The following is a 144,179-nucleotide window of genomic DNA, read 5'->3' on the forward strand; positions in this document are numbered from 1 at the left end:
TTTTCTTCAAATAAAATGCCAATATTCACAATTGGATTTATAAAAATAATAATAACGAGATACTATAAATTCCAGTAATTTTCCTAAATTTAAAATCTATGTCTCTTTGCACAACAGACTCTTCAATAACAGATATTTGTAAAAATATGCTATTCATTCTGTCAAAGAGATATTAAGTTGAAAAGCCAGAATTACCCTAAGAATTTGAAATTAAGATATTATCTATCTGAATTTAATCTCCCATAAAAATGTAAATTTAAACTGTTTTAAGGTATTGGTAAATATTTTTGAACACTTTCAAACATTCATTTGTGAAGGCTTTACTTTGTGTTGTGATAATATTTCATTATTTACTTAATTGTTTTTTTAAAGGAGATATGTATGATTGCATTGTATCTGTTAATTGAATCTCAAGGCTAACACTGATTTGTTTATTCATATATGCTAGATATACTGAGTGAGATAACTACATTAGTTATTATATTAGTTATTAGTGAACTACAATTTAGATTTCTGACCTCTGGAGGACACACATTGCTCTTCAATACTACTTTTTGGAGCATCCTACAATAACCAAGTCATGAAGAAATAGAGTAACCCAATTAATTAAAAGAGCTGTGATTGTACATTTCTTTACTCCCAAAATAGAAAAATAAATCCCATAATTTTGACTGCTTCATGGGTATGGTATGAGAGCAATTCTAGGTTATTAAATCAAATAGTAGAAGTTAAATAATTTTTAATTCCTTAATGCTTTATGTTGTTGAGCATTTTTTCATATGCTTTTTACCATCGATATATTTCTTGGGTGAGATGTCTGTTTAAATCTTTTATCAATTTTTAAAATAGTATTATTTATTTTGTTATCATTGAATTTTAAGTGTTCTTTGTATATTTTAGTTACAAGTCCTGTAGTAGATATATATTTTTTGAAAATATTTTCTTTCAGTCTGTATCAAAATTTTCTTTCATTCTCTTAACATTGTCTTTTGCAGAGCAGTTTTTAATTTTAATGGAGTCCACCTTATCAGTATTCCATTTCATGGCACTTTTAATGGAATATCTAAAAACTTTTTACCAAACTCAGGATTTTCTCCCATATTAACTTCCAGAAGTTTTATAGTTTTACATTTTACATTTAGGTCTATAATCCGTTTTGTATAATTTTTGTAAAAAGTGTTTAGATATTCTGTGCCTTTGGATATTCAGTTATTCCAGAATCGTTTGTCGAGCACCTTTCTTTTTCAAATAGCCTTTGTGCTGATAAAACCCAAGGCAAATAGATAGAATCTGGCAAAAGTTTTCTTTAAGGGCAGGCTTTTGTTAAGATGAACAGAGTGTCCTGAGTACATTACAAAATGGTTACTTTTCCCCTACCCGTGCTGAACATATAAAGGAATTTTTCTCTAGTCTTCACCCTGAGAATCTGCTTCTGGACCTGGAGGTAAAACCCATGAATGTGGAGGGAGGCCTTTAAAACTGGACACCCTTAACTTGAGTTTTTCCATACTGAGCCCTCAGCAATCCATCAGTCACAGTTTAAATAAGTGTTTCACATGGTACTACCGTCAGATGTGAGCTTCTGCTCCTGTAAGGCAGGATTCTTAGATTCTTTTTTTCCTCCATTTTTTTATGGTGGCAGCTTACTCTGTGACTTCAACTATCTGTTGGATCTAAGAATTACTGCCATTTTACAAATTGTTCAGCTTTTTTTTTTGTAAAGATGGAAGGGAAGAATCCAAGCTCTTTACATGTTAGATGGGAAAACAGAGCCTTACTTTTTATACCCTTGACGACAATAATTTTCAGGTAAACTTCTGTAATTGAATATTGAATAGTATCGGTATTTTCAAAATAGTTTTCTATGATATGTTAGTAGATATTCTAATAGAATAATATTTAATGATAAAACAAAATTGGCACACATTCACTGAAGTCTCTGAAAAGGCCACTGACAGCATTCCTCTTTCCCACATGACTCCATTTGAGAAATAAAATGAAGGAGCAGCATGTGGGAACAAAAATATAACTTGTAGAATGTTCAGATTGCAGGATATTATTCTGGGTACATTGAACAAGTAGACTTGCTCAAGCAGTATCCCCAAATTGAGCAAATTATTCAATAGCTTGGACAAGGCTTTGCAGGACTGGGGCAGCAATTTTCTCAGTAATGGAAAAATACCTGGAGGAATGGTAGTAAGTAGCTTAGCCCTATGAACAGTTTATCCTCAAGAGGAAAAAAGGAGGGGCAGGGCCATGCATATCAAGTTCTTGTTGCAAAACTCACTAACCAAGCCTCATTTCACAACCCTTTAGGCAAAGTGAGTAAGGGTACAGATAGAGTCCAGCAGTGCACTTAAGCAAATACTGTCCGTATAAAAACTACTGGGGGTGAGGGAAAACTGTTCTACTCTAATAACAGAGTTTAATAACTTTCAATATTACTGAGCCTTTATTAGGCCAGTGCCCACAGAGATTTCTCAAGGAGGTCAGGGTCAGACTTTGACTTCCCAACACAGCTTTTCTTACTGTCTGAATAGAACTCTCAAACTGGTAGTCTGCAACCAAGTGCAAATTTTGTTGTTATTCTGTGTAAAGTGTTGTTTTTCCTTTCTTAATGTGTGCCAACATTTTTAATGGGAGATTCCAACCATATTGTAGGTATGCAGCTTCTCTTAAATCTATGGATGGCAACATTGGGCCTTATTGACAAATGGCAATAAGTGCCTGCACCTGAGTAACAGCTGTTCTCACTAAACAACATGAGTGCTCTTCATTTTGCCAGTTTTCACCTATTATCCAATGTGATCATAATGCTCTTACACATTCATTTATGTATCTGTCCTGTGTAGTCATTTGGATTCGTTGTCACTGCTCTAAAGAGAAACGATTTTAGCCATATTTTAGCAGTCCTATTTTATCTATAGGTAACATCTGGAACTGTTTTGGGATTATAAACCCAGCAGGCTCTGAACCTCCTCTGTTCCTAGCAACAAATGTTTCTTCTCCCCATCCTACGTGCCTGGTTCATTTGTTTTGCATACTGCCTCTTTCTCTGATTTTCACTCTGGCCTTGAAAACTCAGTTATGCCCAGATACTGTATCTCCAGGCCCTGAAATGTTGTGTGCATAACTTGTGTTTAAGTCAGTCTAGTTGGAACACTTAGAACCAAGATGTCCACAAACAAAAGCTAATATTCCTTCATTTTCTAGATAGACCTATTGATATCTCCCCCTCCTGCCTATACTTGATATGAGCTCAGGCCATACTTATTTATGTTATAATGTGTACTGTTGGTACTAAGGTAGAGGCAGAACAGAAGGGTTCTAATTCTAAAAAGCTCACGTCATTGCCAAACTGGAAGAGCCAGAATAAGAAAAATTTGACACTTATAATCAGGAACTATTAACAAGCATAAAATTATTCTGGCAAAGAGAAAGTTGTGTGTTAAATCAGGGCCTTTACTTTCCATTATAGTTTATACCCAGAAAAAGAGACAAGAACAGACTTATCTATGAGCAATGCAACATTATCTTAAAATAAAAATTTTTAACTTTTTAACATTAGAACAACTAATTTTTTCCTTTTACAAAGATAGTGAACACTTAATTTGTACAGTCCTAATAATACTTATTTTTACATTAACACAAATAAAACTAGCTTTTGGTTACTAAATTTTCTTTTGTACATACATCACATTGCATTTGCATGAGTTTTCTCCAAATTTTGTCTTTTTTATAAGCAAGTGTGGGTAAAAAGCAGCCACTGCTTGAAGTTTTCACTCTCTGAAGTTTCATTCGGCTCTGCCTCCTCTCAAACATAACATTTTTCAACACGTAAAAGAGATTTTCTCTTAATAATGCTGTAATAGAAAACTATTTTCTTATATACCAGAGGAGGATAATGGCTGGGCAGAGGTAAAGAGCGTATTTGCCAGCCTTATAAGACAGATGAATCCTTGCAATAGCATTTTGCCCCAAGACACCACACTGAGTGAGGGACAGAGGAAAAAGGTATCAGTGCATACTGGGGTGGTGATGGAGTGGGGAGCAGAGCAGAATGATCTCACTGACAACACAGTCCAAGGAGCCAGGAAGTCTCAAACAGAAGGCTCCTGCCATTTTATGGACCCAAGGGCTAGAGGAGGTTGACAGGGAAGAGCTAGGAGTGGAAAAGTACTGAGAATTGAGTCAGAGTAGAAAAAACTACTATTTCAGGCTCCGCTTGTCTTCCCTGTGAGGAGGTCTTGACAGAGGCCCACCCTAAGGAGGCCTCTAAATGGAGTGCTAGGCTGGGAATCTAGATATGCACAAGGTCGCGTGCGTGAATCCTTGACTGCACCTTCCAGGAGACTGCAACGCACTCACTGTGCACCAGGTGTGCTGTAGGGCAGGTGTATTTCCCCTGCAAGGATCCTCAGGTTGACAATTTCCACACAAACCACTTTTTTTATCTCTGTACATTTGCTCATCCTGTTCTCTCCTAAGAAAAACCTTTATCTTCTTCAGATGAATTGTTGTCCATTCTTATGGCTCATATTTATCTATATTCAAGTTTTCTATGGAACATTTGCATAAAACTGACCTATGGCCGCAGAGGGTTTCCTGCTCAAGGCCATGTGTTTTAGAGGGCGCTGCTCTGGATGTAGCAAGCCTATAACCAAAACCCATATCCACCACATTTCTAGAGAATGTCCACTGTATCCAGAAATCTAAAATTCTTTACCTGAAGTTCTTTTTCCAATGGTTTGTACAAACGAAGGCAAGGGATGTGGGTGGCCAAGGATGGGGGGAGCTTTTAGGAGATGGTGATGGATGGAGGTTGAACAGTACAGGTGGCTGGGTCCATAGGTCCTTGCTATGGTAGACAGAGACTAAAGGAAAAAGGGCTTCTGGAACTGGGGCTCCAAAGTCCCAACAAGTTCACGTGGAAAACTCAAGTTAAAAGTATTTCAATTCACACTGACTTTCAACATTGTTAGGAAGGTCTATGTTTTAATTTGTTTTCCTTTATCTTTTAAAATTTATGTTTTATAGTGACATTTGTTAATAAAATCCAGTGTTTCAGGAGTACAATTTAACAGTAAGGCATATATATATATATAGCATTGTGTGTTTACCTCTCATATTTAGATAGCAGGAGTTTAAAACATGTTTAGTAAAAATTTTATTAGCTTTATTTATAAATTTTATTTAGACTAATGGTGTACAGTCTCTATTTGTGTTTGACTGTACCTTGCAAATATTAAGAGTGGGTTTGCATTTACTACAATAGATATTTTTGAGATTTCTCTGAAATCTTTAAGTTTAACTATTTCTTCTCTGTGGTTTAATAAGGCTTTGTATGTTCTTCTGTTATTATATTTTCATGAGGTGTATTAGTTAGTCATCTTTATGGTTTTTTCATTCACTGGGCTATAAGTTATATTGGAGGAAGTGTTCTTTTCATTGTTACCCCCATCTCCGCCTATATTGATGGTGCCACATAAAAATTATGACCAATACTGAAATTTGACTCAGAGAATTTTTTCACTTTTTACATTTCTGAATTTCTTCATCCAAATATTCTCTCATTTTCTGGTGCTATTAGCTTCACACTTACCTTGCCCTTCTTATTTTACTTTGTTTAGACTCTATAAATGTATTCTTGCATGCTCACTTTGTTACTGAGGTAAAGTTACTTCCAAACTCTAGTCTCCACACCTGAAGAAATCCCTGTCAGACCAAAGCTTCAAGACATGTCAGGGTTACGTCCTCAGCCACAGTGTAGTCCTGAAGAGGGAGATTATACAATGTGTAAAAGGAAAATACTCATAATGATTATAATAAAAATACAGCCACTCACAAGATTTAGTGTTATATGCTATACACCACACTGTACAGTTTATATTAACTATGTAAGCTGCCATTTAGTTACATTGCAAAGTAGAAATCATTATTTCTTTATTGAAGCTGAGTATACAAACATATAGAGATAAACTGAATTCACTGAATCAAACATATAGAGATAGCCCAAATTTACATAGTTTATGAATAACATATCTAGGATTCATACCCAGGTATATATTTCTTAAATCTTGATCCTCTTTTTTTATATTGCATATTTTTATAGTCACCTTTTTGTGATCACCATCTACCAAATGCTTAATACGTAGTTTTGGTTAATAAATGTCCGTTCAACTTATGAATGAACAAATTAATGAGAAAGATGGGTAAATGGAAGAATAGATAGTAGTTTTATAGTTAGGAATAATCATAAACTAAAGGTCATGTACAGGCAATTAAAGCTTACACCAAATAATAAAGGTTCTTAATAAAAATGTAGGTCAAAATCTATCAAACATCAATCAGAAATATTTTAATTTCTTCATTAATTAATGTAAGTAATGCTCTCTGAAAAACATTCAAAAAGGAGATAATAGCAGAGGCTTTAAAACTTTCTTGGCATAATAAAAATCTAGGGGTATTTATTAAAAATGCAAGTTCCTAGGCTTCGCCTCCAGGGATTCTGCAGAGGTGGGACTGAGGGTGTGTATTTTAACAATAATATCAGATGATTCTGATGTAAAAATCTATAAACTAATTTTGGGCATCTGTTACTGTAAGAAAGTAGCCAAGATACTTTCCCCTCTTATTCTCAGAAAGGAGAAAAAAATAGTTAATAGAGTCTTTGCTAGAAGACTCTCACAGTGCTTTGGTCCATGTGTCAATCAATGCCCATTTCGGGAGTCATATGAGTGTCCTGAGCCATTCAAGTGGGGCTGATCATGCTCCACAGGTCAGTGTCGCTACAGGTCGGTGACTCTGGCTGCACCCAATGGCAGCTCCCACCAGGTGGCAGCAAAAAGGACTCCACGGAGGCTCTCAGCTTGCTGGTTTCAAGCTTTCCTTTCTGAATTGGTGTCCTTGTCATTTTTCTGGGCCTTCCACCTCTTTCTTCAACTTTAGTACCTTGTATCTGATCTGGATATAGAAAAATTCTCCCTGAAATTCTTATGAATTGGTTTTTAAAATTAATAAAGTATTCACAGTCTTTGTTTTCTGATTCAACAGTGGATTACTTGTTTAATAGTCTAGGAAAGAGGAAAATAGAGCACAAGTATGAGTTTACCGAGGGACAATGGAAACCCCATAAGTAAAACTTCAATAGCCAAACAAAGGACACTCTGAGTCCACTGAAAAAAAAACTTGATAATTAGTATCATGCCTTTCATTATACAGAAGAATCTGCTGATGTGAATAGGAAGGGCAGAATGCTTTTTAAATGAAGACAGTAAAAACTAATGACTTAGTTGTGTTAAATGGAAAATAACTATCAAAAGTCTGTCACATAACTTGTAAATTTTTTGAAATTTTTTTTCTTTCATAAGTACTCATGATTGATCATGTCTGAGTCTCGTTTAAAAAAAAGGGGGCATGGTGGACTTTTGTTTAAACATTGATATATTAAACACTTGCTTACATTTATTTCCTTCCAAACTCCTTTAAATTGATGAGGAGGAAGTTTTCAAAGGGAATATATTCTAAGTAAAAAAATAATAATAGTGACAACAATAGTACCATTATTTAAGCTGAAAAGCAAATGGAAAAGTGTTATCTGACTTAGCAAAATAAAGGAATAAAGGAATATAAAGGAATTTAAGAAAATAAAGGAATAAAGGAAAAGTGTTATCTGACTTAGCAAAATAAAGGAAGCTGGTAGTTGAGGAAACCCCAGTTGCAAGATAGCTTACATGCTGAACTCCAGAAAGTTTCAACAATGATGGACACAAGATAGCTCTGTAAGTGTCGATAGAATTGAAAGCACTTAGCCTAACAGGTTCCTCCCTATCAACTCACACAGCAAAGAAATAACGTATCTTCATTCTAACAGAAGACTGGTAGCTTATTCTTTGGAGATACCGAGCCCAAGAAGGTGAATCCAGGAACACTACCAGGGACTGGAAGCAATACTGAAATTGGAATTAATTGAAGGACTATATTGCAACCCACAAGACTCACTGCCTTTTCCTGATTTTGCTCTCAGGAGCTTGGCAAGATTCTCTCCCTCAAGCATGAGATTAAGGAATTCTCTCATAGGAATTTATCATCCCAAAGGAAAAAGAATCTATTATTTTGAAAATTATACATCATCCAACAATTTCATGATTTTTCAAATTAAAGTGCCACTTGCTACTGAAAAATTCTTTTCATATACTGAGAGTTTCCACTTAGTTTTTTAGTGCTTCATTCGTTATATATTAGACAACCAAGATTTGCCAAATACTTGAGAAAAGCTGTGTCATGAAACATAGAGACCAAAACAAATAAAAAAAGAAATTAAAAATAAGCAGAGCCAATTCAGAATAAGAAAAAAATATTTCAGTAATGAAAAACATTATAAGAATGTTCTAAGATATATGCTATATCTTTGAAAGAAAATTTAGATATTTTAAAATGAAAAGCTGAATAGAAAATAATTATTGTTTTTCAATAATTCAAAAAATGTGAAGTAGGTGACATTGACATCTAAATATAATGCAAAGTTATAGGTAATATCTACATTTGAATAAATATCTGTGAAAGAATACAAGCATATTATATAAGAATACAGACAAGTAGAAGAACTAAATTAGAACTCCTTTGTCTGAGGCGGGTTACTTCTGCAGAGTGGGAATCAGGGAATGGAAGGAGAGGAAGGAGGGAGCAAGAAACTGCTGTTTTTGTTTGTTTTGTTTTTAATAATATCTATAAAACTAATATTTAAAGCTACTTTTATGTAGTATTTGATAATAGATAATATTACATTATAAAAATATTTTTTGATGTCTAGTAAATTAAAAATCTTCAAAATGTGTATTTATTTTCTGATAAATAAAAATGTGTATCATCTGTTTATATTACTGTAGCTCTTAATCTTACTCTAGTACTTGGATATATAGATTCTGACCAGGATATTGGAGTTTGCAAAATTGAATATGGGAGGCATGAAGTCCTGAGAATTACTGAGCTTTAAAACCATTGCGCTATCTATTTCAAATGCCACATAGTAATGGTCTGTGTGCAACCTTAAAATGCATAATCTTAGAGTCTGCTGTCTGCAACAGAATCATGACTATACAGTACACACTGAATATACGTTATTTTTTATTTTATGTTAGAAATTTACATATACAATGTAAAAGAAAATTCATTCATTAAAAAACCAGGATTCCAAATAAAGCAGGGTATCAAAAGAGAAGCAAGCAAAATTTAATTTATGGGGATCGGTATTGTAACAGGCTCTTGAAGTCCTTTGGTTCACTATTAAAACATTCATTATACACAGATTTTCAGGTAAGTACGAACAAAACAGAACAAATTTCATTTCTCCCTTAAGACAAAGTGAACTCTGAAGAACTTATTTTGTCTGTTTGTGTTTCTATGCCTTCTAGATTTAGGAATGAGGATGAAAAATGGATTTAAAAGTGGTTTCTGTGCTTCATGGGGCTTGCTGATAAATTCCCACAATAAATTTCTTCCTTTGCTTAATAAATGTCTGTGGCCTTTAAGAATACAGTCTTTTCTCTTTCAAAGGCTTCATTATCCACTCTCATCAGAAGTAAATAGTCATGATTCACAATTTAGAATTGTGGTGAAGAAAAAAACCATATAAATAATTCTCAATGTTTAATAGAGTAAACACTTTATGAACAATTTTTAAATGAATACTGACAATCCTTATAGGACTTTGTTGTTTATAATACATAATCATATATTATGTCACTTTACTGAGAAAGAAATGTAATCTAATGAAAATTCCAGAAACTGATGAATAGAAAGCAGGATTGGTCCCAGATTTACAACTTCTCACTCCAAGGCCAGTACTTGCTGCCCTTAATTCTCTATTTTGGCACGAAGCAGGAATTAGTAGACTATTAATGCTTTATGTGACGAAGAGCAAGGGGGTCTGATATTTAAATTTACTATTCTGAACAGAGGCTTAACTTGTCTTTAAAAACTCAGTTTATTATTTATTCACATGAAGTGCACTGTCTTGCTTATCTGTGACTTCTCTGCATATATGGAAAAATATACCAGGGAAATTCTCCTGAGTTCTTTCTCCTTCGACATAAAGCTGAGACATCATAATAAAGATAATAACAATGACAGTGATGGTGACAATCTGGGTAGCTAACAATGATCACTTACAGCTGGACAGGCACTATCTAGGCGCTGTAATAAGTTACCAATTCTCATTACAGTCTTATGAGATTGGTACTAAAATTATACTCGTTTATAGGTGAGGACAAAGAAGACCAGAAGATAAATCACTTATCTAAAAATAGACAGCTAGAAAATGGAGGAGCCATGCAATCTGGCAACCAATAAATAAATAAATAAATAGATAGATAGATAGATAGATAGATAAATCTATGCCTAAAGCCTCTAGTTATGTCTTTGTAACACTGTCTTTTTTGCAACCTCGGGTGCATATATAACGTGAATTTGTTTCAAGATTCAGAAACGACTATCTTTCTTGAAGCTTATATTACTTAATATTATAATATGCATTCTATTATACATAAAATATATGTAATATGAATATTATATATAATTGTATATTATATGTACTATAATATATACTATAAGGTAATATAACATATAGACCCTAAAGAATAATATATACTCTAGAAACACTTTTTCATTAATTTCACAGTTTCTGTGATACCCAGTAAAGTCTTGAATAAAAAACATCAAATTTGACGATATTTTATATACCCATTTGGATGCCTTATTAGGTGATACTGTGTATGTCTAAATGAAAACTGAATTTTTCCATGAGCAGGACCAGAGATGAGCACTAGTTAATCAAGAAATAATTCTGAGCTCTGAGTTTCCCAAAGGATTTCAGACTTGAGGTTAGAAAACCACATACCTCAACTACAAATGCTATCAGGCAAGAGACATCTGGGTGGACAAGGGTCATCACCTTGGTCCAGCTTTAGAAATCAGTTTTGCCAACCACAAACACTCAGTCTTAGCATCCACTTTAAAAGCAAAAACACTTTTCTCATCTTCCACACATCCAGATGCCATCCTGGAGAAAATCCAGGAAGGCATTAGGGAATTTAATCTCTGAAAAACTAAGAATGTTTTCTATTTGTGACTGAATATTACATAAAGGAACTATTTAGTTACCAGTTTTGAACATGATAGTACTGACAATTGAATCTCAACTCCCTTTGTTCATGTTATAAAAACTTGAGACAATGACTAGATTAGTTCAAAATAAAACAAAGGCCTTATATTTTCACAAAACACAGAAGATGTCATTCGAATAATTTGTTTAAGTTTTTTTATACCTCGCAAGGCCAGTTGATGATGGCTGTCATTGAAACACGCCTCTGTCATTTTACGAAACTAACCATCTCTTTGTCTGTGTCTATGTCCTTGCTCACCTGTACTATTCTGTGTGTATATCTCTCCCCCACTTGTCTTACCCTCTTTTGTCATAATCTGAATGAAGCTTGTCAATTTATTCTTTAGCCTCATACTTCCTCTTCCTCTCCATTCTTTCTCTTCTCCTGTTTCTCCTTACTCTTCTTTTCTTTCCCTGTTACTTAATTCTATGGTTATCACAGAAATTACAGTCACAAAAGAAATACTGCAGAGATTGTTTTTATTGAAAAAAGAAATAAATGAAGACTGAGAAGTGAGGTTGTGAGGTGAATGACAGAAAAGGAAAAATAACATTCTTCAACGTAGTCTCAGAACAGGGCCCAGATGTCAAAGAGAGGGAGAGAGAAGTGGGTCAAAAAGGTTCTGCTAGACTTCATTGTGCTCTAGCATGAAGTTAAAGGTGAAGATGTCTTCTTTAGTTAAAAGCAACTCAATGGCATGCCTAAAAGGCCACCCAATATATTTTTCATTAAGAGTTCCAAATTATTCTGCAGTTTAAACTACTCAACAGACAAGACAGCAGTCTCTTATATGTAGCTAGCTTCAATTACCTCATGCTTTTGCAAATGTATGTGTACTGCCAGAAGACCTGGTTCTTTTTTTCTTTTTTCAGTTTGAGTCCGGACTTTATTACTTAGGAGTAACCTTGGGTCTGACCCAAAAATAATGTTGAGTCAGAGCCTCAGTTTTGTTAACTATATAATGAGAGTAACTGAATTCAAATCATAGGGTTGCTGTGAGGATTATGTAAGAGACTTGGTTCTTTTTATCTTACACACATTTTTTACTGAATAAATCCTATGTATCTAGATGTCTTTTTCTCCTAGTTATAACAGTTTGTAACTTTCTGCTATATGTTCCTCATGTCTAGAGCTGCTTCCTATGCTTTGCCATTGCTTTTACTCGCAAAGACAAATCTTTAAGTGACTACCTGAACATATTATACTCTCCTAGGTGGGCCTATTAAGGAAAAAAAAAAAAATCACTAGACAGAATGAGAAGACAGAAGTTAATTTCATTCCAGTACTATTGCCAGTGATCGGGGAGAAAACACAAACCAAGTATGAATACCCAGAAATTAAGGACTAGATAGTTTTTAAGAGATAGGCTACCAGGATCGTAGGCCATCTGTATTGGGTAATTGGCTTTACCTAAAGGAAAGGAAGTTTTTCTGTTCTTCAGGAAGGGAGGTAGTTTTACAACTTGAGACAGGGCGAATTCCTTATTAAGCTCCTGTCCTGGATAGACAGTAGGACATACGCGTGCTAGATTCTTTGATGATTATGTTGCAAAGAGATGACTCCTGTGTCCTTAAGAAACACAGCCTTGGCTTATAAAACTGGCAAGATCCTTGAAGAAAATGTATACACATTTCAAAGGGGCAGAGGAGTAGTTTACAATTACAAGTTTTCTAAAGTAAATGCTCTAAAAAAAAACGGGGAGATCAGAGGTGTGGAGTCAGGAAGAAATCAGTCTAAAGTTTAGTAAGGCTGAGGGGAATGTTAAGCCATCTCAGTCAGGTCACAGTCAGTCATCGATGTGGACACATGATGCTTCAGCAGCTCCAAGTGAACCAGAAAGTAGCCATTAGTGCTACCTGAATTGTTGTTTTCAGCAACATTGTGCTGAATTTGTTTCCACTATCACCAGTGTCTCATCAATGTTAACTCCATTCATTGTCAAGTGGTTATTTATTTAATATCTACTTTGTTGAAAGATCCATACTAAGCACCTAGAGCTGAGGGTATCCCTCATGCTCATACATCGGTCTTCCCTGCCGTTGAACATTCTCTATAATATCCACCATGAACAAACAGAAACTTCTTTCTCCTCTCTGCCTTTATCATAAAGGAGGTGGGGGGAACCCCACCAGGCAAAACACAGAAAAAATAAAAAAATAAATAAAATAATAAAAACTGACAGGTGACAGGAAGATGATTATTCTCTCCACCTTGAGCAAGTTTTATACTTACACTCTGGACCTCTGGGCCATATAAAAATAAAGTAATAGTAAAGGGCTTTGGCAAGACAGAAGAAATAGAAACTTATTTTGACATAATAACTGGAGTTGTGATATCGTACTAAATCTCAACATTAGAAATGCTTCTTTCTGTAGATTATTCTCTCAGTAGAAGGAGAGCATCTTTCCTATGTTGATTACACCCATTTGGTGGCCACGAAGCTCTCAATTCTCCCACATAGGCAATTATTTTTGAGGTGAAATCATATATAACAAAATGCTGCAGAAGGATCAGAGACAAAGAGAAAGAAAGACCCCGAGGGGGAAGGTGTGATGCTAAGAGATAAGGGACCAAGGGAAGTGAGAGAAAACAAAGGAACACCATTTAAGTAGTTCTCTTGTATTTCTCCACTATGGATTTGTTGATGTGAACCTTCCTGAGAACATTAAAAAATAAAATAAAATTGATTTGCCCCATTTTCTGCTTTCCATATAAGAGTCTCCAGTAATGGGCTATTCTTTCTTACCTTTCTGGACATTAATAGAATAACAATGTTTAATTAGGAAGAACAAAATTGGAGGAGAGAGAGCAAGAAAGAAAGGATGATAAACTTTTTGTAAAAATCTCTTTTTTCTTAAAACAGATCAAAGGATTTCTAGATCATGGCCCTTTCTTATAGAGGATTTCATTGATCTCAGCAGTCTAAGCTTGGTGTTAAATTCATTGTATTACTCACTATAACCCTGAGAGACAGGTAGTATCATTAGGCCAGTTTTCTAGGATGGAAAGACAGACACTTGCCCAAACTGCACAACAGGTATGTTATAGAGCTAGGAATCAAGAGCAGACAACTTGACTCCAACCCTGGGCTTTAACAGGAAGCTCCACTATCTTCCTAGGCACTGCCTTTCTATATTGAAAAGTTAAATGGCATAATGTGAAGGAAAAAAAAAAAGTTAATCCTAACATTATTTAGGGCAATAATTCTAAAAGATCTCATTTAATAAGGCCCTTTTTCACCTTCACCACATCGTTCATAGTGGACATGTCTGACAGGAATTCCACTCATCTCGAACATCGGTCCTGGCACATGATATTAAGCCCAAAGCTTAATGTAGATCATCGAGATTAGTAGATCCCTAGTGTTGAATAGTTGGAGAACAGAGGCACAAATTATTTTTGGTTGTTTTTGCATGTTTAAACACAATCAAATTTAGCGTAGCTATGCTGAGCATACAGAGTGAAATGCATTAGCCACAAGTCCAGAGAAAGGGTTAAGAAAGTAAATGAACAAAACAAACACACATTTAAATATTTAGGTAAAGAGCGTTTTTCATATATTTACCATTTAAGAAATAAAGAGCTAAAATATGAATAGGACGCTCTATTTTTCTGAAGTTATTAAGAGTCAGAAATGCTGTCCATGAGAACCGAAATTCTGAAAAAATGAAATAATGAAAAAATATTTGTTTATAAGACATAAATATATGATATTTATTATTATAGGTTTATCAGACATAAAGACATCCAGCATGGAGTTCAACATATTTTACATACCTGCACTGGCTGACTAAGAGGTATAATACATAGCTATCTCAAACTAACTCTACAACACACCCTCCCCAGTCCTATTAATGTATATAGGAGCCACATTGGAAAGATAAAGAATCAAAAAATCTGGTAAATTATTCTTTTATCAATGGGAGGGCTCACATGAATAATCCATCCACAGTTAAGTAACTGAGGGAAAAGTAGTTTATCCACTTGAAACAATGATCAAAAAAAATTTTTAAAGAATGTTCCTTGAACTAAGTTATAAAGATAAGTACATATTTATCAGGAATACAGAAGTTTGGGAGAAAGATGAGTAAAAATAATAAAGGGTCTAAAGAATTTAAAGTATTAGGTATAGCTGGATTCAAAATTTACATCTGATACTTCTAGGTAATGAGATTACAATTTAAAAAAAGAAAGCAATACTGAAGAGTGAGGCAATTGCTACCTGTGAAAATCACAGCCAGTTGGCCTGAGAGTCGGTCCCACCCACCGATGTGCCAACAGCAATCAAGGCTCAACTCCAACAGGAGGGCACACACAACCCACACGAGGGACACACCTGGATAATCAGTCTCAGGTGAACAGGAAGACTGTAACACTAGGCACCATAGGATACCTACTACATAAAGTCATTCTGCCAAGACTGAGGGACCTAGAGGATCTACCTAATACATAGAAACAGAGAGGCAGCCAAAATGAGACCAAGAAACATGTCCTAAATGAAAGAACAGGACAAAACCCAGTAAGAGAACTAAACAAAATAGAGACAGACAATCTACTAGATTCAGAGTTCAAAACACTTGTTATAAGGATGTTCAAACTTAGGGGAAAAATAGAAGTTCTCAGTGAGAACTTCAACAAAGAGATAGGAAACATAAAAAAAAAGAGAGATAGAAAAACATAAAGAAGAAACATTCAGAAATAAAGAATACAATAACTGAAATGAAGAATACATTTATTGACACAGGTTTTCAGTTTAAAATGTTACATAAATTTAGAGTTGATAATATTTACAATTCTAGGATTTGTCATGTTACCTCCCTGATATAAACTGCATTTAATATTTTAGAAAATCTGTTAAGTGTTCAGAGTTAAAAAACAAACAAACAAACAAACAAATGGAAACTTCTGAAAGTTTTCTAAACTAAAAAACAAAGTAACTTTCAAGGATATATTTAAAGGATGAAAGTTAGCTTTGATATGTAAGCATACTCATTGGCTGTAGGCAAGTCAACTATTACTTTAAAAATTAATGTCATATCTTTTGCTTAAAAGTAAACAAAATGACATATATTTGCATCAAAAGACCAAAATATTATCCTATTAATGATACATAAAACCTATTGATAATCATGTTGATATATTTAAAAATGTAAATTTAAAAACAAAAGAGAAACTTAAAATTTTGGTTCATAACACACTTGTAAAATTATCATTATCAAGAATATTACTGTGAATGTAATCATGTCTCATGGAGATAAGAAAGTTTCAAATGAGATTGAGTTTTGCTTCAATTCTACCATTCCTATGATTAAGAAAAAAAAAAGCATCTTTCTCTTCTCCCCAAATGTATAATTAAGTGAAGCTGAAATTCATGTTTACTCTAATTTAACAAAAGGAAAATGCTTGTCAATCACTTATTAAATGAAACAATTGTTTAAAGAAGTTACCATAAATCCCATCATAAGAGTTCAAATGAATTATATTTAGTCATGTAGAACAATGATATATTTTTATCGATTCTTTCATGCACTTACAACTGAAAACATTCATTTTATATATTTCCTTTCACCTGTTTTCAAAAAGTTCAGTTTCTGCTCAGAACACTAATCTTAATTCTCTTATGCTTTCCTTTGTCTTTTTTTTTCTTTGACATGTGATTCTGAGATATCTTTAATAGAGGAGACATATTGGTAACATTCTTTCATTTAAGCTAAATCTAGGCCTCTAAGAACATCTATTTCTCTAGATAAATATCCTACTGCTAATATGTACTTTATAAAGTGACTTCTCTTGTGAGTTAAAGTATTTTAAGGGAAAAAAACTATTGGATTCATAAGTAATGCATGTATAAAATGATATATGCAAAAGAAAGTAGTTAATAAACTGATAAAGCAAAAACTGCATATTTTTGTGCCTCCAGGAAACTAATAATGGAAACTGTAAGTCATTTTCTTCCAAGTAGATTTTATGGGACTCAGAAAAAGTATTTTCAACTGAGACCAGAGTCCTCATTTTAGAAACTGAATATCTATGTTAATTCATCATGGAAATCACATTTCTATTTTAAATTAACTGGAGATTCTGCCAGTTACGTGGTGAGTCTAGCGAGATGCCTCAGGAAAGTCATCAGTAATAAATATAGGTCTAAAGTTAAAGGCAATTCATGGAAATCATTGATATAATTAATATAAAGATCTATAGTACCTTATTATTTATAACTTTAAGTATGTTTTGATAAGAAATAGGGTATAAGATTTTACTAATTTTAATATTCTAAGACTCAGTTGTTTCAGGACACTTGTGTTAAGGTCTTATATATACTGTATTAACATGCAATTTTCATTGCAAGAGTCTAACAGGAAAATTAGATCAAAGTCCATGCTACACATTACAGTTGATTCTTTTCATCCTAAATCTACAGAAAGGCAGAAAATTCATATTTAGATTAATAAATCTAAAATCAGGTGAATACCTAAAGGTAGGAAAATAATTACTAGCACTTTCTGTAAGATGCTGGGCCATGAGATATGGCTGAAGAAGGAGCCACGGCACAAAATGTTTCGAGAGAAAGCAGTGAGAAAAGGAGGGTCCCGTCAGATGCAAGTGAAGCATGGAGGCGTTAGATGTGGAGAGCATGAAGAGGCTGGGATGAACCTGTCTCCACAGTCCACTTCCCATCCCTTAGACCAGGGCAGAAAGCAAAGTCTTGGCACTGAGTGTAGGGTCAGAGGTGAGGTTATACCCTGTGGACATGAAGATGAATGAAAAAAAAAAAACAAAACTCCATTGCTAATTTTTGTCCTTTGTGTTTTTATGTTTTAGAATTCACTCACCAATTAATGATTTAAAAATAACTGCTGGGATTTTGGTTGAGTTTTACTGAATTTAAGGATAAGTCTAGGGAAAATTGTCATACTTAAAATATTAAATCTCCTCTTTCATTAACATGGTATGTTTTTACATTTATGTGGGATTTAAATTTTTTTTCAATAATGTTTTAAATTTTTCACATTATCTACTAGATTTATTCCAAATCCTTAGTATTTTTGATGAAATTTGTTCTTTAAATTTCATTTTCTTTTTTGTTGTTTCTGGCATATAAAAAAGAAATTGATAAAAAAAATTAATTATTTTGTATAATGACCACTTTCTAGTGAAGTTGCTAAACTATTTGTGACTTTTAGGAGTTTACCTAAAGATTCATTTGGGCATTAAAACAGAAATAAATGTTTCCAATTCTAATTCTTTTATTTTATTTTTTCTTGCCTTATTGCACCACTCACATTAGTGGTATATGAATAGAGGTGACAATGTTTGAATTTTTGCTTATATGTTGATGAAAGAGTTGGTCTTTAATTTTCTTTTTTTAAACGTCTTTGTTATGTTTGGTATGAATTCCTAATATAAGGTAGGGAGAATTTCCTCTCTATTCTCCACATTAAATATATTCTAAATAAATTATTAGAACCAAACTACAAGGACATACAGTAAATACTCAAGAAAATGGGAATGAGGAATAAAAGGGAATATAATAAAATAAGATAAGAGATTTACATATATTGATATAGACGTCTATGCATTCAAATCAGAGATAAAGATAACTTATTTTTCTACTTTAAAAGTAGGCAAGGAAATTTATCAAAGTACTGTACTAAAACAATAAGAGTAAAAAAAGAGAAGTCAATGAAACAGAAAAGGAAACAGATAAACAAAAAGTGTTATACTAACTTTCCATATAATAAAGGAAAATTTAAATATGTGAGGGAAATCTTCATTATTAAAAAAATTGATGTTAACAACTAGTCTCCTAGTCAGAAAGATAAATAAAATTGTATCATTGACTTTTTCTAAAATTTATAGTAAGTACTATTACTATTCACATTTTTAAAATGAATAAACCAGCCACAGTGAATACATATGCATTCTTCCATGTTTGCCATATCAACAAAAATTAAATATACATATACTATTACTCAACATTTCTGTTTCTTCTTAATTTCTCATGTAGATATCATTTGTAAATGGATAAAAAAGCATTTATAAAATCGCAATATTGTTCACATTAGCACAATGTTTCTTATAGAAGACTAGTGACATAATTATTTTATGCCCCTAAATACAATAGTATGTATCCCTTGAAATGATATATATGTGCACATTTATCACACATGTGTCAACAAATATGAATGGAAAAATTTAGATACAGAAATAATATTGTATATCATACACAGAAAAAGGTTGTGACATAAATACCATGATTTTCTATAAGAAATGGGATGAATAGGTTAGGATAAGTAGATTGGAATACCTTTTGGCCAGATCATTATATTTTAAACACTTTATTTTTAATAGCTTGCCATTTATGATTTAAAATTACAAAATTGTAAACTCTTGCATCTATTCAAGGGTAGGGAGAGAAGGAGAGAGGAAGAAAGAAAAATCCACACAAAATGGCTGAATACAGATCCTTTTCCTTTGCAGCAAGTGCATTATTTGGCTTGATGTTGGTGTAAGCACTTAAGAGACTGTTCCCTGAGCGCAATGGATGGTGTGGTGTTCCAACAGAGAGCTAGAGAGCTGTCTGCTGTTTTGTGAGCAGAAGTTGTTAATGCCTGCAAATTGAAGCTATTCTCCAATTCGGGTTACAAAGGGAAAGCAGATGTTCATGTGCAACTAACCCAAACACATTGAGAAAGGCTACAGACATTTTCCCATTTCAATTACCATAATTTAATGTCTAGAATACATGCCCAAATGCTTTTCATGGCAGAAGATCAGCACACCCCCTGTAATGCAAACCAAGTCCCCAAACTCTTCTGTATGCATTGCTCATTTTCAGAAACGAAATCATTATACCGAATATGAGTTAGAATGTTCTGAAGTGCTTTCGTTGGTATATTTTCAAAGATTGCAAAGGTTCATTATCCAGTAATTTTTATTATAAATTCTTTATAAGAGTTTTTTAATTTTTAACATTTTCATACTGTGACTTTCTGTAATTGCTAATATTTAGCTGAATTCACTCAGCCATTTCTCGAGCAATTACAATAATGTCCTGCTACCTTATGCTTCTCTTTCCAGGAAGTTGTCATTAAATGGCAAAGGTACCCTCTTTTGGATCATGAAAAATAATTAACATATTCTTAAATATGAGCAGCTTAGTGCAAACAGCAAATATGTTATTTTTCTAAAGTAAAACATCAAAATAGCACTTTATTAAAATAGAAACACAAATATTGATTAGATTATAAGCACAGAATATGAAAAGCATGGAAAATTTATGGTGGATTATGTACCAAAAAAATAAGTATAATTCATACACTTGCACATAAAAATGTATTACCAACAAAAATTTGAATATTAGCCTGTTCTTAATGGTAGATATTATGAAAATTTAGCATTTTTCTTTTTTTGGCATCTGTATTTTATAAAGTTGCTATTAATTTGCATTAAGAAAAATTTAAATACTTAAGGTGATATAAAAAATATGCTTTGAAATAAAATTTAAAGAAATATGAAACTCACACAAAACTTTGATGTTCCCTTTCTAATGCTCGCACTGAAAAGTTGTTTATATTTGAAAAATATATTTATATATTTTCATAAATATATTCTTATGAAGTCATGTTATATATATATGCATGTGTGTGTGTATATATATGTGTGTGTATATATACACACACACACACACATATATTCATTGTAAGAATAACAGAAATAAAATCTTAACACCACAAGAAATTATTGGGATTTTGGCCTATTTCTTTCCCATGGTTGTTGTTGTTATTTATTTGGTGATCATTGGAAAACCTAAGGCATTTTTAACAACAAATGCATTCATAGGAAAAATAATTGAACATTACAAATATGAAAAGTATGTTCTCTTTCCCTGACCTTGAGTTCCTTAATGTCTCTTCTTATAACAGTTACCTATACATAATGTATTAATCTAGTGAGATTCTATACATTAAACAGGCATAGTGTGTGTGTGTAGTATGAGTATATAACATAAATGGTTTTAAACAGTGCTTTCCATTGTCCTTAATTCGCTAAAAATTTCGCTTTTAATTTTCTATGCCAAAAATGGATATATACTTTTTGAGTGATTGAATATTTTTCCATTGTATGGCTCTAAAATAATTTATTTAATGGATCCCAGATTGTTAAAGATTTTAGTTATTTGTTTTCAGTGTTTTCCACTTCAAAATGTGAATAGTCTCTGTGAATATATGTGAGTATATTTATTGGATATATTTTTGATAGGGAAATTTTGGGGTCAAAGCATAAACTTTAAAAATATTTTTGATACATAGAGCAAAATTTTTCTTTATCCATTTAAACAATTTATATCAATATATCACTATTTTACATATCTTTACTCAGAGAATGCATCTTTTTATTATTAAACATTTTAATTAATTATGATTTTAATTTCTATTTCTTTTACCTTGATTTTTTCATTAATTTAAAAGTCATTTGCCTATTTTTCTGCATGTGCATGTATGTGTATACAGGTAGTGAATAACGTGTTTATTTTCTCTGCTTATTTGCCTATTAGATTGTTTGGTTTATTTTTCCCTATGAGCTGTAAGAAATCTTTAAGTACTAAGAAAATTAGTCTTTTGTTAATCAAATTCTTTGCAAATATGTATTTCCTGTTTTAATACTCATATCTTTTTTTTTTTTTTTTTTACACTCATGCCCTTTGATTTGGTTTATTTGTATCCAAATCCCCTTCAAAACAAGAATTTATTGACCTAGGCAGGACTCTGAGTGCTGTCAATTGAGAGTCTTCAGCTTTTAGGTCCCTAGGGACTGTCTCTGCTTCTCTTTATTTGCTCTTTGGAAAACATGCCCTTCCAGAGAGACTGATATCTAAGAACTGATGTAGTTTGGGGTATAAATGACTCAGTACTTTCGCCCAATGTGAGAGCTTAGATGGGCTCTTTTAGCGACAGAGGTCCTCATGGTGTCTGCCCAGGCTGCCGCTGGGTTTGCAGTGCTGTTTAAGTTCTCTCTCTGCCGTCTCTTGTTTGTCTCCTCTTCTTTCAACAGATGCTAATTCCAAAGACACTCCTTAACACCTTGCACACTAAATTCTGAATCAGAATTTGCTTCCGAAAGAGTTCAATCTGTGTTCCCCACTCCACACGACATTTGCAGAAACAGTTGAGACCCCCTTTACATTCTTCTTTAATCCTATATAGGCCCATCTAAGATAAATTCATTTCTGTGTTCATATATAATATCTTATACATATATATTTTTATTAAACATACATCTATAAATAACATAGATTATATATTATTATAAATAATGTAAATTACAAGTATATAATTTTCCTGAATATATATCTATAAATAATGTAGAATATCATTTTGCACATTTTAAATATTCTAAGACCAGTAAAACATATTAGCATTTAATTTTTTCATTATTATTTTTAGATTTAACTCTTGAGAGAAATGGTCTAGCTTACACATTTTAAGGTATTCCATTATATAAATATATTCACTTTCCTGCTATGGTCATTTAAGTTGTTTTCTGTTGTTCATATTAAGAATATTTTCTGTCATGCATATGCATATGAGTCTTCTCTGTAGTATATATAAGTAGGAGTGGAGGAGATGCTTGTTCATAAGAGATGGAAATCTTTAACATTACTAGAGAATTCTGAATTTCTTAAAACCAAGATTTCACAGTTTTCTAAATTTTAAGATGTAGTCTCCAGGTAATTTCTTGCCCATTCATTAGACAGGCAGATGGATGGAAAAAATCATCTTCTATTAAACTAGATGCTAATCGCCCAGCCAGTAGAAAACAAATTTGTGACATTAGCCATATTTATTAATGGCAGTATCTTCATCCCATTCCCTGAGGTAGAGGTAGGACATTTGAAAACTACCTTTGGAAGCCTTTAATTACTTTATAAGCCTTTTTTTTTTTTTTTTTTTTTTTAGTATTCACTGCTTATCATTTAGCCATCTTTTCTCTATTAACTTCATATCTCATACTGTAATAAATTTGAGGTTCTGACCTATTTTTTTTTTTTGTAAACATCATTAGCTCTTCTATTAGAAAAAAGCTTGTGCGCTATTTTGACTCTCTTATGATCTTGGAATTCAAGGTATTTCTGCACTTGCTATCTTCAATTAAAACAAGGGAGTGAACAAGCATTTCCAAAATACCCTTTTCATTTTCAAATTTTAATTGGTGAGAGGATACCAAACTGTGTTTTGCTTCTCCTTCCTGTTTCTCAGTCACTAAGCTTTGCCTGGTCTTCATATTTTATCTTTTCAGTGAGTACCCTTAACTGGGAGTCAAATATGCCAGGAAAAAAAATACCTAATGGTGTCTCTGCAGACTCTTTACTACACCATTTCTGCTTTCTCTGCTATGAACAGCTTTTACTGAACTAGATCTCTAATATAATCGCTCTTCCTCCCATTGTAATTAATAACCATGAAAAATCTAATTTCTCTGCCTCATGGCTGCTCCATCTGAAATAGTTCAATGTTGTATCTTAATGCAGGTTCAGATCCTTACACTTGCATTTCTGTCCAACTGGATGTCGCTAAGTTTCCTCTGAGAAGAATCTGAAATAGTAGAATAAGAGGTGAATTTGAATCCTGACTCTACTGTTCCACACTTGTGTGCCTTCAGCTCCGTTAATCAAATTTTTTAAATTTTCAATTGCTTTATCGGAAAAAGGATAGCATCGTAACCTGTCAGGCTAGTTTTTGAGAATTAACTAAAAAACCTCATGTGAAAATTTCTAAAGGAGTGGCACACAGTAGGTACTTAATAAATTTTAGCTTTATTTCTCATTTCATTTTTCTTCCATTTCTGAAATTATTTCTCATGTATCTTTAATCAAATAGAAAACTCATTTTATTTAAAAATATTTATAATAAATTTAAAATAGCAAAACATATAAGGATATTTCAAGTATCGAAATATTTTGTTGTTAACTAAAATAACCATAAATTGTTTATTTCTGCATCAAATAAGTTGTTTCATTTTTGTTTTTTTATTTCTATACATCGTAGCCCTGATATCTATGTTAGTATTCTTGGCTTTGTCATATGTCTTACCCATTTCTATTTCATTCCATGTGATATGTAATAGTTCCAAAATGATGTATTTCTAACACACTTACATCATTACATTTCAGTGCATCTCGTATTGGGCAAATATTTCTCTCATCACTAACTCCAGTAAGATTTCTAGCTTTCAACATTTTAAAGATTCACTAAATAACTCTATTATACTTTCCATCTTGAAAAACAGCCTATTTTAAAAAAATTACCATTATATTTAACTAAGTGTCCACTGCTGGTCATTTCAAAGTGGAACAATGTGAGTTAAGTCACTTTGTTTTCAGATTACTTCTTCCATTATAGAAAACAAAAGATGCAACCAGACAGCAATATATTTATCCATGTTGTTGGAAATAAATGACCTCGAGAATACAGCACAAAAAATATGTATAAACTTTCATAAAGTACATGGGAAAGTAAAAACATTTAAAAGAAATCCAGTCTGTCATCTAAATGAACTTTGAAAATGGGAGTAGGGGAGCTAACAATATACCACATTTGTAGGTACATGTTTCAAGAGAAAGAATGTTTGTATAATATTGAATATGCTATGGACCATATTACTATTGCAGAACATATGTTCTTTGGAAGTAAGAGAACATAAACCCACTATAGAGATGAAAATAGCAAAATTTGGACTTGCATGAGAGGAACGCTCAACTTTTAAACTCTAATGGATCTATAATGAACCTGCAAATTGAGAATTAACACCTGTTCTGGATCATTATTACCAGTGAAGAGCCAAGTGGAGACTTGTTTATATGTAGGAAATGCCATTATTCTTCAAGGTCAGCTGCTAATATATATCATTTACATAAATGTTTCTATTAGCAGCCTCATGTTAATTTGGAAAAGAAAGGTAGAGTATGACTATTTGCCAATTTTTTCCACTAGGATAAATTGGGAGAGTTATTTATCCAGAGTCACGGACCAGAAAATTTCCATAGCTGTAACTGGGATAATACTACGTTGTAAGAAAGTGATGACAGATGGACAACTGATGCCTATTCCTTAGCCATGTTCAGAAGTATATTGAGTACTAGCCATGAGGATAGCAAAGGTGTTGAGAGTTATTGCAGCACTTTTCAGGAAGAATCAGATCAAATAAATAACTTGTATCGACTCATATTCTCCTCTGTATTGCCAAGTACATTCTCAAATACCTAAAATGAAGGTCCATAAATAATTTACTCTTATATAGCAATATGGTCCCCCATATATGCCAGTGGAGAGTTTAAGACATCCAAAAGGGATCAGAACAAATAAATGAGCCTTGTTAATTATTCTTCTGTGGATCAGAAATATCCTGCCAAGTACATTCTCAAATACCCAGAATAAAGGTCCCTAATCTATTTATATATTATTAGTTATATAGCAATGTGTCCCCCATACATGCCAAGGACAAGTTTGAGACATATGAAAGGTCAAAAGAGATAGGAAGCAAAAAGTGGGTCACAAAGGAAGGAAGGAGAAAAGGAAAAGATAGGTACGTTGGACGCAGTGATACACCTCTGTCTCTGACTAATAAGTACCCAGACAACAACTGTTTGGATAGGTACATATTGATTATTTCAGATGCCAGTTAAGTACAGAAAACCTAAGGAGTAGTTCTTCATCGAAAATAGTTTAATTCTATCAGTTAAAATATCTCATGTATTTTTCGCATTCTTTCAGTGAAGGAATCTTTTGTTTTAATTAAATCTTAACTTTTTTTTAGAAATCGTATTCACAACAAAGTAGCCATGTTTGAGGTCTTAAAAGTTATTTAGTCCAACTTGGAGCTACAACTTAAGCAAAGCCTATTTATTAGGAAAACTTAATAGTTTTTAATACAGAAAATGCTCTACTGCTGTAGATATATTGTCCTTTATAGATTATCAAAAATTAAAGAATTGTAGATAAACATTTATTGTTTCAAATTTATTCGTTCAAATCTTTTTTAATATCTACCTTGTACAAGTCAACATGACAGACACCTTGAGGGATGTGAACATATAGCTACAATCACTGATTTCAAGGAGGTAAAGTCTCACAGAAGAATGGTACATATACCTGAGCAATGACAGTTCAGGGTTGAAAGTTTTAAGGAACATAAGAAATGCAAAAATAAATATGTGAATTCAGATAAGATGGGGGATTTATGGAGGAGCCCAAACTAAAGGAAAAATTTAGCTGTTAGAAATAAAGGGTAAGCAAGCATTCAAAAGATTGTTTCCACAGGACCATCAAGCAAACACCATGGTAAAATGAGCAAAATCGGGTGGGGGAGGGTGCATAAGGTAGTACTTAGAAAACAGAAGTCAGTTGAAGACTTAAAAAAAAAAGCTGATTTTCTGAGTGATCTCAATGCCCCCAACTCTCCCTTTGGCATATCCTAAATCTCCTCTTCTGACCTGTACCTGTTTTCCTCCTGCATTCTGCTCCTCCTTTTCTTTGGGAAACAACTATCAACCCTTTTCTTCAAAATAAACCCTCGGAAGTAAAGAACTTGGATGAAGTAATCTAGTTTGCCAACTCATGCAGTTGGAATATGGAGGGATATTTAAGAAATGTTGCAAAAAAAAGTCCTTGTTATATATAAATCTTTTATCTTAAGGCTCATTGAAAAGCAGTAAACTTCAAATAGAATACATCATAGTTGAAACAGTCAACCACATGATTTGAGTTCCTTTAGAAAAATTAATCAAATCAGAAACAATAATAAGAAAACGGATGTTGGGTTAGGAAGACAGGTGACAGAGAGAGAGAGAGCGAAAGAGAGAGAGGTGCAGAGTCACTGCTTTTATTCTATTATTCTAATGCACCCTGTATGCTTTCTTCAAAGCTGTTACGTTTAATACAATTCTGTTTTCATGGATTTATTTACTCATTTTCTGCCAGGGTTTCTTATTAAATGATAAGCTCAAGGAGGGTCAGTATTTGTATACTTACCAACTTATCATTAGAACAAAGCATAGTGCCATAAATATCAGTGTTCATCAATTACTTGCTAAAAGAATGATTTTAATGAAGGCTTGTAATGATTTTATTGGTTTGCCTTTTGATTCAGGTTGGTAGTGACAACAAAGAGAAGAAAGGGAATTATCATTTATCAAAGATCTAGTATACATTTCTACTGTATCTTTTTACCTTTATGTAATCTTCATGAAAAAGATAATAATGATAAAATACGTTGTATCAATTCCTCTTTTCTTCCCACTAAGTAAACTAAGATTACTGTGTTTCCAAATTACACCAAAACTAAAAAGAGCCACAATCCTAGAATTTTATATTCACATCATGCCAGTTAAAAATTCTAAACTAATTCCATTATGTTTTGTTGATTTCTAGAGATAGTGAGAAGGCAAATTGAAGGGTAAGTAAGTGCAATTTCAGTAGGTCAAAAAAAGGTAGAAATATGTGAGATTAATAACATTATAATACTTAAGTATTAGGCTGGACCATGTAAAATGGCCATTTTTGTTGTTGTCAAAACGGATTCATATCAGTGCTTTCAAATGGTTTAACTGAATATGTGACTCTAGTTCTTTTTTGACAACACACTGCTTCCAAGTGCTGTGGTCCAAGAGAAAAGAACGTGATGGCAAGATCCAAGCTGTGACTTTAACAATGAACTGATGTAAACTACAAAGAGTTAGCAGAGTTACATATGTCAAAGGACTGCTAGGTGATGCACTGTGAGTCTCAACAATACGGATGCTGATACCTCTAAGAATGCTTGTAAAGTACTTCTAAGCGAGGTGCTTTTAAGTGAGGGTGTGAAGTTGAGAGAGACAGACAACAGACAGACAGACTGGGGTGCCTTTCTACTGAGTCACTACTTTTATTCTATTACTTTAATGCACTCTGTATACTTTCTTCACATATATAACAACTTTCTTTACAGTTGTTATATACTATAACAAGTGCATAAAGCAGCACCATCCAAACTTTCTAAGATGTGTTAATTTTGTTGTAACCTATTTTGTGTGTGTATGTATATATATACACACACATACATACAAGCAATAAAAAAATTTTAAATCCCTATATTCTTTTCTAAGACAAGATAGCACATATAGAGATGTAAATGTGGGGTAATTATTTATTTTTCTTAATGTTTGGTTGACAATATTCAAAGGGTATTTGAAAGATTTTTGTAACATATTTAAATGACTTTTGAAGAGTACCATTTCTTACCTCTATTACACTGCTAATTTTAGTTAATTACAAGAAAAATAAATGGTAAAAATATTTTAACTTCGAAGGTACATTTCAGTTGTGGGTATTAATTATATTTATCATTTATTATCATGAATTCTTTTTCCCTTACAGCTACAAAGTCTGTACAAAACATGCTCATTAAATTACAACAAATTCAAGTTCATTTCTTGTTTGGTTTAAAGTAAAAATTTTTGAAATTATATATTAGAAATTTAGCATTATCAATTATTCAATTATTATATTATATATTTCCCTACAAGGAATTTTTTTAAATGTTTAAGGAAAAATTTTAGATGTACAGAAAATTTTGAAAGATATTACAAAGTTCGTATATACATCTCATTCAGTTTCCCCTGTTATCTGCATCTTATGTTATTGTGGTATGAATTATGTTCTGTCAAAACTAATAAAGCAACATTGGTGATAACTATAAACTAAACTCCAAAATTTATTTAAAATTTACTGGTCTTCTAATTAACACCCTCTTTCTGTTACAGGGTCCAATCCAGGGTACCACATTGCATTTATTATTCTAATTGTGTCTCCCCATTCTCCTCTGTTCAATGATGGGTTCTCACTTTTTCTTAATTTTCAAGACTGACATTCATGAAGAGCGCTATCCAGGTATCCAGTAGAATATCCTCTTATCTAGATTTTTCTAATATTTATCTTATGATTATATCAGGGCAATGGTTTTTTGGAAAAAGTATCAAGAAGATGAAGTGCCCTCCTCATCACATCATATCAGGGTCTACATGATATCCACATGACAGCACTGGTTAAGGTAAATGTTTGCCAGGTTCTCCCCTGTGACGTTATGATTTTTTCATTTCTGAACTTAAGTCTTTGGAATCATTCTTATGTTTAACCAACTTGCAAGAGGGAGGGAGATCAAAACCTGTAACCCTTTGACACATATTTCTAGTAAGTCTACCTTGTAGCTGGCCTGGAAAAAATATTCAGATCCACCTTAATTGTAGTATCCACTCTGTATACATATATGTAAGTATTTTATTTTACATACACGCACATATACAAAATCATACCTGTGTGTATGTGCTGAAATTTGGGGAAATTAGAGTATAGAATAATTGACATAATCCAGTTAGAATCATTTTTATTAATCCTTAAGATTGCCACAGAGAAATACATATATATCCTTTGTAAGGTGTCTCAAAAAGTAATTTTGAGTCTACTAGAGAATTCAAATATATTACACTCAAGTAAAAATACAGAAACTAACTTAGAAATCAGTATTTCTTCCAATTTTGGCTGTGCAATTAAAAAAAAAAATCTGTTTATCTGCTGTGAGAAACATTGAGGTCAGGGATCATTCCATGAGAAAATCTTTTCTAGAAAACCTTTCCCTAGTCTGAGCCCCATGAGGTCATCTCCTTTGTCGCTTAACACCCTATACACACTCTACTCCAGTATTCTCATGTTCTTCTGTAATCACTGGTGTTTTATTTCACTAAGTAGGACCTGAGCTCCTGAAGGATAAGAACCATGTTTTGTACATCTTGCTATTCCCAGGGCCCTACAAATAGCAAATATTTAATTGTATTTATGTTCACTGAATAAAGGAACACATATCCTATAAAATTTTCATTAGTGAGAATTTAAGACTCTACCTCAAAGTAGTTTTTATGTTTATATTTAATGTCTTTGTAGAAATTCATTATATGATTTTATCTTCCTAAAACACAGTTAATGAGTAAGTGTGCTTTTGCAACACATCTGATTCTAATAACATCTGCTCAGATTTATTTTTTAACTGTCTAGCAAGGAGGGCTGTCAACTCTTCTTTATGTCCTACTGACTTTCTCTAAACTTGAAGTCTAGATTGCAGCTCTCAGCTTGCACCTATTTTAGTTATGCTCCATTATCTGAAAATTAATGCACAGCAACCATGTTGGGCTCAGTGAATCTACCTTTAGTTTGCTGCATTCCTCTGCAGGAATCTAATTACCCCTCTTTCTCTGTGAAGTCAGTAACTGCAGGAAGCTTCTACAGCAGATCAAAGTTCATTCAAGCCTATTACCTTGTCTATGTTTCTTCCCATCTTGAAGAGAATCTTTTTCCTTCATTTTTTTTCTACCGACCAAGAATGTTGATATTAAATACTAAATATTGTCCACAGGAGTTCATATTATATTTTCCTCAAGTTGTACTATGTTAGAATGTTACTAACAATAAATACCATTTTTGGAGAAATAAAATTCAAAGCTAAATCTCTGATGTATAGTAGCTCATTTAGATGCAGAATGTTAGGGGGCAGATAGAACTTAAATTTTATATAGTTAACCATCTTCCAACTAATGACCGAATACCTTTATAGCATTCCAGATAGTCTCCAACTACTTAGGTTCTCAAAAATGAGAACTATCTCCAGATTCCAAAACATGGACTTAAGTGTAAGAGGTATTATTCTTATTTTACAAAAGGAGAATTCAACAAAAATTTTATGTATATTAAAATGCTGTATAATTATAGAGAGCTAAAATATAACATATATACTAGATTAAGAAACTCAATATAAAAGAGACGTATGGTATGGAAAAAATCAAATGCCAATAATGTGATATGACATGATCTAAATTCTCTAGGTTTCATCAGGTTGTTATATCATTAATATATAATTAATGAAGACTATATTTTTTTCTGAAAGTCCATGAGACAACCAGATTTATTATAATCCAAAATAATTAAGTCATCGAAAGATAGCAGAGCTCAAGACAGAGGGATGCAGCTGACCTATAAAGGGGCCAGAACCAGGGGCTAAATCACTGTCAGTATCCCATAATCTCCTGGTTTACATTACCTGTCTTCCTATAACCTACATGGTTTGTGTCAGATGTGTATTCTATTCCAATCAACAATGTCCAAGAGGTGGGACCACTTAACAAAAATATGGCTAATTAAGCTCATCCATTGTATATGCAAGGAGAAATTAAAAGCATTATTTTTAGAAGGACAGATCCTCTATGAAGAGATTACAATGCTTGAAATTATAATGGCTCTCGATGCCCAGGCTAGATGGAACTTTGGCTCCTTACAAAGTTCCTCTGTCCAAGATAATTTCAAAAGCCCTCCAAGAATATCTTATACCCATCTATAAAAAAAAAGTTATGGTTTCTGTTTTCTGTTACAGTCAGCCTAATCAAGACTCTGTGGCTTCTGGCTTTCACAGCTACTTAGAAGTGCCAACCACAGCAAAGGACTTTGCTTCAGCAGTGCTCTGTTTCTAAGCCTCCATCATTTACACAACCTTAGTCCTCATCAAGTTGGAGTTACCCCACTGCTATTGCTGTTAGCACCAGTCAAGCAAAAATATGGCAGCAGTTGGCTCTAGTACCATTGCAGGGATGATGCTATGAATGGGATCAAGGCATTTTCCTCTCTCCAGCACACAGATATCTGTTTATTCATCCTTACTACTAATATTTTTATAAAATTCAAAGGAGAATTTTCCATTCTTCCTGCTTTCTCTTTTATGAAGAGGGTACGATAATGGGTTTAGAGATAAACATTGTCATGTTTATGTACTTGCTCTTTATTTTTCTCTCTGCAGTGTGCCATTATTTTCCAGAACCATTTTTTATTGTCTCACAACATGAGAGATGGAATGTTGCATAATTCTATAAGCTGAATGGCCCCACCCTGTTTTCTATATTTTTTATCTGTCAATCTCTTTCTCTGCCTTCTATGATTATTATAAATATTGAATGAGACAGTGACTATAAAAGTGCTTCAATTCTATCCAGTTACATAATTTAAATATCTATTATAGAAAATTCTTATGAAAATAATGTCTTCTTTGTTCATATATAATCACTCATTTTTTTATTAATATTAGATTAAAATGTATCCTCTTTGTTGAGAATCTATTGAAGAGACTTCCTTTGGAAAAGTGTGTGGTAATCTTTAGTTAGGGAAAGTTTTAAGGAGTAGGATCTTCAACACTTCTAGAAGCTCTCAAGAAAATATTTATGTTTAAATTCTACTTCTTTTTCTCAGATCTTCCCATTGGTGTCCACGTCTCTGAATTAATTGTTAACAGTCAGCCAGAATGAATTTCTCATTACCCATCTCTTTGGACCAAGCATGAGAAACTCCAAACTTAGACATTCAAGACCATCAGACATCAGATGTCTTTAAAAATCTGAAAAATGACACAAAAGAAAAAATAGTAAATCTGATAATACATAAATATATTCAACTTCATTAGTAATAAATAAAATTTTTAGTATAAAATTAGCAAAAACAAAACATGATAACAGTCAATGCTGGTAAGTGTGGGTGAGTCTATCATCTATTCTTTATTGCAATGTAAGTTTATTCAATTTTTTTTCTGAAGCAATTTAAAAATGTATGCCAAGCAGCTTTAAAATGTTCATTTTCTGAACCAGCAATTACATTTGAATAAATTTTGACTAGAGAAAACAATCGAAAACACAGGCAAAGATTTTTGATAGTTCATAATTTGCATAGTAAAAAAATTTGGGAATCAAATAAATCTTCAACAATAGAGGACTAATTAAAGCAATCATGTTCAATCCATATAATGAAATATTGTTCAAACTTTAGAATCAAATTCACAAAGCATTTCGATGAATAGGAAAAATATTTAAAATAATTGGTGAAAGAGCATAAAAATAATATAGTATCTACATTAATCTAAGGTTTTATTTTTCTATACTTCAGATGTTCTTGAGTGTGATGACAGGTGAAATATTAAATGTATTACACATTCGTTCTATTTAATGGTATAAATAGTACTATTATGTAAGTATTATCAAAAGTTTTATCATTGATACCAATCTATAATTGGCAATTCATTATAGTATTCAGATTGAGGCAGTTCTGATATTAAGTTCTCCTCTAATCATGAGTATTTTGGTTGGCATTAGAGCCTGCAGTGCAAGTCTATAGCTTAGACCTTACAATTTTTTGTGTCTTTTTGACTTGACTAGGGATGCCTTGGTATTTGGTTAAAGATTATTTCTAGGTGTGTCTGTGAGTGGCACTTCTTGATGAGCTTAACATTTGAACTGATAGATTGCAAAAGCAGATTGCTCTCTCTGATGTGGGTGAGCATCATCAAATCTGCTGAAGGTCTGAATAGAAAAAAGGTGGATAAAGGGAGAATTTATTCTCTCTCTGCCTAATGGTCTTCAAACTGTGACTTTGGTCTTCCCATGCCTTCAGCCTCAGAGTGGAACTTACACATCAGCTCTCTTGCTTCTTAGGCTTTCGGTTTTCAGATTTTTGAACCTGTCAGCCTCCATAATTGTGCGACTCAATTTCTTATAATCTCTCTCTCTCTCTCTCTCTCTCTCTCTCTCTCTCTCTCTCTCTCTCTCTCTTTCTCTCTATAAATGTTTCTATATGTATCTTGAAAGAAACTCTTAACTCCTGTAGCTACGGAACTGAGATTGCTAATATCAAACTTAGAATCTCATTCTGTGTTTGAATTAAAATGCAAGTTGAATTCCCGACCACACGTGGTGCCTATTATTAGAGTGAAGACTGAGAAAGAATCAGATTCTGTAAATTACAATGTGGATGTGTGAGAAGACCTTGATGAAACTGAGGATATTGAGCCCCTAAATTCTCATGAGTCTTCTCTGGAAGAGTTCTCCTCACTCCCACTGGAAACAGCTTCTCTACCCCCAGTGGAAGCAATTTCTCCATGCCCAGAAGAAATGGCCTACCCACTCCCACTCAGTAAAAGCAGCTTCCTCAACCCCAGTGGTAGTGGCCTCTCTACCCCCATCAGAGAGGATTAAACCATGCATTACCTGGGAGAACTCTAAAGGCCTACCTTGAGATAGTTGCCATACAAGATAATGTAGATTTTCCTCAGGACCCACCCAACCTAAAACTAGACCGAAGTCCCAATAGTCCCTTAATGATGAGGTATAAAGTGTGATCCATGAAGATGTGTGCTACATTATAAAAGAACTACTTGAGTTTTCTAATTTAATCAGACAAAAATCCAGGACATGCATTTTGAGGGTATGGGATAATGGTGGAATGTAAAATTTCTGAATCTAGTGATATGAGCTTACTAGGCAGAGATTCTGCATTGAATGTTGCAGTTCAGAAAGTTAGAAGGAGCTCTAACAGTTTATTTGGCTGGTTGACTGAAACATGAACCAAAAGATGACTCATAGTGAACAAATTAGAATGTATGATCTGCCTTGGTTCAATGTAGAGGAAGGAATTTAAAGCATAGGAAAATAAGAATGGTAGACTGGATTTGTGATTTAAGACCACTCGCTCATGCTGGGAGGGTCTAAAAACATACCTTTCACCGCTGCTGTGAGAAATCAAGTTGTGAAGGGAACTCCAACATTCTTGAAAAGCTCTGTGATCACTCTTCTCTGTAGGTCAGACTTCAGAGTTGGAACTGCAGTCACTGAATAGACAAAAATACAATAGAAGTAATTGGTTCCCCAGGTGGCAGGGACCAACGACAGTAGTCAACTGTCAAAGGCAAGGTGAGCATGGTTACTGTAAAAGACATCAGAGTCAAAGCTGCAGTCTTAATAATCTGACTTACGCAGACCTAACTTTGGCTGGTTGGTCATGGTGTCCCTAGAAGTGAAACAGATAGGAACCCACTCAATTTTTACTTGGTCTGTATAAGCAGAAAAGTTCCAGGTCAAATGAACACAAATCTAACATGAAAAATAAAAATAGAATAAAAATAAAAATAGGGAAAAAAATAGAATCAATTCTAGACTTCAACTAGTTTATAAACCTACAACCCCTTGAATGAAGAAGAGGACAGGTTTTCTCTCAAAGATGGACTCCGTACACTACCAAAAATTTATACTGTTAACCTTGCTCTTAGTCTTTTCTAAAGGGACTTATAGCTTTTTAGAAGGATGACTGTGCATTGGAGAAAAGGGAATAATCAGACCTTTGGGAGACTACTGGGCACTGGCTCTGAACTGATACTGATTCTAAGTGTCCAACAATGTCACTTGTTCCACCACTCAGAGAAGGGACTTGTAGAAGTCAGATGATCAATCGAATTTTAACACCAGTCTATCTCTGAATTCAATTGGTCCATAAATTTCATTGGCAATTTCCTCAGTTCTGAAATTCATAACTAAAATAGACTTACTCAGTCACTGGCAAAAATCCCATATTGGTTCCCTGACCTGTGGAATGAGGATTATCAGAGTTGGAAAGGATAAATGGAAGACACTAGAAATGCCTCAGCATGGGGAAAAGTCAACCAAAAACAGTACTGCAATCCTGGAAGGATTACAGAAATTAGTGCCCTCATCAAGGACTTGAAAGATTCAGAGTTGGTGATTTCAACTACATCCCTATTCAACTCATCTATTTGGCACGTGAAAAAGTGAAATGGGTTTTGGAAAATGACAGGGAATTATAATAAACTTTAGCAGGTAATGACTTCAGTTACAGTGCTGTACCAGATGCGGTTTCATTGAGCAAAATTAACACATCCCCTGGTACCTTGTATGCGGTTATTAATCTGCATATGCCTTTCTCTCCATCCCTGTCAGTAAATCCACCAAAAGTGGATAGAACTTTCTGAATGGATATATCTATGTATGTGTGTACATATATATATGTGTGCATGTGTGTGTGTGTACGTATGCATACACATACATATATAAATATATATGTACACACATATACATATGTGTGTATTCATAAATATATATGTATATGTACATACACACACACACACACACACACACACACATAGGTCCAATGTGAGTGCTCACTGAAGGATGACTTCAGCTTAGAAGGATTTTAATAATCAAGTAAATGCAATGACATATTCTGTGGACACCAGTTGCATCCCCTCCCCGGCTACTCCTGCCATCAACCAATGGGCTCATGACAAAGTGACAAGGATGGAGGTTATGCCTGGGCTCAGAAACATGGACTTCTAATTACCAAATCTGACCTGGCTATGCCCGCTGCTGAGTGCTAATCCATTAGCAGGAGAAACCAACACTGAGTTTCCAATATGGCATTATTCCCTAGGGTGATCAGCCAGCTCTCTAGCAGCAGGCAGATTGATTACATTGGACCACTGCCATCATGGAAGGGGCAATGTTTTGTTCTGACTGGAATAGACATCTACTCTGTATTTAGATTTGCCTTGCTTGCATGCAGTTCTGCCAAAATTACCATTTTGTGGACTTACAGAATGTTATAGCTATTGTCATCATATTACACAAAGTATACTTCTAATCAAGGAACACACTTCACCCAAAGGAGTATGGCAATGGGCCCATGCCCACAAAATTTACTGATCTTACCATGTTCCCCACCATCTTAACTTGATAGAATGGTGGAATGGCCTTTTTAAGACTGTTAAAGTTGTTGATGGATTCATCTACACTTTGTTCCTTAAGTAAAACATTCAATCACAAGAATTTCTATCCTCTCATTAGCTGATGATAAACCTGATGTGAATATTTAAGAGATTGTGCAACATATAGAAGTATACATTCTAAGAATTGCTAAATGTATTAATTCCCTTCATAAATTAGGCTACTTATACTAGACATTCTACTTTCTGTGCTGTACTACTCAGGATAGCATTTAGCAATAAATTAGCCTCTGCTAGAAATCCCCTGTGGGCTTTACTTGTCTGAGCTTTTAATTAAATTGCAGAAAGCAAACAATAATCCCCACCATATTATATGAGACTGCTCATTCCACAAAACAATGAATCTAGGTCCTGTTTTTAACTGAAAATCACCTCTCTCAACTCAATGTTTCTCTGGCTTTTTTTCTCACACACAAAAAAATAATAATGTAAAAGAAACATTCTTTGACAAAAAGCCATTAAAAAATAAAGATATAGAAGACGAATATTTTCTTGGAAAATATTATAAAATAAAGGTTTTTTTTCACCTAAAACTATGTCTCCAGGTTCAGGTTTTATGCCTACAAATTATTTGATTTTTTATTAATATGCATACTTTCATTTGAATAATAAAATTTAATAATTCAAGAAAAAAAAGCCTCTGAAAAAGTGATTTAGCACTGAAATCTGAATATTCATGCAAAACACAATACACTTTGTTGAGTTGACTTAAAAAAAGTAACTAAAAAATCACACAGAAAATATAATCAAAGTATCTGATCTTTAATTTGACAACTTAAATTCTTTTAGGATGGAAATCATGTGTTCTGTTCAAGATATCAGCTCCTTATTATGTTGCACCTTCTTGCAAATATTCATCTCAGGTTTGTCCTCAGATGATGAGAGGATAGTTTTTGTGATTAAATGTTGTGCTTGAAGAATAGGTTAGGTAGACTAATTAACAATAATAAGATAAACTGAAGGGGACCCTTTTTTCCCCCAGCTAGCCCCCAAGGTGGTACTGACAAATGTTATATAGGTCTTCCTGTTTTAGCTATTTCTCATTGATAGTATTGTTACTATTAGGGTCAATCAGAGTTTGGTGTCACCACAACTGGCACTGGGGAGGGAGAGGGAGAATGATGGCCCAGACGTGTAACTAGCATTTTCCCTCTGTTCTTCCTCCAGTGAAGAATCACAGGTCATTGAAATTTAGTAGTTTTATTAAAAGTGTATTTTAGAAATACAGAGGAAACGGAGAAAGACAAAGCATGTCCTAAGGAAGCACATAGTCCCAGCGCTATAACCAAGAAAAAGACCACACACACATGCACAGAGAGAGAGAGAGAGAGAGAGAGAGAGAGAGAGCCTAGAAGGTCAAAATGGACCAAAAGGCCACAAAAGGGCAACATGGGCAAAAAAGGGCCCAGAAGTGGGAATGTCTTCCATATATTTGGGCTGTGATGGGTGGTTCCAAAAGCATTCCTAGGTGATTGTCAAGTGAGGTTATTTTGATTGACAACTGGATGCTATATAATTCTTTGCTTAAAGCTCATGTGCATACAACTGATTCTAATGCAGGCTAAGGTTTGAGAACCACTGGAATAGATGGATATAGATATAGTCTGTTATAATTAGATTCACAAACTTCCAGGAATAAACATAGTATTATAATGAAGTTTAAATTGTAGGCAAACTGTGATAGTACCTTCTACGCAGGAGTCTGTAACCAGATTAGGCCAGCTAAGATTATAACCCTCCTGTCTTTTGTTTCTGGGGATGCAGGAGAGATTCTCTAACTACCAATAGGGTGTTTTTTGGGTGGTCTCTGGACTGGGCCCCTATTCCTTTGTTCCCCCTGTTGTTCATGTCTGACTACAGGTTAGGTGGATTCATTAACAATAATAAGGCAAACTGAAGGGGTCCAAGATGCCCCCCCCGCCCAGCTAGCCTCCAAAGTGGTGCTGACAAATGTTACAGAGCTCTTCCTGTTTTAGCTATTTCTCATTGATAATATAGCAGAGAATTTTGGAAGTTCATTAAACACACACCTACAAATAAATAAATAAGTAAAGGTTAATTGATTTAATTTAAAATAGATAAATCTATAGAATGGAGTATTTAAATTAGATGTCATTATTTATTCAACATTATCTACATCAGGCACTATCCTCAGCGCTATAAAGGACACTGTTTATAACTTCTCTGTCTATAACAGAGAAGTACTAAACACAAAAGGATGAGAAAATACGAAAGATAAAGAAATCCAAGTAAATCACAGAAGAAATTTAAGGTAAAAACATTTAATGAAATGAATACAGTTGAATAATATAACTACTCTTCATAATAAATAAGCATTATATTTTAATAATAATATTCTTAAAAATAAAAGATAACATAAAAAATTAAGATATTGAGAGAACAAAATAGCACTAGTAGGTTTAAATTTGCTTTTCTTGATAGATCAAATAGTCAGAACTTTAGCAAGTACCTAAATAAGACACATATATATGTATGTGTGTGAATGTATGTGTGTATGTGTACATATGTGTGTGTCTATATACATATTTACATATACACACTTAGCTGCACTTTACTCAGAAAATTTAATTGCTTAGTTCTTTATTTCTTTTAGTTTATTCATTTATTCTACAAATAATTTTTGTCACCTACTATGTGCTAATGATTTCTAGATTGTAGAAATGAAGTGTTGAAAAAGGCAGATGAGTTCACTACCCTTATGAAGCTTGAATTACAGTTGGGGATAATAAGAAGTAAACAAGTAAATAAATAAGATTATGATAGTGTGTTCTTGTAAAAATAAATGGGAGAGATTATCAAACTGTAGTCTCCAGGGCCAGCAGTATCAGCATGAGAAAGGGAATTTGTTAAAAATATACATAATACATGGGGCCCCATTCCAGATCTACACACTGTAGAGGTAGGATTGGCAATCTGTGCCTTAAGTAGTCCTCAGGTGATTCTGATCCACTCTTAAGTTTCAAACAAGTAGTTTGGAAACTATTGTCATAGCAATAGTTTAATAAATATCTAACTTATCCTAATGGCATTTCTACAAGTCAGGAATTCATTGACAGAATTTTCTCAGTTGCTAAAGTTATCTATTTCAACTCTATCATCAATAACTGGGATAATAATCAGGATGAGTTTCAAGTCCTATTGAATCTTCCAAGATATAAATGAGAGTTAAAATTGCTTGACTTTATAAGTTCCTCTATTGACAGTGAGACCACAGTGGCACTTTCAGGTATAAATCCAGAGATTCTTAAAAGACTTGGTTTGTCTCCTTGCTCAGGACAAATGAAAATACATAAATGGCTACAGGTATCTGAGAAGATTGGAATATTGTTAGCATCCACCATGTTGTTATGAAGGTCCTTTCTTAGAAATACTTAACTTCCTCTTTATTTAGTGGGGTCTGAGTTTTTAGAACCCACTCAAGGGTGAGAATTGGTTAAAGTGGGGATCCCCAGCTGCTGGTCCGCTCACCAATACCAGTCCCTGTCCTGTTAGGAAGTGGTCCACACAGCAGGAAGTGAGCAGTGGGTGAGTGAGAGAAGCTTCATCTGTATTTACAGCCGCTTCCCAGCACTAGCATCACCGCCTCTGCTCCATCTCATCATTAGCCATTAGATTCTCATAGGAACACCAGTCCCTGGTGCCAAAAACGTTGGGGACCGCTGGGTTAAAGGATCACAGCCCTGTTGTGACAACTTAGTAAATACCTTTTAAATCAAATCTGGATTTTATTTTCCACTACAGGTCATTAACTTGACTTTTATGTAATGCTCATAAGTTTTGTTTCTGAGGATCTCCTGCTTATTAGCCGTGACCAGGACTTCTTTTTTTAATTCCTGTGTAACTTTAGTTTTCAAATAAGGCAAATTGAGTAACTGACTCTGGTTAGCTTAAGTTAGTTTTTGATTGAAATTATATTTTGTTAATCACAGAATCAGCTGGAAAAATAGAAAAATAAATTTAAAAATAATTGCAATGTATTCTCTATATAGTTTTATTTTCTTTCTTTATATTTTTATTAATTTTTTTTATAAGATCTAAAATACCTGAGGAGACAGTATCATATTGGCTTAGCTTAATACATTCTTTTGAGGAAAAGGATGCAGGACACATTGAATTGCAGCAACACTGAGAGTGCAAGAGTGAGAGAGAGATAGTTCCTCAAAAGAAATCCCACCGCAGTCAGGAAAATGAGAGGAAAATGATGTTTGTTAGCAAAAAAAATAGCAAATACCTACTAACTTTTCACTGTAGACTACTAAACCAATTATTCAAGTGTATCCACATACACACACAATTGGAAGAGCTGAGTCTAAAAATATCAGTTTTTCATGTCATGAGACAAAATTTTTATATTATTTTGAAAGACAAGGAAAATATTATTATCCCATACATAAATACCTTGTGTTTTTTTCCTTTTAAAGTTTAAAAAAATGTCTTAGTCTTCACCACTACTCTGGAAAAGAAGAAAGTATTATGCTCATTTTTCCAAATGAGAAAAGCAATACAGAAAGATTAACTTGCCAAAGGCTAAGGAAGATTAGGTCCAAGTTAGGATTTGTGAATTTGAGCTCCTTTCCCTGTTACACTCTTTCTCAGTAAAAGCAAGGGCAGAGGTAGAAGATTGCAATGCATAGAGCCTTTTTTTTTTTTTTTTTTGTGCAAATCATTGCCAACTTGTCATCAAAATTCTGATTTTGCTTCTTGAACACAATGGCAGTAAACATAGCAAGAAACGTTCCTGCCAAATACATCTCAGGATTGTAGCATTATCCTTTGGCCCAATTTCCACTGGCAACTTCCTTGAAAAGCCCTGAGGTCATTTCTGCTGTGTCACAGAGCTGCAGTGCCCTCTTCTGTACAGATTTCTCAGGAACGCATTCCTTCTGTAAAGATTACAGGTTCGCCTCCTGCGTGTAACACTTTTATTTTTGTACACCCCAGCTGTTCTTAGGCTTTGTGAGGTACATCACCAGGCTGCTCTTCAGTTTTTAGAGCTCAGAGACTGTTGAAAATTATTTTCTCATCCCTGTAAATGATTTTTAAATCTTTGATGGATTTTATTTAAACAATTGTCTAATCCGTGGGAACTCATTATATCATAATGTTTGAACATGATAGCATCTTCTTTTGCTCATCAGGAAAAAGTTACATAACGTAAGGAGGCACAGAGCCTATACAAATTCTCAATTGAAATAAAAATAAAAAAGAGAGACAGCAATTCCCTTGTTGACCTCTAATTCAGTTGTAATTTTATGCCATTTCCGTTCCATCCCTCCTTGGGTTTCCAAAGTTTTAATTTGAGTAAGCAAAAATGAAAGCTGTCGATCACTTTCTTAGATAAGGATATTCAAATCCAACGTACTGGGATATGCCACCATAGAATTTCTTTAACAATTTAATTATAAATTGTGTTATGATCTTCCAAATGCAGTGAAAAGAATTTCAAAGTAATAATTTTGAAGATAACAAATGCAATAGCGTTCTGATTAATTTACCATTTCATCTCTGTCTTTCAAAATAAACATGAATTATTGAAACAAATTTCATTCTGATGGATAAGAATGTGTTTCTGATCTTATTAGTTGATTTGTTTAGACTGCCTTTTACAACATTGCTAAATTTCCCTTTTCCTTTTCCATTTTTTAGAGAATTTACTCTGTGTTAGGAAAATACTTTATCTACAGAGCATAGACTTCGATATTTTTTCCCTTTGCTCGTATCTCATTTCTATGATTTACCAGTTATGCGAAATTAGACAGGCTACTCAATCTCTCTAAACCTACATAGTTTCCTACTATATAAACTGGGGGTGATATTTATGACAATCTCAAAGAACCTGAGGTCAACTGAGATATTGCATTAAAGTTCTTGCTGAATTTCTAGTACATAGTAGGTGCTCGTTTCATGATAACTATTAATATTAAATCTTATAATAATTCTACAAGTAGTATTGTATGTGTCATTTTGAAGATGAAGAGTTTTAAAGAGATTAAATGATTTTAAGTTTTCACATATGCTTAATTTGTGCCCAAACCCACAATCTTATCTGGTTATAATAGTTTACTTTCTCTTGGAGTTTGTGGCCCTTTGATCTAATTTGCTGCACCTGGTTCTAGGGTTCAGTTTTCTTGCCCTTATTCTGATTACCTTGGGTGGTACTTTTATTTAGACTTCCTTTTCCAGCTCTGACCTCAAAGCTCCTCTACAATATGGACTCATTTTCAACCTCGTGCTCTCTCTGGATGTTGACTGTCTTGATACCTGCCTCTCCTCTGCCACCCTGAGCTCTGTGAGATTGAGAAATACAGCCTGCTTTCTGACAGTCATCACTTCCCTTTATTAGAGGCTAAAGGATATGAATGATGGGTCCATCTATTCCAGTGGTTCTCAAACTTTAGCCTGCATTAGAATCAGTTGTATGACTTTTATAAAACATGGATTTCTGGCTTCTACCTTCATGCGGGTTCCAAGATCTGATATTTCTTAAGTTACAGATGATGCTGTTGTAACTGATCTGGGAACCAGATTTTGAAAACCACCAGTCCATGTGCTCCTATCAAAGCCGCAATAGAACATGCTTATTAGAAACACTGGTTTTCTTCCTAAATTAAGAAATACCTAAATTATTTATCATTAAGAATGTCTTAATGATAGTTTTTAGTGAGTGCCAATTATGATCAGCATGTGGAAGTATCATTATTAATTTTTATACTCTATAGTAAATCACACAACTATGTTACTAGCATGGTTAGAGTTAAATTGCATCTTTCTACTGAGAAGTATAAGATATTCCACATCTAGATTTTTCTTCTTCTGGAGTGAAGATAATAAATTAGTTTTATTTATAATATTTGCAAAGCAAAAGTGAACTTTTAAATATATCATTAGTTTAAACACAACCCGACATGGTTATATATTAAAGATTTATTTCATAGGACTTCATAGTGATTGTAGAATATGTGTATTACTTTGAATTTCACCTCTTTAAATAGAGTTTCTGTTGGAAATAAGCCTATAAAATGGTTATTTGTGTATAAAAACAACTTAATTTTCAAGCATATTTGGTAAATAATATGCTTTGGCAGTCAAGCTTTTATGTTTACAGGATTTATTATATGTACACAATTTGAATTCCATCCATTTGCAGAACAGCATGATATAATAGAGTACTTTATCAATAATATGATGAATATAAACTTCTTTTTGTGCATTTTCAGATCTTGTGCTTTATTTTGAATAGCCATAAAAACTGTCCTAGCAAAGAAATATGGTTAATACAGATCCATAAATAATAAGATATTAGATAAAATAGATTTAATTATCCATTACTTAAATATTTTTTCTAAATACTTATATCTCCTATTTTGGTATTTACCTAAATTCGAATTTTGAGATGTTAGGGGCCAAAAGTTTTGCTAACAACTTAACATTAAGACTATATAAATATAAATGATCTCAGAGACTGAATAATGAGTGTTACATTTGAGCTCATTTACTATTATAATATTTTTCTCTGCACAATCTATGAAAAGTGTGCTTCTGACATATTTTTCCACCAAAATGCATAGTTGAAACTTCCTTTTCCTATTATTCTACATTTGATTCTTAAACTCATATATTTCTTCAGTAACTTGTGTTCAATATTACATTGTTAAATTAGGGAAATGATACAGGATTTAAATTGTAATTAAAGCAAACATCTGAGGCAAACTTTATACAACTTATTAAAGTAATATTTATGAACTGATTATGGGATATAGCAATTAATTACTGCAGCTCTCATTGTAAAAATAATCAAGTCTAAGCTTTCTATATATCATGATAGTGAATTATATTCACTTATTTACTTATTCACTCTCTTTACTCAAAAAATTGGCTGTCTTCTATGAGACCAACATACTACGTAATATATTTTCTTAAAGGTTAAAATGAGCTATTATAATACAGAGAATACCTCATATTGATTATGACTATTTAATTATTTGTCATATTTTTATCTCAAAAGATCTGCTTTTTGCCAGACTTTAAGGTCTGCTTTTTAACTTACTATTCTTTCATTCATCTATACAACGAACTTCTACTGAATGTACATAGTTACCCTAAAACACAGTAAACCGTAAAGTCATGTAAGAATTAGATTAATGGCTACTTGAATGAATAGGAAGGGACTTCCTTCTGTTGAAATGTTTAGCATTTAAGAGCCATCTAAATTCTGTTGTTTTAATGACAGAAACTCCATGGTATTTTCAGTCTTTAAGACATTACTCCATTTAAAAGTGCTCAGTTGATCCAGAGATAGTGCTTTAGAGAAATTGTCTATAATTCCCAGCACTCCTCGAATTGAGCATGATTACCTCTGCAGACAAGGAAAGAAGGTCACAGAGATAAAAATCTTACAGGCTTCCAATTCTCATTCTAGTGACATTCCCTCTAGTACATGCTGCTCCAATTTAAAGAGCACTTTCTGCATAGAAGACTTACATGGGTTGCTCAGGGAAATTAAGATCAAGTGGAGATCATCTTGCTGTAACCCTTAGACCCAGAGAACTGCCTTTAAAATCTCTATAGTCATGTAGGATGCAGCTTACAGCAGCCTTTCTTATACACTTAGCTTTGGTTAGAATTTGGTCACTGATGCTTGAGTATTCAGGTATCTCTAAGGTGAATTTATGATAGTTTTGTTTAACTATATAGTTTCTGTTTAAAAGGCAGCTATGACAGTGTTCTAGAATCACATCATTTATTCCAGAATATTCACTGAGTATTTTTTAGTACTGTCCATGTTTTAAAATATAAATCTAAGTTATATGGAGCTCAATAATATTACCTTTGCATCAGTACTTCAGATGTCTTTTATTTTAGAGAGAATAAGATATATTATCTAATGTAGGATTAAAACAATTGGACTTCTATTCTTCATGCCATTTTCCCCTAGGGATTATGCTTGAGCTACTTCATATCAATATTAAACATGAAGGTTTAATTTAACATGCTAGTAAATATAATTTACCAGCAGAATTTAAACAACTGCATATCTCAGTGTAGAGCTACAGCTAATGATTCTTTTATTGAATTTGTCATGTCTTTCAGTTTAAATCCAAGAGTAGTAGACATGCTTTTTAAAAAATGTATTCACCTTTTATACGCAATGCATGCAATGAAGCTAGTTCAACTTTATTTCTTAAAGTATCAAATATTTATGCTTCCAATACATTTTAATCACCTAATGGAGGCATGACTTATACTTAACTTAAGTTTCCTTTAGGTAAACTTTTTACTCATTGTAGTAATCCCAAAGCCGTGATTTAACATTAACAGAGATTGTTTCTCTAGTGTTTTTAGTGCATGAATTTGTCAGTGAGCTATAGACAAATTACTATTGTTTTTTATTTTAAAATTTACCGGGGGTAATATTGGTTAATAACATTATATAATTTCTGGTGTACAACTTTTTAATTAGACATCTGTACTAAATTGCATGCTTACCATTCAAAGTCTAGTTTCCTTCCATTGTGGTATAGTTAACCTTCTTTACCAAATTCGCCCTCCCCCCATCCCTTTCCCTTCTGGTAATCGCCATAATGTGTCTGTATCTATAGTTTGTTTTTGTTTGTTTTGTTAGTTAATTTGTTACTTTTTGTTTTATATCCCACATATGAATGAAACTAACTGACTTACACATGGTAATCTTAGATCCATCCATGTTGTCCCAAATGGCAATATTTTGTCATTTTAATGACTGAACATTACTCCATGTATATGTGAAATATATATATATATATAATCTCACATCTTCTTTCTCCAATCATCTGCTGATGGACACTTAGGTTGTCTGTATGTCTTCCTTGGAAAAGTATCTATTCAGGTCCTCTGCCCATTTTTAAACCAGATTGCTTTTTTATTGTTGAGTTGTGTTATTCTTTATATATTTTGGATGTTAGCCTTTTATCAGAAATATAAGTTGCAAATATCTTCTCCCATTTGGAAGATTGTCTGTTTGCTTTCTGTAAAGAAGATTTTTATTTGATATAGTATACTATTTATTTATTTTTGCTTTTGTTTCCCTTCTCTTTGGAGTCAAGTTCACAAAAACATTTCTGAGTCCAAGGTCTGTAAATTTAGTGCCTATGTTTTCTTCTATGTATTTTATTGTTTCAGGTCTTACATTTAAGTCTTTAATCAATTTTTAGTTAATTTCATGTATGATGTAAAATAGTAGTCTAGTGAGATTATTCTTTTAACTTTTTTTTAGACTTCAAATGTTTTTATTAGAAGGCCATGCATTGCCTTCATTTATTATTTAACATTGTTATAATATAAACCACATGCCAATTTCTGGAGTCCTTACTGAATAATGACTCATTATAATTTGTTGGACTCATTTTATTTATTTATAAAAGTTTTCATTGGGAATTTTTTTTTTAAATGTACACATGGTAATCTTAGATTAATAAAATATCATTTTTTCTCACCCTTTACAAATGATAATGGAGCCCATCAAAACTAGTGCATAATATCAAACAAATGATCTTCAATCTAAAAAAAAATAATAATTCTGATGAAAGAATTTTAAAACCATGAAAAATATTAAGATCCCATTTTAAGTGTTACACAAAATAGAATAAAATAAATAATGCTGTAGTTTACCAATAAACTTATTTTTCAAAAATGACGTGAAAAAACATATTATTGGTGAGAATGCTGTGATTCTAGGAAGCAAAAATAAGTAGTCAAAACAATACATTATATTTTAAATATATTTATATTATAAATAGTTCAAAACTTACATCTTTAAAAAAACTATATTTTTGAAGGTCTTTCTAATTAAATACCTATAAATATATTTCACATGTTTATCCATTCCTCTCTTGATAGACATTTAGGTTAATTCTAAGTTTTACAATCACACACAATTCTGCAGTGAAGAAACTCATATATGGCAATTGTACTCATTTGTGTTTTTGTTTTAGGATAGAGAGAGTTGCGTTTTATATTTTAAAAGTACTGACAAATTGACCTTCAAATTGGCTTTAACAAATTTTCCACACAATCCCCAGCATGGTTTATCATCAAATTCACAATTTTTGCCTAGCTAATAGAGAAAATATTGGGATTTCTGGACTACTTCCAGAAATGATGAACCAGATAATTTGATCCAACCCTCCCAATAAAGACAACCTAAATACTTGAATAATTTATATACATATGGTTTATTTTATAATAAATAAATGTTAATTATATTTATTAATTGATTATATTTGTTTTTATTTTTACATTTACATATTCTTAAAAGCATAAAAAATGTAACAATATAGTGTAGATCAGAATCCAAAGACTCATAATCCAGTTTAAGGTGGCTTTCATAGGAATTTGGGAAAGGATTATATATGGAAATACAACATTTTTTTGTATATTGACCTTGTATCCCACAACCTTGTTAAACTCGCTAATTCTATAAGTCTTATAAACATATTAGTTGGTATATTATACTTAATTTCTTTTCTTCTCTCTTTTTCTCATTAATCCACAAGCTAGAATGTATAGGGCAATTGTAAAAAGAAGTGGTGAGAGCAGAATTCTTGCTATCGCCTTGGAAAAAATTCAATTTTCACCATAAATATGATGCAGTTGCTTTTGTCAGGTTAAGGAAATATGCTTTTCCTATTTGAATGAAACTTTCATCTCAAAACTTTGTCAAATGTTCAATTTACATCAGTAAAGATGATTGTACCATTTTTATCCTGTTGATATGATGAATATATTAAGGTATGTTGTATGATCCTTTTAAAATACTGCACAAAAACTCATTCCTAAGAATTTCATTGAGGATTAATTTTTAATGACTATAAAAAATGTTTAAAAAGCTAGTAAAATACACGCAATTAAAATTTAATTCTTATATAAGTGGAAAAACAAACTGTTTCATTTTATAATGTAATCATGTTTCCAAAAAATATTAAATATGAGAAAATGAATATTTTATTACTCTCAAGATATAGTGTTTCTTTTCTACCTTTTGTATTCTAAAAATTGATTCTGTTCGTTTTATATATATTATAAAATAAAAATATATAAATATATAAGACATATATATGTATTTTAAGAAGTTTTCCCTGAAAATCATTTAAATATGTAATGCAATGAAGTTTTCTCACTTCTATACTTTATTATTTTTTATATAATAGGTAAATAAGTTATTTTTAGTATAATTTAAAAATATACGCTCTTGACTTACATCAAGATTTTTCATCTTTCTCTTTTAATTACAGATTTTACATATATGTTGTAATTCACTGCAAATAAGAAGGAAGGAAGGAAAGAAGGAAATAAAAGGAAGGAAGGAAGGAAGGAAGGAAGGAAGGAAGGAAGGAAGGAAAGAAGGAAGGAAGGAAGGAAAAAAGACTCCTTCCTGAGTTACTCACAGTTAAACAGAGTAACTGTTCCTGCCTAGAATAAAAATAAAAATGTTTGTTGAGTATAGTCAGGAAGTTGATTCAAAGAATGTTTCTTCTGTTTATTGTATTTGTTAATTTAAGATATAAAATTTATAAAATATTTTTCTATACATTTGGGGTGAATGATAGTTTCCTTTTGTAATGCGAATATAAAAAAGGAGGAAAAATTGCTACCAAAAGCAAAGCAGTCACTAACAGCTTCTCAATTGCTGAACAAAATAAATTTCTTTTTGGAATTAGGTGATGGGAAGATGAGATGGATAGGCCTTTGGCTTTGAAAGAGTGTTTAGGCAGTAGCAACTCTAGAGAGAGGGTGAAACTGATCCCTAGATACTGCTGTGAGGCCTGGATTAAGAGGAGAAAAGGAGAGAATAGAGAAAATTAAGAATATTAGGAGCAGTGATACTAATATTTAAACTTAAGATGTTTGCTATTTTGTCATATTTTTCACATTCCCTAAATAAAATTTTAAAATTTTGTCACATTAAAAAGAAAACGTATTTTCTTAAATTCACAAGTTTACATTAATAAATAATTTCAAATAATTATCATAGAATAGTTAAATTATGATTCTATTTGCTACGTATCTGTTTTCTGGGTCTCATTTCCATGTGAATTTCTCATTTATATTATCACTAGCATATTGGTGCCACATTTACCTTAGTAAATTGAAAATAAGTTGTCCTTCAGAGATTTGAGCACAGATATATCTAACACACACTATAGACTGTAACCTGAAGATATAAAGCTCTTTTCAAAAATAAAGTATCACTCAGAAAATGTTTTCTTTCAGCCAATAAAACAAATAAAAAGTTATAAGGATGCTCATTTGTATTGGAAACCTTAATGTTCTACTTATAAAGCAAGTTCTTGCCAAACAAATTCATAATGCAGAGGATTTGTCATATGATGTTATTTGAGAATGGATAGCTAATGACATTAAATGTTTGAATTATATAAGTAAATTCTCCTGTTCTAATCTCCTGCTCAGCAAAAACCTTCTAAATAAAATGTCTCCTGTGTTAGTGTGCCTACTGGGAGAGAATACATGATCCCTGTGACAGAGAGACTCTAAATTGTCCATAAATTGGCATGTGGACGTCATTCATCAGCCTCTGTAAGAAATGCAGACACCCTCTAGGCGCTAGCTGATATGGTAACTGATGTCTGATTGTGGGTGCCTGTGAAAGATGCCAGTGGCCCATTCCAGGCTACATTCCCATGCATTCTTGGACACTGTGTCTTTCCTTCTTCATACTGCAAGAACTATTTTGTCCTGTCTTTTATCACTTCATGTTTAATGAATATTTTAGCTAAAATAATCAGCTTATATGACCTTGGGCTACAGAAACATATAATGCCATTTATCTTTCCATTAATTTATCCTTCCAATAATAATTATGATTGTACTTATTCTTTTTTCTCTAAAATGAGACTATTACTATTTTAATTATTTTGTATAATTTTAAATGTTGAATACGCAGACTTTTTAGGAATAAAATTCACAGTCTTCCATGAAACAAATATCCTTTGAATATACAGCTTATGGAAATTTATTTTATAAATGTTATTTATATGATTTTACTTATTAAATATTCAGTCATTTCTTTCATTATTTTCAATGAAAGGAGTACCTCCTTGGACATTGGGTTTATAATAACTAAGACATCTATTATTTATTTATGTGAGGAAAAAAATACCCTGCTATGTATTTAGAATTTTCTGAAAATAGATTTTTCTCATTTAAATAAAAGGCATAGTTTAGAAATTGAATATTTTAAGGTATATTTTTGGTAAAATAAGTGCATTTTCAAGTGTCCCTTAAAATAAAAACACGACAGAAAAATTGAAGTTTTGTATATACCTCACACTCAATAGAAATGGAAAAATTTCATTGTGCTTTAGAAATAATTATAATTTTCTCTTTATATAAGAATATATAAGTTATCCTGGATGCCTCAACTCTTATATTCTTTTCGGGAAATGTATTCAACATGTAGTGAGATGTCACATTCTAATTTTCAATTCTACCTTGCATCATATTGGTGGTACATATCTTTTGGAAAGAGAACACTTAGGAGATCTACTGCCCTTGACGATTTTCGGTTCCCTTCTCCATTTAAGTTTTGGGTGTTTGGGTTGACTCTTGAAAACATGTCTGTATAAGGCCTTCTGAGAAATTAAAGTGTCCTGGCTAGACTTGTGGTTGGACTCACATAAATAATTTCCATGTAATTCATGCAGCAGAAATGTCTTCTAAACTTGGACATGTCACAGAAATACAATGGGTTCCATCCCCTAATGACCAAAGGTTTTGGAAGTCTCATGCATCTCAGTTATCAGGAAACTTCCAAAGGAGTTAGCAATTCCATAAATTAAAAATATTGTTTTGGTAGAACTATAGTCTTTAGGAAATGCTAATCAGTTGATCTAAGAGAGAAGACCCAATACCAGCCTCCCGTTGCAAATTCTCTTTATAGGCAAGTTTTGTGTGTGGACTTATTTTGATGTTTAATAAAATAAAAATCTTGTCTTGAAGTTAAACCAATTTTCTCCTTCCTTTCTTTTCTTTCCTCCCTTTATTTTTCTTTCCTACTTACTTTGTGTGTAACATAATTTTAGGAGAATTTGAATGAGTAACAGAACTTGATCTAATTTCCATATCCCCAATCTGACTTGTGGGAGTCACAGCTCTTGGACTTGAGAAATACTGAAATATAGGGAACTTGGCAGCATAAAGTAACAAAAGCCGATATAAAGTTACCCTGAAATAGGTTTGAGGTTGCACTGATTCATTCAAGGAAAAAGTATACCTACGGCGATTACCATTGGTCAACTGGGTTAGAAATCAATGGTGCAACCAATTTTATCTTCCGTTAAACTATCAAGAAAGTATATCATATTGTTAATATTCATGCAAAAAACTATTATTCTGAGTAGATGAAGTTCCTATTAAAGAGTGACTTTCTTATTTCCCAGCAAAGTAAAAATCACTTGTTGGGCATGGATGCACATACAATGGAAATCTCAGGAGACAGAATCATGGGATGGAGAAAATTATGCCGTCTGAATAGAATAACTCTAGAAAATCTAAAATATGGTTGGTGTTATAATTCCTAACACCTGTAATAAAAAAAAAATATTGTGTTCTCTGGCTGTTTGGCCAGTTTTAAATCTAAAATTTTGGCATCAAACAGACATAGCCATAAACCTTTCAGAGGTCTGAGTATATGACAAGGAAACATTTCTAATAAAAGTACTAAAGCACAATTTTTCTTTCAGAAATTGTGACTTCTGCTCTTTTCAATTACCATTTCCAACACTTTAATTCATTCTCTTATCGGCTGTGGTTTGAATGAATTATACTGATATCCACACCTCAAGTTTAATTCCATCTGTTTCATTCCTCACATTGCCTCCAGAATATATATATATATATTTTTTTGCAAAATATGCTTTAGTCCAGTTTACTTAAAATAAATCTTTAAAATAAATCATTCAAAAACTTTTACAGTCAGGGACCTATATACCATTTTAATCTCAATTTCTTCTCTTCACATATACCCAGTCTCCAATCTAGTTTAATTGGGTTCTCACTGATGTTACTAAATTTGAAGGCTTTATTTTCACACTGTTAATACTCTTCTTAATTCTTCAAGTGTCCTCTATTTTGATCTAAATTTTATCCTTTTCAAAATCCAGTTTAGAAACATTACCTACCTGAATTTTTTTTTGTGAAATACTTAATCTAAAGATATCCCTTTCTTATCTATTCCCTTAGAACATAGTTTTAAATTGCCCAAGCCTGTCCTTTGTTTGCCATTAGTCAAACACTCAGTGTCTTATGTGTGACTTTATAATGTCAGTTAAAATTTTTGAGTGTTTATTTACTTTCTGCACATTAGAATTGTATTCTTAAAGTCCAGTGCTTTGCACTTATTAAATTCTCAGGGTGGTTTATTAACTTATGTATTAAGCAATACATATAATATAATAATATAATAATATTTTAATGTGGAGAAAATTATTAATGATTCAATAAAGAATTCTGGTATCAGTCTGGATGAAACTAAATTTATACCCATAGCTTAAAAAAATGATGTTAAAATGAATTAGATTGTCAAAACCTAAATGTAAAAATATAAATCAATGAAGTTTTAGAAGAAATCTTAGAAGGCTATTTATACTATTAGAAATAGTTCTTCACTAAAAATAAAAGCTCAGAAGTTTTAAATGACAAATATATTTGACTCTATAATTTCTAATAAAATGTATGATAATTGATATAACAAAATAATATGATAATTTTTATTAATGTACAAAATGTATAAAGCAGTTCTATTCCTGATCACCCATTCCATAGAAAAAAAAGTACCAGTACATAAGTTTCTGGATATTTATTACAATATTATACTATTGGTCAAAAATATTCAAAACAAAGTGAATTCCTACTGATAGGTAAATAGTTTAATGTATTTTCCTGTATTCACATCTAGAAATATTAGGAATTTATGAAAAATAATTAATTAGAGCTTATCAGGTGACAAAGATATTCTCACATATATCTACTAGTAGGAAGAACAGGATACTGTAAACTGCGTATAACTTGACATTGTGAAAAAGTAATGACAATATGTATATATTTATTTGCATATATGTATATTCTGTATTTTGTGTTGTAATAATTTTGTGAGATTTTAGAAACAATGGAAAATAAAGATCACTTTAGTAACATGAGATTCTTAGGTGTTTTAAGAAAAAGAAGGCAGCTTGAAAAAATAAGCAAAAAGGTAAATGAAGATGAGGACAGTCTTGAAAATACTTCAGCTATGTATGATATAATCACATCCATGCTTTTGAGATCAATTACATATGTGAAATATATAAATTACATATTAGCAACATATAATTATATATGTCATATACATTATTATATGTGTAGAATATATATGTATATATCTGTGTATGTGAGGATTTGTGTGCATATATATATATGTATGTATGTATATGATGTATATATGGAAAGAAGAAAAGAAAGAATTTCATAAAATTAAATGCACTTGGAAGAGTGTAAAGTGACATCATATTTGAGAGACCATCTACTATATTTGTTTAAAATAGATGTCTACCATATCTATCAATATTCAACCTTTAAAATGTATAATTCAGTTCTAGAAACATATCCCTTGGAAATTCTTCTCAATACCTTTTAGTATTTCTTGTAAACATTTTACATATATGTGTAGCAGCCTTGTAATAGCAAAACAAATTTTTAAAACACATGAAAGCAAAAGATACATATAACAAAAAATTAAATATATACAAATGATTTTAAAGTAAATTTAAAAAATACATTTGTATAACTAGTGCAAATATTGCCATTAAAAAAGGATTAGGTAATTAAATGCACATATAAGAGATAGGACAAACCAGAGGTGAACCAACAAGAGGTATATCGTTTTAGCAACTACGGAAAAGTTAAGAAGGTAAAAATCAAATTGTTAAAACATAAACAAAAATAAAAGTATTTAAAAACCCCACTTGCATGTATTTTGGAAAGAAAAACCAACATCCAATTTGAGTTTTAGGTAAATAGTTATATGCCTCATTTGAAATTTTACTGAGTATTTTTCACAATGCTGATTTTTATCTGATTCCTTGAAAATGAAACTGCACAGCCTTTTCCATATCTCCACTGCTTTATGTAATTCATTTATACATGTGTATGTGTGTATGTGTGTGTGGTAACAACCTAAATTGTTCTCTGAAGTAAACAAAAGAAGGCAGGATTATAAAGGGTCAGGCTGCACTACTTGGTCCAATCCTCTTTATGTAAACAGATTCTGGCTAAATTAGCAGGGATCCTTTGAGCCCTATATGAAAATAAAGGATACTGATTGACAAAATGGGTTGTCTTCTTTTAAAGAAGGAACTCAGGTGGTCTGGTTGTCATGGTGAGGAGGACATTAAAGTTCAAGCACAGCTGGAAAGTTCAAATGTTTGTGGAGAAATGTGCTGAGAGTAATGTGTTAAATAATTTCTTCATGACCTCCTAGCTTCATTTTAGTTCACTGGACATAAATGACTCTACCTTGTCAATCTCTGTTCACACCTTCTATATTATAACTATATTTCTCCTTTACCACTATTCCAAGCCTAATGGAATTTCAGACATCAACTAGGAAGATCTAAGTTAGCAGAGAAAACTCTGCAGTGCTCATTCTCTATTATGGTACTTGTCTAGTAGAAGCTTAGTGTGAGCCTAAGAGTTAATTTTACATATTCTAGTAGCCACACTAAAAAATAGAAAACAAAACTAATTTTAACAATGTATTTTATTTAATTAAATATAACTAAAACATTATTATTTAAATAAATAATGAACATAAAAATTATTAACGAGGTGCTGTGCATGCTTATGTTATACTAAGCTTTTGAAATTCAGTATATATTTTATTCATTTGTTACATTTCAACTCAGACTAGTTACTTTTTAAGTGTTCAAGACTACATTTGCTACAATATTGGAAAGTGGCTATCATATTGGACAGTAGAGGTTACTCAAGGAAAGCTGGAGCTGGTCAAGCAATCTAAAATGCATTCTTCACAAATAGCCCTCAGATCTTCAAAGGAAGTGGGGGAAAGGTTGTGTAGCAGGAGATGCATAATATAAAATCTCAGGAAATTTTGACTGTGCAAGAGTCTGTATCATTTCATCACCACATCTTTCATGGTAGGATCTGGAATCCATGTCTATTTTATAGTTCTTTTGCCAGGTATTTCATCAAAACTTTCTTTCTTAGCAGAGCCTAATTTCTATTATTCCCTAAATATCTCTAATGTGACCCCAAAATAGGATTTTCTCTATAGATAAGTAAAAAAATCCAGAAACATTAATTCTAATATATTTGTTGACATTTCCATTGATATTTTAATAACTGTTGCCTTCTCTTTATGAAACACTATAATGTGACTCTGCAGATCTAGTTTTATTCTTTCTCTAAATGGGAAATTTCTGAAAAGTATGTTTGTTTCAAGACATTTCTTCATTAAGAGAGTTATTACTGCATAACAAATAAAAATGTCAAATGAATGGATGAAGCTTCCAAAATATGATGAAACATCACAACCACAGTGCTTTCATATAAAAGGCATTTTCGATCCTCTGTAAGCACCTAAAGTTATCAGTAATCACAAATGGCAAAGCAAGGTAGGTTTTAATACTTCAAGTACTTTTCAATCTCTACACTTCATTTATTCCACAAATTAGTTTACTATAAACCCATCAACAGTAACAAATTTTATATACTGTTTCATAAAAAAATGATTTCTTTCATTGTTTTTTACAGTTGGAACACTTTTTTCCCCTCTGTTTTTTCATACCCAAGTAAACATATAGATTTTGCCATTCCATTAAAATGGCAAATTGTACAAAACCTGTCATCACCAGAGACAATTTGACACCTTCCATTATGCCAAATACCATGTGAGTGCCTTATGTCCTTAACATTTATAGATTTTTTTATTATAATCAGCATGAGAAAAACAGAAGTCTATTCCACCAAATAGAAGCAAATCAACATGTTCAATGACTTTAGAGTGAATTAGCTGGAAAGTAATTTAACTAAAATCACCAACTTATTGAGAAATAAGAGCAACAGTTGAAAAGCCTCTTCCTCCTGAATATAAATATCATTTGAAATATAAATATTAATCAACATAATAAAAGCAGTCTGGGATAGAGATTCAAATGTTTCTTCTGTACTCAGTAACCAATCTTACAAGAATTGATGCATATTATTTTATAATTCAATATCTTTCTAATTTTTACATCTTTAGGGTAAAAAGAATCATAAAAACCTTTTTAAGACATTCCTCTGGAGCTATGGAGTTATAGATAATTTATCTTGTTTTCTTCAGCTGCAATGAAAGTTGTTGGTCATTTATTTTCATGTTAATTTAGGTGCATATTAAATGGCAAGAATAATGAAATGGCATGATGGTGTTATTAAAATTAGAAAGTTTAGATTTTGATTCTGAATCATACATTTGTGTTTACAGTAACTAGTATGAGAGATGTGTTATCATTTAAATATGTCGATGATCAGTTCAAGTGTAGTTTATCTTTCATAAAAGTGTTTTTATATAATAGTATTTATTTTAAACCAAAGTATAATCCAGTCTAGTGATTCTCAACTATTACCATATTAAATTACACCAGTTACTCATCAAGATAAATGATGGAAATGAATTATTTTTTCCTGAAGAATATATATTTGTGAAAACATTATTAATTAATATTAGAAAAGCCTTCCTTCTCATGGAGATGACATTTTGTCACCAATGGCGGCAGATATATCACTTATCCAGAACAACTTTTCCACTGGCATTTATATTCTTCATCATTTTAATATAAGGAGGAATAATATAAAATTTCTATTGGAATGAGAAAGATAATTCATATGCTGATATTGGAATACAAATTGATATTTCTTTCTGAGGACTGATTTGAACACATTTATCAGAGTTATAATCTATGTATCCCCTTGACTCAGCAATTCCACTTCTGAAAAATTTTTCTTGAGAAAATAACCAAAGACAGACACAAAGATAGGCAAAGATAAACACTAATGAAATAATTATACGAATGTACAATTGCAACTGTGGTAAATCCCATGGAGAATATCTATGTGTGCCCATAATATAAAAAGGTTGACATGACCTTTTTATAGAGGCCAAAGAAGAATTAGCCTTCGGTAAATCTTAATCTGATTTCCTAATTATAATAATAAATTTATAAGCAAGGAGCACCTGGAACAAATGCCAGAGGTATAATAGGCACTGAGGCAAAAATTATAAAAAGTACAAGTAATTGAAATAAGTTCGGTGAAGCCAGAATAAATGAGGTGACATGAACGTATGGTAAAAGAGTCTTGAATTACAGGGAGGAACCGAGTCTTTAAGTACTTAATGGGAGTTAGCTTTGAAAGGTGGAAAGACAGTGATGGGAACTTATATATTTGAATTCATAATTTCAAAACATACCTCTGGTTGCATTGGTGAGTTTAGAATGGAGAGGTTTGTAGTCCATTGATACAAGCCCAATAAGAAGCTATTGTATTTAAACAAATAAAGACGATGGTGGCTTGTACTAGAATAGAGGTAGAGAGATGGGCCAATGAATAGATTTCTAGAAATATCGAGTAAGAAAAATTCACATGTGAGTGAGGAAGCAGAAGTGTCCAGGGTGATTCCTAAGTTTATGTTTTATGAACAGGATTTTCTGGAGAGTTGCCAGGGAGAACTGGTTGGAGGTCATAAATTTGCCTTTGAAAACGGGATTTCTTAAGTCTATGAGAAATTAAAAAGGATATATAAGGAAAACAGTTGGATATATAGAATGTGACTGCAGAAAAAGATTAGTGCTAGAGATACAATTTCTTATTTTTGTTAGTAGGAAATGAACTACTGTGTGTAAGATAGATAATCTAAGGAGAGTATGTAGAGCAGAGAGTATGAGGAGGCTAGAAGGTACAATGAAAATCTCAAAGAAATTCTAAAATTTAATGTCAAAGGAGATAGAAGGGCTGGCAGAATCCGTTGTTTCTTATCTAGCCCTGCCCCCTCTGGGCATGCAGACACAGATGGAGGCCATATCTGAGTTCCATCAATCTGGTTAACACTGATCGCCCTGTCCTGGTGATCCCTACTCAACTTTCAGGCCCAACCCAGCACTTCCAGTGGCTTTCCATACAAATGGCCTGTCTTGGCTCACTCTGTAGACTTTCCTAAATTCTCTCAAAGGTTCAAGTCAGGGACAGTCATCACAATCAATCAGCCCAAGGGTCAATCCCTCTTATTGACATGCAAATATTAACCAAAACTCAATTATGACAGAAGGACACACACAACCCACACAAGGAACACACACCTGGAGTACTCAGCTCAAATGAGCAGGAAGACTTCACCACTGGGCTCCATAGGACCCCTTAACATAAAAAGCCAATCTACTAAGACCTGGAGACCTAACAGCTCTACCTAATACACAGAAACAAACACAAGGGGGCAGCCCAAATGGGGAGACAAAGAAACATCCCAAATGAAAGAACAGAACAAAGCACCAGAAAAAGAACTATACAAAGTGTAAATAGGCAACTTATCATATGCAGAGTTCAAAACACCGATTATAAGTATACTTAATGATCTCAGTGAAAACGTCAACAAAGAAATAGAAAACATAAAAATAGAGAAAGAAAACATGAAAAAAAAAGTCAGAAATGAGAAATGCAACAACTAAAAGAACACATTAGAAGGAATCAACAGTAGATTAGATGAAGCAGAGAGTCAAATCAGTGATTTGGAAGATAAGGTAGCAGGAAACACCCAATTAGAACAGAAAAATATGAGGATAGTTTAAGGAACCTTTGGAATTCATCAAGTGTACCGACATTTGCATTATAGGGGTATCAAAAGGAGAAGAGAGAGAGCAAGGAATTAAAAACCTATTTGAAGAAATAATGATGGAAAACTTCCCTAACCTGTAGAAAGAAACGGACACAAAAGCCCAGGAAACACAGGGAGACCCAAATAAGATAAACCCAAAGAAGCCCACACTGAGATACCTCATAATTAAATGCCAAAGATTAAAGACAAAGAGAATCTTAAAAGCAGCAAGAGAAAAGCAATTAGTTACCTACAAGGAAGCTCTGATAAGACCGTCAGCTGATTTCTCAACAGAAACTTTTAAGGCCAGAAGGCATTGGCAGTAAATATTCAAAGAGATGAAAAGCAAGGAACTGCAACCAAGATTACTCTACCCAGCAAAGCTATAATTTAGAATTGAAGAACAGATAAAGAGCTCCTCAGACAAGAAAAAGCTAAAGGAGTTTATCACCACTAAACCAGTATTACTAGAAATATTAAAGGGACTTCCTTATGAAGAAGAAGAAAAAAAAATAAGTATGAATAATAAAATGGTAATAACTGCATATCTATCAACAATTACTTTAAATGTAAATGGATTAAATTCTCCCATCAAAAGACATAAAGTGGCGGAATAGATAAAAAAAACAAAGCTAAAACAAAACAAAAACAAAAACCCTTACATATGCTGCAGGCAAGGGACCCATTTCAGATTAGAAAACACACACAGACTCATTGTAAAGGGATGGAAAAAGATATTTCATGAAATGGAAACAAACAAGCAAAAGCTGGGGTACAAAACTAATACTAGACAAAATAGTCTTTAAAACAAAGGCTATAACAAGAGACAAGAAGGACCCGGTAATCCTACTTCTGTGTATTTATCCAAAGAAACCAAAAACACAATTTCAAAGGGCCATGTGTATCCATATGTTCATTGCAGCATTATTTACAATAGCCAATGTATGGAGGCTACATGGGTGTCCATCAATGGTGAATGGATAAAGACAATACTGTATATGTATACAATGGAATATTACTCAACCACAAAAAAAATGAAATCTTGCATCGACATCAACATGGGTGAACCTAGAAGCTGTTTTGCCAAGTATAGTAGGTCAGAGAAAGACAAACAGTATATGATTTCACTTATATGTGGAATCTAGAGAACAGGATAAACAAACAATAGAAATAAGCTCACAAATACTGAGAGCTTTTTGATAGGTGAAGAGGGGAGGGTATTAAGAAGCACAAATTGGTAGCTACAAAATAGTCATGGAGATGTAGAGTATAGTATAGGGAATATAGTCAGTAGTATTGTAATAACTATGTATGGTGTCAGATGGATACTGGATTTGTTGGAGGTGATCACTTCATGAATTCTATAAATGTCTAATCACTGTGTTGTACACTTGAAACTAACTTAATATTGTATATAAACTATAATTGAAAAAAATTATATAAAAAAACTAAAAGTAACCAGAATGCAAACAAAATAGATAATACTTAATGACAAAGCAATGTCCAAAATACATTAAAGGATTAAGTTTTTAGGAATTTGTGGGTTTAATAAATAATTTATATTTTACATTATATAGTTGTATATAATTTGGCTGTTTTTTTATGTGCCACTTATAGAAATAAGATAATTGCTTATAGATTATTCAAAAGAAAGTTTTCCAAATATTTAGATCATATAAATCATCTCTCAGAAAAAAAAGACTCCAAATCAAATTAGCAAACAAAATTATATTTATTTATATATTCTTATAAATTTTGTGCATACTATTATAATGTGTTGTGGTCTTTGTAGAACATACATAAGAGTAAAAATTCTAAAAGGTAAATTAAGCAATTTACTATAGATATTTTATTTTTGAACTATAAGAAGCATTTTAAAATTTATTTTTAATAATGTATTTAATGGTTTTAGTGAAAGAAATCTTCTAAGATTAGATTCTTACTCTAGTTTATATTAATACTTAATGGTCTTTTTCATAGCTAAAAATATAATCTTCAGAAAATTAATAAATACTGTATTTGATATTCACTTTGGAAAAGTCTCATTATTAATGGGAATATAAATTCATATGTAAAAAATGTAATTTCTGATGTGCTACCATTGTATAGGATGCAATGTGCTGCCAAAATGCTCATTCAGGAGTAGGAGCCTAAAGTATTAACTTGCCACCTTCTTGTTTAATTAGTGAGCTTGCTTTATTAATGCTATTTCAGATTTACTATTTCTCTAGTCAGAATATTTATAAACTGTCCATTTTCTTATGATTAGTGCAGTTAAAAACCAGATACCTAAACACATGAGTTTACTTAACTGGCCAAAATAAACAGCAATATGTTGGAAGCAAAGGGAGGTAAAGGCACCACTGCCCAGACTTGGAACTTTTCTTGTTCCCTTGTTCTTTATGTGTTTTGATGTGTGATTATCTATGTATGAATTCAGTTAGTTTTATTGCATACATTAACATTATTTTTTCTTATTTGGATAAAATAATAAAAATAGGTATTTTTATATTTTCTTTCATTACCCCACTATTTATTTTGAATGTTCAGCTTTGGAGAAAAGTAAGTTTGAATAGTTCAAAGTCGCAAAAATAGAATTTGAAAAAGCAAACAGTGATATAGTGCTTAGGAGAGTATTATGAGCAACAGAGATTTTTATTTCTATAGGTAAAACCTCTCCACACTTTCTGCAGTCTCTTCTTTTTTTGCTTAACCTAAAATATGTAAGGATCTGATAATTAGCCAACTGTACTGGTATGTGAATTCAGTAACAAATTTACCCAAGCGAAGATGCCATATCAAAAAAGTGTTCGATTTATTTGCTTGCTTGATTTATTTTAAAAAATTTATTTGATTCATTATTTAGACTACTTTATGTAATGTAGCATTACCTCCAAACAGCTAACAGACACAGAACAAGAATCTGGCGTATTATCTAACTCTGCACTGATATTATTAAATTGTGTGATGAAAACACACTGGTCAAACATGCATACACATGCACACATGCAAATACACACAGTAAAGTACATTTTCTAGTCTTCTTCACTAAAAATAACAGATACATTTTGGAGAGTAGAGAAATGGGAATAAATTTCCTCATTTATTCTTAAATTTACTGAATCTTATTGTAATCCTAGTTTATTGGTGCAGAAATTTGTTCTTTTTATGGTCAGTTAGTTATATATTAACAATTTTCAAAAATGTTTAGCCTATTAACCCCTTATATAGATTTGAAAGCATTTTGAAATATCTTTTTTCCTCCTTTTAAAATTGCAGCTGTCAAATAAAATAAACCCACATCTACTTAGAATCAATTGGGAGGAATATTATTTCTCTGAGATTCTGCCAATATAATGGTATCATATTAATATTAAATTTGATAAGTAGATTATGAATTCACAGCAGAAGCAAAAATATGAGAAGTGAAGGCAGTTGAGCAGGCTTGATAAACACCGTACTTTCAAGTCAGACTACTTGGGCTCAAATCCTGACTCTGCTATTAAATACCTCTGTGACTTTGGAAAAATTATTCAAATTCCTGCAGCTTAGTTTCCTTGTCTGTATATACCTCTGAGAATTGTTGGAGAGAAAAAAAGTTAATATGTGAAAAATACATTAAAGAACTTAATAAGTGTTAAATGCTATTACAATATAACTTTATTAAATATTATAATGGGATTTCTTTTTTAAAGGAGCTTAAAATTTTCACCCTCTGTTCCCTCCATATGAAAACGTAATAAATCAACAGAATTTTTTGAGTAATAAAACAGAAACTTTCATACCACACAAAATAATTTAATTTAAAAGACTCATGTGTGTACCACAGAAAATAATTGAAAAGACTCCTACATGTGATATTCTTTACAAAGGAGAGACCTGTCCACATAATGTCTCCCAGAGGGATCATTCTATTTACATGCTCCTTTAATAATGGAGATCACAAAGTTTGCTCTGATGAATTCATGATAACAAAATATTTTTGTATTATTGCTTCTAATTAGTATTTAAATCCTAATAGCTGAGTGGAGGATTTCTAGCATTTATATAAAGTACCTATACCAACTGATATTAATATTTATTATAATACAACATTAAATTTTAAAAAGCTTCTAGAAATTTTTTCATAAGCTTTGTACATAATATGAGGGAAAAGCCAAGTTTTAGCCAATATTTTAATTAGATTTAGAAATATATTTATTGGATAAATAAATGGTATCAAACTATTATCAAATGGAAAGATCTATTTTTTAAATTTTAGGTCATCAAATTCAAATGATACATGTACAGTAACTAATGCAAAAATCATCATCCTTTGAAAGTTAGTATAATGCACCTATACATGTCCCATGTTTTTATTTTTAATATTATTCCCTCTGTGTTAATAAAACTCAGTTTAAAGCTTTCAAAATAAACTCTGTTATATTTCATATTCACTCAAAATGAGATATGACTACATAATAATTCCATTAACTAAATAATGTGAGATGTTAAAAGTGCAAAATTTGACTACTTTCAGCATCCTCTTCTTTGCGCCCTCTTCGAATGTTAATCACATAACATACATGGTGAGATTTTTTAAAATTTATGGATATACTTTGCTGCATTATTCATAGAATTTATCTATCATCTATCACCTATTTATCATTTATCTATCTATCATCTTTCTATCTATTCATTTATCCCTGCATATATCAAAAGGGTTGTTGGACGATCAAAGATCCTTTAAGGCTTTTGGTTCAGTATTATTAAAATACATCCAGCTTGGAATATTTTATCAAAAGCTAATGACTTCTTAGATTTGCATAATACTTGGAAGTTTAGAAAGACTGTTGGTAATTAATACATAAAAGTATATTTTAACCATTTGATAGTCCCCCAAACCTATAGTATAATGAATGTAGCAGACATACTTTAAGGTAACAACCAGTGAGACAAGCCCTTGTAAAATATTTTACCCTTCAGTACAGGAGGAATTTAGAACTTGCTATTAGCAAATAGAACAGGACAAAGGTGATGGATGTCACTTCCTCGGTTAGGTTCCATTGTAAGGTATATACGGGATGTCAAACACATGATTACATTATGTTATATAGATTCCATCTCTGGGGACTGGAGTGAGAGATTTTGCTGCTCTCCTTGAAGTAATGTTGTGAGAGGATCAAAGGAGAAAGCAAAGCCCAGATGGCAAAAGACTATGGGTGGCTTTTGGGAGCAGAGAGTAGCTTCCATCTCATACCCAATAAGAACTCAGGGCCCTCAGTCGCACAACCACAAGGAAATGATTTCTTCCAACCACTGAATAAGCTTGGAAGCAGATGTTTGCCCAGTTGCCTTCAGATGAGAATGCAGACCAATAGATACCCTTATTGCAGCCTGGTGAACCCCTGAGGTGAGGACTCTGTCTATTCATGTGTGGACTTCTGACCTAAAGCATTGTAAAATAATAAATGAGTATCATTTATTAAGCTACTAACTTTGTGCTAATTAGATACGCAGTAACAGAAAACTAATATGGTTAGATATAGTCATCCTTATCTTTATGTTACAGGTGTAAAAATTAAGGTATAGATAATTCAAGCACTTTGTCCATGATGACTTTGCTATTGAGTTCCAAAGCTATTACTTTATCCCAGTTTTAATTTCTCTTCTTTCTCTTCTTTCTATATCATCTAAGTAAAGTTACCAATTTCCGAATGTTAGTGGAAAGCTAGACAATTATTTGCCATGTGTAGATATTATCTCATTTAGTATCATCTTTACAAAAACCCTTTGAGGAACTTCTATCATATTACCTCCTTATTACAGATGAGAATTTTTATATTATTGCCTCTCATTTACAGATGAGAGGTGAAATATCTTAAAAGCACAGAACAAAAATTCAAGTGCTATTTTAATTCCAACACAAAATCTGCCAAGCGCCTCTTATGACTTCAGTGCTCCTTTTATCATTCCATTGTTGCTTTAGAATGTTGTAGGTACAATATACTACAGATGTAATTCTGTAGTTTATTAGGGTGAGTCAATGCTGATACCACCCTATTCCTTGATCATTTTTTTAAAGCTAGTCACATAGACAAGGGAGATATCATCTCAATATCTTAAGCATCTCTCAATGGAATGGCAAATATTTCTGAAAATATAAAGGCTTGACTTATAATTATTATTTCTTAAAATTGGTATCTAGTTTATTTAAAATTATAACTAAAAATAAACAGAAAGTGCTCTTTGTATCACTACTTTCAATAATTAGTCCCATAAACACAAAATAATTAAAACTTATACACATACAGTCAAGACAAAACTTTTGTTTTCTTGAAAAGGCCTTCTATATAAGATAAGAAAAAATGCTGAGTATTTATATAAATAACTCTATATAAATATAAAACCATTTCTTTATTCCAAACACTAGCCTAGTGTCCCAATGGGACCTACAAGACAGACTTTTATGTTGTCTGTGTTTTAGAAAAAAGTAATGGTGAAATATTTTAAGTAATGTTAAGGAGACAATAAAAATAAATAGTTTATTCAGCCACAGCATGTGGGGATAAAAGCAATTAAAAAGGAGATTCAAACAAAGAATACATTATTTTCTTTGTATGCTAAAGCTTCAATATGCTGAACTAGTTAGCTTCTTAAATAGGATGGAGACCATTTTCACACTAGATCATTTTTAGGTATTCAAATATTCACTGGACATAAGAATAAAACAGTGCCATATTTCTGACTGCAATCTGATAAATGTTTTAAACAGCAACCCACCATTGAAGAGACTAAGCCAGAAATCATATCTGAAATTCTGTCCCTTCGTTTTGTGTCTCACTTCTTTAGAAATCAGAGGGGCGGAAAAATTCTGGTTCAATTTCCTTAATGGATAAAGAAACAGCATATTACATGTGAAGAGATGTATTTAAGGTTAAGTAGCTAGAGAATGATAAGGACAGAACTGAAATCCAGGATCCCTCATAGTGTGTTCTTTGCTGTGTTAATGTTGTCCACACAGCATCCTTAGGTAGCACCCATAACCTATGCACTTGAAACGAATTGGATACTCAATAAACATTATTACTGATTTTGTCAAACAAAAAGCCAAATTACTTGTGAAGGTAAAGGATAACAGCATTTTGCAAAAAAGGGGAAATAACAGTAAATGTATAACAGCAAGAAATCAGTAAGACAATTGTTAACATTAGAGAATTGTATGACTAAAACCATGTCCACATGAAAGATAAAGGTACAAATCATATCTCATTTATGAAATACAAGATGACCTAGCAATTAAAAATGTGGATAAAAATGCGTTCCAACTTTTCTTTACAACTCTCTAATAAGGTAAAATAGAGAATTAATGGATTAGTATTTATTAGAATAAAATGCTGATAATTTAGAGTACTTATAGACACAATCCTTATATATGTGAAGCAATCTACAAATCTGAACATGTTTCAGGCTTTAAATTATAAATTCAATTATGACAAATTAAAAAGAAAACAATATTGCTAATGATAGGTTTCCTAATGATACATTTAAATTTGAAAAATATCTGAGACAGAATTCCATTATCATTCTATGGAAATTTCTGTTATTTCATATTCATGTTTACAATATCAATATCAAAATGTAGGGTAAAAAATAAATGTATACACAAAATACCAAAATTTATTTTAAATAATTTTTTATTTAATTTATTTGTATTTTCTCTTCACGAAGAGCTATAAACACACTGTAAAAAGCCGAACAAGACAAACACTATAGAAAACAAATTTTTTTCTAATTACATCAAATGAAATAATTATCATCAAACTTTGAATAAATTTTTTATAACTAGAATTTATATACATAAGAATATATGTAACTATATACTTTAATGTGTATTATATAAGCAGTTTATTTAATAAGCATACCTTAAATTTAAACATATTTATTAAACATTTAATGTTTAAACATAAGTTAAATTTAATAAATTTATTTATTGGTTAATTAATAGCTATTCATTTTATTTAGTCTAAACATAGAAATTAATATATTTAATATATTTAATTAAGCATATTTAATTAAGCATCTTAAATATGAATATTGTGACATACAGATACACATACATATAAAACGTATGATATAGCATAATAGCTAAAATCTATTATAAATAGATAAAACATTATTTATTTTACCAAGTTACTATACATTAAAAAAGTAGTTTTTTCCTTATATTTTATTATATCAGTACCATAATGGTGATCTTCCATGCAGACATTTTTCTATTTGTTTTAATATCCATTTTGGTCTTATTAGCTAGTATTAGACTTTCTAGATAAAACATTTGCTTGTTTGTTTTTTAAACTGACACATAGTTAACATATAATATTCCATTAATTTTAGGTACATATCACAGTGATTTGATTTTTATATACTTTATGAAATAATTCCCATAGTAACTCTAGTTACCATCTGCTACCATACAAAGTTATTATAATTTTTATAGTGTTATTGACTATATTCCATATGCTGTACATTACACCCCTTGACTTATTTATTTTATAAGTGGAAATTTGTTCCCCTTAATCCCCTTCGCCTTATGACTGCCTCCCAACTCTTCTGGTAACTGCTAGTTTGTTTCCTATATTCATGAATTTGTTTCTTTTTTGTTTCATTTTCTAGATTTCTCATGTAAATGAAATCATAGAGTAGTTATCTTTCTCTGATTTATTTCACTTAGCATAATACTTTCTTGTTCAATATATGTTGTCACAAATGGTAAAATTTTATTATTATTATTATTATTATTTTAATGGCAGAGTAATATACACATTGTATGTATAGGTGAGTCTATATATATATAACTATCGATGAATACCTAAGTTGCTTCCATATCTTGGGTGTAGCAAATAATGTTGTAATGAATATATACTTTCCTGTATCTCGTATTATAGTTGTATTTTTAATCTTTTTAAGGAACCACTCTACTGTTTTCCATAGTAATTGCACCATTTTACATTTCCACCACAACATTCAAATATCCTCCCCAACACTTGTTACTTTATCTTTTCAATAATAGCCATTCCAACAGGTAAGAAGTGATAACTCATTAGTTTGATGGATATTATCAAATTGCTCTACAAAAAAGTTGTAAATTTTATTCCAACAAGTGGTTTAATCAGCTTGTCAATTAAATAGTCAAAAAGGCTCTTTTCGTTTTAGTTAAGTGATTGCTACATTTCATGTTTTCTTGTCATTATTCACAGAGAAATAGAGGGTCAAAACACCTGAGTTTAATATTTTTAAGTCAAAGTTTAAGAAAGCCAAACATGTTTTTAAGAAAGTCAAACACATTTTTATTTCCTAGTTATGAATTAATTCCTGTCCATTACTTTTGTCCCCAATTTTACTACTCTGTCGCTAACAAGTGGTATTTATCTAATTTTTAAACCATTAATTAATGACCATTTTTAAGGGTTAGACTCTGGAGCATAATCTCCCTTTGATGTTACTCTTACCAGTTACTAGAATATTAGCTACGAAATTTGAATAATTGGCCTCACTTTTCTATGACTTAGGTTCCCCATTTTGTACAATCAAGTTATTAATAATTATAACTTCATAGCTTTGTTGCTAAGATTATACAATACAAGTAAAGCACTTAGCTCCATGATTAAACATAATAGACTTTAATAAAAATAGTTAAAATAAATATAATAATATATTGATAAGATGATAGTGGTAATTTAGAATATTTTTGTGCTCATAGCACCTATGTGATATATGTTCTTCATTTCTAATAAGACACTCCAACATAAGTAGTTCAAAAGAAACCTCTAAAGGAAAGGTTTAGAATTCTACATCTACCTTCTTCAGTACTCATGATTTTATATATAACCATATTTTAAGGGTCTGGCTTTCGACATCGAAGGTGGCGTACGAATCAAATTTGAGAAAATATTTTCATGAACTTAAACTTTATAGTTTTCACATTTAGCTGTGTACATTATGGTGATGTGGGTTATCCACACTTGTCTACTTTCTAGCTATATGAGGTTACCTAACCAAATTGTAATTTCATCTGAAAAAAAGATTAAATTATATGAAAATTTTAGAGCGAAATAAATATTAATTTGCAATTGAATCAACATCATGCATTAAAAACCTTCCCTTATTTTTGTCCCACATTTCAACAACAAAAAATTGGCATCCATCCACAAACAAAAGTGTCTTTGCAGGAGTTATGGAATCCAGAATTACATGCCAAGGGACCTAGGAGAAGCCACCCACTTGTTTTTTGAGTAATAGACAGACAGACTTCAGTGACAGCTGTGAAAACTATAGGAGATTGTGAACCAGTTCTAGCCCCTCTTGGCTGTGGTCTAGGAATGCCTGCAGAGCACTAGCTTGGGTGTTCTGGACAAAAGAGCCTTTGTGGAAGCTTAAGTTTCCAGAAAAGTCCTAGCACTCCATTAGAAAAGAAAACAACAAACAAAAAGGTTTGGATGAACTGGAGTAGCTAAGAGGAACAACTTGACTTTACCTACATCATCCTATCCTCAAGGTGGCACAGCATAGGGTTAAACTAGACAGCCTGGTAGTTTCTCCCACTGAGGAAAGAGAGAGCCAGTGAGTGAGTAAATGCCTAGCTTCCCCAGCTTTCCAGGACTCTAGTAATGAGATTCTTTTCTCTCTCACAGCATCCATAGCATTGAAATGGGGAGCCCTACAACTGAGGGCAGAGAACAGACCAGTAAAGTGGCATATAAGACTCTGAGAAGGCATTAAAAGGACACAGTTTCCAGTGACTGCATTCTGGGTTCCATCGGGAATCCTGCACAGAAACTGAGGAGGAAAAACTCACTCATAGATTCCCCCCAACCGATTCGAGAAGACCCACAGCACACAACGTACCAAACAACACCTCACTCTATTCTGTGGCTGACTTCCTTTGCACAGTTGGGTGGCAGTGAGAGCTCTGGTAGACAGGAAGCATGCATGGAAGTCTTGTGGGGTCTGTGAGCAAGGGAGAAACCACAAATTTGAACTGTAGTGCCACCTTCAGGTAAACAACAAAGATGTCAGAAGCCAACCTGGTACATTGTAGGATCTAGAGAAGACATAATAAGCTTAAGAATTCTAATACCAGAGGGAGCGAGAAGTCTGAAACAGATGTATGTATCTATTCAAGATCTGAGAAAGCCTCAGTCAGAATGCATAGCAAGAAAGAACCCCTATCTGGAGGCATCACACTTCTTAATATCAAATCATACTACAAAGTTATAGTTATTGAAATATTATGATGACATTAAAAATAGACACATAGACCAATGGGACAGAATCAAGAGCCCAGTAATAAATTGCTTCATACACAATTAACTAATATTTGACAAGGGAACAAATAATATTCAATATGGAAAGGAAGATTTCTTCAATAAATTATGTTGGTAAAACTAGACAACCACTATATATATATATATATTACTCCTATCTTAAATCATCCACAAAAATTAACTCAGAATGGATTAAAAATTTAAATACATGAACTGAGACACTAAAACTCCTAAAAAAAATAGGGAAAATTCTTGACATATGTCTCAGCAATGGCTTTTTGAATATGAGACCAAAATTACAAGCAACAAAGCCCAAAATTAAAAAGTGGAACTACATCAAACTAAAAGAAAAAAAAAAATTCTGCATGTGGCAAAAGAAACAATCAACAAAATTAAAAGGCAACCTACAGAATAGGAGAAATTATTTGCAAACCATGTGTCTGACACAGAGTTAATATACAAAGTATATAAGAACTCACACAACTCAATAACAAAACAAAAACAAATAAACAATCACTTTGATTAAAAATGAACAGGGGACATGGATAGACATTTTTCCACAGAAGACATACAAATGGCCAACAGGTCACAAAAATATACTTAAAACATCACTAATCATCAAGAAAATGTAAATCAAAACCTCAATGAAATATCTCCTCATACCTGTTGGATAGGTTATCATAAAAAAATAAAAAGAGGTAACAAATGTTGCAAAGGATGTAAATTGGTGTGGCCAGTATGGAAACTTCTCAAAAAATTGAAAGTAGAAATAGCATATGATCCAGCAATCCCACTTCTGGGTATACATCCAAAGGAAATGAAAACAGGATATCGATGCGATATCTGCATGCCCATGTTCATCGCAGCATTATGCACAATAACCAATACATAAAAAAACTTGAGCGTCTATCACTGGATGAATGGATTAAGATTTGGCGCACATATACAATGGTATGTTATTCAGCCATAAAAAAGAATCATGCCATTTGTAACAAATGAATGGTTCTTGAGGACATTATGCTAAGTGAAATAAGTCTAACAGAGAAAGACAAATCCTATTTAATATCACTTACATGTGGAATCTAAAAAAGTTAAAATCACAGAAAAAATGTAGAATGGTGGTTACCAGATGCTAGGGGGCGGGTAAAATGGGAATTTCTTAGTCAGAGTACAGATTTCCAGATAGGAGTAACTAAGTTTTGGAGATTCAATATATAGCATTGTGATTATAGATTATAGATGATAATACTGTACTATATATATTTGCAAGTTGCTAATACAGTAGATCTTAATTGTTCTTATCACAAAAGAGAAATGGTAATTATGTGACATAATAGAAGTGTTAGCTACCACTAATATGGTAATCACATCATAATATATGTGTATCAAATTGACACAAACACATTAATGGTACACATTGTTATATGTCAATTATATCCACATAAAGCTGGAAAAAGAATGTAAAAATTAATTAAAATGCTAATAGTTTTAAATATGATATTAATCTTCTCTTTTTTCAAACTTGAACTGAGATCACATATATAAAAACAGCATTTAACATCTGTAGAGTCAACATTTTGTAACTTTTAGGATTTTTTTTTTCTAAATATTCTAACTATAAATTATCTCAGAGAAATATATTAGTGTATACAGGCAAAATATACAAATAAAGGCAAAATGTCATACTTTTTAAATCGTTTTAATATTTTTAGAAGAATCATAATAAACACATTCCTTATATCTTTCCTTCTGTTATGCTGGTTTTTGGAATCTGTAGTCATTTTAAAATGTATTAATTTGTTCTGCTACAATACAAGCAGGAATTGACCAAATTATTATTGGCAGAAAACAAAACAAAACAAAGCAAAACAAAACAGGAGATCTATTTCAATGTTCAATTAGGAATAACTATAAATACAGAGATACAGTTTTATGTACGGAATCACAGAATCACCTCATATTTAAAAATGATCATACTCTACTGAAATGAGTACTATTGCTCATATACTTTAATGATCATATACATATTGATGTATCATCATCTTAGGTCAAAATAAAACAATAAAATAACTATTTAAATTAAATTATTCACAGTATTGATTTTACCGTTCTACAGATATAACAGAATACTTTAATTTTAGGTCCAGCCATAATAGGACACTTTAATTCTATCAGAATTAAATTGTCTAAGGGTGCTCTGTGTGGGTGTTTGAAGTCTAAAAATATTTTTAAAACTGAATTTCTTCCTAAATTTTACCAATCTGTTTTTTTTAAACCAGAAAAAAATGTTCTCAAAATAGTTTTCTAAAATATCATTTGCTTTCTTTTCCCACTAACTTCTCTGTTCATTCTGACTTACAGAAAGATTTAATATATATAGTTCCCACTTAGAAGTGAATATATACATGAATAAGAGCTTTCTTCATATTTTTATTTGACTTTTCTTTAAAAAAATTATCTACTAGAGATGGTTGCTGCTGTAAATAATCTTACATATTCCCAAAAAATTTTTGAAGGAAATTTTTAAAGGAGTCTACAGTTGCCAACCTAAAATACATTTCTTAATTCCTTATAATTTATTTTTAAATTGAAGAATTTTGTTAAATTTAAATTTCAAGACATCTCTTGAACACCTGCTATGGACTAAAATAGGAATCATATTTAAACAAAATAGGATTTATTCCCTTGAGAAGGACTACTGTCTCATATACTCTTTTTGATAGCACAAAATTGTTGTCCAAAATTTTAGATTTTAGAGGGATTTATTGTCTATTGTTCATTAAACCCCTCTTAAAACATTAACACCTATCCTTCTAACAAAAATATGATTTTCTTATTTTTTAAATTAATAACACTGATGTTGAAATTTGGGAAATATTAAGGAAAAAAATTGTCCTTAGCCTTAAAGATTATCATCTATCATTTAAAAAAGCTAGTGCAAATTAATGTTCATTTTGAGAACTTTTTGTCTCCCTCTTTCTCAGTTCCAGAGAAATTTCTTTAAAGAGTAAGAAAAAGTGGGAGGCAACTCAAGGCATTTCAAATGCTAGGAAATTAATTTTGATCCTATCTAATAACAGTCAATCTAAAGATTAATTCTATAGTATCAAAGTGAATGCTAATTCTGTTGAGGGCACACTTGTTTCTCTTGTTTTGTTTTGTTTTTAAGTACGAATTCATTGCAAACAAAACCTTCTCAGATTTTAATTTGTCCAATTGTATATAAAAAAGAGATCTCTTTCTTCTTTCAAACTAGAAAGAACTAATCTCAGAATAATTTCTATGAGGGTTTGGAATTCCTAATAATTTGGAAGTAAGATAAGGTGCAAGGGTACAGAACTTATATATTTCCAATTACATTTTTTACTGAGATAATTTGAAATCGCAGAGTGTTTCCTAGACAACCAGCAGGGACCAGATGCAAAATGGTGGCAGCTAAATCAAAATTGGCTATGGTGAGAATCCCAAGAGAAGGAAGAAGAGAATAATATAACAAAATGCAAGGAAACCAGACATCTATGTAATTCTCTTGTCATTAATTCAAAAAAGTGCCAATCTTTTCAATTCCAAAACTAAGGGAAAGTTGTAAAATGGATTTTTCAAATTCATATACTAAAGCAGCAAAGCCATGACTAGTTTTCTGAGATTTCCCTTCCAGGGAAGGGCCAACAAACACTAGTCATTACTCATTCCTCTACTCTGCCTATGAAGATGATCCAACATCTGGTCAAAGTTTTATGAGAAATTTATTAGGAAATTAGATGACTGTGTCCCACTTTTTTTACATGTTACCATGCATTCATTCATTCATCTATAACAGTAACTGCTTAAAAAAAATAAATAAATAAAACGATGTTTCTGCCCTTATGGAGTTTCTGTTCTTGCAGTGAGTAATAAACAGACAAGATAGTCTCAGATAGGAGCAAATGCTGTGAAATGAATAAAGCAAGGAATTTTTTAGGGATCTGACCATGAAAAGAATGCCGTCTGCTTTTGCAGTGAGGTATGCACTAAAGATTGGCAGACAAGTGCAAATTTTTAAAAATGCTTTGTACAAATACATGACTCACAGAAAAGTCTCCCTAAGACTCAGCATTTTTTAAAGAGTGGTAATTATGTATATTTTAATGACCCATTAAAATCATAAATGCATGATTTTTATGACTTTAATTACAGAGTAAATTTCCTAACATTATAAAATCCTGAATAGCTGTTGGGAAGAAATCCTCATAATAGTGTGATGGTCTTCAGACAATACACAAAATGGCTATTGAGTTCTATGCAAAACGCATTGCCTGATTATTTGCTTGCTTGAGGCAACTTGATGGGAAATGAAATTATTAACTGAACTGGGCTTTAATTCTGGCCTTGGCCTTAGATAGATGAATGTGAAATAGCTGATCTGGACTTCAGTTAATTATTTATGAAACAAGAGGACTGCTTATGAGGGAACACTCACTGCTCAGTCTTGTGTTGGAAAATGGTCAAGTGAAAAGAAAAGAGATATGGTGGTGACTCCAGCATCTGTTCATAGTAGGAATGCAGAGGAGTGGCAAGGTGTGATTAATAGGAATGAATACTGGATTGGCATTTCCAGGGTGGTCTAAAGCACCTGATTTGTTGATAAGACTGTGTGGAGATAAAAAATGGTCTTATTCAGGAAGAGCATGAGGATTTCCAAGTAATAGAACTTTCAATGTGCTTTGTAGGGCTACATATTCTAAAACTATTCCATTCTATTTATAGCTTTTAGTAAAAAATTCTTCTCTGTGTTTAGGGACAGGAACAGTAATAATTATCTTCTGAGCTGATTCTTAAGTCCTATTTCATTTTGGTTTAAATACCTTTATAATTGAAAATCTATCTGAATATTATATCATGCAACTGAAACCTTACAGATGTCTAGCCAGTAAAAATATGAATCTACAGGAATGTGGTTTCGCAGAATGTCGTCTTTTATGCATTATTTAATGTAAGAAGAGTGAATGGGAAGACATGGTTGGTTTGCTCAGATGAACTACATTCTATGCTTTAAAAAATTTAGGAGTGTGTGTGGGAACTTGTGAGCCTATGGTCCGATGTAGGTCATGGACATAGACTGGTTTATTACCAAATTCAATGCTTTCATTACCCCTTCTCTTACTCATCTAATTTTTTAAAATATATCTTTATGAATTTCCTGTCTTCTAAGTATAGGATTTCTTTTCTCTTTGGTTCTCATCATTTTTGTTGCTTAATTAAAACTTGGAATTTCTTCTTTTGAGTTTAAAATATATATGATATACTTACAAAATCAAGGCATTAATTAAAGAATATGTTAATAAAACAGTATATATATTTCATGAAATTATATTTTTAAAATTCACAATATAGTTATATATTAGGAAATAATTTTCTCTTTACTTTTAATCAGTGTACTTAGTTGAAGTTGTTTGATGCAAGTATCAGAATGTCTTGCGGTAAGAGGTATTGTAGTTTGACTATTAAGTATATAGTATTTATTATTTCGTTTCCAATTAAGTCAGATAGTCTACTTGACATTTTTTGAAATTTCAAATTTAATGAGGTCATTAAATGGGTAGGTTTATAAAAAAGAGCCAAGTATTAAAATGATTAAAAGCAAAAATAATTAATCACTCTTTTTTGGATGTCATGAAGAACAATTCCAGATTAATGATATTGGCCTATAATTTACAATTAAGAAGTCATTATCTATTTTTCCTTATTGCCCTAAAATTAAAAATCTTTACAACTCTTGGACAAACACTATCTTTTATCTAGATCTAGAAAGATTTTGGTCCACAGGACCATTTTGTGTCCCAGATTTTAGTAAAATCAAGGAAGCTAGTGCAGATGCTGGAATAAGGTGAGGCTTTTGCAGCCACAACTCCTGCAACATCAAAAATTCATTCAGCACATAACACTCCAATGCACAAGGTATCCAGAAAATATATATGCTCAAAATATACACTATGTTGCCCAGAAAAGCAAGACTTTCTATCCTTGAGGGTAGTTATATTTTTTTTTATACAGAGATATCACATTTACAAGAACATATTCAAAGACTTTTTTTTTTCTGAGAAAGAATAAATTCAAATGTCAGGTGCCCACAATATATTGGATGGCACTTGTCATATTATCGCATTCTCAAAACAAACTTAGAAAGTATAAGTCTAACAAGTAATGTAAATATCATCATAGTAAATACTTTACAAGCATTATTTAGTGGAATCTTCACAAAGGGACTATGAGATAAATATTAGCATCTCCATTTTGCATTTTTGAAAAATATTGATTATAGATTAGGTATATTTCCCAAGGACATCCAACTAAAACCATGTTTTAAAACGCCCACTGATCATTCTGCAACCTGTATATTGACTCTATAAAAAAAAATTAGTATTTTAAAAGACAACTGCTTTTCATCTTATTTTGTATTCACTTTAGGTTTCAAACTAAGAGCACTAACCAGATAGAAGATGATATGTCCTCCAAATGTTGTCATTTTGAGGCTCAAAGTTGACATTTTGACATGATTTGACAGAAATCAGTGTTATAAAATCAAGGAAAATTTAGGAGGCTTACTTTTGGGAAGACAGACAATCATGTCCTCAACAAGTTACAAAGATAACCACTTTGACATGAGTGGAATGGAAAGTATATTCCATTTAGTTTAAATAAAGGAAAAACTCTAAGTTAACTCAAGGTCTCATCTAACCCTGTAATTATATAAATATTTACTTATCCATGAAGACCATTATTATACTGTGTATCTCATAAGTAATTCAACTGGTATTCTGGAAATCCCTGTGGATTTGAAAATTTAAACATGTTAAATAAAGAAAGCCCCATTAATTGCAATTTTCTCTCAAATTCATCACCATCTTATTTCCTGTATATTAATTCTTGTGATTACAAACATAAATCCAGTTATTAACCAGTGTCTTTTTATTATTTTTGTAGTTTATTTCTCTCTAGTAATTCATGTTCATGTTTTCTTTAATGTCTAGTGTATTAGTTTGCTTAGGGAGCCATAACAACGTTCTACAAACTTGTAGTTTAAGCAATATAAGTTTATTTTCTCACAGTTCTGAAGGCTAGAAGTTCAACATTAAGGTGTCAAAAGGATGGTTTCTTCTGTGAGTCTCTCTCATTGGCTTGTAGATAGCTTACTTCTCCCTGTGTTTTTGCACATTTTTATTCTGTATCTATTTGTGTCTTAATCTCTCTCTTCCAGTAAGGATACCAGTTATATAGCATTAGGCCCAGCCAAAGCACATTATTTTACCTTAACTGTCTCTATAAAGACCCTCTCTCCAATAATATTATATCCTGAGGTATAAGGGTTAGGACTTCAACATCAGAATTTGGAAGTGAAACACATCACCCATAACACTTAGCATATTCATTTATTTTCTTATTGTTGTTAAAGAATATTTTACATTAAATTTTAAATAGAGTAAAAATAACAAAGCTATCTGCATCATTTTCCTCAATGTCCTGACAGAGCATATATAGTTTCTGCTAAAGTTCTGAATGAAATTAGAAGGACTGTGGAATTTGATTCTCCCTTCTTGATATACTTGGTTCTAGTGTTGAAGGGTCATATGCATGCTTATTCACCAAGATGTACTTTACAAATTTTAAAGCAATCAATTATGGAGAAAAGATGAAGTTTCTCAGTGTTTTTTGGAATAAGGTTTTGTAAATGGTTACTCAAATAATTTCTTCTCTTCTCTTCTCTTCTCTTCTTTTCTCTTCTCTTCTCTTCTCTTCTCCTCTTCTCTCTCTTTCTCTCTGTCTCTCCCCACCTCCCTTCTTCCCTTCCTCCCTCCCCCTCTCACAATATGGTTCTTTGTCTAGTCCATAGGAAATGTTATGTACATTTTCTATTGGCTTTCTCCATAATTAAGAGGAAACTAGCAATAGCAAAATTAATACTGGGAAAAAATGAAGAAACTACAGTTAATAATAGAGACTCCACTTAAGAAAAATTTACTAACTCATCTGAGCATTCTTTACTCAGTAGGGGAACTTTAGTTTCATTCAACTGATGTGAATTTAAAGGATCACTTTTTGGAGGTGAGGACACTTTAGTAAAGATTACCTGAATAGCACCAAGCTGAATTATCAGCATGTATGTCTGGACCATTTTAGTTAATAACAGGTTGTTTCTTACATGTGATTTTGTAGGGTGCCGACATCTCCAAAGAGGAGAAACTGAAGTGACCTTCGAATTTTCTCCTGTAAATGTATCTTTTAATGTAATTTTTTATATCAAAAATATTTCCATAAATGACTTAACAATTAAACATAAAAAAGTAAAACAATTTTACTACTTATATACAGTGCTATGAGAATTTGAAGCAATACATTTTAAAATGCAAATCAGAGTATTTGGCATTTAGGAGACACAGGTGTTAAAATTACTACTATTAGTTTCTATTTTCAATTTTACATAATAATTCCTTTATTATAATTAAGATTTAATCAATAAGATATAGCTTATTGTTTTTAAAAGTTTACACTCTTCTTTATAAACAAGGTGAACTGAATGTATATGTTTATCTCTCTGTCTTTTAAAATTACATTAAAATTATGGCTAAAGCAGAAAATAAACCCATCATTTTTATTTCTTTATCAACATTTTCATGGACTATTAAGAGTGAGTAGTAATCAGTTTCATTGTCTGGTCTATAACATTTAACCAGAAATACTGAAAGATTTAACGTTACTTAAATGTATATTAAGCCACACCAAATAGCATATTTTAAAGGTAGAAAAAGAAAAGTAAGAATACATACCCCAATCTTCAAAACGCTTGTCTTTGCGACTAAAATTTAGCAATAACTTTCCCAAGGGCTAAAGTGTGAAAGAGAAGGTTGATGATTTAGAAAATGTACAAAGCTCCACAAGATAAAGACTAACCAATTGCCAAGAAGAAACACAACTATTATGGACACCAATTCTGTACACAATGTCTCCCACAGAAACTTCTGAAAAAGCTAGTAAGTAAAATAAATAAAATGATATTCTGAAAAGCACCCTTTAAATAAATATATTAGTTAATTTCATAGGAAGAAATTTCAATATAGAATTTGTGGTATCTTAGAGTTTAATAGAGATAGTTTCTCAGATGGCAATAAGATATGATCATTGGTGACAAATTGGCTTTATAGTGTTATAAACTTTGTCTTTTGAGCAGTTTGCCAAAGTTTCAGCTATTTTAATTCACAGATACATGCTGATATATTTACCCAAGAACACAAGACAATGTCTGATAGCTTGATCCATCGCGATTTTCGCCTACAGTATGACATATTCTTGGAGCTAACCATTTTCCCATAGACCTTGAACACCCTGTGTGTCTGGGTCAGTAGATCAGAGTTCATCTTTTCATATTGAGAGGCCCCCAATGACTTTCTTGCCAACAGACCTCAATTAGAACTATCATAATCAACCTGAGGAGTTTTAATTATATTGAACAACCAAAGAGAAGGTACCAGGGTTTTAACTACTTTCTCCCTTGGAGCTTGTCACTATATGCAAACTTACCCATTTTCTTAATAATGACTAGATCTATATGACTAGGCATTTGAGTGAAAGTGTTCTTTATCGATAGTGAGCCCACATAAAGAAATTTTAAATGAGTATAATTTCCCTATTAGCTAGATCTTCTGGTAGCAGTGAGTCTTATTTGGGAGCTGGAAATTTGTTCTCTTTACCCTTAAATGTACTTCTAAGGCTTTAACCTCCAGTGCAGAAGTCCTTTTTCCAGAAGTACAGGTAAGACATTCTATATCCACAAACATACCACAGGGACTTCAGCAGGTAGATAAACATTTAAACAGTAGTGAGTCTTTCTCATCTAGAAATATACGACTACATAATTACATTTCATCTAGATTTCTCTTATATTTCCAGTCAAATTTTGTAATATTTCCTATGGAAGAATTTTACTCTACTTTTTAAAGTTTATTTTTATGTATTTTGTATTTTATGGTTATTATTTGTATACCTTTTCATTATGTTTTCTGTTACCTTATGTTTTTTTCTGTAAAGAAATATTTTGCATGTTGTACCATTACTAAATTTCCTGTTTTTTTCTAAAAATTTAAATTATTTCTTTTGAACATTCAGGCTATACCATTATATAATCATACACACAAATTTCAAATTTCTAGATAATTATTTGCTGCCCAAGAAGATGACTTTCAGTGAAAGTTTTTGTATAATAGTAAACAAATGAATAACCAGAGATACATTTTAATGAGAAGCAGGTCTTTCAAAGTTGAAAGGCCCAACAATTAATAAGCATGTTAAAAAAATATTTCCACCTGTTTCTTGTGATTAGATATTAGATATAATGATGAGTTTGCCTCCTTATAGCTTATGTTCCTAGATTTCAGAGTTACTGTCATAACATAGTATTTGAAGTTAGTCCTTTAAATACAAAGATGAGTAACTGTGTGATTTCAAAAAAAACGTCTTTTGGGAAGTTTGGAAATTGTTTTAAGACTTGGAGAAACTAGCATTTTTAATATGATACTGAGTTATTCCTTCTCAAGTATAATGATGACATTTCATCTTCCATTTCGGCAACCTCCAATCTTGTGACATTTGTAAACACTTTTTATGAGAGTGTAAAGATACTAAAGCTACATAAAAATTTTTTTTCATTTCTCTTTTATATTTTGATTAATTCTATATTACTGTTTCTTGCTTCATTCTCTTAATGCAGTACACATTAAATAGTTGAAAAAGTATCACATACTAAAATAAATGCCAAACCTAAAGCTATTTTTTTTAAAGTCATTTCTGTTTATAAGTTATGCTTTGGTCTATTAAAACTCATAACATGACTGTAATCTCTTCCTTTAAGTTTTTTCCTCTATCTTATCTCAGCTTTTATTCTAGTATGTACAGACAAAGTGTTGGTGTCTACCATCAGCGTATTATGCCTATTCTACCTTTAAAGCTCTCTCATTAATATACTTAATTTGAATTTCTTTTGTGTCTTCAGAAAGCTATCTGTCAATAAATTATATTTTGGAGGGCCTATGGAACTAAGAATTACATAAAAAAATGTGGTTTTATGAAAATCGTAATTAGTTAAAAAGGTTTTTAAAAGAAACAAGAGATGTTTAATGCTAAAGGTTGGTATTCATTAAAAATAATTATTGGAAGGGTTTTACTAATTTCAAAACTGGGTTTTTTATAAGCTTAGTTTGAAAATCAGAGACAAGTGTATCTAATTGTTCTACTCATTTTTGTCTCTGATTAAAAAGAAATTGTTGTGATGACATTTACTAGTTTACTAACTGATTAAAGAAAAATGTGTGAGAAATAGCTGGAAAGTTCTTTAAGAGTCTAATTATTTAATACTTTCCTTTAGCTGAATTTATGTGCACACTTTATACTAGATAAACAATTATACATATATAAATATGTGTTTGTCTCTGAATCCCAATTTAAATTTATATCTACCTAGAAGCCGTTAAAAATAGGAAAATACTTTTTTTCATTTTTCTAGCTATCAGGCATAAAAAAATTACTAGTGTAAAAATTATTCAAGATACTCACCTTCACATAAATTTTTCTGCTTAGAAAAAGACTTAAAATTCTCATCATCAAACATTGATTGCACGATATCTGAATTTCTTAAGCAGGGTGAAGGAAAGGCAGTAAGTCCAGATTGCTTCGCAAGTCCCAGATCCTTTATAAGCAGCTGCCCTTATAGGAGGTGAGTTTAGTAAAGGATGGATAGGTTATGATGGATGGAAATGAATAAGAAGAACTAGGCATACAATTATGGAGTGTATTGTAATAGATATTGGGCTAAGAGTTAGAAATCTTGAGTTCTGGGTGCAAGTCGACCACTAGCTATAAATCTTAACCCAAAATGTAAAATACATGTTTTTCTTTTTTAATATATAAAATAATACAATGTTATAAAAATTTCGAATGCTTCATAAACTGTAATATATGTGTAATAGGCATTATAAATAATTATAAACTCTCTTAACCTGGGCCAGTAACTGCAAATTGGGGTAACAGTTCAAAGTCAATACTATTACCTGGTTTGAAGAGCTTGCTCTGTCTACACTATCTAGACTTACACAATTTGGGGGGTAGTTATTTTACTTTTTGACCAATTATTATAATTTAGTTATCATTACATTGATTTTTTTCTCCTTTTTGTCACTTTGTAGCCAGTTCATTGAGGAGGCAAGCTTCTTATTCCTTCTTCTCATTATTATTAACTATGTCATCATTATTATATTAATAATCATTTATACATGTGCAAGATTTTGTGAATGACAGAAATGGTTTGTGTTATCATGATTGTCTTTACATTTTTTAAAAAATCTACTTTGAAGACACTATGGACCTTTTAGTCAGTTTGTCATTATAGAGACGGCAATTTCACACTGAAGGCCATATTGTTGCCCTGGCCTTTGGTCTAATGATTTCAGTTGCATACAACTGTGATATTCTCAGTGACAGTCACAGTGAACATGGAAAATGCAGAATGAGGTGTGAATGGAGCAATTAGAAAGGGCAACAACATCCCTTCTGCAGAAAAAAAACAGTAAAATCCTAAGGAAAATATAAAGATTACCTATGGGTGGGACACTAAATGATTATGTTTGCTCTTGCTTATGTTTTGTCCCCATAGCATCTGATAACAGCATGATTTTAATCATCTTGCATTTACAAATTCACATTACCTAATCAACTACAGATTTTGAAATGCTAAATGAAGTATGTTTAAGTAGAATTCTGACCAATTCATTTCACTGTTTATTTGATTATCATAATGCCAATTCTTCACAGAAAAGAAACAAAGCAGTTATATGTATTAATTAGATTAATCCCAGATAAAGGCATCCTTATCACTAGGAACAAAATTAACAGTGGTAAAATAGGAATTTGTTTAAACCTATAAAAAAATGTTGTAAATTTAATTAAATTATATTGCTTGTAACATAACTTGGTAGAAATACTTTGAAAAGAGAATTTTTTTTTTTTTTAGAAATGTACTCAAAATGAATTTAAAATGTTCAGAATGACTTCTGGTTTTAGATTCTATATATAAGGTGCTTGGAAGTTGCCACTTCATCCTAGCAACAAGTAAAAAACTGAACAGACTGAAAAATCCACAATTCCATTTGGATCTATAAAAGTGGAGGACACGGGCCAGATCACTGTACCAAAACTGGAGCAAAAGGCAGGCGAATACAGGGAGTCCTGGTTCACAGCTGAAATCCCTGTGAACCAGCACAAGGGGAGGAAAATCTGAGATATAATTGAGAAATTGCTGAATTCTCAACAATATTGTGAGATTTACCTCCAGGATCTTGACCAAATTCTCACAGTAAACATCAGAGAAAATTCTTCCCCTGCTTCCCACAGGGGAAAGGGAAAAAGAACCATTTTGAAATACCCTAAAACACTCTGTTCTTAATAAGCCTGATAATAACAATAATCACTAAAGTTTATTATTGTTTATTACATGCCAGGCTCTGCTAAGTGTTTTTCATGAATTATTTTATTTTTAGAGATAAGAAAAGTGAGTCTTGAAGAAGTTAAAATAGAAATCGATGAAATTAAAAACAGGAAATTAATACAAAAAATCAATGAAAACAAAGCTGATTCTTTAAAAGAATCAATAAAATTGATAACCATCAAACTAGTCTAAGAAGAAAAGAAAGAGGACACATATTACTAATATCAGAAATGAAAGAAGGGATGTCACTACAGGTTCATGGAAATTAAAAGGATAATAAAAAAAATACTATTACTAAATCTATGCCCACAAATTTGATAACATAGATAAAATGGACATTTCCTTGACAGACACAACTTGACAAAACTCATGTAAAAAGAAATAGTCAGTCTGAATTGGCCTATACTGATTAAAGAAATTGAATGAATAATTAATCGTCTTCCTAAACAGAAGATGTCAAGCCCAAATGTGTTCACTGGTAAAAGAAATTATACTCATTCTCTACAATCTCTTTCTGAGAACAGAAGTGGTAAGAATATTTTCTAATTCTTTCTACAAGGCCATCATAAACCTAATACAAAACCAGACAATAATATTACCAGAAAAAAACTAAAGATCCATATTTTTCATGAACATAGTTGCAAAAATCTTCAACGAAATATTAGCAAATTAAATCCAAAACAGTATTAAAATAATTATATACCATAACCAAGAGATATTTATTTTGGGTATACAAAACTGTTTCAAGATTTGAAAATCAATTAATGTAATCCATTACATCAACAGACTAAAAAAAAAATCATGTCAATAGTTGCAGAAAAAATATTCAACAAAATTCAACACTCCTTAATAATAAAAACTCAATAATAGTTTAGAAATAAAGGACAACTTTCTAAATTTGATCAACACTATTTACAAAAAACTAGCAGTTGTTGGCGAGAAACTCGAAACTTTCCTTATAAGATCAGGTACAAGGTAAGAATGTCTCCTCTCACCACTGCTTTTCAACATCTTACTGGATGTCCTCACTTGAAATAAGGCAATGAAAAGAAATAAAAAGCATATAAATTGGGAAGGAAAACATAAAACTATTTATGTTCACAGATGATATGATTAGCTACATAAAAAATTGATGAAAAAACTCCTAGAATTAGTAAGCAAGATTGTAGAACACAAGGTTAATATACAAAAGTCATTTGATTTCCTATATAAAAATAATAAACAAAAAGAATTTGAAATTAAAAACACAATACCATTTACATTAGCATCACTAAAAATTAAATACTTAGGGATAAATCTAAGAAAATATGTACAAAATCTACAATGGAAAAACTACAAACCTCTGATCAATGAAATTAAAAAAAAACTAAATAAATAGAGAGAAATTCTATGTTTATGCATAAGAAGAAAGACTCAACATTGTCAAGATGTCTGTTCCTTCCACTCAATCTACAGATTCAATGAAATTCCAAAAAAAATCACAGCAAGTTATTTTATAGATATCAACAAAATGATTCTAGAGTTAAGGTGGAGAAATAAAATAGTCAGAATAGCCAACACGATATTGAAAAAGAACAAATTTGGAGGACTGATAATCTCAACTTTAGGACAGACTACTATAAAGCTACAGAATCAAGACTGTGATATTGGCAACATAATAGACACATAGATCAATGGAACAGAAAACAGAGAGCCCAGAAATAGATCCACATAAACATATGATTTTTTGAAAAGGAGTAAAGGTACATATGATTTTTTGAAAAGGAGTAAAGGCATCACAATAGAGTAAAAATTATCTATTCAACAAATATACTAGAATAACTGGATATTTCCATACAAAAAGAGTGAGTCTAGACACAGACCACACATACTTCACAAAAATTAACTAAAAATGGATCAAAGAGCCAATGCAAAATGCAAAACTATAAAACTTTAGAAAATAATATAAGAAAACCTAGATGGCAAGTATGGTAATGGATTTTAGATATAAGACCATAGACATGATACATGAAATAAATAATTAATGAGCTGGACTTTATTAAAATTAAAAAAAAAATTCTCTCTGCAAAAGATAGTATAAGAGAATGAGAAGATAAACCACAGATGGGAATAAAATATTTGGAAAAGACAACTGATAAAGGACTGTTATGCAAAATATACAAAAAACTCTTAAAACTCAACAATAATAAGACAAACAACCCAATTAAAATATGAGCTAAAAACCTTAACAGACACCTCACTAAAGAAGCTATTCAGATGGGAAATAAACATTTGAGAAAATAGTCCACATCATATGTCATCAGGTAAATTCACATTAAAACAACAAATAGATAACACTACTCACCTATGAGAATGGCCAAAATCTGGAATACCAGCAACACCAAATACTGACGAGGACTTGGAACAACAGGAACTCTCGTTCATCGCTGATGCAAATGTCAAATAGTACAGTGACTTTGGAGGTGGTTTGGTGGTTTCTTATAAAACTAAACATACTCTGACCATATGATCTAGCAATCATTTTCCTTGATATTTACCCAAAAGACTGAAAGATTTATGTCCACACAAAAATCTGCACGTGAATGTTTATAATAGCTTTATTTATTATTTATAATTGCAGAACCTTGGAAGCAACCAAGCAACCTGAAGTAGGTAAATAGGTAAATAAACTATAGTGCATTCAGACAATGGAATATTATTCAGCATTAAAAAGAAATGAAGTATCAAACCATGAAAAGACTTGCAGGAACAGTGAACATATATCAGTACATGGAAGAAACCAGTCTGAGAAGGTTGCACTGTGTCTGATTCCAACTACATGACATTCTAAAAAAGGTAAAACTACGGAGACAATAAAAAGGCTAAGAGTAGTGGTGGGGAGAGATGAATTTGTAGAGCACCTAGGATTTTAAGAGGAGTAAAAACACTTTGCATGATACCATAACAATGGATAGATGTTATTATACATTCATCCAAATCCAGAGAATTTAAAACATGAAGAGTGAATCCTAAGGTAACTGTGGGTATTGAGTAGCAGGATGTGTAAATTCAAATTTTTCCTTGATAAAAAAATGTACCATTCTGGTGAATGATATTAATACAAGGGAGTCTATATACATGTCAAAGTAGAGATTACATAGGAAATCTCTGTGCCTTTCTCTAAACCTAAAACAGCTTTTAAAAAGTAAAGCATTATACAAAAATATGGAGGTAGAAAAAAATGCATATACCATAAAAGTTATAAAATTATTATAATACTAAAATATAAAAAATTGTTCAATAGTGGTGATCAAATTTGAGGTGATATGATCATTTAATTAAGTAGCAAATTGTGTTTTAATTAAATTGGTACTCGAGTAGTGATCTTTAAATCATCAGAAAGTAGTCTGTTAAAATGCTAGAATTCTAGGTCTTGACTCCAAAATGCCAAATTAATATTTGTGATGGGTTTTAGAAAGTTGCATTTTATATAGATATCTCAGATATTATGGATAAAGTGTCCCCATAATATTCTGGGAAACACCAATTTCTTAGACAAACTTAGCTAGAGCCATTAAATTCTCAGCTGAACTAGTAGGTATTAGAGTTCTATGGGTTATAATTTATTACTGGGGATCACCTAGGAAATCTACAAAAAGACTTTGAGAATTCCTAGCAATGCATTTAACATGAGTTCTAATAAACAAAGATACCAATGAGTACTATTAAATTTAATCAAGTTCATTGTGTCCTTTTTATGACTGTTCTGAAAGTGGATAACATCCATTAATCCCTTTAATTAAAGTGTTTCTTTTTTGTGAAAACTACTTGTTTTCTATTTTTATATGTATGTCTCATATATACATATTGTTTGTCCATTGTTTTTCATAAAAGAAAAAATGTAATTGAATTCTTCTAAAAGTCATATTTTTTTTATTCCAGGAAGAGTATAAATTTGGGGGGGAAAGGGGACTTTCTTAACTGGAAGAGCTTCCTGGTGGAATCTGTGGAGAGTTAAAAAACACATTTGCTTCTCTTCCATCGTTCATATACGATTATGAGGAAACAGAGCCAGTCAGTCAGAAGGCCCACAATTCTTTATCAGACTACTGATTACCATATTTAGGCACAAAAATGAGAATGGTACAAATAATCTACATGTATGATTTTGGCCACTGCATTTGATAAGTACCCATGAAGATCTTTTGACTGGCTCTGTCTCTTGGTGTTCATAAAGTTTCGTTTCATTCTGGCAAAAATAATGATATTATGTGGAGTCAGTCTCAAGTTTCCCAAACACTCAAACACAAGGACATTATGTTTATCCACAAATGAATAAACACACGCACACACACACACACACACACACACACAAATAAGTGTGTTATATTCCGTGTGTATATGTACAATATAATAAACATATCAGACATGATGCTGAGTCCTAGGTAGGGTACAATGATGGACAGATAATGTCATGAAAAAGGTAAAAATGTAACATACTATTTATCAAGGTAGAGAATAATAAAATTCAAATGAGAATAAAAAATTCTCTGACATTTCGAAGGACAAGAAAGAGTATATCTACTGGATGAGAATTAGAGAAAGGCACTACTGAAGAAGGTAAATATGAAGTTTGTTCATGGAGAAGACAAGCAACTTTTTTCAGTGTGAAGGAAGAATAAAGAAAGACAGGAAAGTTAGAAAATATCTAAGGCATGGCTAGTATGAGGAATGATGGGGAAAATCTGGTCGAAGTTTAAGGTAAATATAATGCCAATGGGCACAACCACATATTTCCTAGAAGTCCATTAAATGTTTAGTTGGTTGCTGATGAAAACAAAGATATATTGTAATCCTTACCAAGCAAACTGGAACAGAGTCAGATTTTTCTATTAAAATGTTAAAAAATACAAAATAAAAAAAAATTTTGATGAGTAGAATGGAAACATCTGGGAAATTGGCCTGAATATCAGGAATATAATAATTTGTTTGTACAGCTTCCAATTTTGATATACATATAATCTCAGATACGATATACATATCATGTTTAAGACTGATAAACTACATCAGGCCCAGATAAGATATCTCTGCTTAAAGATAGAGTGATTTAAGTCTGGAACTCAACAGAGACTCTCATAATTAGACAGGTTTATATATATATATATGCCCCTCACTCGCTCCAACATTATCATCCACCACTGTGGTTTCTGATAAAACTCAGGATGCTTCACCTTTCTTGGACAATCTTGCTGATTCTGGCTCTGAACTGATCTTGGCTCTGAACTGCTTTATTTCTATGTGTTTTAGATAATAAATCCTATTTAATTTTATTACAAAGTGTGTCTAGTATTTCTTTAAATTTGTAATTTCAATTAATATTTGTCAACAATGTGGTATAGCAGTATATCCGTGTTCTAAATAAATTTATTCGAATTGGCAGATTCTCTAAAAATGGTATACTATGCCCTTGTAAGTAGTTGCTTGGCAATCAATTATTAGGTATCTTCATATACTATAAACAGGTGTGTGAAGATGCCAGAGGCAAGAGGAAATAGGAAGATTTTCTGTTTGCAGGAATATCAGTTTAGCACTTAATCAGCTAAGCTTCCTGACCTTGTTAGAAAGAACAGGACAATATGTTAATCAGAGATTAACATTAGACTAACGATTGAAGTTTGAGAAAGCTAAAGCTTCTATCACTCTAGCATAATTGCTTAATGCCAATATAAAGCCCCAATTTTTTTTTTCTATTCTAGTTCCCTAGAGATAAACTCATGGAAGGTTGATTACTGAGCCTTGGTTGATTCTGAGAAATAACACTGTCACAATCTGTGATGAGAACATATGCTAAAAATTAGCTTTTCCACCCACAGCTCAAAAATAATCATTTTATTTTTAGGAGCTGAAAAGTAGGATAGGAAATTAAAAGTATTCTAAGGGAAAGGGGCTCTTGATCAAGCCTGAATATCATGGATAAAGTATTTCTTTCCATTTATAGTCTCTCCTCAAGTTTGCTTAAGTAGGCGGCTAATCTAAAGCATACTAGAAAAAGGTAATTGTTGTGATAACACTAGACTCTCAGGAGATGGCGCTATGTTCTAGAAAGAGCACTAGTAGTTAGAATTCCTTAGATATAGAAAAATTGTGGTCAATTTTGATTTTGAGGGAGGAATAGAAAATAATGAGTGTCACATGAGATATATGAGAGACAAGATACTCTAGATTGTTATATATTATGAAGGAAGAGAAATGCGGGTAGAAACATGAGATTAACAAGGCTACATATTAACCCATTACTCAACAGATAAGCTCTATTGTGTTGACGTAGACTTACATCGTATAATCAACATGGCCAGTCTTTAAGTGGTGTTGCCTGTGTTTTAAAGTGATGTTCATACCATTAAATACAAGATGAATGGGCTGGTTAGCACTTACTGTTTATTGAGTGAATCTATCAATAAATGAAACCATCGGCCACATTTGTATTATCTCTTATTTGCAGAAAAAATGACTTCTGCTGCCACAAAAGGGGAAAGATTTAAGACGTTAAATAAACATTTTTGTTTGCCAATAGTTTATATCTTCCATGCATTCTTTACAGTACACCAAGACTTGGGTCAATCATTTGCAAGGTCATTGTGCATTCTTGATCTTCAGGATGTCTCCAAACATATTTAGGTTCAATTTCATCTATTTAATGAACGTGTGTGTGAGATTGCCTGAGAATTTATCCTGCCCTAACATTCTACAATTCTCCTCAAATGGTAGAAAATGGTTAAGGTTTCAATCCTGCTTGATTTTGGCTTCTTTCAGGAAATTGATTGATAATACCTCACTGACATTTGCCATACCACCCATGTGTCACAGGAATTGGATGGATATCTATTTTTTTCTATTCCATTTACTTTTGAAATTATCAGAAAACAAAAAACGAAACAATTCTTGATAATGGGACAAGGTAGCAGCCTACTCTTTAATCTCAATTAGGACTGCCAAATATGCTTGTGCAGTATTTGCCCTGCACAGAAGTGCCTGGCCTAGGGGACATAAGAGAACAAACTGCCAGCCACCTTCTCTTTGCCAATTCACATGCATGATCTGAAGTCATTTTACCAAAGGAGAAACTTTTTCCAATTTTTACAAAGGTGAGATTGATTTTGTTTATTAATTCCTACACAATTGGCATAACTTAAGTGACTAATAAACTGTACTCTCTACATTAACTGGAATTTTTTAGTTATATTTTTTAATTTCACTTATATTAAAGGCACTCACATCTCACAGTTGGTCTGTCACTGAAGACTCCTAAGGTGGCACCATCGGAAAAATAAATATTTTTATTGATATCATTCTCTTTACTATAGATATTTTTTATAAATTGATTTAATTTTATGTTTGTTACCTGGTTTTCTATGTTTATGTTTATATGCACGTGGCTTTTTAGTATGTGTATGTACATACATATTACATAATAAGGGTTTCTCCAATCGTAATTGACAGGATGGTGGAGACGAAAGTGTTGAGGGAAGTCAGATCTGTTTTCTTATTTCACCAAATCAACCACATAATTTTATCGCCGGATAAGTGAAGATCATCCAGATGTCTGTGTACTTTCCATATACCTCATCGTTCTGGTTTTAAGAAAAGAAATATTTATTGCTTAACATCTTGCTTGCAAGATAAAGTCTGTATAGCATGACCTGCTCATAAGAAGCTTTCAATCCAGTTAAAGTAAGTAGAATCATATGGAAGTAAAATGAATAGCTATGAAACTCACTGACCATGCTCCAGTTCAATCTTACATTTAATAAAAAATGAAATCTGGCTGAGAGTGGTCTCTTAATGTGTCCGAGATCACACCGATGTTAGTGTCAGAGAAAATGCATTTTAATGGCACTGGACTTCCCCCTCAGATCTCCTCAGATTTGTCTTAAGTAAATCTAGCATAATAGATAAGATCACAAACTCTAGATTCCAAATGTTTAGGTCAGAATCTTGGCTTCACCACATACTGTCTATGTTACACTGAGCAATTAAAGTAACTTCACTGTGCCTCTGTTTTATTTTCTGTAAACTGGGAAAACCATTAACTTACTTCCTTTTCTATGGATTCACTGAGTTAAAGTTTCTGAAGTGCTTAAAGGCCTATAACATAATAATAAAAAGAAATAAGAACATTTTATAATAAAGAAAATTATTATATTTTCTTTTGATGGCTTAGAAATAACAGTATATTCTTTTATAGGGCAGCTGTATACTCCAGTATTCTCACACACATTATAGTTAATTGCTTAAAAATAAACAAATCAACAGGAACCAAAAATGGTTGTTTTAATATGATGTTAATATGATGAATCTTAAAGTTAATAATAAAAATAATATTTTAAATAAATAAATTATAAAACCATCAACAGATTTTTTCTACTGGCCTGTATCTAAAATATTTGAACCAAAACCAGTCTTTGAGATTTATGGAAACCATTAAAAGTCCTCTCCGCACATACTGGAAAAAATATTGTCAAAGAAATGAGTGCTTACAAAGAATTGCTCCTAGGTTTTCTTTAGAATTTGATTTCACTTAAAACGAAATGAAATGAAATGAAATGAAACTAAATTAAATTAAAATATTAAGAAATTGTAATAACTGTAATAATAAGGAGCACAAATAAACCGTAATTTGATTAATATTTTTAATTTACATCTTTTAGTAATTAGCTTTTCTATACCTTTTGTTTCAGTTTGCAGATTTTGAATGGTACTGATGGTATAACCCATGAGGTAATTATTAATTACACGTGTGTGTGTGTGTGTGCGTGTGTATGTACATACATTTATATATGTACACACACACATGTGAAAGGCTCTATTATGGTTATACTATACTAATTGATTTAGAAATGATGTTTTGGAAACTGAAGAAGAAATACAAGATAAGAACTGTGATTTTGGCTACACTAGTAGGAAATGTTACATAATTATTTGCAACATGTTGATTTTCCCAACTACTTCTCCCGCTAGAAATTCCCTGTTTGCTGTGAACAGAAATGCCTATTCATAAATCAACTGAATTTTAAAATTTTATCAAAGTGAATGACTAAACAAAAACAGAATTTTCTTATCGCTCAGATCTAGCTGAGCCTCTAGATAAACAAGATGAAGGAAATGTCTGAAGTTGGATTACATTTTTATTATACTAAGAATAAATAAGACACTGAGCGTGGAGATGGGAAATAAAATAAACCTATTTGTAGTAAGCCGGTAAAATTACATTATAATTACTTTGGAATTAAATTAAAAACACAGAGAGATCACTAAGAGTATCTAATAATGAAAGAAAAACAAAGGAAGCATTCTAGCTCAATTCAAAATCAGAGATAAAGCTTTACATAGAACCGAGCTAAATCTTAGCTGCAAGGGAGTTACAGTCTGACCTTTACAAGGATCTGGAAAGGTCTAGTGATCTGGAAGCTGGATTAGTCTCCTGTGGCGGAAATATTTTGAGGTTTGCCCAGACTTGCCTTTAGCTGTTTTAAATAATGATGCCTCTATTGACAAAGAAATATTTCGATCAGCTAAACTACCACACTCAAATGAGTACATTTATCTTTTTAAAGATTGATTTGGTAGCGTGTACAACCTGTATTTTTTTCTCAAAATAATATTTTAATTTGTTTTGAGAAATACCTTTTATTGAAATGTAATCTGAGGAAACCCAACAAATGGCCCAACTTGACCAATATAGAAAAAAAAAGAATAATTCTCAGGGAGTTGCTTACATGAGAAAAAACAGTATGTGTTAAATTAACCTGAATCAAAAATTGTTTATGTATTCATTTTTTTTTTTTACTGACTTATTTATTGAGTGCCCGCAATATGCCAGAAACCATGGCTAGGTACTGGGAATATAGTGATGAGCAAGGGAGACCTGGACCCAGCTCTCATAAATAATGCACTTAAATGAGATAGACAATAAAATATGTAAAGGAATATAATATTTTAAGTTTCTAAGGAAAATCATATTGCTTCTTGGAGCATTGGTAGTAAAATTATTTAGCTTGAGAAGTGAGACAAAACTTTCTTGAGAAGGTAATGATTGGGCTAGAAATGGACAAAACAGAGAATTTAATTATATTAAGGGAGCCAGAGTGAGCAAAGAAGGAGCGTTCCAGATATTTCGGCATGGATTCTATTTGGAAACTGATGGCACATTCGAAAATTTTTAACTGAAAATAATTTAAGGCAAGAACGATATATAGAGTTTTCAATAAGATTAAAGAAATCAACAAGGCAACGATGAGGCCCATAAAAAGTAGAATCAGCCTGAGGCTCTAGCCATTTTTTGTCCTGACATGGCAGTGTGAATGTATCATTCCAAACCCAGTGACTCTGGAGCCAACGAGAAAAGCTGTAATTGATGGAACAAGGTCAGAAAAACTATGGCAAGGTGGAGAGGAGTGGAGACAAAGAAGGGATTACTAGAACATCGGTCAAACGAAACAGCATGTACAAAAGGAGATAATAATAAAAATAAATAAATAAGTTTAGAAGGAGAAAAATGATGTATATGGCTCAAATAAGAAATATATTTATATATTTTACACTAGGTATTTTTATATTTGTAGAGTCAATATGGGTATTGAAGACACTTAGAAAGAAACTTAGAGAAATTCCTATGTGAAAATTTAGGGAAGTTAGAATTTGGGATTCAAAGATTTTATAATTTTTTTAAAATGTTAATTGATCCTATTCAAGAAAAAAGTTATCCTGTAAAAGTTATTCATGATACTTTTTAAAGATGGTAAAGCAATCTTTATTAAAACTAAAATAGTTTTACAGAAACACTGCTGTGGAGTTTTGAAGTGGGGGAGATTAGGCTTAACTTCTAATACAACAAAAAAAGAGAGACTTCCTATTCAAGAACTAGAATAGGGATCAGCAGTTGGAAAAGTATTAAAAGAAAACATCAGTGGTGGGGATGGGGTGATTCTGGCTAACAGAAGTTTTACAGAAGACAGGCCAGGGTGATCAGACATTACCTAGGGGATGGTGAAAGATGAGAACTTTATCAGATATTGAGGGTGATCAGATATCAATAATGAGGAATACAGGCTAAACAAAATTAGCAGGATTTTTGGTAAACTCAGATGAAGCAGAGATAAACATGGAAGCTGAAAAGTCAGGGCCTAGTAGAAAAGGGAATTCAGAGGAATCTGAGTAAAGCATCTTTGTCAGTCCTAACCACTGGGTGTTTCTTATCCACAGCAGTACAAGACTTAAAACATGATTAAAATATGTGATGGGTTGTGCTTGCTTCTGATAATGGTCCAAGGAATAAAGTTGACTCAGAGACCTGTTATGCATGCATATCACAGGAAGTAAGAGCAATCCAGGAAAAGCTTTAGCAATGTTAAAAAAAGAAAAAAAGAGTAAATAGATCAAATCTTAGTGAATTATAGGAAATCATGAAGAAGATGTGTAAGGAATAAGCTCAAAATATAGTAGAATCAGATTTCTACTAAGGGACCCTGGATGCCTTGATTTTGTCATCCTGAAAGACTAATTCATTCTCCAGCAGAAGATTCACTGCACACAAGTATATCTCATGTCCAAGCGTTATGACTAGTAGTAGTTTTATAGAGCTCAGTGTTCAAGAATGCAGACAGGAAATAACAATGTCTGAAGGCACTGCCCTGTCATATTGATGATATAAATGGCAAAAGCTTGTTCATAATTTATTATTTGCAGTTGCATCACTACTTTTCTCACTGACACTGAACAGAAAGAAAACAAGGATTGATGAGCAAGAAAGAATATTGAAGGAGAAAGATAAAAGGTCATAGGCCAGTTCAGAAGTAACCATAAAGAGCTACCAAAGATATAAAAGTTTTTTTATCATAGTAAGAGATTATATTTATTATATATGATTTCTCTTAAAATTGTGAATATATGTAGTACATACTGTAAGGCCAGTGCTCCCGGAAAAGGCCCCAAGGACGTCAGATCCCCTCCCCTAGCTCCCACCTGCTAGTCACCTGAAGCCCATGGACCAATCTGCGGGTGCCAGGACTACACTCGTGGCGCCAAACCGCTGCACCAATGAAAGAGCCCCACGCTATGTTATTGCCTTTTTTGGTCACCTGCTTTCTCTTCCTGGATGCAACCCTTAAAACCCTGCCCCAATCCCTGCCCGGCTCGACTTCTCTGGCCAACGTGCTTGACCTGAGAACCTCGCCGGGGACTGCTTGCCTTTCAATAAAGGACGCCTGTTATTCCTGAGTCAGACTGTCTGTTGAGCAGCCGAACCTTACACATATAACTACATTTAGTGTATTCATATATGAATAAAATGCTATTTTAATTTTTAATTTTGTAAAATATTTGTGACACATATTTGTGCCCATAAATAAAGTTTTATTATACTTCAGCTATTTTAATAAGTGTATAGTATCTTGATACGTTTTATGAGACCCTGGGCTCCCATAGAAAGTATTTTTATATTATAAGTGGAATAATAATATACTCATCCTCTGGTTTTAGTTAAAAGTTACATTGAATTGAGATAAAAAAAATAATGACCTCTGGGTATAATGGAACAGGAAATATAGATAAGGAATAAAATAGATGCGTGAAATGTAGATTAAAAAGTTATCTTTTACAGAAAAATTCAAGTACCATTACTTTATAACTTTGATGGGCTACATCTAGTGGCAAACAACAAATCCAACCCATAAAATATGATCATTTCAAAAAGCCTGTTGATTTAAAATTGAACCAGAAGTTATAGAGAGAAAAATAGAGGGAGATATGAAAAATTGCAAGTCTCATCCCTGGTTTGTTGTCCAAAATATTGGAGGCTTGTTTGCTACCTGCATAAAACTGCTAAGATTTAATATAACTTGGATAAAACTTGTTCCAGGTAATAACAATTATATAATTCATCTTAGGTTTTTTTCTTTTTAGTAAACAGAGTTTAAATCTATCTTTTCTTAAAAATAAGAACCTGACCCAGGTAATCTGCACAGTTCAGAAGCCAGGCTAATGATATCCTCTTGATTAGAGAATGTTAGAACTAAAGTGTTATTGTGTTTGCAGAGAGACAAAGCAAGCTAGTTTCAAGGCTCCAACTGAAACTAGTCCAAATTTAATTTGAGAATAGGAGTAGAGAGGAAGAATTTTTCTTGACCTGGGTTATTTATAGTGTGGTCAAGCTTTATGTTATTTGCTTGTTTGTTTTTACATGGACATTCATCTGGGAAGTTTGTTTGATGGCCTGATCCCATTGACTGCTGTTTCTAGCTTGAGGAATCAGTCCATCTTCGCTACCTCAAATGCTTTATTTGCTTTGCAGAACACTCTAAACTTGAAGGAGGGGGTTATCAGTGTTAGAATCCTTATCAAATACTGAGACTCTTGGCAACTGCAGAGCATCTTCCTCCAGAAATTCCATTATGCTTCTTAACATTCCAGCTGTGATGTGGTGGAAATCATACACCCTGTAAACCCAGTTAGCCAGGTGTCCTCCCAACTACTGCAAATGTAGGAGTCTTGCCAACATAATAATGAAGTCTCATGATGCTGCAGCACTGTTTGTCTTTATCTAGCAGCTCCAGGCCTGCAGAGAAATGATCATTCTCAGGCTTAATTAGGCCAACATTTGGCAAGAAATACCTCAATATGTAGAAACCTCTTCTCCAGAAATGTGCAATCAAATCCTCACTCCTTACACTTTCTGGAATAATCCATCAGAATAAAGTTCCGGGGAGGTTTCTTACCTTTTAAGCTTCCATTTTTTATCTACAGTTTTCAAAGATCAACCTTATTTGAAGAGAAGAACCAGATTGCTTGCATTTCAGGATTAAAAAACATATTTTGGGGCTTTGGTGTGTAAGGCAGTGATATTGCAAATAGGTTTAGCATAGAGTTGGCAAGAATTATAACCCAACATGTAGTTATGGTTCGAGCCTGGTACTTCCTTCAGAGTCTTCTCTTTGCCTTTTCTGTTTTGTGAAAAAACTAAAAATTAAAAGCCTAATACTCTGTATTACTCAGGGTTCTCCAGATAAACAGAACTAATAGGATGTACATATATAGAAAGAGATATAAGGAAATTGGCTTATGCAGTTATGGAAGACGGTGACTTCAAAATCTGCAGCGTATGCTGACAAGCTTGAGACCCAGGGGAACAGATAGTGTAGTTCTAATTTGAAGACCAGCAGCCTAAAAACCCAGGTTGCTAATAATGCAGATGAAATCTGAAGGCAGTCTCCTGGTGAATTCTCTCTTGCTCAGAGAAGTCAGGCTTTTTATTCTATTCAGGCCCTCAACTGATTAGACTAGGCTCACTAACATATGGAGAACAATTCATTTATACCCAAAGTTTATTGATTTAAATGTTAATATTATCTAAAAACACCCTCTAAGTTGACATATAAAATTAACCATCACAAATCTACTGCTTGACAAAATGGCATTTATGCACATCTCCTAAAATTATGCTTAGTCTTCAAATAAAGATAATAACAACATCATACTAACATAATACAATTATTATATGTATAACTGAAAATGTACTAACCCTTTCCCAGAAGAGAATGCAAAGTTCTTGGCTAATGTATACTCTTCATGATATCTAGTAACTTAAATACTATGATGTAAAGTTAAAAATACTTAAATATTATGACATAAAATCAATTCATCTTATATATGATAAAGCAATAAGAAAGGGAAGAAATAAAAGATATGTAGATATTGATATAGGTAAAATCTCCACATGCAAACATATTATAACAAAATAAATACAGTCCTTATTCATGTAGTCACATGGTCATAGCTGGTATTTATAACTATTTTCTTTCATTAACCATTCTTTTCTTCATTCTGTTCTTTACCTAATGGAGTGACCCAAACCTTCATTACTGAAGAGTCTGAGCCATTAGTAATCCTGCCTGAATTGGGCTACTATAATTTTTATTGACTTTAGTCACAGGGTCTGGTAACACTAAGACAGGACCTAAGAGTCCCCCTGTATTCCAGATATAGACTTCCTTACCTTTATTGCAGAGCAACAGTCTAATTTTTCTTATCAGTCAGAATTGATCACTCCAGCCAACATAGTAACTCCCTTCATAGTCTGTTTAGGCATGAGGAGTTGAGGCATGAGGAGTTCCAATTGGCCAGGCAACAGTCTTAACATCCAGTTCAATAAATAATTATTCGAAGTATTCCTCCCTTTGGAACTAATACTTCTAGACCAACAGAGCATTGGCTGTGAGAATAGAAAGCAAAAGTTTCTGGAACCATGCATTCTTGTAATGGGAGAAATAATATCTTATATTAGATGCTATTCAAAGCATGAATATCCTTCTAGGGGAACTTTGCCCCAACCTTGCAAGATGCTCTAACTTAGTCTTTAAAAGATCATTCTACAATTCTACCAAGATAGCTGCTTCAGGATGGGGAGATACATGGTAAATCTAATTAATTCCATGAGCATGGACCCATTGCCACACTTCTTTTGGTGTGAAGAGAGTTCCTTGATCAGAAGAAATATGGTGTGTAATACTATAATGGTAGTAGATAAGACATTCTATGTTCTCTATGATGTTGTAGTTTTGTCAGATGCACTGAATAAATGGGAGGCAATTCCTTGTCCAGATTAACTACTCCAATAAGAATAACCTGTAGATTTCTTTAATTGAGCAAAAAAAAATGAAGACATTTGTTTTTCCTGTGAATGCTCACCAGAAAATGATCTCAGCAGGAGAGTATTTTAATAATTAAGTAGATAGAATGAACTGTTCTGTGTATACCAGTGAGATTCTTTCCCCAGCCACCCTTGTCATCACCCAATGGATTCATGAACAAAGTGGCCATGGTGGCAAGGATGAATGTTATGTGTCAGCTCAGCAACATGGACTTCCACTCACCAAGGCCAACTTGGCCATGGCCTCTGCTGCATGCCCAATCTGCCAGCAGCAGAGACCAAAACTGAACCTCTAATTAAGACCATTCTCCAGGGTAATCAGCCAGCTACCTGGTGACAGGTTGATTACTTTGGACTTCTGCATCATGGAAGGGGGAGATGTATACCTCTTTCCCATATTGCCTTGTTACCAACTTTCCAATAATATTCATTCCAAGTCCTGACCACCTAGCCAAACCATTGGAGAGAGCCCATAAATCAGTAATCAACATGTCTGACTATTTCTCCTTCCAAGTAAAGTGAATAATTAGGTGTATTGCTCGACATGCTGTCCACCGGGAGGATTTGCTTTTATCACTGTCCTTCAGGGATGTCCCAGCCATGGACTGAAGTGCTGCAGCTTTCCACTTTGAGGTGTTGCCTGAATACCATGTAGAATCATCTGCAAACTATGCCTGAGTTTTCTCTTCCTCTATCAATTGACTGTGAGGAACTCCCCATGAGGCCATAGGTTCAGGCTAGAAGAAAGAAGATAGTGTGGAAGCAGTGGGCACCATGGGTATTTGGGCCAGTTCTGCATATAATTTAGTTATGCTTTCAGTGCCTGTTCAAGTCTGATCTTGTATATATCACTTTTATTGAATGATGAAATTTTGCTGTGCATGCCCAACTTTATGGCTTGGTGATTCAGATAACACGATGGATCGCTCAGGTTGCACAATAACTTGGTGGCCCATGGTTAAGCTCTCAGTCTCTACTAAGGCCTAGTAGCAGACAGAAACAGTTCATCAAAAGGACAGTTATTATGCATAGATGATGGCCAGGCTTTGGTCCACATTCCTAAGTGCCTGCACTATGATTCACCTATATGAGCCTTCCAAAGACTCCAAGTAGCCAATGCCACTTTGATTACCACTTGTGTGATCATACAGCACAAGTGGCAGAGCAGCTTGCACAGCAGTCTGGACCTATTTCAGAGCCTTCTCTTATTGTGGGCTGCATACAAAATTAGCAGATTTTTGAGTCATTTGGTAAAATGGGCAGAAATAACACACCCAAATGAGAAATATGTTCCCTCCAAAATCCATAAAAATCCATTAGGTATTGTGCCTCTTTTTCTATAGGAGGTATCAGATGCAACAACTTATTCTTCACCTTAGAAGGGATATCTCAACATGTCCACACAACTATATCCCTAAACATTTTAGTAAGGTTTATGAATTTAGATTTATTTCTCACCCTCTGACACTCAAATATCTTACCAATAAGTCTAGAATATGTGCTACTTCTTGTTCACTGGGCCTATCGGCATGGTGTCATCAGTGTAATAGACCAATATGATATCTTATAGAAGAAAAGGTGATCAATATCCCCATGAAACAAATTATGACGTAGATCTGGAGAGCTGATACACACCTGAGGTAGGAAAATAAAGATGTACTAATGGTCTTGCTAGCTGAATGCAAACTACTTATTGTGTTCTTTATTAACAGGTATCGAAAGGAAAAAAAAAAAAAAGCAGTTGCCAGATAAGTAGCTGTATACTAGATACCAGGAGATATGTTACTTGCTCAAACAATGAAACTACATCTGATAGATCAGCTGCAACTGGAGTCCCCACTTGGTTAAGCTTTCCACTATCTTTCTCCATAAATCCACCTATCTTCTGCACATGCCAAATAGGGGAGTTGAATGAGGATGTGGCGGGAATCGCCGCCTCTCTATCTTCCAAGTCCTTGATGGAGGCACTAGTTTCTGCAATTCCTCCAGGAATTTGGTATTGCTTTTAACTTACTACTTTTCTGTTTTAAGGCAGTTTTAGTGGCTTTTACTTGACCATTCTCATCATAATAACCCTTATTCCACATGTTAGGGAATCAATATGAAGGTTCTGTCAGCTGCTGAGCACATTTATTTCCATTATGCATCCTGGAACTAGAGAAATAACCACAGGATAGGTTCAGGGATCCGCTGAACCCACTGTCCGATGAACCTGAGCTAAAACTCCATTGATACCCCCACCTCCATAAGCTCCTACTCTTACTGGTAGACCACAGTGATGTTTTTATTTTTCTGGAGTTAATGTCAGTACAGAGCCAGTGTTCAGTAATCCCTGAATGGTATGATTATTCCCTAATTTCTCTAGTTTAGTTACAATTTTCTTATATTCTCTTAAAGTATCATATTCTTTTCCTTTACAGAACCAACCATAATTTATTTGTGTAAGTATTTGATTTATTCTTGTAATTTTCTAGTGCAAAAGCTCTACTAAGGCAGAATTATTATTATTCTTATATTATTATTATTATTTTTGCCCTCGTATGCCCAGCTTGTACACAGTACCCAGTATGTGGTAGCTATCTAGCTATTTCTGAATGAATGAAGGGTCAACTGAACCTTGGGTATGTACAGTGTAAATAGAATTCTGAGCGATATAAACTTTTAATGAGTAAACTAAAAAAGAGGTGTCCTGAATGAAGCAAAAGAAAATGCTCTTGTCCCCTATAGTTAAAAGCTTTTATATCCACAAATGTGTCATATTTAATGTATCTATATTTGCATGGTCATAGGTTCACTAAATTGCTCCTACTCGTGCACATACACATATACATACAAATTATTGCATAATTACCAGTAGTAATCTCAGATATTTAAGCTAAACTACATATGTAGTATATAATTTACTTAGGCAAAAGATAAGAGGAGTACAGAAAAATATCCCAACAATAGAATAGCATGTGTAATGCTAATTTCTTTTTTAGTGAATATTTCCACATAGAGGAAACAGCTGAGTCAGAGGCAGGACAAACTTAGCTTTCCACAAGGAATTGTTACAGAAGCATGTGGAAGGTGATCTGGAGAGTTCTATAGATGATGTGTAGATGCCATTGTAGCTTTTTATTTGATATCAGCCCAGCCAGGTTTATGTCCAGGGAACTAAACTTTGAGAGTATGTCTAATTCAATGTGCCCCAAGTCAATGCTTATTTGAGTCTGCTTTTATTACTGTCTAGTTGTGTAGGGTAATAAACAGAGTATGGAAGTTGGAATCAGAGTCCCTTGATAAATTTAACCTTGGATGAGTTATTTAACCTCTCTGAGACTCAGTTACTTCTTTTCATAAAACAGGTATTAAATATATCTGTTTCAAGGTAATGCTTTAAAAAGCAAAGTAGGTAATCGATAATGTCGCCTAGCACAACATATGACACAAAGTAGGCACATAATAAATGTTAGTTATTTCATTTATTACCCTTTTTGACTCCTTGAATAAATTATACTAATCTTTCAAGAAGAGCATATCTCATCTCATCTCTGTGGCTACTTTGAATGTATTTTCCATAGTGCTTTATAAATATTTCTTTTAATATTGTCACTTTTACCTACTTTCTAGTCTGCCTCCCAATTACTCAGAAAGTTTCTCAAGTCTAGAGTTTGTATAAGGGACATCTTGTTACCTCAGTAACTAGTTCATTATTTGTTAAATGTTCATTTATTTGTTCATTATTTGTTAAATTGTACTCAACTGCTTTCACTTACATCTTATATTTGACTAAAATCTAGTATTTCTGAGTCTCAGGCTAGAGTTTTGTTTTGTTTTGAGTTATTTCCATCTTTGTTCCATCAAGTATAAAGACATAATGGTGAAGTGATACTCTTCCTCAGCTGAAACCTCACCAAGAAATGATTACAGTTCATATATGTGATAAGTGAAAGATTGACTAAACTCATTAAACTTTACAAGATTTGTTCATCCTTGCTGAAGGTGAAACTAATATTATGTATACTCCAGAATCTGTAGTCGTCTGTCTCCACAAGGCAGCAGAGCACCTGACTGAAAGCATGAATCAACAAACGTTCAAAATAAATTCTTTTTCAGAATGAAAAACTGCTCAACTTGTCTTCATTGAATTAACCTCTGTGGATCCCAATTTAATGATAGAATAGGATATTGTGGATATAATTTCTTTTCTAGCTCCATTAGATCATTTGTCATGACAATATGTTGCAAGGAGAATTAAATTATTACATAATAATCATGATTATTAAAGAGGTAAAAGAGGCTATTTTCTACTCCATACCTGAATATTGGAGATATATGTAAATATTGAAATTATAAAAAATTAGCAGAAACCATGTATTAGTATGGATGTAAGTGTAAATGCATGTACAAGTGTGCATATTTATGTGTTGGGGGTGTGTGTGAATGGGTTCAAGCATAATGTTATATATATATGATTAGATGAGACATTCAAATGCACATTTTATTTTCTAAATTAATCTATCTTTTCAAAACACCTCATGACAAGAGTTTTAATGTTTCTGGAGACTATTCCACAATATAAGAAATCTACACATGTATTTAGGCAATTAATTTTTATGGAATTCTTACTGAGTAACAGATATTGTTCTAAGTCTCAAAGACAATATCATGAATGAAAATGCGTTTTCGTTCGAATGCCCTTTGGGGGTGTTATAAATGAGAAATTTATATATTAATAAAATAGACACAAAGTGTTTGTTAAATTGCACCTGTGATAGTTACTGTGAAGAGAGAGATGTGCTAAGAGAGCAGATAATATGCTGTTTGACTGAGTAAAGGATATCAACAAAGATTTCCCTCGGAAGTACAGATTAAGCTGAAATTTACTCATGTATTAAATTTTGGGAAAAAATATATTAGATTTATCCCTGTTGGTGTACAATGCTTTGGTATTGTCTAGGCTAGAGAAAAAGAAAAAGGTCTCTAGAGAGAAAATAACTTTTTTGGCACGAGTGATCATGAGCATAGTGCAGGGATGATAGAAGACCACTTCAATTAAAGGTGCAGTGTGGTATGATGTAATGATGGAGAGGAAGGTGGAGTGCTGGCCACGAGGGGCTATAGAACATTTCAAGAAACCTTGTCTTGAATCTAAGAAGATAAAGCAGTCTTTGAACCTTTAAACTAGAGTAGGGATAGAGGATATTTTCATCTCACATAATAACTAGTTGCATGTGGAAATTAGAAAAGTGCAAGGTTTTTCAGAATGCTAGGTAGTTAGGCAGGCATGAGTGACAGGAGCAAAGGCCCAGCTCTGTAACCATGGAAACCTCCCTTGAAGACTTTCCTTAAGGACCTCCCAGAAACACCTCCCTTTTAAGGTTATAAATTACCCCGAATCCTAGAGCACAAAGACCATAAAAGCTGCTGGCTAAACCAGCCACAAACTCATGCTCAGAAAGTATTATCCTAACCTGCCCACAACCTCAGCCTCATTATATCATTAGAATAATTGACTATGCCTAGAAGTTCATGAATCTAATTATAATAGACTGAATTCTGGGTAAGAACATGTAGAGTAGACAAAGTGTTATTTAGTAGCCAACTGTCAATCAAGGCAACCTCACATATGGATCATCTAGGACTTCCATCACTGCCCAAATATACACAGATTTTTCCTACTTCTACATTGTTCTCATAGTTCTCTTAACTGAAAACCCATTCTTCCTTTGGGGCATACTCTGTCTTAACTTTTCACCAACCAAATTCTACAGGACTACAATTTTTCTTAGCATGGCCCATCTCCTTCTAAAATGTATTTTCAATAAATCCTACTTCTAAATCTCGCTGACCTGTGATTCTTTGCTGCATTGGCGGAGAAGAACAGAGGATCCTTCATGCCACTGAGGCAAAGCTGGATTTCACATCACCCCAGCGGTAACAAGAAGAAGAAATCGGAAGTCAAGGAGACTTACTAAAGATGTTTGAATGGGAAAACAGCATGATTAAAGGTGTTGTTTAAGTTTATATCCATGAGGCCTTTCCTTTCATTTATCATTATCTTCTAAAATCGAATCTGTGAGGAACTTGGCTAATTAAAATTTAAAGCAAGGCAGATATCAGTTAATTGAGTTTTTACTGTATTTCTACCATCAATTTTCAATGCTTTTAATGAAATAGAATATTCTCTCTGGAATTTAAATGTGCCTATTGTATTTTAAACTGTAATCATCTTCAATTTCTCTGACAGATTGCCATCTGTTAAGTTTCCATAAATGTTATTCTAAATATAACCAATAATCTGTGTATCATTTGTTATTTTTTTCCAGTGGAGAAATTGTTAGCCTATTTTTTTAAATTATATTTATATTTTTCAATTATAGTTGGCATACAATATTAGTTTCAGGTGAACAACATGGTGATCACACCAATAAATCTAGTACCTACCTGATACCATAAACATTTATTAAAATATTGACTATATTTCTCATGCCATACCTTATGTCCTTATCTCTTTTTTGTAACTACTAATTTGTACTTCTTAATTTCTCTTTTTTAATAAATAAGGAATGTGACCAAGGGAAAAAATAGAGAAGCTCCCTCTCAGTAAATGGTAAGGTACTAAGAGCAATAATTAGTGTTCAATACTCCTTTCTTAAAAAAAAAAAAAAATACTTCTAAATTTTAATTATCATGAAATTTTGAGTATTCTTTGATTTTCTACAAGACATTGTTAGCAGTGGAATATGAATAAAACTGACATGCCGAAACAGACATTCAAAGTTATTTTTATTTATCCATAAAATTTGAAAATATCTATATATAAAAGGTATATTAACTTTTTTCTTTAGTTAAATGTGATAAAAATGAAATCGAATAGGAGAAATTGATTTTAGGCTTGCAGAGCTCAATATTTTCACTAAAAATTCACAGCTAGAAGGTTTTGTTTTTTTTTTTAATTTTTTAAAGACAATTGAAATAATACTATGTAAATGAGCTGAAGTCAGCATACAGTAGTTCTACTTGAGAGTTTGGGTAAATGGTTGAATAGGTGTTGAATGGTAGTTGTTAACAATACTAGTGGGCTCCTTCCTGGAGGAGGAGAACTGATGGCCACATGTCCAGGAAGGTGAAAGAAGAGCGCCATCCAGAGACTGAGAGATGAACTTCAGAGTAACTGAAAGTCACTTCCAATCCTGAAAATCACCCCAGATCTCATGAATGATTTTCCCTATTGTCAGACAGTGAGTATCATTTATACTGCCTGAAAATGTCACCAAAAGGCAGTTTGCTATTTATTACTAAGTCAATGTTTACATAATTACATTTTTCCTTTTTTTTCCACCTTCTTTATTCTGTAGTTTTACCATATACTTTGATTACTATTCCCATTAGCGAATGGAGAAACTGAATCTTAGAAAAGTTTAGACTTTCCTCCTTGCAAATTAGTGTTAAAACAAAATAAATTTTGTCACCAAAGGAATGAAGCAGATGTACTAAATTGTTTTTTTCCTGTATGGTTTGAGGACGTTAGATTTTTCTTCTAATACTCTATCATGCATGCACATTTCATGCATAAGCAAAATTATTTCAGCACCTATGCTTTTAACCTCTACAACACGCTGTGGGAAATACAAGCTCCTATTTTATAATACATAAAATCATTTATTTCTATGTACATCTCCTCAATTGTTTTTATGCTTTTTGAATAAGATTGGCACTTAAAAATTTTTATTTTACCAGTAATTTTCATTACAATACCTCACCATAATAGGTATACATAAAAGTTTATTTATTGATATTTACTTATTTGACAGTCATTGTCTTAAGGCTAAAGGACATAAAGTTGAATAAGATCTGTCACTTGTCCTCAAGAAATACTGTTGTGGTGCGATCAAATTTAAGATCCACGGAGCCAATTGAGATTAATTATGAGCCTTTATTAGCCGGCCAGCGACTGACTCTCCCCACAAGAGAATCAACCCTGAGCCTCTAGAAGGAATAGCTTAAAAAGCCCCAAAACCTCCTCTAGCAAGTAAGCAGGTTTACAGAAGCAGAGGCTGGCCATTAACATATCTTAACAGAGGATAACTACATCCTTAACATTAGCATATTTTTGCACAGAATATCTCCTAGAACTACACCCTGTTTAACATTAAACAATGGAAGCAGAAGTTGGTCATCTGAAAATTTTCTACCCTTAACAATACCGAGTTTACTAAAAAATGTAAATCAATGATAAACATAAGATTATATTTATGTGGCAGATATTGGCATACCAGTCCAGAGAATCTTGAAGAAGATTCAGGAAATATAATCAATCTTCAGGGAAGAAAGGGTGACTGAGAAAATATATGTAATAGAATGATCCATTATGCAACTGCTATTATACAAAAAGTGTTTTAAACAAAGATGTCATTGTTAATTTTATGCTTCAACTTGGCCGAGCTGTGGTGCTCAGATGTGGTCAAACACCAGTCTAGATGATGCTCTGAGTTATTATTATTATTTTTTAATTTCATTAACATTCAAATTGGTATGTCACCCTTCGGAGCAATCTAGAATCCGGGGCTGCTTTGAATGGTACAAAGGGGATCCTAAATTCTTCCCCTCCCATGTAGTAAAGAATTATCAAATCAAAGGATATTGGGAAAAAAAGATTTATGAAAAGTATGTTTTAGGAAAAAAAAAAATGATTGGCCACAGCATCACGGACAAAGCCTAGAGAAATTCCTGGCTCGGGAAAAGCAAAATACTTTTTCAGATAGAGAAGAGCCAAGTTAGAGAGGGCTGCAGCAGCAGCAACAGAGGGAAAATGGTGAAAGGTAGGGTAAAATATGTTTCCAGCAGGGATGGGTTTTACTAGTAATGGCGGAAGACCCTAGAATCCAGAAACTGTATTTCCTATTGCTCTTGATGGATGGTTACAAGGAATAGGGCTAGATCAGCAGTCAACAACCTTTTGGGCACCAGGGACCGTTTCTCCTCTGAGAATCTAATGCCTGAAGATCGGAGGTGGAGCTGAGGCCCTGATGCTAGCCCTGGGGAGCAGCTGCAAATACAGATGAAACTTGGCTTACTCTCCTGCGGTGCTCACTTCCTGCTGTGTGGCCCAGTGGGGTGGAGGGGGTGAGGGGTTGGGGCGTGAGGGTTGGGAACCCTTGGCCTAGGGGACATAAAAAACCAAAATGCTAATGACCTTCCATTTACCAATTCATGTGCCAGGGTTGGAAGTCTTTCTACCAAAGAAGCACCTTTTTCTATCATTTTACAAAAGATGAAATTGATTTTATTTATTAATTCTTACACAATTGGGGTGCCTTGGGCTAGATTATTGGCCTATAAGGTTACTTTGATTGACATGTGACTGTCTTTAAGGGTGATCCCCTGGTTTGGGCCTTCATTCCCAGTTGCTCATGTCTACCTATCAAATAGATCTTAAGTAAAGCAATTGCTCCCTTTACGTATATACTGTAAATGGGTGTCATTCAGTGAGTTAAGTCTCTAGCTTGCAAGTCTGCACTGCAAGTTTTGTATTTGCCAACCTCAAAATCATGTAAACTGATTCTTTAAAATAAATATGTATCTATCTGTCTGTCTATCTATCTACCTATACACACATACACACACATCTCGTGAGCTCCGTTTCTTTGTTAAACCCCAACTAACACAAAGATCATGAAGGGTTTCAATTGACACACTCACGTTCCAGTAATTTGTCTAATTAGTATCCTCTGTTGCTCTCAAATATAGCTTAGTTTGGTTGATAAGTTATATGAATAAAGATGACATAAAAACATGTGTCAATGAGGTGGAATGTTTCAGAATGAACACTGTTTAGAGTGGGAGGATGAGGACAGTGACAGTAAAGGAGATAAATAGAATGAGTTACAGTTTTTATTTCTTAAGCCCTTGAGTGTATGCTTGTGTTTTCCACCAAAATAAACAATAGAAGAGCAAGAGAAAGATTAGGATTCAGTTTGGGATTCAGCAGTTTTAGTTACACACATTAAGGATTAACAGTTTTACATCAGTTAAGGATTAACAGTTTTACATCAGTTGCGAATGTGAAACTTCTAGTGGAGATGTCCAGCTGATAATAGGTAAGTGGGGGGAATTGAATATAAGGTAGATTTGGAGATCATTTATATATAATCGATAATTAAATCCAAAGGGATTAAGTGAGTCCATGCATGGAGAACTTATCGACTGAAGGGAATAAGGGTAAATGATGAGTCTTATCGGAAACACCAACATTTAAATATAAATGGAGTCAGAGACACCTTGAAAGGCTTGACAAGGTTCCAGAAAGAGAAGATAAAAAAATATATTTTTTTTCTCACAAACCTAGAAAGGAGAGTACTTCATTAACCAAGAAGACTTTGAAACTTTTAGTAATTTCAGTCAAGGAATAGAAATAAAGCCGTACTTAACTGTGTAGTCCCATGAGAACAGGAATCATGTTTACAGGAGGGACGTGGGTGATATTACTTGAAGATCTAGGGTGATCAACTGTCCAGGTTTGCCTGTGACTGACAGATTTTCCAGGGAACAGGATTTTCAATGTTAAAATAAGAGCAGTTCCAGGCAAACAGTGACAGTTGGTCGCCCTACCAAAGAAATGTCTTTACATGATTGTGAAAGGGAATATTTTTGGAGAGTGTTCAGAAAAAAGCTGAAGTTGTCATTCCGCCTTTCCTTCCCGCATCATCCCTCATCTTTCAGGATATCTACAATAGAAGAATGAACTTTTTCAATCACTTAATATGTTTATAAGACACACTTTGGGAGAGAAAGCTTTCATTTAAGGCAAGGAATGGAAAGTATTCAAAAAATATGCTTATGCCATGTAATTTTTTGTTGCTTTTCTTTGTTTTCAATGGTGCACTAGTGTTCCAGATGGAACAGTGGAAGGGCTTGGCAAGGAAGACTATAATGAGAGATTAAGTCAGAGAAGAAGAAATACAGAGCAACATAGGGGTGGAGTAAAAGCAGATGAAAATGTTAAGTAGTTAGATAGCCATGAGCGATGAGAGTGAAGGTCCAGTTCTATAGCCACAGAAATGACAATACTGATGGCCCAACCCAAAAGGCCACCCCTAAGACCTCCTAGAAAAAAACTCGTCTTTCAAATAACAATACCCCTACATCCTGAAATATAAGGAAATAAATGACCATAGCATAGCTACCAGTTTAGGCCAGCCACAAACACTTGTTCAGTAACAAGTTCCCTGACCTTTGCATCTCAGCCTCATTATGCCATGAATATTCCCAGAAGTTCATGAGTCTAATGATAACAGACTGAATTCTGTGAAGGAACATGCACAGTTGACAATAGGTCATATAACAACCAATTGTCAATCAAAACAACCTCACACTTCAATCAGCGAGCACTACCCTTGTAACTTCCCCTAAAAGCCCAGGTATAAGACAGACCTTCTCACCTCTACAAGGCTACGGCCCTCTCTGGTGTAGCCCATTTCTCTCTTAAAACATGCTTCAATAAATCTTACTTTTCCTGAACTTTGTTGATCTGTAATTCTTTCCTACATCAGCAAAAAAGACCACCAGGGCAATGACAGATTTAGATCACCTCCAATGGTAACAACAGGAGTAACTTGTATTTACAAGATGCTAGATGACAGATATGAGGAATATTATATTGTTTTCTGTAGTTAAACTATGTATTTTAATTCTCATGTAATGGTAGTTATGTCAACCAAGAGAGAGGAACCAGTGTTGCTTGTTTCAAACAGAATTTGTTAAAAGATAGAGAAACAAACATTACTCTCAAACAAACAAAACAGGTAACTGTTTTCTAACTTGGCAAATTTTGGCCTGGAGTTTGACCTCAGTACAATTCATTATCTGGTAAAATTTTATACCCGCATCAGAAAATTAGGATTTGTCCTTGTATACTCATTACTTAGAATTTTTAAGATTACAAATATATATAATGTATTTAGGGAAACATTATAAGGGAACATGGGGAAGTAAAGAAGACAAACTCTATCGATGATTGTACAGTCACACCACATAGAAATTGAAGTGCCATTCTAGATAAAACTTAAATCTCATGAGTCACCATTATGACTCAGTCACCTTCTGTTCTACTTGTAGCTCTTTACTGTCTCTACACCAAAGTTTCAACTTAATCATGGATTCTGCTTGCTACCATCACGCCACTCACTGTCTGCTGAGTTTCCCTGTACTTCTTACATTCGAACTTCCACCAAAGACATATATCCAGAGTCAAGAGTTCCTTACGGCAGAGGTTTTGGATCAAATCACTCTATAACTTCGTAAAAATCTAGATCCCTACTTTCGGTCCAAGGAGATACACCAAGTGAGACAGAGTGCTAAGGTTTAAACTGTGATGAACTATAATTCAAAAAGAGTTCAAAACTATCATTTAGGCATGACTCTTCTCTCAGGGGAAGGCATCTATAGTGCATGCTCAGGTATATGCAGACCTCAGTGAAAAGACTGGGTGTGAGACGAGAGGATAGAGTTCATCTGAGATTTAAAACTCAGACAAATTTAGTCCAAATACAATGGATCTGGATTAATAAATTATTGAATTACTATGTTGTTTATAGTATCTTGAGTGATTTAGCCTTCATCTTTGATGTGTTGGATATTTCATGGCAACTGTATCAATTATTTAGGTACATATTTCATCTGTTTTGATCATGGCTCATAGATTTCACTTTTGCCTTACCTTAGACATCTACCTTTCATAGATAAGACATTATATCCCCTCTATACTTTTTTTTTCATGTCAGAGCTTTTTTCTGGCATTTAGCCAAGAGAATCCTATTAAGAATTTTTTTTACCTCAATGAGCTCAATGCTACAATCTCAGTATAATCTCTTCTTCCTTCAAGCTGAGTCTAATTTCTCACTCTTGTAAATTCATAATCATATTATCCTGGTAATAAAGATAGAAGAGTTGCATGCAAGATATAATTATTATAGCAGAAGTATCACATAAAAAGTTCTCTGTCGTATTTTCTATAATCTTCATAAACAAGGTAATTTGGACATCTTTTAAAAATCTATTAGAGTGATTAACTAGAAGGATATATCATTTAAAGATAGAGACATGAAAAAAATAAATAATACATTCAATAGGTCATTTTCTATTAATTTTATATGTATATTGTTTGACTTTACATAGAGATTGGTGGCAAAATTATTGCTTTCATTTGTAAGACATTTCTCTCTACTAACCCACAAATGTAGATGAATTTATGAGACTTAGAACCAAGGGAAACATGTTAGAATAGTTAAAATAATTATTCTCATTCAATTTTTAGCAAATCTGATTTAAAAGCCACAATTCTTTAAAATTCACCATTAATAGACTGGTGAGGGATGCAATTGGCAAGATTGAAACTGAAATTTATTTTTAGATTAGTTTTATTTTCTTATTTCCCAATTGGTCAATACATCCTGCTCAGGGTAAACATGACAGAGAGTAAAAATAAAGATATCTGGGACTAGAATGCCTACATACATTCTGTTATCTAATCCTTACTGTATTAGGGTTCTCCAGAGAAAAAGAACCAATGAGATATATAATGAGGAATTAGCTCATGCAATTATGGAAGCTGAGAAGTCTTATAATCTGCCATTTGCAAACTGGAGATGCTAGAAAGCCAAGGTATAATTTCAAGCCAAGTCTGAAGCAGGAGAGCTGATGGTGTAAATCCAAGTTCAAAGGCAGAAGAAAATCAATGTCTCAGTTTAAGCAGGAAGACACACACACACACACACACACACACACACACACACACACATTTCCTCAATATATTGGATTAAGCCACCCACATTGGTGAGGATAATCTACTTTACAGACTTCACTGATTCAAATGTTAATTTCATCCAGAAACACCTTCATAGATACACCCCAGAAATAATGTTTTGTCAGCTATGAGGGCCATCCTTGGCTCATTCAAGTTGACTCATACAATTAACCATACATTTATTTTACTTTTGAAGAGACACAAGGCTAGAAAGAAAAAATAATATACTGAGGTAAATCCAATAGGAATATTTTTAGCTTCTTGTAACAAAATGCCATTTACACAAACTTAAGCAAATAGTTTTACTCACATAACAAGAAATGTAGAGCAAGTCAGCTGTTGCATTGATTCCAGGGCTCTGAGTCATCAGAGCTGATGACTCATTGCTCTTGTCAATACAACCACATCCAGCAAGTAGAAGGAATATAAAGGTAGGGTAGCACCTATATTAAGAATGTGAAGGTTTTCTAGGAACACAGAAGCAGACTTCTACTTACCATTTTTTTGGCCAATAGTATCACAAATAGCTAAAATGTAGTGATGGGAAACAAATTTAGGAACAGGTATTGAAGCAGCTAACCATCAATGTCTGCTGTAACTTAAGCATCTAATATTTTTTTCTGGAAGAATACAAAATAAAGCTAAATTGTTTTGTACCTAAATGATGTAATGATTGTGATTGAACTGGTTGATAGTACCACTAGATCAATGTTTTTTCTCTAAAAGTCAATGTTAAAAAATATTAACATGGGCAAAAAAATATCATATATTTGAGATAATATATAAGGGATGAAGATTCAAAATTCACATTTGCTTTTCTTAAGGAAGTTCAATGAAAATACACATTAAGTTGTCCCTTCCTTTAAGGAAACAAATCAACTTACTGTATACTGTTTTGAGCATGATTAAAAGAACATGAATTCTTTGCACAGAATCCCAGTACACGGATATATGGCATATCCTAACTTTCCGTTGGAGATGAACTTACACAAAGCTATAAAGAGTTTCCTGTGGACTCTTACAAGCCTCAAGAGCAAGGCATCACAACCACTAGCATTGTCACATGACAGAAATAGTCCAGCTATAGTTTCAATTTATTAATCTCCACTGCTTTAGAAATACATATCATCTTAATTAATACTCATGTATTGGTATTAGCATTTACATTTAAAAATTGGAAGAATGAAATTCAAAGAGATTAATTAACCCAACCAAGTTAGTGAAGCTAGAATTCTCATAGTAGTGTAAACTAGGTAGATTCGATTTTAAAAGTGATGGTGTTTTCACTCTATATTCATTTAGAGGAACAGACATATGACATTCAGAGACTATAATATATTTTATTATACCTTTATAATAAATCATACATTATGCTTTTGTTATTCAACCACATTTGTAACATTTGTGGATGGACCTAGAGATAATCATGCTAAGTGAAATAAGTCAGACAGAAAAAGCTGAAAACCACATGATATCATTTATACGTGGGATATAAACCTAAAAGCAACAAATGAACAGGACAAACAAACAGACAAACAGAGACTCATGGACATGGACAATGGACTAGTGGTTACCAGAGGGTAGAGAGTATGGGAGGAGGGAGAGGTAGATGGGATAAAAGGAGTCAAATATGTGGTGACAGAAAGAAATCTAACTATGAGAGGGGAACACACAATGCAACATATATGCCTTACTGTTAAAATGTACAGCTAAAACTTACTGGATTTTGTTAACCAATGTCACCAAAAATAAATGAACACACACACACACATACACACACAAACAAACAAATAAAACCATTTGGAATACATAGAGAAAAATGGTCTAAAAATACTGAATTAAAATTATTCATCATTTTTAAACAAAGAATACTATAAAGTTGTATAGTATGTTGGTAAATGAAATAATCAGTACTAAAAGGCAGACCAAAATATTGAACTCTGTAATCAGAAATTCACAGTCCTCAAAAATTTTTTCTTATCCTCTTGATTCAGTACCATAAGTTCTTTGCAATCTAATCTCTGCCTGTTCCATTCACTATCTACTTCTTTTACTGATAAAAATATGTACATCTTAATTTATTAGCACACATTAAATATTGGTTTTTACATCCTTCATATTGTTCTTTTGGTCTATTTCCCACTCTATAGTTATTGTTCACTAATTTTTTTATTTCTTACACTTTCAACCTACTAGAACTTTCATTTGCTTGACTGATGCATAATATTTAGTAGTAGTTCTTAGATGTTAAGGTTTTAGGAACCTTCCTTCAATTTTAAGAAGTACAAAGTGCTATGAATGTCTGCTCTTCTACAATAAATAATTTCACCTAAAAATAAATGGCAGTCATAATTTGAAAGAAAGCCTTTAACTTGTCATTCCATATCTCTTAGCTGATATACGGCATAATTAGGGGTTCCTAAGTGCAATTCTTCAAAGAAAAGCTGAAAACAGAGTATATATATTTGTCAGTGAGTAATACATAGTATATCCAGATCCCCTGTGGTTGAAAATTAGACTGTTCTTCCCCTCAGAAGTGCAGTAGGCACTAGACAACAAGTAATTTGTTGCAACAAATGTGATCTCTACATGATTCATTTCTTCAAGGAGGTTTGATCTGTCTGCTGTGAGACATTTTTTTAAAAAAGACTACTTTACCAGGAAAAAAAATCTAATTTTATCCATGTTATCTGAATTGCCTAATAAATTTGAGTAAAAAAAAAAAAAAAAGAGGAATTTTTAAGTCTGATAAGAAAATATTTCTCTCATGTGTGAGATATAAAACTGAAAGCAATAAATGAGCAAGACAATATGAGACTCATGAATACAGACAACAATTTAGTGGTTACCAGAGGGAAAGGGAGAAGGGCAAGAGGTAGATAAGGGTAAAAGGGGTCAAATATATGGTAACAAAGGAAAATTTGACTTTAGGTGGTGAACACACAATACAGTATACATATGATGTATTATTGAATTCTACATTTGAAACCTATGTAATTTTATTAACCAGTCACCCCCAAAAATGTAATAAAATGAAAAAGAAAATATGCTACATATTGAAAATAAATAAATAAATAAATAAATAAATCTGAATGTGATACTACCAAAAAAACTGTGATATTAATTAAACCTAAGCAACATATATTACTTGCCCCAGGAGTCAATTGTTTAATTATGATCTACAATTGCAGATTCAATTTGGAGGAAATAATTAATAAGCACTTTTTCTTGTAATTTTTTTTTTTTTTTTGCCAGTCCAATCTTGGGCGTGTGTCTTAGATGTGTACTCTTAGATATTGTTAGCTATCATCATCTCCACTCCTTGGTGGGCTCTGGGGAGAGATGTTCTATATAAGATAGTAAATAAATAATAAAATAATTCAAAGTAGATTCAGCCCCACCCACATAATATTATACTAGAGTATCCCTTACAGCGCCAGCTCTAAGGCGCATAGATTAACCCTTTATGTAAAAAAACCCCGCCTTCCAACTAAAGCTACATACATCAGAGCTATTTGCTTCAAGACTTTTTTTCAAACACTTTCTATTTGCCATCTATTCCTTTTATTTTGTTTCATTTATTGTTTTCTTTCTACCTCTCTTAAAACATCTCCTAGCTCTTTACAAGAAACCCAGTAAAAGTTCAAAACCTATAACATATTCATTTGCCTTCAACAACACAGATCATATAAGATTAATGTGCAAATTAATATATACACATATATATGTGTGTATCCTTATTGTGCTAATGTTGTTAAAAATAGTCATATGCTTGGATAGTTGTATTATTGTCTTATGAAGTACTTGGGAAATTTAAAAAGAAAATTATCCTTATTAATATACATATTAGAATATAATTTTAATATAAATAAATGTATATTATATATTTTCTAACAAATAGCAACTGTGTGAATACATACATATCATAATATTATTTACTTAGAGAAATTGTGATAATGCATATAGTTAAGAATATTTTAAATTTGGAATCATTTCACTAAATAACCCAACACTTTTTATTAAGTGGGTAATATCTTTTAATGGGAAGCTGAACTTTAACATGCATTGTACTTCCTCCCACTTTGCAGTTGTAATAGAAAAAATAGCACTTAAACGGTCAAGGAAGACTTTATTCAAGACTAATACAATAAGAATCTAGACTATCACAATAGGGGAAAGAAACTCAATTTTACTGAAACGAAATCTAAAAGTGATTTTAAGAGCTAGGATGAGTTAGTGGAAAACTAGTAAAGGATAATAGAAGAGAGGTTAGTCAATGTGATTAGGCCTTTTGTATTTGTTAATTAGTAATTATAAAGTCAGAAGAAACTGGGAGGGAGGAATACTATCTTTCTTGAAAATTATATTTCTAAAAGATGCCTCCTAGGTCACTGAAAAAGATGTTCTTGGGTTTAAAACTGTCAAGAAACTGAGGAAACATTTATATTTCAAAGGGGCAGAAAAAATATTTATAATTGCAAATTTTTGAAAGTAAATTCTTTATGAGAAGAGATGTTAGAGACCTATAGTCAAAAATAAATCCATCAAAATTTAGTCGAGAGAAATTTAAGGCCAACAACCACTGTCAGGGTATATTAGTGTGGGAGAGAATACTACTATATTTTATAAATTCATCCTCCTCTAAAGTTGGACATAAATTCATGTGTGGTGTTACCAGAACACAGACTGATGAAAGTAAATGAAGCTAAAGTCAGGTTAAACTCTTACATAATCTATATTCAGAAAACACTGTGTTTTCCCTCGCTCTTATCCTGTCCCTTTGAATTAGATAGTATGTGTGTACAGAATAGTCAGTGGCTCCTTTTGGCTCCAAAATACCACCTTAGAATCTACACAAAATTAAGAGAAGTGAAGGAGAAAATGATCCGACTTTCCATATAAAATGCCTTCTATTAGGATAATGTTGTTTCCAAAGAAGTCAATATCATTGACAATTTTACTATTTGTGAAATGGGACCTTGAGGAATTTAGAGGGAAATGATCCTAATTGGTCCTAATTATCTTTCTTTTAATTAGAGCTTTTAATGTTCACTTAGGGAAATTTACTGAGGTATCACAAGAACAGAATACAATCTCTCAATTTTATAACTGAAAAAAGACCTTAGAGAGTGTCAGCTCCAACCAGTTCATTTTAAAGGTGAAGTAATTAAGATAGAACAACCTGCTCATTGGCTGTATCCCTCACACCCCTTACACACACACACACACACACACACACACACACACACGCACTAGCATTAAAAATAATAAATTATATTCTTTCTAAATTCCCATATCTCTAAATCTCATTTAATGTTATAGCCCATCAAGGTTAATTGACATGATATTGTGATTCTTATGTTTTGTAATTACATATTACTTAGAACTGTATAGTATTTTGCTTGGGGAAGAACTTAGGATAAACACAATAAAAATGCTTTCTGCATTCTTTTAATTAAAAGTTAGTTAAATTTAAAAATTAGTCCTCACCACAACTATATATAAAAAATAGAATCTCTAGTCGATTTCATTACCATTCAGATAAAATAAGTTTTATGCCATGCCCAATGAGCAATAGCATTCTCAAACTTTCATTATCAAATAGTCTTATAATGAAGTCATTTATTTCTGTACTAATCCATTCTTTAATCAGTTCTAATTTAATTTTTAGGTAATAAAAATTTCATTATATGTACATAGAATCCATCTTTTAAAAAAACATTAGATATTTATTAAATCTTTTAGATTTTATACACATAATTGAGCCATAGTTTCATTATTAAAACAAGTGTTATGCCTGGATGTTTGCATATTCTCAAAATTCATATGTTGAGATCTTAACCTCCAAAATGAGAGCATTAGAATATGAAGACTTTTGGTCATAAGGGTGCAGTCCTCGTAAATGGGATTAGTTTCCTTGTAAGAAGAGATACATTTCGGTTCAAATCAGTTTTTTTTTAATTGATTTTTTTTCATCTAGATATTCTATCCATTATTGAAAGTTGAGTATTGAAGTCTCCTACTCTTTGAATAGCTGTCAATTTTTTCGTTCAGATTTGTCAGTATTTGCTTGGACCTAACAGACATATATATATACAGAACATTCCACCCAATAGCAGAATATATATTTTTCTCAAGTATATATGGAACATTCTCTAGGATAGATCGCATGAACTTAAGAAGATCAAAAAAACTAAAATATATTTTCTGATCACAATGGAATGACACTTGAAATAATTAACATTAAAAAAAATGAAACAATGCACTAATATACAGAAATTAAGCAAGACATTCCTGAATAATCATTGGGTCAAAAGGAAATCAAAAGAGAATTTTAAAAAAATATCTGAGACAAACAAAAATGTAACACACCACAACTTATGGAATAGAAAAAAAGTAGTTCTAAAAGGAAAGTTTACAGTGATAAATACCTACCTTAAAAAAAGAGAAAAACCTCAAATAAGCAAGCAAATTTTATATCTCAAAACATGAAAAAAAAACTAAGCCAAAGTTCACAGGAGAGAAATAATAAAGATTATAATTAAAATAAATCAGAGTATAGAAACATAAGAGAAAAAGTCAATAAAATTAAAAGTTTTTTTTTTGCAAAGACAAAATCTAAAAATGCTTAGCAAGACTAAGAAAAGAAAAAAGACACATAAAATTTAAAAAAACAAAAGAGGAGATATCACAATGTATAAACAGAATCATGAGACTATTATAGAAATTATATGCCAACAAATTAAAGAATCTGAAAGAGATGGAAGAATTTCTAGAAACATACATACCAAGACTTAATCATGAAGAAATAGAAAGTCTGAAGAGATCAATAACAAATAAGATTAAATTGCAAAACAAACAAACAAACAAACAACAAAAACAAAACCAAAAACAAAACCTTCAGTAAAAAAGAGCCCAGGACCGGATGGCTCCACAGTTAAGTTCTACCAATGTTCAAAGAAAAAAAATATCATTTTTTCTTAAACTCTTCCAAAAAATTGAAGAAAACATTCCAAAATCATTTTATGAGAATAGCATCACCCTGATACAAAAAAAAAAAGTCATCACAAGAAAAGAAAATTAGAGACCAATGTTCTGATTAATATAAAAGCAAAAATCTTCAACAAAATATTAGCAAACCAAACTCAGTAGCACATTATAAAGATCATACACTATAACCAAGTGAGATTTATCCCCAAGATGCAAGGATTGTTCAATATACACAAATAAATGTGATATACTACATTAACAGAATGAAAATAAAAATTATATGATCATCTTGATAAACAGAGGAAAAGTAATTGTCAAAATTCAACATTCATCTGTGATAAAACTTTCAGGAAAATAGTTATGGAAGAAACTTACATCAATATAATAAAGATCATATAAGCAAAGCCCACAGATAACATCACAATCAATGGGGAAAATTAAAAGTTTCTCTTTAAGGTTCAGTATAAGGTAAAGATGTTTACTTTTACCACTGTTATTTAAATAATACTAGAAGTTCTAACTAGAGCTATTAAACAAAAATAAATAAATAAATAACATCCAAATCATGTCAAATATAACATCTAAAACATGTCAAATATAACATGATTATATATGTAGAAAATTCTAAAGATGCAACAAAAAATCCTTTTTAGAACAAATAAATTCAGTAAAGTTATAGAATATGAAACCAACATATAAAATTTAGTATTTTTCTACACATGAAAGTAAACTACCTGAAAAAGAATATAAGAAAATAATTCCATTCGCAGTAACAGAAAAAAGAAAAACATTTTAAATACTCGGGGATAAATTAATCAAGAAATGAAAGACTTGTACACTGAAAATTATAAAACACTAATGAAGAAAATTAAAGAAGGCACAGATAAATAAAAGTGCCTTCTGTGTTCATAGATTATAAGAATTACTATTTTTAAACTGTATATACCATCCAAAGTGATCTACAGATATAAACTTCACATAGAACCAGAACAGACAGAATAGTCAATGCAATCTTGAGCAAGAACAAAGCAAGAAGCTTCATATTTCCTAATTTCAAAATATATTACAGCTACATAACCAAACAATATAATATTGGCATAAAAACAAACATAGAAGCCAAGGTATTACAATAGAAAAACAAGAAAAAAATCTACACACCTATGGTCAACTGATCTTAAGAAAAGGTGCCAAAGATACACAATGAAGAGAAAGCTAGTCTCTTCAATAAAAGGTTTTGGAAAAACTGTCCACATTCAGAAGAATAAAGTAAAATATTTATCTCACGCCATTTACAAAAATAAACTTTCTAAAATAAATTAAAGACTTAAATAAGAACTGAAACTACTGAAAGAAAATGAAGGAAAAAAATTTCTTGACATTGATCTGAGCAATGTTTTTTTGGATTTGATCCCAAACAACAGGCAACAAAAACATTAGAGACAAGTGGAAACACATCAAAGTAAAAAGCTTTGACATAACAACAGAATGAAAAGGGAACCTAAAGAATGGGAGAAAATATATATAAACATTTTTTCTGATTAAGAGTTAATATCTAAAGTACATAAGGGACTCATATAACACAATAGCAAAATAATATAGTAATAATAACCCAATTTAAAATGGACAAAATCCTGAATAGACATTCTCTAATTAGGACACACAAACGTTCAATAGGCACATGAAAAGTGCTCAGCATAACTAATCGGAAATGAAAATCAAAACTACAATGGGATGCAACCTCTCACATGTTAGAATGGCTGTTATCAAAAAGACAAAAGATAACAACAAGTGCTGGCAAGGATGTGGAGAAAAGAAAACACTTATACACTGTTGGTGGGAAGGTAAACTGCTGTAGCCACTATAAAAAACAGTACAGAGGTTCTTTCAAAAATTAAAAATAGAACTATTATATGATCTGGCAATCTCACTTCTAAGTATATATCTGAAGAAAATAAAATCAATATCTTGAAGAGAAATCTGAACTCCTACATTTAATGCGGTATTATTCACAATAGGCAATAATATGGAAGGTATCCAAGTGTGGATGAATAGATAAAGAATATGTGAGATAGAGATAGAGATATAGGTATATAGGTATATAATACGAAGATATTGGTCAAGGATATGCAAGATGAATGTGTTAGAGTTCTAATATATTGCCATGTGACTAGAGGTAACATACTGTTTAACAATACTGTACTGTATACTTAACATTTTTCTAAGAAAGTAAATTTTAAGCATTCTCACCACAAAAGAAAGAAGGAAAATGGAAACTGTGAGATGATAGATATGTTAGTTAACTTGATTGTGGTGATTTTTTCAAAATGTATATGTGTATCAAAACATCAAGTTGTACAACTTAAGTATATACAAATTTTATTTGTCAATTAGACCTTAATAAATCTGGAAAAATAATTAATCTTCCTGTTACCATCAAAGAAGAAGGAGCAAACAGAAGGACAGGAAAGCTTGCTCTCTCTGCTCTCTGTAATCTGAGATGACTATTTGCAAACTAAGAAGTGGGTCCTCGCTGGATGGTGGATCTATAACATCTTGATCTTGAACTTACCAGCCTCCTAACTATAAAATATAATTGTTGTTTAAACTACCTAGTCTATGATAATTTGTTATAGCAGCCCAAACTAATTGAGAATGGCTGAAACTCAGGTTATGAAATATCTATAATAAATTATGTTAAAAGTGTCAGATAATTTGCATGAGAGTAAAATAATGATTACCTTACATATTAGATCGTTTTTCCCATAATTAGATATCTGTTCAAAACAATTGTCATATGATATTATACATTTAAACAGTATAATAATTAAGGAGCATGGAAAACAATCAGCTTCCTTCTATGCCAAAATGCACTTAACATAAATCTTTTCATTAGTATTCCTTTCTAAACAATTAAGTTATTTTTATGTTTCCTTTTTATTTAAGACTTACATAGGTTAGTTTTAAAAATGCTCCCTGCTGAACATTGTTCACAAATGTGAACAATATACTTATCCTGACACATAGCAAAATAAAATGTTTTAATTTTACCAGATACTAATTTTAGATTAGTCCTGCCAATTAAAAAATATAATGAACTATACGGTCACTGTTTATGCCTCTTTCACATTTTTTATTCATAGGATTGAGACCATTTAAAGCTACTTCCAGGTGTTAAAGAGAACTAAAATTTTCAATTTATGAAAGAAAAGTACTGGTCAGAATTTTATAACGACTGAAATAATTAATTTTTCAATGCACTATATATCAATGAATTTTCTCAAAGAGGTGTTTACTTTTCTTGAATTATTTAATTAACAACATACATAAGTAAGGTCTAAAATGCAATGTGATCTTGTCATAACATGCTAGTTAAAATAGAAATTTTTGCAACTGCAACTCTTTTGCAATTTTGAAAAATATCGAGTCTTTCATTATTTTGAGAATATTAATACATTTTTAAGGGACATATACTAAAGAGGAAAACTGAAAAGTGATAACATATTTATGTGCAAAAAAGTTCTTTATATTGTTTTTCATTGTGATATTTACAAAAAAACACAAATATTCAAAGATAAGGGGTTGATAATGTGTACTTCGTGAATGCAATAGTCTACTTTGCAAACACAAAATAAATTTGTAAAGTTTTGTTGTAATGTAGGGAATTATTTATGCAAGAATTAAAAGAGAAAAAATATATAATTTCACATGCAAAAAAGCTCAGTTACATAACAACCATATGCCTAGAAATTAAACTAGAATTAAAATTTTCAAAATAGTAACAAGAGTTGCTTTTGAGAAGGAGGAGATTATGAATAAGTCTTTCCCTTTTCATTCTTTTCTGTATTGTCAATTCTATGCTGGCCATGCTCTATTTTAAGAAGGATCTTAAAATATAATTGTTAAATAACAGTTTTTAAAAATATTCTTCTTCGAAAATGCAGCATAATCAGATACTTTGGAGTGATATCCTTGGCAACGGAACTATTCTATGAGGAGAAACAGAAGTCGGACCAATCAAAATTCATTTTGTCTCCAAGATTTATTAGTTATGAGAACTTGGGCAATATATTATTCATTTTCAAGCTTCCATTTACTTCCTCAAGAATTTAGATAAGTTCTAAATTGAGGTAAGAAAAAAATAATTGGGGTAAGAAATGTTAAAAATATAGCATTGTAGAGACTCGTTAAATTGAAGCTGTTATTACCACTCTTAGATGAGAATTGAAACAGTTATTAATGTGTATAGAATATTTTTTTGTGATTTGAAATATGTTGATTGCTGTTATATTTGTTTCTATCATTGTTTTATCAACTACTATTAAATCATTTTAACATACTTCTTAGTTTCAAGAACATCCACTATATAAATTCACAAATAATTAAATATAGCCTTACTTCGAACTGAAGGGTTCTGGGTAGGCTGGTCCAGAATGTGCCACTTTGGCATGTAGATTATTTTGAACTGAAAATAATCAGCACTCAGCAAACTCAGAGCTTTTTACCTCCTGCTAACTGCCTAAAAGAATTTAGTTAGGGAGCCTCTAGCAGGAAGAAAGCTACTACCAGAGATAGCATTTTATATTAGAAAGATTTATCTGCATAGTGTAGAAAATATTTGTTTACCATACATTTGCTCTTCTTATTTTCCTGTTAATTATCTTTCTTGCCTTTGAAGCCCCAGAACACTATCCATGCTCCTTTGATGAGGATGGTTATACCTGACTGCCTGGGAATTTCATATTCTTATGAGGCCACTGTACATACATAATAATTTTTTTTCTTCTGTTTTATGTTAATTTAATTATTAGGTAATCCAAAGACCCTGGAAAGCAAGAAGGGAAAAAGTTTTCCACCCCTACAGAACATTTATAACATGTGTAGTTTCTTAATTATTGTGGTATGTGAACTTCTTAGGTACTCCATAGACTTGAATCTGGCTTTTATCTAATCTGAAAATCTCTACTTTTAAATATGAGGCTTAGTCTATTTTATTTCAATATACTTGTTAATATTGTTGGGTTTAAATTTACCATCTTGGTATGTTTTATTCTCCTATTTCTTCTTTGTTTCTACTTAGGTGTCACTGCTTCTAAGACTTTGTAGCACACTTAACTAAGAATTATACACATGTATAGTAACCTACATATGCAAATGTCTATTCTATCAATAATCTATCTATATCTATCTATCTATCTATCTATCTATCTATCTATCTATCTATCTATAAATTAAACATGAGTCTATACTGATATCTCTAATTCTAATCCAGCACAGCAAGTTTAATTCTAACTGTACTCCACCCTTCCCCCGCCCCACTTGCTTATTTATATCTTCTATTTATGATACTGAGAAACCTGGCTCTAAGTATGATATATTTACTTATATATTAAGTCTTAGTATACCTGTGAAATGGTTTCAGTACTGAAAAAACTTATTACTGTTAGAAACAAATTTACCAACATAAGTACTGTATTAATAAATAGTTTCTTTTGTCTCTAATGTTACAGTATCAAGTCAAAGCACTATTTTCCAAAGTTAGTCATCTACTTGTCATCTCCTTTGGGAAAGTTATATCATACATTCATAGCACAATTGGATTTATTTGTTACAGTCTGCATTCAATCCTGTTATCACCTGGTTTATTTTTATAAAACTGTGCAAGCAGTACACAGTAACATTCACTTTTGTGTTCAACTTTATAGATGTTGACAAATGCATAAAGTAAGGTATCCATCAACACGTACCATACAGAGCAGTTTCACAACCTTAAAAGTCTCTTTTGCAACTCCTGTATAGTCAACAATTCCCATTTCTTCTAATCCTTGGCAACTGCTAACCTGTTTTTTTGGTCCAAATTATTTTGCTTTTTCCAGAATAAAAATGAATGACGGGTGGACTTTTGAGTCTGACTTCTTTCACTTAGCAAAATTCATTAAAAACTAGTCCACAGAGTTGAATCAATTAATACTTTAAGTTTTTGCTGTTATGGCAGTTTAAGATTTTTGTTAGATTTTTAAAAATTTGCTGAGTATTCACTGTATGGTGGAGCTACAATTTGTTTATTCATTCACCTATTGAGAAACATCCTGGATGTTTCCAGATTTAGGTGCCTATGAATAGAGCTGTTATATACATCATATAAAGATTTTTATGTAAACCTGAGTTTCCCATTCAGTTCACTAAATACCTAGGAGTGAAATTGCTATGATGTATGGTAAATGTGTTTAAATTTATGAAAAAAACTACCACACTGTTTTTCAAACAGACTATACTATTTGCCATTCCTGAGAGATTTTTTTGCTTTTCATTTTTGGCAGAATTTGATATTCCATTTTTTTAAATGAGGCATTCTATAGTTGCGTAGTGATTCACTTTGTATTTCGCTAGAGACTAATGATAGTGAACACCTTTTATATCATTTATATGTCTCCTTTGATATAGTGTCTGTATAAGCATTTTGCCTATTTTGTTAGGTTATTTGTTTTCTTATAGCTGAGTTGTATTCGGAAAAGAATTTCTAGTCTATTGTTTTATTTAACAGTATCTTTTGCAGAGAAAAAGTGTTTAGTTTTGATAAGTCAAATTTATTAATATTTTTCTTTATGAATCGTGCTTTTGGTGTTTTGTCTAAAAAAACTTTAGTTTAAGCCAATGTTATGCAAATTTTTCATTGCATATTCCTAAAGATATTTTATAGTTTTGCCTTTTATATATAGGCTTATTGTCCATTTTATGCTACAATTTGTGTACATGAAGCGTTCGTTAAAGTTCTTTTTTTTTTTAATAAGGACATCCAATTGTTTCTGTACCATTTGTTGAAAAGACTATCTTTTCTCTAATAAATTAAATAAAAATGGTCTTTGTGTATCTTCATCACAAATCAATTTACGTATTTGCATTGATCTATTTCTGGGATTGCTGTTCTGTTCCATTTCTATGTGGGCTTCTCTTACTTTGCATTTAGTGTTGTGCCTGGGTACACAAAAGGTTTTTATCTGTGTTTCTACTTCACTCTAAGCTTTCAGGAGTCCTTGCAAGCCTATGCTAGTCAGAGAAGGATTTCCTCCTTGAGCTGTATCCTCCTGCATGGTCCTTGAATAGTGAATCAAGTGAGATCTTAGTTTTGCTGGTAGAGCCTCAGTCTTAGGTAGGCCTTGTGAGCTCAGACCTTGGATTTGGGGCATTGTTCAAATTTCTACCATCCTGTTTGCCAGCCAAACACTTCATCATATCTGCGGTGAATGTAAGGTGGCAAAAAGTTTTTTGTGCCTTCTCAAATAGGCCTGTTTTGTACTTCCTCAATAAGTCCAGTCTGTATTGGAACAAATTCTGGGCCTTCTTTTTAAAAGACAGTTTTAACTCATCCTCCTATCATAGCATTAGGTAGTAGGGAGTGCAGGGGCCGGTACAGGGCAGAAACCTGTGGGATGGAAGCCTAGGAGATCCCAGGTTTTCCCGTGAGCTAGATGGGTTTTCCTATCCCCTTTTCTGAAATAAGTTCCCAAAATTCTTACTGGGGTACTTAGCAATTGTCACTGTGAAATTTGTAGAAATCTAGAATATCAGGATTTCTCGTACCTTTCAAGTTTGAGTTTTATTTCCAAGAGATGAGGATGTTTTCCCTGCATAAAACTCCTCACCTCACTAAATCATTTAATATATGGTTAATCAGTTAAATAAAATTGTAGCATGTTACTTTAAACTGTGTCTTATTTGTATGACATTTTTCTCTGATGTTTTTGATAATGATTCAGTGATAGATTAACGGATATCTTTATTTTCCCTGTCATTTAAATACTTGGTAGAAAGGATATATTAAAATCTTATTATGCAAAATGGAAGACAAGCTGAGCAGAAAATTGAATTATTTTGAAGATTATAAACTTTTAATTGATTAGCATAAATAAGTTTTTATTTTACTTTATATTTCTTATATGATCCTAATTGCAAATGAGGTCAGTGATGAGTTTTCTTACAGATATAGTGAATTTTCTTTTAATAAATAGTTTTAAAATCTTTAGTAATTCATAAAATTATTCACACCTAAACATAAAAATTAATTTTAAAAACAATATTTTTACTATTTCTTTCAAATAAATTTCTTAATGATTTTCAGCCAGCACTGACAGTTTTAAAGCACTTACTATTTCATTAGCAGTGTTCTAAGCAGAAGAAGACAATAATTAACACTGAAATATTAGCCTATGTGATTATTATATAAACTCTGAAAAATATGTAGATATAGATGTGATGTAGAAATTGAGTGAGTTTTCCAGATCCCAGGGTAGAAATTTAAGATTCAAATCTCCAGAATATCCTTATAGCTCTCCTTCCATTTTTATACACTGCTTTGTTATTATCTTCTCTCCTCTTTAAAATGACAATCGTTCAATTGACCAATCTCACCCCAAAAGTACACTCCTTCTTTCTCCAACATATATTTGCCATGTTCTAATACTCACACACACTCATATGATTTTAATTTCTTATATTCTAGTGGAAGATAAGTATCAATAAATACAAAACAAGCCTAATACACATTGTCTTCAATCACTTCCTATAGACTGTACAGAGAAAAAAGGATCTAAGTAAGAATATGTTAGAGACTCTCTTACCAAAGTGGCATGGGAAAAGATCAAGTACTTGAGCATACAGTACCCTAGTATCCTAGGTAATAAATCTATTTTATTATTTAAACTACATGCTATGAATTCTGCTTTTAAGATATAGATAGCTATAAGAAAAGTCACATGTATCCTACAACAAGTAAAACTTGAAACATAGCTAAAAATCATGAATTGTCTTGAATCAATTAGAAAGCTAAGGATTTAAGTCAATGAGGTTAACTGAATCCTAAAGTGTCAAGCTTCTTAAGAGAAAATGAGACCAATTGTTTCACATTTACCAGAGTATGGAAAATGTGATTGCCATATAAGCTGGTAAGAAAAATTCAACTAAAATGACAATAAATCATTAAAGGCTGCAATTGGATTATCATATCGGCTCAGAAAAGAAAATGTGAACCTCAGACACAAGGGAAGCTCAATCCCTTACAAACTCTTTATCAAGCTGTTTCACCGAGTACTCATAAGAGAGATTGGAGGCGGGAGTGGAAATGGGTCTAGAGAGACTCCTTTATGGTACATTTATCTGGGAGGTTGATTATTCCTAGAGATCAGAAAAAAACATTCTACCCATATCTATATGAAAGAAGGCCTTCAAATATTGAAAAAAGAACAGGAAACATTATGGTTCTCAGAGTCCAAGAAAAGAGCCATTGCTTCTGGAGAGGGGGTAGACATGAACCCATCTGCCTCTAGGCAAGGCATAGGAAACCTCTTAAACTTAGGAGGTCTGCTACTATTTAGGGAAGGATGAAAAAACTCCCAGTCAGGAACATTACAGACAGAATGCAGAGTTTGGTTTCTAAGAGGACTGACAAAAATGCTGAGAATAGATTATCTCAATGCCAAGACTCAGAACATAGTTTGTCTTTTTTTTCTTTTTAAAAAAATCTTGCCTGAAGTTCTTTCTTATTAGATCTATTTCTTGCCTGCCTGCCTGCCTACCCGCCAATCTCTCTCTCTCTTTCTCTTTCCCCCTTCCTCTCTCTTTCTGTTTTTTTTTTTAAATTCAAATTACACAAATGTTATACTGTTTGATATCATCTCATAGCTCTTGGTGCTCTGTTTTTCTTTCTCTATTTTCCATTTCATTTTTCTCTTCATGTTTTGGTTAGATCATTCCTATTTACCTATTTTCAGTTTCACTTTTCCTTCCCACTGCAGTGCATGCTGATGATGTATTATCTATCTTTAATAGTGTTTTTTTCTAGAATTTTTATGCGGTCCTAATTAATAATTCCTATCTCTCTGCTCGAATGCCTCATCTGTTCATGCACATTGTTTATTTTTTCCTGTAAACCTTTTTACATATTAGTAACAGTCATTTTGCTGTTTCTGTCTGATAGCTCCAATATCTGTTATCTCTGAGTCTGACTCTGTTTCATTTCATTTTTTATTTCTTGCTTTTTGGGTGTCTCTCCCTTTAAAAAAAAATAAATTCCAGTTATTGTGTATGGAAGAAAAGTAGGAAATAAAGTAGATAGTTTACATCTAGAAATGGACACATATTGTCTGCCAGGCCATTAATGTGGGTGAATTGATTCAGTCTAGTTAAGTTAGGTTTTGTTGTTTCTAGAGTCATTTGGAATGCATTAAATGCTTTATGTTCCTCCAGTACTATATTGATATCACATGTTACCATATGAAACACAGGTTACTTAAAACTAATCTAAGATGGGGATTCTTAAACAGATGATTTATCATGGGATTCTTTGAAAAGAAGGAAGTAAGCAAAGCAGGTTAATGTTGGAGAAAATATAAATAAGGTATAGTTGCAAGAAAAATTTAGCCTAAGCATGATCCTATGGGAGGGTCAGGAGTTGCAAAACAAATGTTGTCCTACCCAGAGACAAGGCTGACGAGTGGTTATGACCCAACCTGATTAATGACTGGCTAAAGGTCACCCAGTGTGGAGAGGGCACAGTTTCTCAGGCATCTTCCATTGGAACAGTTTCCACCTGCTATGCTCAAGTCTCTGGGGGAAAATAGTAACAGCAGCTGGAGACAAGATGCATCAACCAAATAATAAGAATCTAAGCTGGCCACGCAGAGCATTTGATACATTCTGAACCAAATTCTATATTCTGTCATTTCAGTCAAATCATGGATGCCAATTTATAATTAGGGCATTAATATGTTGGTTCAGAAACTAGAAATAAAAAGATAAGGAATATTTTCACTAAGTGCCAAACAGAAGCATACATTAAGTAGTAACACTGCAATTCTAAGTAGTAATTTTTTCCACACTAGCTTGAGAACAGATGTTCAAAATTTACTTGTTTTATTCTTGCCATAAATTCCATGTGTATGCATGCCTACTGTATGCTTATAGCTGGCATCTAAAATTAATTAATCACATTAGGTAATTACAAGTACATTAGATAGTGAGTCAATATACCTGAGACCTAATCTAGAAATGATTACTAATAAACTGTGACTTTAGGCAAGTTACCTTTTTTATCTTTAAAAGGCAAATAATAAAGACAACACATAATTTTAAGATTCAATTTAACTCAAGGAAATTTTACTCAAGTTCAGAATATATATAGTATGTACCTTTTCTTTATTGCTAATAGCAAAATGACATTCCAAAATGCAGACTATTCCTCATGCAAATTAACAATAATTTAAAATATCATAACAAGAAATTCCAAAATGTGCCTAAGTAGTGGATTAATTTACACCTGCATTTAAAAAACCTTTACGGCAGGAGGCGGGGGGTGGGGGGGAAGTGTATATATATAAATATTTGGGTGAGGGAAAGGGGTGACAAAGGAGATCAGGTTAGGTCTAAGTGTGATTATTTTTAAATATCTTTGTTTCTTTTGAGTATACTAATGTTTCACTTTTAACTGACAAGAGAATCACAAATTTAAAGATTGATAAAAATCTTATCTACATTTCAGAGAAGAAAAGATACATAGTTTCTCATTTAATTCTTTAATATTACAAATGTGGGCATGAAGGTGAAAAGTGTTTGGGATGGAATGGGTAGGGACTTTGATCAGAACAGGAAGTGCTCTTCAGGACTCTGCAGAAATTAAAGGTGTCTATTATCTATTTTTCCAGAAAATTGGCATAATTGTACTGTTAATCACCTTAGATTTTCTTAGCAATAAATACGTTCACTCTGAATAACCAGCACTATCATCCTGCTTAATTTAAATTTTTACATTTCCCCAAATTCATAACTAGGATTTATACAAATGTTTTATTTTATTTATCTATTGATGCTGTACATGAAGAAAACCCATATAAAATCTTTGGTGAACATTAAAGAGAAAACACCTTAAGCCAACAATAAACCTTATTTGGTCAGAGGCAAATGATGTAGGTTTTCAAAAAATCACAAAAGCCCAAGAAGATAGTATTATCTATAGGACATATTTGGGACCGAGTTGACTTTGGCAAACCTACTCTTTCCATCTTTTCTTAAAAAGGCCTTGTGATATGGTATGAGATGTAAATTGTATGGTTATGGAACAAAAGAGACAATGGAGAAGATATAATGAAATAGTGCAATGGATGAACGGTTTCTCACCCATAATTTTTCCTTTACACCAAATCCTTCATGAGGTCATGCAAGTTATCATTCAAATATCCAAAGATACTCCAAGTTAGACAGATGCATTTCCTGTGTTTTAAGCTATTCCAGGACTCAAAAGGCTTACAGTGTTAGAAGAGAGAGGTATCAGTTACAAGGAGATTATAGATTTATTCAAGAAAAAGATCTATATAGAATAATATAATAAATGCACATTGTGATTATTGTTTAGAATAGGAATAGATAATATTCTTAAGAAGATATTAAATAAATCACAAATAGAATAAGAACCCGTTGGGCTGAATCTGTGGATGAGATCAACTGATATAATGCTCAATTTTTAAAGTACCTACTTTTAAGTCTTTTGTTTTGGTTTTTGCTTTTTTATTTCTACTATAGTCAACAATCTAATACAGTGTTAAGAGTAACTATGGATATTGCACCTAAGCATCAATTTCTATTAGAGAAATACAAATTTTTTTTTTTAATTTGTAAAAATTTTTATCATGGGCCAAATGATTTAACTTTGCATTTAATGAAATAAATAATATCTGAATCTTCCTAAATTAGTGGCAATGTGGAGATTTTATTTTCCAAATTACAAGTTTGATAAGAGGTGTGAATTAGTTTACAAATAGATTTAGAATCTTGAAAACAAGTAAGAGCTCATTAGAGCTTTAACCATAACCATAATTATTGTCATGTTGAAATTTTTATGTCAGTTATTCTTTAGACAAACAGTATTTGTTTTAGCTATAAACTGAACTGAGTCTTGAATTCTTCTAGTCTCCTCAAATGTTTGACTGCACTTTCCAAAATAATGTTTCCAATTTTCTCCCATCCTTTGACTTAGAATCATTGAGAACTAATATTGCCCTTTTCCTTAAGCCCTGTAAACTGCAGCTAGAATGACTTCATATAAACTTCAGAGAAATTGCCACAATAGCTTATGCTTAGACAATCTCCATGTCTGATGCTGTGTAATCCAATAAAAAGTTTGCCTGAATACCCAATGACATCATCAGAGCAGTGTTTTTATTATGTATATACTGTATTAATATCTTAAGTGTTCTAAATTGTACATTCATATACAAAAGAGCAATGGAATTATTTATTACATACAATCTTAACATGGCAAATATATGACAAGAAAATAGCATTTCTTTCCCATCCTTCATATGGAATTTATTCTCAGCTATGAGGTTCATCTTTTTAATTCTTTCACTAAAATTGTCTTATTCTTGTTGACTTGTGCTTTGAATTATTTTAAAAGAATGTACAATTTGGGAATGTCACTAATAATTTGTGATTTACATCATAAAGTATAAAAATACTTGTATATTTTGCAGAATCACACTTTTTATTCTTAGAAACTATTAGAAATTCTCTGGTTAAATTTTTATTTCACAGGGAAAGCTGCAGACTTGCTAGGCTTGTTTTTCACCCAGGGCTTAAACATTTTTGAAATAAGGCAGGTTATTGATGGCCTGTACTCCTAGTCCTATTGCAAGTTATTCAAAGTGTAGTCCTATGACCAAAAGCATTGGCATCACCTAGAAGCTAGTTGGAGATGCGGAATCTCAGTCACAACTTCATATTTATTGAATCACAATGTACAGTTTAGTAAAACCTCTGGTGACTCATTAAATTTAGTTAATTCCTGGTGGTTTATATTAAAGTGTAACAAGCACATCTTATTAAGAAAATTTGGAGAGGATGGAGATGTTCTACAATAACCTTGACTCACTTTTATATTCAACTTTGCTCCTTGGGTTCTAAAATAAAGTTCAATGTAAGATGTTTAGAGCAATCATCTTCCTTGGTATGGAAATAAAATACTGGAACATCTATTTATATATTATTTTTAGAATCCCACTAAACTTGCCATCCTCTCTGTGATCTCTAAGATTCATAATCCACCTTTTTATGACTTGCTCTGTATCATAGTTAGGCTGTCCTCTAAGTGCACAACCATTGTCCTTTAGATTCTGTTTGGGTTTAGCCAATGGCTTGGACCAGATGGAGATCAGAAGATGAGGGTGAGGTTAAGGTATTTCTCTTATGCCTTTCATTTCCTCTCTGCTAGGGTACCAGAATCATAGATGTGGCTGCTTTATTCTACAGTCACAGATGCTACTGGGCAACTACACTTCCAAGGTTCCCACTTCCCCTTGGCTCTGGTGACACTAGTTCATTTCATGAGCACTTCAGGGCTAAAAGTTGTACTATTTTCTGGTTTAACATCAGTAATTTTGTAATTAATGCATCAAAAATCAGTAATTTTTGATAATTCCTTTAAATTTATGTACAACTCTCTAAACAATATTCATTGTTTTCAAAGTTACAAAATCATCTCTTTCCTGCAAAGACCTTGGCTATTGCATACATCTTTCTTATTTATTTGTATGTTTTGTAATTAACACATCCAATTTTATATATATACTGATAGAGGAGGGAACATGATCAAAAACAGTTGGATATCATTGCTAACATCATCCAAATTCTGTAGTTAATGTACTAAAAACGATGCTCTTGTAGAGAAGCTATTGTTCTGGAAGGGTTACAGAGGTCATGTGCAGATAGGTCTAGTCAGTTTGAACCCGACTTTGCACTTCTTTAGGACAGCCATTCTGGCTTTTGTTTGTGTAAATCGTATTCTACTTGCAGGTCTATCTGTATGATATTTATTAAGAATTTTGTTATGTTTTAAATATAGAATTCTATAAATATTATCAATGATAAATAAATCCTTGCATACGGTATACATACAAATGTACATAATCAATTCTACAAGAAATATAACTATAGGCGTTGAACAGTGTAAATATATATATGCCTTATTGTTAAAGCGTACAGCTGAAACATTGAATTTTGTTAACCAACGCCACCATAAAATACATATAAATAAATTAATTAATCATAAATAAGTAAATAAATAAATAAAATTCTACAGCATTTTTTATCCTTGTGATTGGCACCATCGAATAACTGGTTATTTAAAAAAAAAAAATCCAAGGGAAAAAAAATCATGAAAACATACATAAGTAACACAAGGATTTATTTTAGGTTGCTTAATTTGTTAATTTTTAAATATACATATATGAGCTAACTGGCAAAAATTTAGCTTCCTTTTTCTATTTGGTGTTAGGCAAGTTGGTAGCCAGGTTGATTTACTTTTCTTCTCGCTGCCAGGTAAGAGATTGTTGTATCTTCTCTGAAGAAACTAAGTAGTCAAAGCAGAAGACCTTTTAAAACTTCCAATTGCCAAGGCACTTTTACCCTTTACTGAAGTACAGGAATCCATGAAAACAGTGGATATGTCCAGTCAGTTTTTAAGTGTCTCATTTAAAAAAAAATTAAGACAGCAAGTCGTGTGAAAGAGGACAAGAAACTAATTGTGAAAGTGACCTAAAGGATTTAAAAGTAATGGCAATAGTTGAAATGAAAGAAACTTTAAAAACCAAAATCAATGTTATTAAATAGCTTAGGTAAAATACTACAACCATGAAATACAAATAAGTCTTTAAAAATCTCATTAGAGAATAAATTTATGTCTTTAAAATTAAAATACAACTGAAGGAATAAAAACCTTGATAAAATGGAGAAAATCCATCAGAAAGAAAACATAAAGACAAAAATCTAGAATGGGAGAGAACAGAAGAAAATTAAAAGACTATCTAATAAACTCAATGACCAAATACCAGCAATAGAAAACAGAGGGAATGATGGCAAAGAATTTTTAAACAATTAAAGTACACAATATAAAAATAAACTATATTGAGTTTACACACTAAAAGGGTTCACATACTGCCCAGTAAAAAGGATGAAAAAGAAATATACTAAGGCTCATTATTGTGAAATTTCAGAACTCTTATGCTTAAGGGGGGGATCCTAACTACTTCCGAAAATGAGAGCTAAAAATAACATAATGAGAAGATTGGACTTTAAAATATCATTAGTTTTCTTCCCAGCAGACAAGAGGAAAGCTTGAGGATGATGAGGCATTGCCTCAAAATTTAATGGAAATAACTTCTTTTGCAGAATTCCATACCTGGCCAAACAATCAAAACATTCTCATACAATCAAGCTCTCGAAAATTTTACCAAACACACACTAAGTCTGCAGAAACTACTGAAAGGACTTGCTCTACCAAAACAAAAGAAGTTATCAACAAAGAAGGAGTCAAGGAAATCAGGAAATAGGATCTAATACAGAAAAAAAGGCTTCAAGGATTTTATAAGATAATGAAGACAGTTTATAGAACAGCAACTGTGTAGCAAGACTAGAGAAAAATCACTTAAGGAGGAAGTTCTAGGAGGGACATTGCCAAGTAAAAAAAGAAATATAGATCTTCTCATGCATTTAAAAGTATCGAGAGGAAATTTATATTTTTAGAAGATAAAATTATCAAACTGAGCCTTATTAACTATAAGAAGTAGTATGCATATAGTACTATAGAACTAGTCTGTACTATTTCAGTAAAATGTAATAATTGAAAATAGATCTAAAAACATAAAATAATAATTATAAAAAAGCACAATATTGATCTTTCATAGTGAAAATTGTCATTATCTAGCAATTACTACTAAAAAAAACTATATATATATAAAAGTAAGCTATTGAGAAATCCATTAATGAGTACTATAAAGTAAAACAATTAAAAGCATTTAAAGCAGTTGATTCTGGGGGGCAGTCATGGTTAATATCTCACAAATTTTATTTCTACTCTCACCCAAATAAATTTAGTTTACTGTAACCAATACTGACTGCAAAACAAAACATGCAAATCTACTTTTACAATCCCAGTTTCCAAAAGTCCTATGCAATTAGAATCCTTGCAATATTGGGGTGATTTTATCATTATAGTGCCCTGTAGCAACAGTTTTTACAATATCCAGTAGTGAGCAGGCATTATGCTAGGCACTGGACATAAATCTTTCCTTATGGAAGCTTGAATATAAACACAAGAACAGACTTCTCTGGATCTCACTTCAGTTATTACTCTTATGCTACCTCTGCCATGATTCAGACCTCCTTCCATGAAGACTTTAAGTTCCTTAATAATTAAACTAATTTTAAGAATGTTAGTTTTAAAAGAGAAATTATTAAAATACTTTTGAAATTATATCATAATCATGAAGTCTCTATATTTCATTCATTTCAGTAGGTCAAGTCATTCTATAAATTCTTGTTTTTTACTGGGCACTCCGTAGTCTTCTTTGAATATTATTACACTCTCTAAAGTTAAAAATTTCCTATATATCATTTATACCACAAATGTATCCTAAAGTCATCTAGAAAGACTTGATATGTTCTCCTAGTTGGATCTGAGGATATCATGTCTATTTTCCCTGTTTCTATCTCAGACATATTTCTGCTCGTTCTTGAAAGATATAACATAAATATTATATAAATGATATATATGTATATGTGTCAGTTAAATGTTTCCTTATATATTTCTTTTATTTTCCTATTCTTCTATCTATTTACTGTCATCTTGGACTATAATTTCTTGGAGTAGGGAACTGAGATTGAGAAAGGATAACTGATTTTCTAGAAGTTGCACAATAAATTAGTAGGAAAGACAAAACTAACCTAGGTTTCCTGTTTTTCAACTCAGGCTTACTTGTTCTAACATTTGTATTTAGAGTTTGGTCTATGTCACCTACAGAAGAATCCTTAATAAATGTCTGTTCTTGATAGCTAAACCTCCTGTCTCGTTTATTTTTCCTGCAAATTAGTCTTTTGTATCAGTACTACCCTATATTGTTTGCTGTTTTAAATTGAGATAAATATTTACCTTAATTATTCCTCAAAGTAGGCAAAATAGCAGTATTTGTTGACAGAGAGCAAAGTCAGTAGAAGACTTATATCTAAAGAATATGGTTTTAAGTATTTGAGGCAAAATATATTTAAATACTTTCATTAGGTGGTACAGCTTTTTAAAAAATACTATGCATTTCTATTTATATTAAATTGAGTATATATACATATACATGACAAGATGTATCCCAGCGACTACTAGAAAAATAACAAAAATATGAGTGACAAAATTATTATTACCTTAATCCAAAACACTTAGTTTACATGCCTTTGTTATTCTGTCATCTTTTTTATCCTGTCATTAGACTCACATTTGTTGAAATGTGAGGAACACACCAAATACAAAAAGGCAATCAAATAGAATTTAGATGTTTAATAAAATGTGAGTCTTTTTATCAGACTAACTTGGATGGATTATATATAACTTCATGGGTATACAATTGCATGATATGAGAAAAGATGATATCAGTTTAGAAAAATTTTAAAGATAATTCTGAATATTTTGACATTTGCACAGCCATAGAAAATAGTCAGTCCTGAATCTTTTCTTTGTTCTAAAATGGAATTTACGCCATTCAAGGAGTCTGTCATTTCATGCCCTCATATTTTTATAAGAAATTATTATGGATAGAATCAGATGTACAACCAAAGAGAGGTCATTCTTTTTCATTAAAAAAATATCCATAATTCTCACAGAATGAAAAATATTATTAGAAAATACAAAAATTGAGACCTATTGAGAATACATTTTAAGGTTCTTTATAAATTAATATTTTTGTTTAAAGATGATGATTACATACAAATATGCTCTTATTTTAAATAAAAATACAAAGTATAAAATATTTTGATGAAAAGACTATTAATACCAGAGAGTAGGGAGTGGGGGAGGTGGGGGAGGTATATGCAGTAAAAGGGGTCAAATATAAGGGATAGGGGAAGGATGAAGTGCGTAAAGGGAATCAAATATATGGTAGCTGAAGAAAATTGGACTTTTGGTGGTATACACACAATAGAATATATAGATTATAATGTACACCTGAAAATTATATAATTGTATTAACCAATGTTATCCCAATAAATGTAATTTTTTAAAAGTGAAAAAAAAAAGAATTAGGCCACATGACACCAAGTTACTGGACCTTCTTAATTAAAGAGGAAAAAAAGGCTATTAAAAACTTTCAAACAAAATATAATTGAACGTCTAAACTGCCACAGTAGATACTACAGAGTACTTGACAGATTGAACAGATATTAAATATTTTGATCATATATTGCTTCTTAAGGTAAGTAAATAAAATTTATCAAATCAATTAATCTTTACAAATGAGGCATAATTTGTATGGCTAATATAGAATGTAGTTGCTCCTCGAACATTGATTAATTTCTTGGAATAAAACAGGGAGATAAGGATTTAAAATATAGAATCATTCAGTATATTAACTCTTATGTGATGCACAGCAAAAGAAGAATTCATAGAGCAGAATGAAAGGAGGTGGCCAGAGATGTATTAATTACATGTAAAGCAGAAAAAAAAATGTTTGAAGTAGGAGAAACTGGTTAACAGCAATAAATTTTTCTATGGAATCAAGAAGACAGAAGTCTGAAAAACGCTCATTGGCTATCTGTAGTAGAAATTTAGTAAGAATATTTTCAGTTAGTTAATTAGGTGAAAATTCAAATTAAAGTAAATCACTAAGTGAATAAGAGGTACTGGTTTTGGGACTTACAGTGTAGGCTTTTCATTTACAAATTGTTTTGAGAATTATGTGATGGCATTAGAAGGAATTTAAGGTAAAAATGGCATATTTTGTGGATAGAAGAATTTTGGATATATTTATATGCAGAGAGGAAGAAACAGATGTAAAGGAAAAATATTAGAAAATATTTAATGAAATAAAAACAATGAGTACTTTTTAAAAGAATAAGATGAAAATAAAAAAGAATAATTCTTTGATGTAAGTCTGAATATCAATTTCTCTGACTTGGATAGATGTTAGGGTGGTCAAAGATATAGATAAAGTCAAAGGCAAAAATGTCTAACATAAGATTGTTAATAATCAATAGGCTCTGTTATATTCATGAACTCAGAAGAAAAGTCATATGAAAGAAATAGAGACAAGGTGAGATACTTGAGAAAAATAAAGAGTAAGGGATAAACGCCCTAGGGAATGTGACACCAAAGTAAATACATGTACTAGCACTATGAAAAATGATGGTGTGAGATAATGAGTAAGACTGTTTTATAATGTAGTTTCCACCCAAGCCTGTTGTGATCCTGAGTATGCTTATGTGTGGGTGGGCAGATTAATGTTTCCAATAACATACTTAATCGAATGTTCTTAGACTTATGTCAATTAAATATAATTAGTACTATTTCAGAAATGAAAACATTTGTCTTCTACAAAGGTCCATCTCAGGTTAAGAAGTCCAAAGTTAAATATAAAGCTCCTGGCACCAGGATTAACTGAAATTCTTAGTAGGATCTCAGTCAGATAACTCATTACTAGTTTAATCAATCAATCAACTATCAAGGAATTTTTTAAGTATCGAATGCATGTATAACACTGGTCTTGAGGGCAGTGTTATCTTCAAGATTCTTAGACTTTACAGGGGTACATAATATAAAAACAAATGACAAGTTAATACATATGGGACAAAATTGGTAATTGGAGTAATAATTATAAATTGGTGTATAAATAAAATCAAGCCTAAATGTTCAAGCACTTATTAAGCTATAGAGTATGAGCTGAAAATTTTCACTTAAAGTACCTTACAGTATAGTTTAGAAAAACAAGTAAATACTCCCCGATCATTTTTAACAATAAAAAGCAATACTTGTCAAAAACAAATGACAAGAATAAAATATTTATGATATAATCTGGATAATGTTGGAATAAGTAATAATTGATAAAATATTTAATGGCATTAATCATTTATTAGAATGTATAAAAGTGATTAAAGTAAGCAGAGATTGGAAAATAATAAAATACAAATGAAAGAAAAGAGAAGTATATCTCTCTTTTAAAGAAATCTAATAGCTAAATCCTTATGGTTTAAATCTACAGACTACAGTTGAATTAACTGGATGGATTTCCCGGTATAACTGAAGGCTGTATTTGCAATGACTCTTGTTCATGGTCAGACACTACATTCTATATTAACACTCTTCCCACTGAAGAAAAGGTATAAGTGAGGTAGAGTGATTGTGAAGTCAAAATCCTAGGAAGCATTCAATAATGATTAATGAGACAAATGTTAGCAAGTGGATGGAGGACGTAGAGCACTATTCGGAATGTGCCTCTGAGTAGAAAATATCTGAGGGAAGACAACATGAATGAAAGCATCACCATCCAGCACCAAGACAAAAATGTTAAGCTATTTAGGCAACAGGTGATATTCAAGCATATGGAACATTTTGGAGGAGTTAAAAATAAAATTGATTACATAAGAGTGAAATGCACGAGTGATTTTGAAAGTCAGTAAGAGAAGATTAGATTTAAAACAGTTAAGATTAGGAAACCACCAAAATGTTTCAGAGTGAGGGAGAAGTGAAAGTTGTAATGTCAGAAAGCCTGCCAATTTTTAGGGTAGAGGATAATTTAAAGGTAATTAACTCAAATATACAGGAAGATTAAAGTATTAGATGAAATTGGATACAGATGAAATTGCAAAGAAAGAAAACAGCTATGAGGACGATACTGTAAGAGACAGTCCCCTCCTTTTCCTGTTTTTGTGCTCTGGTAGCAGAATTATACCAAACCAATGTAATATCTAGAATTTTGATAGATTATTGCCATATATTTCTAGCTGGACTTTAGGGCTTTATAATAAAACCAGGAAAAAAAAAACATAAATGCTCTGGTGGTTTTAGTCTTAATATACTGAAATATCAGATTTATCTCAGAAAATTTAAACTAAGCATGTACTTTGAAATATTTTACTAGGATAATCTATTAAATTAGAGGTTTAATCTGTGATGAGACCAAATTATGTTCTCAACTTTTCTAAATTCAGACACACGGTAATACTAATGTGATCACATAGCATCAGATTAGTTTTCAAGAATATGTCTTGTACCTGACAGAAGCCAAATACTTTAAGACAACTACTTTCATATAAAATGATTATAAAAAGAAATGCTATATCTAAGCTCATTATTCATCTTTTATCTTCAAATAGTGCTAAAAAAAAAACCCTATAAAACCTGAATTAATAATTTTCCCTATCAAGGAAAAATGCAATTTTCATTTAAAAGTCCATCGAAGAACTCATCTTCAGGTTTTTCTCGAGCTAAATGTATTTTAAAATGAAGCAGGCAAATAGAGATTCTGAAATATACGGGCAAATTTAAAGAATCACTTTTAGAGATAATACACCTAAGTATAATATTTAACTACAGTTGTCAAAAGGCCAGGGTGTTTTTCATGATAGAGGAAAAGACTAATTGATTGTCAAAAGGTTTGGTTTCTGAATCTGGATTTTCTACTATATGACCTTCAATTAAACTCAGTGGATTCTTATTTCCTTCTCAGTGAAATAATGATAAGAGTGAGATGATAATACTAGTATATTAAAAGTAACAATAATAATTGGCGGAAATTTTAGTCTGTCTAACATTTTGAAGACAATATTAGCTAGGCTCTAAGTTAAGTTTTTCACATGCATTATTTTCATTAATCCTCAGAAAGCTTGAAAAAATACTATTTTTATTTTCGTATGGGGAAAATGTAAATTTCAGGTGAGGAAACAGAACTCAGTAAATTATTCAATTATCTACATCTTCTAATTTAACTTAGGTCAGAGATGCTGTGAATCATGCTTTGTTTTTCCTATCTACTTCATAGTGACAATGTAAAAATACCATTGAAAAAAATTAAATGCTTTGTATACTATAAAATAAGTTATAGATTTAAGTGATATCACCACAAAATTATTATATTTTACTCTATTGTAAATATCTTGAAAAACTTTGAGCTTAATGCATTTTTATGTTATCACAGTACTTTTCATTAAAGGTACTCCCTAAATATTCGTTAAGTGAATGAAAGGAAGGAAAGAAGGAAGAGTTGTAGCATAGTATAGATTGCTAAAAAAGGAAGAAAAGTTTTGAGGTTGAACCATGTGAAATTGCCATTTTGTGGG

The sequence above is a fragment of the Rousettus aegyptiacus genome, unplaced genomic scaffold, assembly GCF_014176215.1.
Source record: "Rousettus aegyptiacus isolate mRouAeg1 unplaced genomic scaffold, mRouAeg1.p scaffold_m13_p_6, whole genome shotgun sequence".
In the NCBI taxonomy this organism is placed as follows: Eukaryota; Metazoa; Chordata; class Mammalia; order Chiroptera; family Pteropodidae; genus Rousettus; species Rousettus aegyptiacus.